Source organism: Malaclemys terrapin, chromosome 15 (genome assembly GCF_027887155.1).
Source record: "Malaclemys terrapin pileata isolate rMalTer1 chromosome 15, rMalTer1.hap1, whole genome shotgun sequence".
In the NCBI taxonomy this organism is placed as follows: domain Eukaryota; kingdom Metazoa; phylum Chordata; order Testudines; family Emydidae; genus Malaclemys; species Malaclemys terrapin.
In genome coordinates this window covers 28,902,956-29,024,444 of record NC_071519.1, presented here as the reverse complement: position 1 = coordinate 29,024,444, position 121,489 = coordinate 28,902,956, and the positions used below count along the sequence as shown (strand labels likewise).

The following is a 121,489-nucleotide window of genomic DNA, read 5'->3' as shown; positions in this document are numbered from 1 at the left end:
AGGAGTGTGGTTCCACGAGGGGTGAACGTGCTTTGCTTTCCGTACAATATGGCCTTGGTCAGGTCACTTCCCCTCTCTACCTTGGTCAGATCACTTCCCCCTCTACAGTTTCTCCATGTGTCAAATGAGGATCAAAGTCATTCACCACCCAGGGGAAGTGTTCATGTCCATGGCGCACTTAGAAGATACAAAGTTCGATGCAATCTCAGCCAGTTCTTGGGCTGGAGTAAGAGCTAGGCGTACTGATACTGCCTGAGGCGCTAGCTCTAAGTGTATTACCCTCAGTAGGTCAAATCCCAAGCCTTTACTCTGGTCCGAAATCACAGGAGTTTTGCCTGAGTAGGGGCTTCAGGACTGAGCCTCACATTTGTTAACTCTGGATGTATTACTTTTGGTAGTGCCCCTTGAGCCGCAGCGTCGTCACTGCCCCAGAGAATGCAGGAACACTCCAGCTCTCAGCTCATTTCCTCCAATCTGCTTGTCTTGGTTTTACACATTAAAGGCTTAGCTCTCCTCTCTCGTACAGCGGTGTTAAGCAGAGTAACTCCATGGATGTGAATGGAGTTACAGCAGGGTAAAGGGTGAGATCAGAATCCAGGCCTTGGCTCTGTCTAACCAATGGGCCAGATCCCCAGCTCCTGTAGAATGGCCCAGCTGCGCTGATGATTTTTCCCTTGTTGAGGATTTGGCCCAATATATTCCGATCTCACACTGATTTTGTATCAGTGTGACTCTATTCACGTCAGTGAAGTGATGCCTGATTTACAGCGGTCTAACTGAGAAAGGAACTAGACCCTAACTATTGAATGTAATCCAACTATTGTATCTAAATCTGTCCACCACTCCTCTGTCCTTCTGGAGTGCTCCTTCAAACAGGCTCCACCCTTCTCTCCAGCCAAACCCTATTCTCATTAAAACATACTCCTTCCCTTGACTTTTCCTCCTTGTCACCAATATCCTCTTCTCACCCTCCCGTTCCTGGACTGTTACCTTGAGTCTTGGGTTGTTTAGCTTTTGTCATAAGCTTTCTGGGGCAAGGAACATGTATTAGTCCATGTCTCCAAAGCACCATATAAATCCATGGCACTATATCAATCGTTAATAATACTTACAGTGGATGAATACATCTATTGACAGTGTATTGAATGCTATTGTAAAGTACTGCAGCAGATTAATAATTGTGCTTGCGTAGTCCTTTTCAGATGTAGATCTCCAGCACTTTACAAGCATCATTACCCCTATTTTACAAACGGGGAAACTGAGGCACAGATAAGTGAAGTGACCAAGCTAACAAAGTAGGTCAGTGACAAAGCTCTACCCTCACTTTAATTCTGGTTAAATGATAAGACCCTTATTGGAGATCTGAATGATGCCGGAGGCAGATGTGCCAGTAACACAATCACTCAATGTCTGCAGGGTTTGGCCTCTTTGGTTTAGATCTAAAACCCATTCCAGTCCACAGGAGTCTTTCCATGGATCTGAATGGGGTTTGGATCAGGTCCATAGTGGTTGTTATGTTTTGCCCAACAAAGAGAGCCTAATCCCCACAAGTTCTGTCCCTGGGGAGTGGTGGCATCATTGGGTTGCCCGTGACACCCTGTGGTGGTCACATGGGTTTGAATATTAGCCAGAATGCATTAGTATCTATGGGGAAAAGACTCAAGAACATGGCACTCAATTGATGTGGAAATATCTGAGGTCAGTAGAATCCTTAGGAAAACTCTCCCAGGTAATTAAAGCCAGGCAGGGAGTTGCCTGTTACAGAAATATTTATCAGCCCCCGAAGGGCAATGGAATAAAGTTTGTGAGTTTCATGTTAATGTGCATTGATTTATAGGAGATTAGCTGGCATATCCCCCCCACAACTGAAATGTTTGAAAGCAGTCCATTGTCCTGTTGGTACAATGCATCGGATCAGGGAATGAAATGGAATCTTTACAAGGAATGAACATCCCCAGAGCAGAAGGTCAATGTGAGGTTAGTGAGAATGAAGTGGTGCTTAGATCGTGAGCTGATCTTCTGGGCAGGGGGAATTTCACTTACCGCAATGAAACCGTTGTAGCTCCAGGTTTGGTGGAAGGAATTGCACAATACATTGCTGTTAGATAAGCAGTGCACCATCATGCAATGTGTATGCAACACCTGTGGCGATATAAGGCACTGCACCACAATGTAGATCATGCCTGTGAAACGTTACTGTGGCATAAGACAATGGCGACACAATGTGGGCACACAACACAGTGTTGTGGTATAACCAAACGGCAGGGAAGTTGTAACCTGTCCTGTAATGGGGTGGCCTGCCCCTTTAAGGGCCAGGAGGGCTGCAGCCACTCAACCCTGTTCAGGTAGCACTGTCCTGATATATGTGTGTGGGGTGTTGGTCTGAGGGGGGAGAGTTTGCCTGGCAGCTAAGGCTGACTGGGGAGGAGAGTAGATGGACTATGCCTGTGGGATTAGAAAGCCTCTAGGAGCTGTCTTTGGACTGTAGCCTGCCACAACGCTTTGTAGGAGGGGTGGGGGTAGACTAGCTCCAGAGCCCATGTACCCTTAAGAGAGGCTCTTGCAGCTGAGCCCTGCTGGTAGGGAAGAGGGCAAGGGCTGGGCTGAAGAGTCCTTTGTTTTGTGCTTTCTGTTGTCTTTTGCCTAAAGACTCTGTTACCCTGGAAGGGGTTGATCTCTCTAGAGGGGCCCTTCTGGAGCCAAGATATCTACAGTTGGAGTAGGTTGAAGAGTGTGGTGGGGAAGCTAGGGTACAGTAGCTCCAATTTCACACTATGGCATGAAGGGGTGCTCTGAGATGGTGTGTCTTGAACTTGTCCCTTGTACAAACTATGCTGCAGTACATGTCCTTTCTATCCTGCAGGAAAGTTGCCGCCACTGCTAACTTGCAAGCAATTTCCACCGTTGCCATGGAATAGTTGAATTTCCAAGCAGAGGCAGGAGAAAGGAAGGTGCTGCTCTGAGTCATTTTTCCAGAACTCTCCAAAAGTGGACTTTACAAAGACAGAAGAGATCCACATCCCCAGAAAGGACACAATTTAATGTAAGCAAGCACTAGGATGTAAATAAATTATTTATTCAAACTAAGTTGCAAAAACTGCATTGCCCAGTTTGCAGTATTTGGTGGGCTTTCCCCCTTAAACCCTCAGCTCCTGGAGTCATGTTATTTTCTGAGAATCTCAGTTGTTATTTAAAAGTAAAAACTAAACTTTTAGCCCTCATGGCTGTGGAGAAAAACTTCCTAATGTTCCTTTAATGTTTAAAGCAAAGAACCCAACTTTTAAAACAAACACATGATTTTTTTTTTTAGCCAATTTCATGATTTTTGATTGTTGCAATACTGCCAAAAAGTCACAATTCTACCAGCTTTGTTCTTCTCCCCTCCTAACTCCCTCTGTAATCTCCCTTGAGTGTTTTCAATTCTGTTTTGCACATATTCAAACCTGCTCTGACCCATTGCAGAAGGGGGTGGGGGAATGAAGAAAGAAGTTGTATTAATTCCAGAGGAGGTTTTGCTTTTGGTGCCATTGCAAAATGGAGCATCCTAAAAGAAACCAGTAACAGACTCCAGTATGTTGGTTTTAGAACACTTTATTAACTGGCCATGTTTCCTACAGCTGGCATCACTCAGGAGCCATCAGTTTCACGTCTCCATGGCTGGCTTTTTTTTTGCTGCAGGAGGCTTTATTCTTTGGACATAGGTTTAGGAAGCAATTATCTTAATTCTCATTCTCAGTGATGCTGCTGCAAATCAGGAGTGGTAACCCTATGGAAGTAAACTCCATGTGTGTTTTTTTTCCCCCCCTTCTGGTAGAAAACTGCTGTAAAATGAGACTTGGGCCTGTGTGCTGTTTCCCAGATATACCTGATGGGATGGGGGGCAGAGGCAATCACCGAGTCTGTTCTCTGTGGAATTCAGTCATGCACCCAGCACAGGATTTATTTATGTCTTGTTTAAAATTTTACACTGACTGTTTAAGTGTAAAGATACACATTTTGTGATAGCTGTGAGGACCATAGTGTGAATCCTCCAACCCCTGGTGACAAGAGTGATCTCATTAGCTTCATTGGGACCACTTGTCCTAATAAAGGCTCACACATAGGACTAAAGTAGTCACAGCTTGACCTGGAGTAGGACAGACTTCACCCATTTACACAAAGATGGGTGAATCTAGAGGGGCCTGATCCAAAGCTGTTTGACTGCATCAGACTACTGATTACGCATGACAATCCCCATCCTGCAAACCTACCTAACTTTGCTAGCATGAGCTGTCCCACTCACACTAATGGGAACTCTTCTTGGGAGCAAAGTTCAGCACGTGTCAGGAGAGGAGCCATGGTCTCTTGGGACATGTGTGTTTTACAGCTTGTCACAAGGTAAACCCAAGCGTGGTCCTGAAGGCTTCTATTTGCAGAAGATGCAGGGTCAGTGGTGTCAACACACTGAAGGCCAGTTTCTATTTTTATACAATGTGTGGGAGGGGCGCGAGAGAAACCTCATGAGAACAGGGAAGTGTATGACTTTGACAAGAATGTCTGAGTATGCTCGTACCGTGATCTTTATTCTTTACAGAGGAATGGACAGAGATAAACTACCTCCTCTTAAATTGAACCCGCACCTTGAGGCCCCCAGGCGTTGCTGGTGTGTTTATCTAGTCAACAGTTTCCCAAGGCAAAGTGAACCTGCAAGCCTTGCATTTCCCACACCCAGTGAGAGACTGCAATCTGCTTGCCCCATTTCCTGACTTTTCTTTATGTATTTACGCTGAAAATTTTCGATTTGAAGAAAAGGGAACCTGGCTTTTTGAAAAAGGGAAATGCTGCTCTCGTGCAATGGCTGTACAATAATTCTGCTCGCTGCAAAGGAAGATGGGGATAGGTTGCTAATTGGGGAGGAGCGGTGGGGTCAACAATAAAACAAGCAAATCCTTTCTGGGTTGTTGCCTTCATAACACAAGTATAAGTGGGAGGGGATATCTTGGAGCCATAAGCATCAGGGTTTAAACCCTGAGTCCCTGGAATGTGCAGGTTCAGATGTTGGAGCCACTTCGGAAGCGGATGCATTGGGAACCAGGTGGTAATAGTGCAAGCCTCCTGTCTGCTCTGCATGGATATTAATGATTCCATGCAGCACTTTTTGGTAGGATGGGCATTTGCAGTGGAGTTCTTGGCCAACATTTCTCCTCCTCCTCCTCCTGGCCTCTAGGGTTCTATGTGCTGACTGCTGCCCTCCACCCTGAGGTTACTGCATTGCAGTGGTGCTGGTTATATGGGGCTCATGAGATGCTGTGATGGAGTGAAAGGTGCATTACATGGTGGGGGTTCAGCCATTTGTCCCTTGCCAGGGTACGGGGTGTGTCCCACACACAGGCTGGGCTGGGTGTAGGGTGACCAGATGTCCTGATTTTATAGGGACAGTCCCGATTTTTGGGTCATTTTCTTATATAGGCTCCTATTACCCCCCACCCCCGTCCCGATTTTTCACATTTGCTGTCTGGTCACCCTAGCTGGGTGTATAAAAATCAGGATTATTATTTTCCAATGTAAATCAGTGTTTTTATTTACATGTTGCTAGTTCTCTACTTTCCACTCACTTTGTAGTCAAATTGTTAACATGGATGTCTTATACTTGTTCCTTTCATTTTTCTAATTGTTAATACAAATTCAGGTTTTACATAAATTTATTTTATTTTATTTATTTTCCTACTAAGAAGTTTCACAGTTAAAATACTCATCAGTGCTGAAAAAGACAAGTCTGGGCCCTCTAACATCTGTGAGACTCCCACATAAGCAAATAGCCTAGGCTATATTTGCAACCAACATCACCTTCTAATGTATTAAATTTACCCAGAAAAACTAAGCTGAACTGCATTGAGCAGGTTATGCTCCTTCATCAGGGTTTGTAGTTTAAAATTAACAGGGCTTGTGCTCCCAAGTCACTCAAGCACTCTTGAAAATACATTTCTTGTGTACTTAAATAGGGCTTAGCCATCAGCAAGAGACTCCTGGTGCTTAGGCTGGGTTAGCCCTAATGTAGAGCTTGCTTATTATAGAAGCTTCTATTACTTTTTGAAACTTAACATTGTAACTCATTTGTGTGTGTATGTTTAATCTGCTTCAACCTTGTAAATACCTCTCGTTTTCTTTTTCCTACTTCATAAATCTTTATGATGGGACTGGCTACAGGCATAGGTGCTGGAATTAGGGGTGCTGCTGCATCTCCTGGCTTGAGGTGGTTTCCATTACAGACAGGGTTTACAGTTCCGGTCAATGGCTTTCCGCACGCCGGCCTCTACGCGCATTGTCTTGGGTGTGAGAGCTAAAGTGCAATTGACCGGGGGTAAGTGACTGGCTGTAATCTGAGCATGGCTGTGGGTCTCGGTGTGAGGGACCATCTCAGGCTCAGCCTGGCGGGTAAGAGAGTACGCGGGGCACTCTCTGGGCTGTCATAGGGCCTAAGGAGGTTACACGCCATGACTGGTCGGTGGAAGCTCGCTCGCCACCGCTTTGGGGTTTGTGCCCTGAGCCGGTACCGACTCCTGAGCTGCTGCGGGCACCACTACAGCATTATTTAAATCACCCCTGTTCTAAACTGCTCCACCATGGGGGGGGTCTGTCCCTGCTCCCCACGCCAGGCTGCCCTACCTAGCTCCCCAGCTCCAGCCTCGAGCACTGGCCTGCTAAACCCAGGGTTGTAAGTTCAATCCTTGAGGGGGCCACTTGGGGATCTGGGACAAAATCAGTACTTGGTCCTGCTAGTGAAGGCAGGGGGCTGGACTCGATGACCTTTCAAGGTCCCTTCCAGTTCTAGGAGATGGGATATCTCCATTAATTTCTTATTTCCTTCTTTCCCCTCCCCCCACTCCGGGCTCTTGCCCACACTAATCATGGCTTCCTTTTTGCCTCTGTCACCCCAGTGCGCATGCTACCCGGGTGGGAGCACGCGCAATACAAAGAACCGGGACATGGGGGCGGAGTCAGGGCTAATGAGCTGCCGGCTGGGCGGCTCGCAAGACGGATGTTCCCTCCCCCCGCGGGCGGTAGCGGAGTGAGCCCTTCCCTCAATGCGCGCTGGGCAGGCCGGGGGCAACCAATCAGCGCGGGTGCCTCCTTAGCGAGGGCGCGCGCCGGGGCTGTGTCCCAGCCTCCAATTGGCGCGCGTGCTTGCTTCACGGGGGCGCGAGTCGGGCCCCCTCCCGCGGCAGCCAATCAGCACGCGGCACTGCGAACCTCTTGGGGCCAGGTCGCGCGCGTCCTCCTTCCGCCCCCCCCCGCCTCCCCGCACCGAGGCGCGTCCCCGCTGTAGCCCCAGCTCCTGCTCCGGAGCTACCGCCTCCTCAGTCCCGTTCTCTCCGCCCGGCCGGGGAGGGAGCGGCCCGGGGGGCTCAGCCAGGCGCCCTCGGAGCCAGCGGGCGGGGGGGCACCCTGACCCCCGCCGCTCCCCGCAGCCCCCCACCCATGGCGGCCCCTCTGAAGAAGGGCCCGGGCGGGCTGATCGGGCTGATGAAGGACGCGTTCCAGCCGCATCACCACCACCTGGGCCCGCACCAGCCCGGCGCCGTGGACAAGAAGATGGTGGAGAAGTGCTGGAAACTCATGGACAAGGTTGGGGGAAGGGAGGGCAGGATTTGGGCTGGAGGGGAGGGGGGCAGGATTTGGGCTGGGGGGGAGGGGCTAGAGGTAGGGGAGGGGCAGGAGCGGGTCGGGGAGGAAGTAGGAACGGGGTGGGGGCAGGATTGGGCTGGAGATGGGGGAGGGGGCTAGGGATGGGGGCAGGATTGGGCTGGAGATGGGGGAGGGGGCTAGGGATGGGGGCAGGATTGGGCTGGAGATGGGGGAGGGGGCTAGCGATGGGGGCAGGATTGGGCTGGAGATGGGGGAGGGGGCTAGCGATGGGGGCAGGATTGGGCTGGAGATGGGGGAGGGGGCTAGGGATGGGGGCAGGATTGGGCTGGAGATGGGGGAGGGGGCTAGGGATGGGGGCAGGATTGGGCTGGAGATGGGGGAGGGGGCTCAACATGGGGAGGGGCAGGATGGGGCTGGAGAGGAAGTAGGAGGGTTGATTGGGCTGGAGATGAGGGAGGGGATGAGAGATGAGGACAGGAATGGGCAGGGGAGGGGGTGAGAGATTGGGGACAGGATTGGGTGTGGGGTGCGGATAGGGGCTAGAGATGGGGCAGGATTGGGCTGGAGATGGGGGATGGGGCTGGAGATGGGGGACAGGATTGGGTGGCGGATGGCGCTAGAGATGGGGGACAGGATTGGGCTAGGGAGAGGGGGCTAGAGATGGGGGAGAGGAATTTAGATTTTGGAGAGGTATGTGCTGTTGGGAGAGGCTGGGGCAGATGGTAGTGGTGTTCAGGAGAGGAGCAATATGTCAGAGGGAAGGCTGGACTTCAAGGGGGTGGTGGTTAGGGCGCTGGGGAAGATGGAGAGCTTGTTGAGTGGTGGGGGGGCTGGAGTGGTGGTCAGCACCATGGCAAACATATATTGCAGACATATTCTTGCTTCTGACCTATTTGTGGTAAACAGTACCCATGTAACTAGAGGAAGGATTTTGCTGAGGTTGGCCCACTTGCTTGTGAGTTCCAGCCCACTGTTGAGCATGATCTGCTCTCTTGATGGCAAGACAGAGGTCTGGGATACCTTGGCAGTTTGGAGAGCTCTATTGAATGAGTAGTGACAATGCACTAGGACTCAGCATAGAGGCTTTTTATTAAAACAGTGAGTTTCGAGTACTAGTCATGACCCCCTGTATAATTCCCTCTGTAATAAACATGCGGAGTTATGCTAAAATAAGGGAAATGAAATCTCATGCTTCATGGCATAAAATGATTGCTGCAGGAATCAAAGGAATCACTCCCACAACTTCCAGCACTACATATCCAAGTTCATTAATTTCTTTTGCCCCCAAGCATCAGGGAGGTGGCATGCTGGACTAGTTGGCTTGATGGTCTGACAGAATGTGGTAAATTATGTCCTAGTACTGATGGGTATATTAGTAGAGGAGCCACTGCTCTAAATATCCCTAGTCAGTGCTTAATTTTAATTCTAGAGAAATGTGCTATCCTAGTTTATCCCTAGATGAGTGATACTGGCACTATTCTTCATGCCACAAATGGGCACAGTAATCCAGGAGGTAGGCTTAATGGGAATATATTTTCTTTATTATATTTTTCTGTAACCTTAGTTGTGACATTTTACTTTTCTGTTGTTAATTTCCATGGATCAGTGATGAGCCTAAATTTGTATAGGATTGAGATATATTCGTGTCTAAAATGAGTGACATACTTCATAATGCTAGGTTCAGTTGAAAGAATAGATTAGTGCACAATGAATGCAGTTAGAAAGCAGGTGGCAGTACTTTGGGGAGTGCTACACAATCTACCTTCCCCTCCGGGACTGGATGGGTAGGGCTGATGGGCAACCCTGCCGACCCATGCATTTCATCTTTCTTCCTCTTTTAACAGACAGCATTTATTTATTTTGCCTGAACTTATGTTGGCTACCAATTCTACAACCTCATTTTGAAATGCCTTTGTTAGTAAATAGTGTCTGAAAGCTCTAGTTAGGTGCTTAATAATAGTTAAAATATTAAAATCAGACTAAGACCCTGATCTTGCAGACTGATCTACATGCCCATTAACTTCAGCAGTTCTGTATAGACCTAACAGTCTGTTTACACACATTCTGTTACAGGATTGGGCCTGAAATAGAATATCTACTTCTTAACACAACAAATTGCCAACCGTTAACTAGGAATTGGTTGGGGAAAGTGCGAGGAGGTGGGGAGAACTCGTGAAAAATTTTGTGAAACTTTTCTGTTGTCAATTATCTGGCCATTTCAAATACGCACAAACTCAAATAGGCGTATAAGAAAATAGTTGATGGGTGCACATATGATACGGGATTTTACAGATCTGACAGATATGCTATATTTGTATCTGTACAGTGACCTAAATTCATTAACCCATAAAATTAGTTGGTATCCTGCAAAAGCATTCAGGCATTGCTGTTCTTCAGGTGTGGCTTATGAATTTCCTACACAAGCGAACAGTTGTCCAAGAGCTGTATTCCATTCTCTCTGCACATTTTGACATGTGCCCAACTTCCATCTGAAGAAGTTTTATTTTTGTTTCATATTAATTTTGTCCCATGTTCTTCCCACAGTTGCCTTCGGTGATACATAATGAGGCCAAAGCTCCAGTGTTGGGCAGCGCTCCTTCGTATATCCAGTGGGATGGTCATCTTCAGTTACCTCTTTTTACTCATTATTTATGCCTTGGCTGTTGATGTGGGGTTCCGTAGTGAGGCTTGCGTTGGGTTTCTTGACTTGTGACAAGGGCTTCATCAACTATGATCCTCAAATTTTAACGAATAGCATTCTTATCTGTTCGAATTTGAAATAAATACTGTAGTTGAGCTAATTATTTGACTGGTTACTGCACAGGCACCAGCATATAATCCAAGTATTTAGAAAGTTCTGTTTTCAGTAAATCTCAAAATTTGACCGTTTCAAGAATAAATAAGCATGTCACTTTAAACAAAAATTGGACACTGGATAATCTCTTTCCAGTTGTTGAGATGGATCTCATTCATAGTATTCTGAGTGCATCTAGTATGTCAATGTTAGGCCTTGTCTACACTGGCACTTTACAACACTGAAACTTTCATGCTCAGGGGATGTCAAAAAACACCCCCCTGAGCAATGCAAGTTTCAGCGCTGTGAAGTGCCAGTGTAGACATTGCCGCGCTCCCAGCACTGGGAGTTACTCCCCTCATGGGGGTGGGTTTTTTTTACAGCTGCGGCAGCGCTTTAATGTTGTTAGTGAAGACATACCCTTAGTTGTCAGTGAAATCTTATGTTGGTTTGCCATCTGCACCCTCATAGCTTGTTTGGACTTCACTTCTGCGGCCCACTGCCTTATGTGAAAGCAGCCATTTAAATAACAAGTAAAATCACTAGCCAGATAAATGGTTGGTTTGGGTGTGGTGTTCAAAGTTTAGTTCACACTTTCGGGGAAAGTATACTCATACATTCCTTTTCAGCTGTTGGCAGGTCCTTTTGACACTTGAGTGCAAGCTGTGGCTTGTCTGAGTTGTGTGGCCTGGTGCACCTTGTTTAGGAGCTAAAATAATATTTGGGCTGTGCTAGGCCAAAAAAACAAACCAAAAATGACTTTGTCCTGACATAGAGTATCACTGATTGGAACAGTTTTGTTCCCCATTGAAGGCCACTTCTGTTCTATTTCATGAGGATAAAACAGTCCTTTCGAAAGCTGATGTATCTTCAAATATTTGGCCACTTGTAGATAAATATTTATATATTAATTGCAGCTGGAGTCCCTGATCAGGCCCCTGTCATGCTAGGTGCTGTACAGATACAGAAGTAGGTAAAGTCCATGTCCCAGAGAGTTTACAGTATGTAGGTCAGACTCTTTAGGGCCACACCACCTACAGTTTTGTTAGAGTATCTGCCCCACTCTGGTAAACATTAAAATAACAAAACCTTGTACCTTTAATATGTTTCAGTGCCTTTTGATGTGATTAAATAGGATCCTGGAATATGAGGTTGTAGTACAGTTTTTGAAACTTTGCTAAAGTAGGACAGGAAACCTTTTAAGTTCTGTAGGCAAGTATTTTGTCTTTGTTCTGTAAGACAAGAACTAGCGTATGATTGATTAACATGGTTATAAACACAGTTTGCCTATTCAAGTATGCAAGATGACACATGCTGCTATATTATATGCAGTTCTGGCATATAGCATCTGTTATATTGCACATATGTATATTACCGGCCACCTTGAAATTTCACTCCTTTGTGTATTCTAGATGTTTGATGGCAACTTATGAACTTCATCTAAATCCAGCAGTTTGCTTTCTTATCTAGAGGTTGAATCATGCCTTTGAGGCTCTGCTGTTATGAACCTTCAAAGTGCAGCGACAAATAGCACACTAAGCATCTCAGTCACTTCTTTGCACTGGCTGTAGCCATCCTATACATTTTCACTAGGCTAAAGTGGGAGGAACTGATTTCAGTCTCATTTATCCTATTTCCTCATCTTTTCACTCTGTTAAGCCATTAAAGCAGGGCTTAAGATCAGAAAATTTATTAATGTAGTAAAGTAACTTGTTAGTGCTGCGTCTTGGCAGGAGGGAGTTGCTTTATATATTTTTGTCGATAATGCAATTGATAATTTATCTTCAGAACCTAATCTAGGCAGCAGAATAATACAAATAACACCCAGGGTATGTCCACACAGCGTAGCTCGGAGTGAGCCTCCCACCCCAGGCAGACAGACTTGTGCTAGCAGGGCTCATGCCGGCACACTTAAAATAGCTGTGTGGAGGTTGCAGCATTGGCAGAGGATTGGGCTAGGGCTGGCTTGAGCTAAGGTGGCTAATCCAAGACGCTGCCGATACCATGATGTCCACACAGCTATTTTTAGTGTGCTATCGCAAGTCTTTCTACCCAAGCTGGGAGGCTTGCTCCCTGCTGCAATGAAGACATTACCTAACACTGTTCTTGGGCATTTGAGGAACTGGTTGTGGAAATTCTAAAATACTTAGAGGGGTTTTGAAACTGGATGGGACGGAAGAATAGTAGATTTCACATTACAGGATGGAGAAGAAACTGGTGGCGGCTGAGCTAAAATGGCAAACACCTCTCTAACCTAAATATGGATGTAATTCAGCACATTTTTATAATTAACATCTGGAAATTTTGTTGCAAGTCACCCCTAATAATAGTGATGTGGTCAGGTGTGGCTTTGGCGGAGGCTGAGAAGTTGATAGGTACTGAGTTGCTGATGTTTCAAGGAAAAAGTAGATGCTTGACTTTGGGGGAAAGGAAGAAAACTTCAAACTCCTCCTAGGTCTGTTTAGGAAAACAGTGTGGGAAGGGAAATAGGAGTTGGGAAGTCAATAGAGAGAGATCTATCACTCCTAGGTTGTTTGGTTTTTTTTGTTTTTGTTTCAAGGTTACTGTCAAATCATAACTTGCAAACAAATTTTTGCACCTATGTTGTTAACCTCCTGAACTCTTTTTACTTACCCTTGTTACAAGTTCTAAAGAATAGAGAAGAAATTATTTTTTAGTTTTTTTTTTTTTTTTACTTAGTGCTTTTGACAGCACTTTGTGAAGTCGGTTTCACTGTTTCCTCATTCTAGTCATAGTTCCCCTATTTTTGTAAGTCTTTAACATAGCAGCAAGGAAGAGAAAAACATTTAAAAAATAGGAAATGTGATGGTAAAACTACAGTGTCCCTTTTACAAGGCTAGAAGAAAATTTAAAAATCCAGTATACTTATAGTAATTTATGTTAGTTGTTAATGTTTTTCATTTCTTTCAGCTTGGAAACGGAAAATCAATTTCAGTACTGTTTGTAGTCAGTTTAATTTTCAGGTGCTCCTTGCTGAGAGTTGAAAACATTGGAAGGGAATGTTTGTTCACAAACAACTGTTTTAATTTAAATGATTAAAAATATAGAAACATTTCTGTTGGTAAAAGCTTTAGTTTTAAAATAGTTTTACAGTGAGACCAAATTTCAGTTGACAGTGTCCATTTAAGACCACAGCTATTTTTAAGTCACTTAAAAAAACAGAAGAACAGGAGTACTTGTGGCACCTTAGAGACTAACAAATTTATTAGAGCATAAGCTTTCGTGGACTACAGCCCACTTATTCGGATGCATATAGAATCCGAAGAAGTGGGCTGTAGTCCACGAAAGCTTATGCTCTAATAAATTTGTTAGTCTCTAAGGTGCCACAAGTACTCCTGTTCTACTTTTTGCGGATACAGACTAACACGGCTGCTACTCTGAAACCTGTCATTATGCAAGGCACTTAAAAAAACAGAAATGACTTCTCTTTACTCTGAGCACACCTAATGTAAGGTATTTGTTGTCTTTCTGGATTCACTGTGGTAGCTGCCAATCATGGGGAGAGAATGAATGGAGTGCATGGTAACTTGCTAATACTCTGCTGGTTTCCCAGAGCTGTGAACATTCCTTTTAACGTTATCATGATGCTGCAAGTGCACGGGTAGAGAAGTAAACAAAGTGCAACTTTTTTTTTCCTGATGTATTAAGAAAAGTCAGTTTGCTAAATGACAGCTTGTAGGCAAGTAACTTTATTATTTGAGTGCTGATATTGGTTGCTTTTAAAACCACGTATGGGGAGTTGTGAACTTCAGCTCTTGAAATAGGTGTCCGTCTGGTGAATAATTAAACTTATTTAAAATTCATCAGGTAATAAAACCAAGCTTTTCTTGTCTGTAAACCATTTACTTTGGATATTCATACGGGGTATTTTAATGAAAAAGTTTTATAGAGGTTGGAGAATATGACCTGTCTGCAGAATTTTTTGCTTTTCTGAGAAAACATGTTGGATATTAATATCAATATCAAATAAGTCTGTATAGTTACTGACGTGCAGTAGGTCTGCTTCCTACATAGCTGGATAGTTTCAAGAGATAACAGCCTGTGCCATTTCCTATTATAGCTGACCCAGAGAAATGACTGTTCTGTGTTTTTGACTTGTCTGCTTCCTTCATGTGGTTTCCCTACAACACACCAAGAATAGGTTTTAAACCCAATTGTTTAAATAACAAACTAGACCTATAGGAGCAATAATGGTGCTATCTGTAGCTTGCTTTGGGGATATGTTTAGGATCCTTCCATGCTGCCAAGTGAAACTATGGTCTCAGAAGACAATTGTGTCGTTCCCTGATAAGGTTCATTTTACAGTGTATGAAAGAAGCACCCTAAAGAAGCATCAATTGCAGCAGCAGTCTTGTGATAACTCCTCTTTGTTTAGATCTCCTAGTATTTGTCAGTTCAGAATGGAGGGGAAGTTTGTTTGGCTAGATTATTTCCCACCTGTACGTTTGGTGCTCCTCCAGAGTATAATTGCTTCTCATTATGAAAATCATATTCACCTGTCTGAGACTTGATGCAGTCAGTCAGTCATTCCTTTGATGGAAATGGAAGCCTCTCAGTGGAGCCATGCATTATTGAAAGACGTGTAACTTCTCCACACTGTGTTTCTTGCACGTATCCTAGAAGGCTGAGTGAAATGCTAGAGCCCCATTTCAGACTAAATTAGTTATTTGGTTTAAATATTTACTTTTCAGTCACAGCTTGTGAGGCAGAAGTAATGGAATAAGTGTTCAAGTGTGTAATAATATAGAGATCCAGTTAACTTTTTCAGAATGTTACCTGATAGCATCTAGTAGTTTTTTACCAGGTTTTGTGAAGGTGATGTTCTGCATAGTGGCACCGGGTTGTTCTTGGGGCTTTCTTATCTACCTTCCTAAAGCCTTCTGAAGAAAGTGATCTTCTGCAGCATTGTGATGAGATCTGCTTTGTAATATCCTTTTGCACATCACTGGTGTCAATTTAGACCTCAGTCATGCCTTTTGAGATTAGGAAGTCAAAACAGTGTTTTTACACTTCAGTAGAAAGCTTTAGGAAATTATTGCACCAGCCTTATTTTACGTTTGAGGTAAACGCTCCAAAGACTAGAGCTGTTAGTTGAGTCTTATTCCCAATTGCTTGTTTTTGTCTTTTCGAAAAGATGGCTTTAGAACAAAAGCATTGAATATTGCTTTGTCATGCTAAGCCAGTATTTCAGCACTTTGTTGGAGCTCAGAGAGCCCTAATAACTTAGAAAGTTGCATTATGTCTTCTGTAGCTAGCTTTCTCTCTCCCTTGACTGGGTAATAGAGACTCTTGGCTGTGATGGATACAGACAAGGCCTTTCTCTGTGAGGTGTATGATGATCCTTTTTTAATACTGTGTTTCCTATTGATTAAACTTGTTTTCATGAGCTTTGTCATGTAGTCGCTCTGTTGTAGAGCACTAACGTTCAGAGAGCTGTCTGGTCATATACGGTTACAGCATCAGCATTCTCTTTGCAGGTTGAATGAAATTTTTCTATTCAGTTATGGTGCCTAACCTGTTAAGTAGAAGCAAAAATAGATGCATATAAAATGGCAAAAAGTTTCCTTACTGATAAGCCTATTAATTTGTTTTGCACAGTGTACTTTTGGAATAATTGACTCAAATTCTTACTAGCTAGGAATGTGTAGATAATCTTACTGCTGTAATACAAATTAGAAAACCTTTCCATTAGAAAGAGTAGGTATTAAGGTAGTAAGAAAAAATTAATCTCCAAGACATGCAGGGTAATTTGCTAGAAAGTAGGTTACCATCGTCTAATTAACTTTCATTTCATCACTGACACGTAAAACTAGAGCAGCAAGTGCTTTTGTGAACAAATTCACACAAGGGAGAGAAATAACTGCAGAGGGTCAAATTCTGCTCTCACGTTTGCATGCAACTTATGAAGTCAATGGAGATGCATATCTGGGGACCCAGAACTATATTCCTGTCAGTAAGCTGTTTACCGCTAAAGTTAATAGAGTATTTCAAATGAGATTTGGGGGTCTCTGCTTTCTGTATAGAAAACCTTTTTTTGTGTTCACTGTTGATAGCTGTATAGTTGCTTTTATGCTTGTCATTCATTGTAAATGTATACATTCAGGGTCAAGTTTTTCATTCAAGTGGACCCCAGTAGTAATGTATTCTCCATTATAGGGCTTGTGTACACAGGGAAATTTACTGGAATGATTACGTTTGTCACATATAAACTAAACTGGAAAAAGACACTGTTATTCTGGAGCAAGAGTGCCCATGTGGGGAGTTGCAGCTGTATCATTATACCAGTACATTTCCCCATGTAGACAAGCCCCAAGTCTGGATCATATCTTTTTGGCAGAAGTATCTGGCAAGACCGCAGCTTCATTACCAAAGACTACCTAAATCAGTGGCTCTCAAATGTTTGCACTGGTGACCCCTTTCACACAGCAAGTCTCTGAGTGCGACCCCCCCTTATAAATTAAAAACACTTATTTATATATTTAACACCATTATAAATGCTGGAGGCAAAGCAGGGTTTGGGGTGGAGGCTGACAGCTCGTGACCCCCATGTAATAACCTCGTGACCCCCTGAGGGGTCCCGACCCCCAGTTTGAGAACCCCTGACCTAAATGATCTAATGAAATATTATTGCATCAAATATTTTAAGATTAATTTTGTGAGAGATGTAACCTTCTGGAACCTAGACGTCAGTGCTCATGAAAACATGTTAGTCTGAAGATTGCGATTTTTATAATGGGTGGAAATCTGTTCAGGGACTAGTGCGTTTGGGCAGATGCAGTATAATGTGAAATTATTTATATTTCAGCGTATCTTCTTTTGCATTTCAAGCCATGTCACTGATCATCTATTTAAACAATATTTACTTGTAATTTTTAAATAGTCTTAAAATCTCAAAATGGTGACTTTTCCCATTATTCATTTATTGCAGGTGGTGCGTTTATGTCAGAACCCAAAACTGGCACTGAAGAACAGCCCACCCTATATTCTAGATCTGCTACCTGATACGTATCAGCATCTACGAACCATCCTGTCACGCTATGAGGGGAAGATGGAGACCCTAGGAGAAAATGAGTACTTCAGGGTCTTCATGGAGAACCTGATGAAGAAGACCAAACAGACCATCAGCCTCTTTAAGGAAGGGAAGGAGAGGATGTATGAGGAGAACTCTCAGCCTAGGTAATGGGGAGAAGTTACTACAAATACTTGCAGCACAAGTCTAGCTGAGTGGGTGAGATCTTGAATTGAACAGCTTGATAGTTGGTATGTGGGAAGGAAGAAATCAGTGGTGAAGAGATTTAAGGTTAGCTGGAGAGGGTAACGTTTGAAGTAAAATATTATTCTGTGCTGGAATGAAGGCAAGGAGAGGACATGAATATGAAGAGAGATTCATATTCCAGATCTGACCATTCCTGCCTGTGACTTAGCTTTCATTTGAGTCACGCTGGTATAAAGAATAAGATTTATGTTCTGAATCGGTTTTCAAATTTATGTCTGAGATGTACCTGAGTACAGCTCCATGCCAAAGTAAAGAGCACCAATAAGGTTCTTTTGTATGTAAATCTGTAAAGACTTCAGAATAGCTTGTTCTGTGGTTTAAAACAAAGTACTTAATATTGAAAGACTTAATTTTACAAACTTTAATTGTTGGAGTTGTGACCTCTCTCTGTTAATTTGATTGTAGTTCTGGAGGTTTGATGAAGGGAAAAAAACCACCCTGAAGTGTAGGAGGCAAAGGGAAGGAAATCAAGAGATTGTCCTACAGTTCTCTCCCCTCTTTCATACCATACTAGAATTTGAAGTTAGGGTGAAGCTCTGATTTGCACATAATTGATCTATTTTGAAATTAAAGGAACCTGAGCATATTCAGAGGTCTCCGAGGGAGAGGCGTGTTCTTTTGGCAAGTCACTTTATTAGTAATGTCCTATTACTAAAAGTAGTATGCATATATGGCCGCTACTTCAGCTGTTTGATACAACTGAGAGCAAGGTTTTGTTGACTAACATCAACAAAGTAGAGATAGACAGGACTGCTCTTGGGTGCCTCCATTTGTTTTTCGTTGAAGATTCTCAAAGGGAATTTTTCTCTTCTCCGAGAGTGGGGTTCTATAGGTTTCCATCTGGTCAACGTTCTCATTTAATCTGCATACTGGGGTGTTGCAATGTTTATTGGGGAAACATGGTGTTTTTGGCATGCTGATACTTTACATCTCATCTGACCCAGCTATAGTAGTTCAGTTAGCTGCCTTACCTACTAGTGACTTCTTGAGATTGGAGAAAAAGATGGAGGGCCAGACTCTGTCTGATAAAACATGGCGGTGGCTGGGTGGTTTGGAAAACAACCAGAAAATGTGATGAGAATATTTGCTCCTTTGTCAGTGAGGATACGTCTGTTTGCAGTCTAGGTGGCTGGTTAGACTTCTAGCTGCTTTTACATGGTCAAGTGTTGGTAACAGCGACAGTGACTTTTTTTCATCTACAGATGACCATGAGTTTGACTGTTTTGGATTCAAATGTTACACTTGTCATTCATGCCTTTATTACCTCAATTTAAACTACTTCATTACTGAAGCTGGTGCAGAATTTGGCAGACCACTAATTAAGTGAGGTATCTCACCGTAAGCACGTTACACCAGTGCTCTGTGATCTGCATTGGCTGCCTGTTGGTTTCTGGGTGGATTTTATGTGGTTGGTTTTGAATTATAAACTCTAAATGGACTGAGGCCTGCCTACGTGTGAGGTACCTCCTCCCTCCTTGTGCCCAGCTGTCACAGCTGAGATCAGCAGACACTTGAGCTGGGGTCCCCGAAGTATAAGAAATGGGAGCCGGGGATGGGGGTGGAAAGGTTACCAGCAGGAGGTCCTCTTTGTGGGCACTTTGGCATTGGAACTTGCTCCCCACTTGGACCAAAATAGCCTGAATGTGAAGGGCATTGCAGCATGCTCAGGAGGTTATCTGTTCATTGGCTTTTAGGGAGGGAGGAGAGGTATGGTCACTTTAAGTGGCAAGAGGTTGATGGAGGGAGGGAGGGGGAAGGGTTAATGCTAATTTATATTTATTTAGCCACTGGTGGTACAAGATAATGGAGGGAGTCGTAGAAAGGGTATATTTGTATTGAACTACTTTCAAAGGGCGCCTAGGGCAATGAATAGGTGCAGTTTATTCTTTATGTACAAAGTGAAGTAAATAGAAAAATGTGGAACTAGCTGGATCAGTTGACTTTAGTTGCAACTGAATGACTTAAGTGGCTGAAGCCTTTGCAGCTATTTGCTTCTAATATTTTTGAAACCAAAATGGGAAGTGATGGAGCCACTTTGCATAAATGTTTCTTGATGATTTTTTATTTTAATGTATTCATGTAATATGGCTTCATTATTACTGTTTTGATTTCCCCCTTTCCATGACCACTCAGGGGTTTAAGTAGTATTCTGTTAAGTTATTTTACTTTTAGATGGTGCCTCACTAAAAATCTCCTCATAGCGATTTGAAGTTTTCCGGTAATTTCTTGAATGTGGGAGGGGAAAATGGAACTAAAAGCTGCTGTTTAGCGTTGCTTTTTGACAATTTTGTGATTTTGATTAGCAAGGATTATGCTACACTTCAGAGTTTGCTTCAAAGCTGTAAAGCTATCTGCCTTTAAAATTTAATTCCAATTTTCTGTAGAAGCATTTCAAGGTTTGGGGCCAGTATAATGAGTGAAGCCAAATTAAACTACTGGATTGTCCCTTAAGGGAAAATTGCTGCTTCTATAGACTCTGATTGACTCTTCATAGATATCAGAATTGAAACGAGGGGTAGGGCAGGGAAGACTTCTCAACTGGAAACACTTGAATATGTATGAAAAGTTTAAAAAAAAAAAAAAAGTGGATGTAATGGGGAGGGGGCTTGAGCACGCATGCCTAGGGGATAACTCACTTTTAGCTTGACATATTATGGGCGTGAGAGTGTTCAATGGAAACCTGCAGTCATTTCGGCTTAGCTCAAATCAAAACGTGCATGATGCAAGAAGCATTTGTCACCATGGATTAACTGTGTAAACTGTATTTTAATTAAAACTGGCCTTTGGGTCTTTTGCTGGAGTTTTCTATCTTGCTGGAAAACCTTTTGGGACACTGGCAACCTGGGAACCCAAGGTGAGACTGAAAACTGCTCTGCTGTGTAGTGAACTGCACAAACACTTCAGTGTAAGGTTAATTTTAAACCTTTTGTTAAGAGCTTTTTGATTGGAAACTAGCTTGCTTTGGGCTCCCGTGCCATCACAAATGACCTTGTCCAGATCAATCCACCTCTAGTACTAGGCTCAGAAGTGGTACAGTACTGAACATACACTAGAGTACACTAACCTGTTGATTGTTTCAATACTCTGATCCATCATCTGAGCAGATGCCAACTGACAGGCAACATCAATTGTTTAAGTCCAAAATTTTAGCCACAAGAATTGATCTTCTGACTTCTGTTCCCCAGGTAGTTCCATAGCACTGACATGAGAGAAGCAAAGAAGAAAAAAAATAACTGTATAGATTTAAAACAAAAAGGCATATTTGAGCTAATATTCAAAGCATGTTAATTGACAAGAGGGGTATTCCAAATTGGTACGTATGAGCTGCAAAACGAGTGCTTTTACAGGCAATTTTACTGTCTGCCAGATGGGATCCGACTAGCAGTCCCTCTCTAGAGTCGTGTTTCTGATGGATTGACAATCAGACCCTACATCTGCAGAAGTGAAAATTTTTGGCCTGTCAGAATTGGTAAGCATGCTGGTATAATTAAATCACAGCCCTGCTTCTTTCACCTTCTCCTTCCTTACTCTCCATCCATTTCTCAACCCAGAAAAAAGTAGTTACTGTTGTGTGGATTAAGCAGTTTTCCTCGGACTACACTTTAGGTATGCTTTAGCCCAGGGGCTGGCAACCTTTCAGAAGTGACAGGTTTCAGAGTAGCAGCCGTGTTAGTCTGTATCCGCAAAAAGAAGAACAGGAGTACTTGTGGCACCTTAGAGACTAACAAATTTATTAGTCTCTAAGGTGCCACAAGTACTCCTGTTCTTCTTTCAGAAGTGGTGTGCCGCGTCTTCATTTATTCACTCTAATTTAAGGTTTTGCGTGCCAGTCACACATTCTAACGTTTTTGGAAGGTCTCTTTCTAGAAGTCTATAATATATAACTAAACTATTGTTGTATGTAAAGTAAATAAGGTTTTAAAAATGTTTAAGAAGCTTCATTTAAAATTCAATTAAAATGCAGATCTTATCAGTTTAGTGTGATCCTTGCCCTTGCTTTTCCTTGCTGAGTTTTCCCATGTCTGGCACCTATTTGGATACTTTAAGCTGCACACAGGCTTCTGAGTGATCAGTTGTTAACTGGCTCCAAGAGGGACAGAGGACATTTCATGTGTGAAAATACCTGTTCACACAGGTATGTGGATCCAAATGCTGAAAGCATTGCAAACATAATTTTCTTCAAACAGTTAAATTTCACTGGCAGGGACGTCCAGCAGGTCAGAATAGAGGCCCCATGATCTCTCTCGGTAGGTTCAAGTGCCCTCTGCAGATCTCCAAATTTTGATGCCCACAATTCTGAATTTTTTAACTGAATGAGCTGCATTTTGAAATCTTCAACACCTATCCACTGAAATACAGACCAATCCAAGTCACTTTTTTTGAACCAGGTTTAATTAGAAAAGAAAGCATTGGGCCAAATAGGTGGAAATCTTGAAATCTGTCAGAAAATTATGATTCCAGTTCTTGCACGTACATTCTAATCTCAACGTCAAACGCAGTGCGCTGTTCCACGTGGTGTGATAGCGATGTAAGCAGCAAATCAGGACTTAAAAATATCCCAGCACAGTGGCGCTGCAACAATTTTTAAGGTGGGGGTGCTGAGCTGCGCCCCCTCTTGCCCCTGTCTGTACCTTTCACTGCCCCAGGTTGGGGCCAGCTGCAGAGCCCCGGGCCGGCGGCAGAGCCCCCTGGACTGGTGGCCGGGGCCGGCAGACGGAACCTCGGCTGGCAGGGCGCCGGTACCCCAGGCCAGCAGCGGAGCCCCCCGGACCGGTGGCCAGGGCCCACACAGTGCGAGTGCCACTGAAAATCACCTGCGGCAAGTGAGCTTGCTTACCCCTGCTTTGGCCAGTGGGCAGTCATGAGCATGGTAGCTCTCTCACTCTTCCCATATTTCTTCAATGGGTAAAAAGGCATGGTCGGTTAGAATAGTCTAGAACATATGAATGATTCAGGCACTAACTCAAGATATCACATGTGTACAGAATATGGATTCTCTGGTTCAGATGGGAACGCTTTCAGATGTGCTTGTTGAACCTTCCGTTTTCAGCAGTGTGCTCCAATCAGGCCTATTATTGCGTTCTAGCTTGCTGTCAGGTGTCATTTAGGAACTGATTACTGTAAATTTTGGAAATCAACCACAAAATCGTAGGAGATTTAAGGTAAACTGATTGTGCTTTAAAAATAAGCTGAGCTCCCCAAATTGTTCTAGAAGTTTGTCATCAGCTGTTTTAGAACAAGCCAAGAACCCTGAATAAGAGTCTGGCATTCTTGTTCGTACTTCTTGATACGCGGTAGCATTATATACATCCTCTTGGCAAGGAAAGATGTTTCTTATTTTGTTCTTTCTTTGTTTGTTTGCCCTGGCCAGTTATAATGTGTTTGAAAACATTCTGTTTTTTCCTATTAAATGTTATTGCTTTCCATATTCTCCTTTACCCTGGTTTGCATGTTTCCTGTAGTCCTCAATTTAAACATTTATCTTCCTTCCCATCTTCTGAATTTAGCAATCACTTTGTTTCTTTCCCCAAAATTTCTCATGGTTTAGAACAAATGAATTATTTGGACATTTGCATAACTAGTGTGCAAACTGTGCAGATGTCCCTTACCAATAAATTCAACACTAAGTGGCAAATGACAAAATAAGTCACTCTTTATGATAAGAGAACTAGTTTTTTTTTTTTTTTTAATCTTTCTGAATTCAAACTATTTTTGATCTCCAAACCAAGGAACAGGGTTCCCCCCCCAAGCAACTTAAAATGATCCCCAATGCATTCTTCCAAGAGCTGGACTGAGGCAGAAATGAAGAGAGCCTGTCTGGTCATGTGCCATTCAATAGTTACAGTGGCTGCAGATGTGTGCTGCATTATGACTTTATGCACATTGTGGAGTGTAATGCTTGGCTTTCTTGGCCAGATGGGCATTTTCCCTTTCGTTTCTTAGGTCTTTTGCTGACACTCTACAGAGCAGCTTCATTATGTGTCATCTAGTGCGGAGTCACTTTGTATTTCATGGTACACTGTACAATATATGATGCTTACAACAGAGTTGTGAAGAAGCAGAATATGGCTGCCAATTGTTAAGTGTTTACTGTAAAATGAAAACTTGGCTCAGTTTAAAATGTAGTAGCAGGAAGTGAGGTTAAATGTACATCTTAAGGGTTTAGAAAATTAAGTTTCAAAGATCAGAGCATGAACCCTTGATGTATTTATTATATCTAACCTTTTTCTTTGATGCACCTGTTCCTCTGTTGTGTTCAGGAAATCATAATAGACTTGTAGAAACACTCTGTTTAGGGATGGTGGCTGAATGTCTGGGCTCCATTAGATGTGATCAGAAAATCAATCAAATGGAATTTAACCTTTCTACACTGTATACTAACAATTGTTATGCAGAACGTATCCTCCTATGGTGGCTAAAACCAAGGTGAGGTTTAGCTGACTTCCAATGCTCAGTGTTCATAGCACTTTCTTTTCTTAGGACTACAACGGCTGTTTTGTAGCTTGCAGCAATGTGGTTTGGTATAAAGTGCTTCAGTGGAAATTGCTGTTGGGGCTTCCATAAACTGTTGTACAGTATTAATATATTTGGTGTCGTTTTTTTAACTCAGCTATTTCATGCTGACATCTTTAAAGATGTCGTCTAAATTCTGCTTCAATTTACATGTCTGTTTAAAGATTACAGCAAAATCATGGCTGCTTTTTAAACTATGCAAGCACTACTTAACTGTGGTTGATACAAAGCCATGAATATTTTTGAATTGGCACTGATCATGGAAGCAATGAACAATAGTTTGTGCTTCAATTTAGAAATGAGAAATCCCTAAGTATACTTTTAATCTTATGGGGATGTTGCATCTCTCATGCACATAGTCAATAAGTTGTGGGAAGTGCGGCCTATGTGGGTTAAGTTTGTACTTGCTAGTCAGGAACCAGGTTTCTAAATTCAGATTATGTATTTGGGAGTTCAGTAAAACACGCTTGCAGTATCTGCTGGCCCCTGATTTTGGAAACCAGTAGTTTTTGAAGGTTTACTTATTCTGGATTTTTTGGTCATATTAAACCCATGGGAAAATAAGGGTGGATTGCTAGATTTTTGTGGTTAATATTTGTTCTTTGTGTTCTGACCAACAAAAAGTTCCCCGGGATGGGAGTTGATCATTTTTTAGAAAAAAGTCAGTTCCTATTCTGTCTGAATATACAATATCTCCTGGTCATAGATGGGGGAAGTTGGAGTCTTGTGGGGCCATAGATGGTGGGCTGGGGGGAGGGCATTTCAGTTTATAGTGCATTGTTTAGCAGAATGGCATACTTTTCTGATTATATTTGTTTTCAGTAGCACTCACAAACAAAAAGACGGAGCTTAATCTAAAAATTGGAAATAGAGTAGTGGGTGGAGTGTATCGTACTAGTAAAGTGTTCACCAGGTGACTGGCCACATTTTAATACATTTCTAAAAATGTAGCCTGTCCTAGGTACCCCACAATCTTAGTCTCATATTTCACAGTAGAAGTGGGTCTCCATAAGGGATATGAGTGCAACAGGCTTTGTGGCTGAGTTCAGAACGGTTGTTCCATGCATAGAGGGGATGTGGAAGAAAACTCAGATGCTTGTAGGAGAAGCAACTCAATGAGGTATCAAGGTTGGTATAATTGGAGCAGAACAGATAAGGGCAATGTGAAGAGAGCTATCTATAGATAAGTAGGAATGGGGCAGGTCTTAAACTTATCATGGTAGAGGGTAAGAAGCCAGTATTGAGATTTAGAGAGTGGAGTGTAGATCAGAATCAAGCAAGGAAGATAATTTTAGAAATTGTATTTTGTGGGGACTGGAGGGGGTCAATTAGGAGTGACAAGGAGGCCAAAACAGAAGTTTATAGTAGTCAAGGTGGAAGAATGAGAATTTTACTTGTAGTGATAGAAGGAAAAAGGGCATATCAGTTGTACCATCCTGCAGTGTGTGTTCCCATATGTCTCCCTTCTTTTGTGTGTGTGTGTGTGTGTGGAATCCTCTTGAAGTGACTGTGTTTGAAATAGACTGAATTGTGTAATGAACACCTAGTGGGCTGCAAGTTATATATCTGGACATATGGGACCCAGGAGAGTAAAGAAAGCTGGGGTATCGTACATTTGTGTTATTAACAGCTTTAACCCTGAATGCCTAATTTGTATACACAATAGCAAATGTACTGCTTCTCTGGGGGCTAGACAAGCATGGAAGCGCACACCAAAACATTCATGTTCCTTTTATTTGGAAGGTGGTAACAAAACAAAGTGCATTTCCTGCAGCAATGCAAGGTTTAGTGGTTCCAGTTAATCTAATACAATAGTACCTCTTCATGGCAATGCTGAACTTGCTTAACTGTTCATGGTATAGTTTTAACTCACGTTAACTGCAGTTCATGTTGGAATGCTTTTATTTTTATCACAGAAAGTTACAGCTACCTGTTGTAGAAATGAAAGCTATAGTTTACACAAGAGTTGCTATTCATAAACTCCCCTTGCTGTGTAAACTAGAAATGTCCATTAATGAACTATCTTTTTGCAGTTATCTAATATCTTGCTTGGTTGAGAATATAGGAAAGGCAAATAATTTACTCGTCCATAAATATAGATATGAAGTGTCTCAATTTGCTGGGTATTAATATCTTCTCTAAGTGGTGGAAATGGGCTGCTTCTATCCTCTGAATCAGTTGATAGGACAGTCTACTGCAGATATAATTTCCATTTTATCTTTTTAAACAAAATTCAGCCTTCAAACCATGTCTAATACAAGTGACACACTGTAGTGTAGACAAAAGGGGGTTTTCCGTCACTGTAGTAAAGAGGCGATAGCTAGATTGACAAAAAAATCTTCCTCTGACCTAGCAGTGCCTGCACCAGGGATTAAGTCAGTTTAACATCATCTCTCAGGGGTACTTGTGGCACCTTAGAGACTAACAAATTTATTAGAGCATAAGCTGTCGTGGACTACAGCCCACTTCTTCGGATGCATATAGAATGGAACATACAGACTAACACGGCTGCTACTCTGAAATCTCTCAGGGGTTGACCTAAACTTTAGATGTGGACCAGACCATAGTCTCTCCGTGGCTGAGGATGGAGATATATATAGACTCTGCGGTGGAAAGGAAGCATTAGAAGTTGAGAAGGCGACTGTAGATGAAGTGTTAAATAACTTAAATATTATTTGCTTTCTTTTTGCTATTTGCATAGGTAGGCTATATGGTTAAGGTACGTTAACTAAAAAAACCCCCTGCTCTTCTGTGTAAAAATATATATTGATAGATCATGTGCTGATGATGCTAAAATTCTCTGAATTTAACATCACGTTGCTGACTTGAGAAGTTGGAACATGTTTAATTGTCATGCCGTCTGACAGCAAGACTTAGGTGATGCTGCCTCAGTAGGATTTCATACTCTACGCTTGCTCCAGGGTATAGAATTACTAATCCATGCAGGAAGAAAGCTGTAGATATTTACTGTCTTTTGTAAAGGAGAGTACTTACATGTGTCTAAAAGGGGAAGGAAACAGACCCCACAGAAAGATATAAAAAAGCTTAGTTTGTTTGCTTTAAACCATTGATTCTTAGATTCTGACCCACAAAAAGTCCAACAAGAAAACTTCTGACTGGACCAATGGACTTGTCTCCTAACACTCATGGGGAATGGGAAAGAATGCTGAGGGGGGGACACAGCTAATGAATGAGGTGCGAAAGAGCCCTCCTTCTGTCACTTCCTTCTGATGCAGCTAACACTTCAAAAAGAAAGAAAAAGGAAAAAGAAAAAAAGAAAACCCATAACACTACAATACTTGTGGAGCCTACATCTGCATTTAAATGAGAACATCTTAAAGACAAGAGCAGACTCAAAGGCCGTCCACAAGAAAGGCTTCCTTGCCAAGCTGCAGCATATAAGCCCTAATTGCCTGCTTGCAAGGAGAAACCATTACCATTTACATTTCTGGGGGAAATATTAATCTGTTCCTTACATTTGGGCTTTAATAGAGAGATTAGGTGTTGAATTTCATATTCAAAACTGTAACCAATTACAGCTCGTGCCAATGGAATAGCATAAACTTTCATTATTTTCACTTTCCTCCCATTATAAATAATATTTTCATGCAGATGCAATGTTATAAGTGAAATTGAGCTTTTGGACTATAACACAGTAATAAATAGATGGGATTTTGATCTCTCTGGATGTGTTTCTTCTGTGTATCTGAGTCTAAACTAAGTTTTCTAGGAAATTAGTTTACCTCATGGACTCTAGTTTTATGGCTGCCACTGCAGAAGCAATCATCCAGTTTATCACAAACATTGGTTAAAATGTTGATCAATTTCTTGGGGTTTGAACCTGTGCAGTTAGCTGTCTAACATCTGTATTTTGTACATCTTAACTACTTTTGTGGGGCATTGTATCATGTTTTGGACTGTGCTGCAAGGTACGTCTCAGTTTGACAACAGATTGTGCCTTTGCTAGGTGAAGTTTACTTCAGCCTGATAGGATGCTGCTGAAGAATTGGCTGAGCTTCCGGAAAGGTGGTACGCTCAACCAGAACGGCTCCTTTCTAACATTTTGAAACACTACCTTGTGAGCTATCGAACAAATTCATGAGCCTGCAGACATTTTGCTTTCTTCATGAAATGGCGATAAGGTTGCATTTTCAGTTAGCGTACCACTGATTTGGCTGTGTGATTCATTGACCACTGGTTGTCTCTAAAAAGCGTGGCTAGAAGTATAGTGATGGTGGTGGCAGAGTTGTGTGTTTTTTGAAAAGTATGATGAAGAAAAATGGATTGTTGATTCCAAACCTAGTGCAGGGGGAGGACTGTAGGCCGACACAGGCGCTAGGTTTCTGTGCCATCTTGATTCTTTGGCCTTGGCTACACTCGGGACTTCACAGCGCTGCAGCGCTGTGAAGCGCAAGTGTAGTCGCGCTGTGAGAGAGCTCTCGCAGCGCTGTATGTACTCCACCTCTCCGAGGGGAATAGCTTGCAGCGCTGTGAGCGAGCGTGCAGCGCTGCAGGCTCTGATTACACTGGTGCTTTACAGCGCCGTACTCGCTGCGCTCGGGGTGGGGCGTTTTCACACCCCTGAGCGCAGCAAGTTGCAGCGCTGTACAGCACCAGTGTAGCCAAGGCCTTTGCATTCAAAGACCTAAAGTAGATTTAAAGTCTTTGGGAATTTTTATCCTTGTAGCAAAATGTTTTGTCTTCAGTTGTTTGGAGGTTTTAAGAGTGGAGTTGGACAAAGAAACTTTTCAATGAAAGCATGACGCTTGCCTCCCTCAGGCACTCTGTTAATGGTATCGTGCAAGAACAAGGAGATTCTACCCATCCCCAAGTTCAAGGGAGGGCAGAAAAGATTGAGAATCTGGAGAAGCTTTGGGCAGGAATAGGAGAACCCTATTTGAATTGAAAGTGGAGGGGTTTGGGTGGGGAGGGAGAAGATGATCCAGAATTGATTTTAGCTATAATGACTTATTGCATTGTAACACATAGGGTACGTCTATACTTACTTCCTGGTCCGGATGTAAGCAATCGATCTTCTGGGATCGATTTATCGCGTCTTGTCTAGACGCGATAAATCGATCCCGGATCGATCCTGGAAGTGCTTGCCGTTGACGCCGGTACTCCAGCTCAGCGAGAGGAGTACGCGGCATCGACGGGGGAGCCTGCCTGCCGTGTCTGGACCCACGTTAAGTTCGGACTAAGGTACTTCGAATTCAGCCACGTTATTAACGTAGCTGAATTTGCGTACCTTAGTCCGAAGTGGGGGGTTAGTGTGGACCAGGCCATAGTCACCAAGACTCCATTGTGGTATAGTTCCAACTGTAATTCAGAGGGTAAGTGGCCGAAGATAGGTATATTGAGGAGTGTTGATAATACAAGCGTCAGAGGTCAAGTCTTGCTATTATAATTCAGAGATCACCATAAAGGAATACATTTGTTAACTAGATATGCTATTGTCCTTTATCCTTGCAAATCCTCTGAGGAAGTGTTGAACTCCCTAGTCTAGTCTCTGATTTAGTCTTTTTAAACACTGACTCTTCAGCACTTGTATAATTAAGCATTTTAAATATCCAAATCCAGCAGAAATGAACTGGTGATACGTTTTTTTTCTCTTCACCATAGAAAGCACAAAGTGGCCTGTTCAAAGTGATCTAAACATCCGGATTAGAAGGTCAGGAGCTGAGCTTGTTCTTCCAGGCAAAGCCAATCCAATGTTATGGTTAGAATACTGGGTTGTTCAGGAGTCATTAGAAGCTGATGTCCTGTGTAGGCTCCAGATACCTCATGTCCTTATGCATAAACATAACGTGTGAGCCAAAATTTTCTCACCTCCATCGTTTCACGGTATTTTGTGTAATATGTTAAGGGAGTTGTTGCCCTGTACCCCAATAGAGAGTTGCATTTCAGTGTTGCTGTTTATACAGTTTCTTGGATTGCTTTAGGAGACTGTGAATTGAAAGGGTGCATGCATGTATAGGGATAAATGTATTTAATATGCGTTTCTCTAGAAAGTTTATTTTATTTGCACATATGTAAAATTAAAGGCATTAGCCTAAATTTTTGTAGTCTTTTGAAACAGAACTTAGGAAGCTATAATTAAACGCTCAGTGGGGCTATCTGTAGCTTTTATTTTTGAGTGCTTTTTTCCAACCGCACTAAAACACATGCATTATAGGTGTTAAGGTTTTGAACGCTGTGCATAAAGACAAAGCTTTGAACTAGTAAACAGTCACTTTTTTTAGCCAGAGACCTGCTATTAAACTAAGATTCCTTACAACTATGGAAATTGGTGACCGCAATGAAAAGGGGGTTGTATGAAAAGGGAATCGAAATAAAAAGTGTTACGCTTGTTAAATGTCCCCCCTTCAAGTCTTGTCCGGCACAAAAAACGAGCATGTGATCAGAAGGAACAAATGCAGAACAAATTGTTACTAACTGCTTTCTATAACTGTACACAGAATGGAACAATGAATATTCAACTTTAAATGTATCTTTTGTGAAAACTTTACAAGAAAGTGGAGAGAGTATTTTGAGCTATACCTTTTCTTGATAGCAGGTTTATTGCATCTAATTAACGTGCCAGATCCCCTTTTCTCATTGGTGCCTTAAAGAATCAATCCACAAAATCAATGCGATGTTAGTTGACTCCTTCAAAATGGTATAACATGGGCATATAATCTGCTGGTTCTAAGGCTATGGCTTCACTACAAGGCTTTTAGCAACACGGCTGTACCACTAAACCTGCGCCGCTAAAAGGCGCGCAGGGTAGCTGCTGTTGTCGGCAGGAGAGAGCTCTCCTGCCGATAAAGAACTTCCACCCCCCACGACCGGCAGCAGCTTTGTTGGCAGGAGAGTGCTTCTGCTGACAAAGCATTGTTCCCACTGGCATAAAACTTTTGTCCTTCGGGGGGGTGTGTGTGTTTTAACACCCCTGAATGACAAAAGTTTTGCCGACAAAGTGCCAGTGTAGACAAACCCTTAAACGTCTATCTTGGTGGATAGTACTAGTAATACAGCAGCCTGTGGAAGTACTTCTAATTTTAAAGATCAGTGGCTCAACATTACTCTGGAGGTGACTTGTGCTGTTGAGTCAGTAGTAGTTAAATGGAATGTCATTCACTTCCTGCGCTGGAAGCTTTGTTGAAAGTAGTTCCGTTGTATCTATTTTTAAAACTGATTACTGTGTGCAGAGGACTCTGAAGCTGCCACTGAGTTATAAATGTCATCTCAGGCTCTCTTTAAGCATTCCTACTCAGCATTTGTGTGAAGGGTCAGTTAGAAGAGCACAGTTGTTGGCTGACCCAGTGGTAGGGGATGGCATACTCCTATTCTTCCCGGAATTCTGTGCAGCCATTTATCTGAGTCTGACTGACTGTTAATGTCTGGGATATAAGCAGTAAAATATGACAGGGTATGGGCTATGTGATAGCCTCCCATTTTGGTGGCATCTGTAAAGTGCATTTCACACACTTGCATGTTAGAGGTTTAAAAAAAGCCATTTCAAATGTTTGACTTCTTAAATTGTCAAAATATCAAATTGCAACATAGCTTAATTCCTAAAAAAAAATTCTAGACTAACTTCTCTATACTTGTCCAAACATATTAAGTAGTCCAACTGACTACTTAAAATTGCTGTGCATGATATTAAGCACAGCAGAGTTTGAGTTAACAGCACACGTAGCCAATGTTTACAGCACCCAAAAAGACACAGTACTTTTTGGATGCAGCAGTTCTAAACTTGAGTGTGTGCTGCTGCATACCCATATTACTTGTTGAGACTTCTTTTTATAAATGCCATCTAGTGTTCATTGTGTGGTGCTGATCTAAATCCCTTGAGAACTGCAGAGTTTCTTGCAGTACTTGCCAGAAGTACCTCATATTCTGGAGGAATGAACATGCAGTTAGGAACTGGAAAGAGTTGTGATTGTACTTGACCACTAACTTGCTGTGTGGCCTTTGCCAGGTCACATCATCTCTGCCTCAGCTTTCCCATCTGTAAAATGGGGAAAACGCCACCTTGTCTCACAGGAATATTGAGGATAAGTCAACTATTAGTTATTTGGACATGTAAAGTGATGACTAAATTCTTACCAAAGAGCTGTTTAAGCAAAACTGTGAAAGAGCAGGCAAGAACTTCCCAACCAGTGAAATAATTATCAATGAACTTGAACATCGCATATTCTTCTATGGAAGCAGAGAAAATGGCACACGTTCAAGACGGCATTCGATACTTGCATAGCAGTATTTCAAAACTGAGCAGGAGCAGCTGCGCTGCAAGAAGCTGTTTAATATGCAAATCTTTAGTAATATTGGGGAATAGCACAATGACTGACTGGAAAGTGCTGTTACCTTTTTGTTTGGTTAAATGTTCTTCTGGTTTTCTAGCCATCCTTTTTGATGATGGACCCTTGTATTGTGTAAACAAAATGCTTGCAGGAAGGAAATCAACTAGATGGGCTGTCCCCAGTATATGTAGCTGTGTCTTCCTCACAATATAAATAAGGAGCTAATAAATCTTTGTTTTAGAATTGCATCAGGTTTTTTTCTTTTTCTTTTCAAGAGCCTTCATTGCCTTTAAAAATCCATTAAAGAACTTAGTATTTGGAGATCAGACTCTTCCAGCATTTTGTCAGGCTTCTTTTCTGGAGCTTTTTCAAAAGCACCTCTTTATTCATTGCTTCTAATTGGTTGTCATTAGCCACCTTTCCAGGTCATGCCCCTTTTTAATGTTCCACTTAAAATATGGAGCCTCCCCTTTCCCTTTCAGTTTTGCGTAGACAGGAGTTGTACAATAACTTGGTTTTGCTCCTCACAATTGTTTCCTCCCAGAGAACCATACTCTCAGGTCAGAATTATTGACTTATGATCTCTGCCAGCCTCAAAGTTTGTTGCCAATTTCATGAAATGACTTTAAAGAGAATTTTATTCTAAAATACGTTGTAATTATGATGTAAATCAAGTTATTTTTAGTTTAGATTTTATGTGACAGCCAACGTTGGTATTGTAAGTACATATTACATTTTTATGTGAACTTGAACATTGCTACATGTAAAAATGCCCTCTGTTTATTGAAGCTGCTGAACTTGGTAAGTACTTTAATGTCCCTTGGTGGGTAATCGGAGTGCAATTTTCAGCGCTGCTGAGCACTCACAACCCCAGTGTACCTCTGTGGAAGCTGCAGATGCTTAAGCTCCTCTGAAAATTAGGCTGTAAGCAACTGTTAAGTCTAAAAGAAAATTTCAAAAAGGAGAAATGAAGAGCTCTGGAATTGGCTAATCTTATGCTAAAAGAACAGGAGTACTTGTGGCACCTTAGAGACTAACAAATTTATTTGGGCATAAGCTTTCGTGGGCTAAAACCCACTTCATCGGATGCGTGCAGTGGAAAATACAGTAGGAAGATATACATATACACAGAGAACATGAAAAAATGGGTGTTGCCATACCAACTCTAACGAGACTAATCAATTAAGGTGCTTAACCTTATGCTGCATCCTTTAACTCCTTTCATGCTGCAGGAACGTTGGTGCACTTTCAATGGAGTAAGCTTCCTGGGATGATAGTATTGTATGCACACTTCAAACTATTTTAGCATTATAGCTGTGCGTAGCAGTGCAAACTGTATAAATCATCCTCTGGAACAGTCTTCCTGGTGCAGACTGCTGCACGCGAAACATGATGTTACACCAGTGCCAGGCTCTTGTTAGCACTGAGGGAGTATTGGAAGAAAGTAGCAAGAGGATAGCGATACCTTAGTTTTAGGAAGGCTTGTATAAAAGGCAGTTTATGAACTGCAGCCCTCATTGGCTATTTGTGCAAAGAGGTGGGTTTTTTGTAACTCTGTGGAATTTAAATAAGCGTAAAATGTAACTTAAAAAAACCACTGAGATTAAAGTCTGCCTCTACTATTGACTGTTCTGCAAGACTGAGCTCTTACAGTGGAAAAGTGCTTTCATCCAACAAACAGGAAACCGGAAAGGACCAGCCTGCTACAGGTCAGAGGGGACCAGCATCAGAAAACCAAACTGGGAGAAGCTGAGGCCCATAGAGAGGCCACAGTGAAGGATTTCAGTAGGACTGGAAGTACTTGATTGACCTGTTGACTTCCTGTGAGACATGTGGAGCAGAAACAATCATTAAGTGGGAAGGAAGTAGCATAACCATAGGGGGGCGGGGGGGAGAGAAGGAGAATCAAGCAGAGTATCTGTTCAGTCTTCAAAACCTTGCATGGGCTTAAAACTGGCTCAGCACATATTAATTGTGTGACTTACTCAGTTATCTGATCAAACTGTATTTCACTATGCTATTTCTTTTTAGTCTCTCTACAAAAGTTACTTGAGGCTTGCCCCTTGAGAGACTGGACGCTATTAAAGGGAACAAAACTAAAAGCACAGTTCACACTGCAACTACCCAGTCTGCATTTAGTAATACTTAAGTGTAATTGTATGTATTATTAAACTATCTTTAAACATTCTGTTCATGCCTAAAGAATGGAGGCTCCAGGCTACAGCTGCAGAAGTTTATTAGCTAATAAAATACTTGAAGCTTTTTTAGTAAGTGCAGAAGTTGTTAGTTCTTTGAACCTTCCTTCTTTCAGTCTCTAGATTGCTTAATTTTCCAGCAATCAACTGTTCTCTGTCTCTGTCTGTCTGTATAAAATCTCACTAACAGAAGTATGGAGTCCTATCTAACTTGCAGACACTTCAGTTTGAACCTGATGGTAACCACTGAACAGAAGCATCATGCAAATTTACTTCTGAAGCTTGGTTTTACTGTTGCAGTTGAATCTACTGAGAGTAGTGGAGAGATCTGACTTCTGCAATGTTTGCGGGTGCGGTTTTCTAAAATGCCTAACTGAGTGAGATACCTAAATCCCATTGACTTTCAATGGGACTTACACACTTTAGTCGCTTAGGTGCTTTTGAAAATTTTTCTCTTTATCAGCAGAACCCAAGTTGCCACTGTCATTTCCAGTTGTTTTGGATGAATATTTTCTATTTGATTTTGTGTTTGAAGCAGCAGTGAGGGTGGGAGTTGCCAGTGTTACCAATACTAAAAATAAGTTACAACCAAATCTTTGATATGCCATAAACTGCGAACATATATTTGGGTCATTATTTCTTTACAAAGGTGATGTAACTTTTAATTTCTTTCTGTAACTTTTTGGGGAATTGCAGAACACTGGTGGTTGATATATTTCAGCAGTTGGTCACCACATGTCAAAGAATGGCAAGTTTCAGTACGCTCTTCAGAGAAGCTGTTAAAAGGGCTCCTCCTCCCTTCTCTCATTTTGATGATTTAAATGATGCTTGTCTGAAAGTGACAATAACTTCGACTGCAGCTGAAATTATAAATCCCTAGGCCTTGGTAGAATTGTTTTGGAAACAATTTGTAGATCAGAATTTGAGAGTAGAATTGAAAAGTGTTGAAACTTAACTTTATTCAGCTCCAAGGCCTTTGTTATTCACCCCTAAGCCTGTCAAGATCCTATTCAAACATTCATAACCCTGCCTGCCAGCCACAGGGAGGTCAATAGTCTTTGGGGATATTAATTTCCCCCCAACCCTTCATAAACTGCAGTGTGTATGTCCTGAGCCATACTTATAAACTGTGCTGCTTTAGTAGCAGAAATCTAGCGTTACCAAGCTAGCTCATCTAATCATCTTGCTCAACTTTATGGTGTTACTTTCCTGGAAACTCTTTCCATCAGTGACGTGCAGTGAGGTGAGATACCGCTTTTCCTGTTACAATTTACACTTAACTTTACAAGAAGGTTCCCTGTATTTGCTGATGGTTTGAGTTAGTTTGGTCAATTCTTCCATGTCAGACTGTGGCGAAACTGACCATGTTGTTGGTTCAGTCCTTCACTTTCCATTTGCTTTTATTTATTCAATTGGTTACATGCTCTTCTCTAGCAACTGGGCATATCCTCGATAAAATGCAGATTCACACTGAACAGTACAAGCACCCCTTTCCTCCACTCGCTGCTCCAATGTATGATGTAAACAGATACATGTCTTTAATCATGCATTTGGTCAAAAAGATGCTGTGTACCATCTGATGAAGATCAGTAAACTCAGTGGGCAGTCGGAGGGAACAGGTTGCATGGCTGGGGCCCCTTAACTCATTATGTCCCATGTCTGATTACAGTTTTTAGGGTCTGTCAGCAAAAGAACCCATCATGATCGTTAATAGAGATCCAAACCAAACCGTTCTTTATGGACTCAAACCAAGTCCCATTGCCCCTGGTAGCATGTAGGAAGGCATCTGGTTTACAGAGTCTAGCTATACTTGGTTCTTCTGGCCTGCTGTAGAAAGCATGAAAACTTTTGTAGGAGTATATATTTTTACCCAATGGAAATGAGGAAATTTTTCAGAAGCACCTGAGTGGTTTAGAAGCTTAAGTCCCAGGCACCTGAGTTACTTTGGTGCTTTTGAAAATTTTATGCTTTGTGGGGGCTATGAAGTACTTTTCACTATCTTTTGAGTACTTGTGACCTAACATTTTTACAGTTTTATGTATGTTGTTGAATGCAGTATGTGAAACTCTCAAACAGCTGAAAGGAGATACATTGCATTAAAAATAAACCTTCAGAACTTTTCTTTGTGTATCACTTAATACTTGTAACTTGATTTCAATTATATGAAACTTCCACTATTTACTTGGTTACAAACATGATTCAACTAGTGAGCAGTACCTCATCAGCCAATATCTTTATGTACTGCCACATTTGGCATATATTTCAGACTTTCACTGATAATCTTCCTTTCTTAGAAATGCTGCCAGTAAAATTCTCACTTTTGCAGAGGCAGCCCAGCTGTCTAAAAATGCAAGGTTGAGTTACTGACGCTGCTGAATGTTAATGTAAGTTCCCTGCACTTGCCCCGCCTTCTGAAATCGTACTGCACCACTAAAGCAAGGTGCACTTTAATAAGTGAATCTATATTCCCCTCTAATTGTATGCTTGTTCAGGTGTCTTTTACCCAACCTCTGTACAATAAAGAAAACTGTACAGAGACTTGCGGCATCTAGAACCATATGGTCAGTGTGTTTGTTCTACTTTAACATAAATCTTGGATGTTGTAATATGTCTAAATAAGACTCTCTAAACTTGTGAGACTACTATTAAAGAGAGAGCTGCTTCCTGCAGAGCATCTGAGTGTACCTTCTAGCTGGTACTTGTGTTCAGCCTGAGCATCTGCTGGGATCACACCTGAAAAAAAGTGGAAGAGAGCAGATTCCTGTAATCCCAAACTAGCATGTTCCGTACATGTGCCAAACAACTCCATTAGCAAAGGCAGAAAATGAAACGCTTAGGAATGAGAACAAGACAAAGTGGCAAAAAATGACACTTTCAGATAGAGGCTCAAAATGTTTACTTTTTATGGCTATGTGGAATTTGAAATACTCTTTCCAGACTTTACAAAACTCCAAAATATTGGGGATTAAAAAAAAAGAACAGGTGAGTGAATATGGGGGTAATACAGAGAGCACAGTTTGGCTCCAGTTTGTGTTTGAATTCTGGGAATATTAGAGGACAAGAAAACTCTATAACTCGTGTTGAAATTGTCTCCCTCTGCATTTTGGTGCACAGGTTGATGGAGAAGTGTTTGCAAATGGTAATAGAAGGGAAAGTGAAGAAGTGACTAGCTCTCTTTATGGGCTGAAGCTAGAGTCCAGTTCTGAAGTGAGCCAGGATGGCAGAACTTGCACTTGAATGAGTTTATTTCATCTAGGAGGGCAACGTGAGCAGAGTGGGGACATCTGGCTGAAAACTATAGTTCCAGCTTAGTGACCGCAGATGGCATCATTCACAGAACTAATCAAAACAAAGAGTATTAGAAATTAGTGAAGAAGTAGCAGGTGCATCCAGACTAATACTGCGTTCAAGGATGTATTACCCTTCAATAGTGTCCTTAAAGATAACATGTTTAAAAACTTGTTCTGTGTGAGCGAATCCCACTCCCACGGTGGGTCAGTAGTCAAGGCATTTTTAGTGCTGAGGTGGGGGAGGTGCAGGCTGGGCAGCTCTTCTGCTGTTGAGTCCCACTGATCGTTAGCGATCTGCCTCCATTGTCTTTAGAAAAAGCATTAAACAAAGCAGCACTCTACCTGTTCCACCTGACACCAGCATTCGTGCCAGTAGTTCTTTACTGTCTCCCATGTGGAGCGGGACAGAAACTACTGGACTTCCCCCGTTCCTAGTCTGCAGCTCTGTCCTTCACACCACCCAGTGGTGGTGGGGAGGAGGAAGAGAAAAGGAGCCTTCCTGCATAAAGGGTGGGTGAGGGAAGAAAGCAAAAATAAACACCCCTTTCATCCAGGAGCAGAGGGCCATCTCCCATGTTTCTATGGTGCCATCACGATCAGTTTCATCTAAGCTCTTGCTCTCAGCCAGGAAGAGTGTTATTTTGACTCCTTTGGGGGTTGGAGGAGAGAGAGGTTGTTGTGGAAGCAGAGAAAGAACTGACAGGAAGGGGATGCAATGCATGACAGTTCATTAGCAAGAGTTATGCTAATAATAAATAAATAAAGCATCTGACTTGCTGTACCCAAACAAAAAGTGAGAACTCTGTTGTTCTCCGACAGTGTGCTCTCCTATAAGACTTATGACTTTGGGGGTAAGGCTGTGCCTCAGTTTAGTTTTGCCTAACTAAAAAGTAGCATCCCTTACAGGCAACATGGTGTAAGGACTTGAGCATGAGACATGAAATCAAGGCCTCCTGAATTCTAATCCTGCTATGCCACCTGACTTGCTGTGTAGCCTTGGGCAAGTCTCTTAACCTCTTTCTCCTAACTACAGAATGAAGCTTAAAATACTCCCCTACCTCAGAAAAGTAGTGAGGGTTAGTTTATTAGTCAATGTTTATCCAGCACTTCCAGAATGTAAATCTCTTTAAGTGCTATGTGTTGGACAAAATGTGCTGAGAACTATAAATGCATGTTTAAAAAGTCCCCCATTTGGGAGCATTTTTCAATCGGGGGGGATAGTTTCTGGATTTCCTTCAAGCTACTTCTGCATCTGTCTGACTTACCCACAAACAGTGTAAAGTCACATTTTTCTTTTTAAAAAGAAACTTCTGCTTTTGTAATCTTTTGCAGGCGTAACCTGACAAAATTGTCCCTGATATTCAGCCATATGCTGGCGGAACTGAAAGGCATTTTCCCAAGTGGCCTCTTCCAAGGAGATACGTTCCGGATCACCAAGGCAGATGCTGCAGAGTTCTGGAGAAAAGCTTTTGGGGAAAAGTAAGTTTCTAAATGTGCTTAATATGAGAGATGCAAGAACAAAATTCATAGGTGCATTGGTTTTAAATATTACTTCTGCTTTATGGAGTGTGATGATGTTTTGTCAAATTAATCATAAAATTAGTGATGGGAAAGACCTATTAGATCATCTAGTCTATTCTCCAAGGTCCAGTACGGGATTGTTCCCCACATTATATTTTCCAGTTCTTTGTCCAGTCTTTATTTAAATATGTCAAGTGATGGGGCTTTCCCCACTTTCTCTGGGGGATTATTTTATGTTACGAAGTTTCCCTGGACATTCAGCTTCAACTTTCCTTTTCTTAATTAATCCCATTACTTCCAGCCATCCTAAATAATTTCTCTTTCTTTCCTGCCTGCAAATGGTTATCGTGTTTCCCACATTAGTTGTCTGCTAGCCAGGCTGTTCAAATTAAGTTCTTTTAACTTTTCCTTCAATTAGTCTTTCCAGTCTCCTAATCCCTTTTTTCTTTCTAATAATATTTTAGCATTTATGTATTGCTTGTCTTGCTCAGTTTGCAAAATGGCCAAGTTAAGATGGAATAAAGAAGAAACTTAAGTGCAATGTATATTTAGGTACAGGCCAATGAAATGTCAGATTTATTTTTTAAATCTAATAAAACACTGACTGTATTAATTTTAGAAATAACTATATTAGAGGAGAAGGGTTAATGGAATGGGACAGTGACTTCAGACTAAAGACACACCATGTAAACAGTGTAATTAGTACATCACAGATACTAAATTAATAGATTAACAGTTGGGAGTCAAAAAATGAAACCAGTTGGACTTGACCAAGAGATAGGAGTCTGAAGATTGGTAAGCTCTTTTCAGGGATCTTTTTATAGGCTTCCACTATATATTTCAAAAGGGAAAAACGCTCAGTTATACAGAAGGTTCAAGTTTTGGTCTCTAGCTACATACAGGCAAATCATCTCTCTAGATAGCTGTGTGCTGTCGTTTGACTGTCTAGGTCTCTGCTCCAGGGAGACTTAAATTAACTCTTCCTGTGCCTGCTGCTGAAAGATGAAATGGCTTAAATGATGACATCATATAGCAAGTGCTGTATGTGCTGTTTTTCAGTGTGAACTGTTGGTTGCACAGGTGTTAATGGGATGGGGGGGAAGGGAGACCAGAGCTGGGCTTGCAATTCCAAGATTTTACTTTGTGCAGAGCAGTGAACTGAAATATGGCTGTTTTGCTGCTGCTTGCTGGTGAAGCAGGGAAGTTTCTCCCTCACGCTTGACAAGAGTAATTTTCTCTCTGAGTTCAGTTGGATTTGTCTTACTTTCCTTTTCTAACTGAAGGTGCCTGTGTGTGGATATATAATATATAGAGTGTAACACTGTGGCATTGCGTGATGCTGTTTCTGAGCTCCTTTCACACTTGTGGATTTTTCCTCTCCTCCCCCACCAGGACTATTGTCCCATGGAAGACCTTCCGCCAGGCCTTGCATGAGGTGCATCCTATCAGTTCAGGACTAGAGGCCATGGCCCTGAAGTCGACTATTGACTTGACATGCAATGACTACATTTCAGTGTTTGAATTTGATATCTTTACCCGACTCTTTCAGGTAAGGGCAGAGGAACGTGAGTCACTTGAAACCCATTTGAAATGTATGTAGCCTACTGCTTAGACCTTCATACTAGAGGAAGCCAGGCCTTAAATAACACTGTTAATACTATACTGACTTTTCTTTTCCCCTTATATGTTTTTTTTAAGATTTAGAGCTCTGCTGTTCGGTAGCATTGTGTGGTATTTCTTGCCAAAAGGGGGGAAAAAAGCTTTCCAAAAATAAATTGTAATTGTAGCACACTTTCAGTATCCCTCCCCGAATCAATTTTTCCCACTTTAAAAGTCAGTTTTAAACTGAAGTTGTGACAAACTTCCATGAGCCGGGAAATGTGAAGCTCACTCTATCAGTCCATCCCTAACCCTCCCTTGTGCCCTTTTATTGTTGCATTTTTTTCTGTGGGGGCGTATTTAGGTCGGAATGACTCTATGGAACTTCAGATTTCCTGGCTTTTGAGTTGCCACAACCAAAATGTGTTATAAACGTATCGTGTTTTCTTTATGAAATAAACATCAATATTGTTGAATGGAATCAATATTAATTTTGGGTGAAAACCTAAAAAAAAATCTGAGTCGGCAGTAGTACTTGGATAAAGAGTGTAGCTTCTGATGGTGCAATTGGATATTTACAAGAACAAGCACTTACTTCTTTGGCTCTGACCTGCCTTTTTCCCATGTGATAGGGTGGGTTGTAATTAAGATGTGTTTAACTGAAAAATTCCCATATGCAGTGTTGTAGTGCAGCTGGTCACATTGTGTACTTCTTTCTGCTTGAGTATGTGAAAAGTGGTTTAGGAGTTGTTATAGTTAGCAGTTTTCAATACACTAATAAGCTTATTCTCTTGACTTTGTGTACATTAATAATAACACTTAGCATTTGTATATTGCTTTATCCATTCATAGCATTGTACAGACCATATTCTCACCACACCCTGGTGAGATTAGGTCATTAGGTATCACTCTCCATATTTTACAGACAGAGAAACTGAGACAGAGAAGTTAAGTCACTTTCTTGAGGCCATGCAGCATGTCAGTGACAGAGACGAGTCATAGTTTCTAGTTTGTAATTCTTTGCTTAATCTTCTGGATTCCTCGTCTCTATCCCTGTCTCACCTCTCAGTTAGTTTCCCCAGAATGGTTGTGGGAGTGGTAACCATTCCTGGGCTGTCTTCCTTGTGAGCAGAATGGCTAATCCCTTGGTATTTGTTAAAGGTATATTGACTGGGATTTCTTTCCCAATGGTGTTTTGACTACAACATTGATAAATGTCTCACTTAGTGGTTTCGTCCCCTTTTTTCCCCTACCTGTTAAACCTTCTGAATTATCCATTCTTCCTCACCTTTAAGGTTGCCTATCCTTCCATCTAGCTAAAGGGGAGACGGAAAGTGTTCTTTGATTTTGTGTTTTGGTCCAGTTGCTAGTTGAACTGAGTACACAGAGTTGCATAGTTTCCTTTCTGCGAGCACTAGTAGATAACAGCAATATTTATACCTCATTCTTCTCCCCCCCAGGGATGGCCACCAATCGTAGCCTTGCATGGGCAGACTATAACACTGTTATCCCCAAGCTTTGCAATACTTTTTGTTGCTCCATCGCCTTACAGGCAACTCCACTGTAGCCTCTCTGACTGAATTATCATGGAGTTGTAGGGGAAAGGGGTTCTTGGGATGCCAAGACTTGGCTAAGGACATGTTTCCTGTGTGGTTAAGGGGAAAGGGCCAACATCTCTACGACTGAACCACCTTGCTATCTACGTTTCTGGCTTTCACTGCTTCCTTTTTGTTGCTGCTACACTTGGCATGTTGGCAGGGTTTGTCACCCTCCTGCTACTATTTTGTGTTGTCTCCATGGGGTGATACTCAAATCCGAATGCTGCTTGATTGTAAATTTAAATTTTAGCCCCTGCAGTGGAATAAGAACGCCAGTTTATTGAAGAACTGACCTCTTTAGATGCAGGACAATCATGTGCATGGTTAATATTTCCTTTGTTCTTTCTTTAGCCGTGGTCCTCTTTGCTCAGGAACTGGAATAGCCTAGCAGTGACTCATCCTGGTTACATGGCGTTCCTAACTTACGATGAGGTGAAAGCACGGCTTCAGAAATTCATCCACAAACCTGGCAGGTTAGTGCTTGGTAGCAGTTGCCTTTTTGAGGACTCTTGCTAACTCCTCTAGTTAGTTACTTTTGCAGCACCTACTGTGTCAGTGAAGGTTCGGTCTGACAGCGGGGCCTTACTTGCTGGTCGCTATTACAGTGCGTTGTGGCAGGGGAGGGGATTATTGCCTCTCGTCTCTGGAGACCACTGGTTGCAAGCTACTTTTAAAAATGGAAACCTTGTATAATCTTTTAAAAAACTTAATTTGAAACAGCAAGTGAGTGTGAGGACACTCATCCTTATCGCTGTGGATTCTGTGTTTAATAGCACACACACACGAGTTTTTAGATGCTTCACTCACTTGTATCAGACTGCAGGGTTCTCCCTTTGAGCTACAAGTGAGTAAAATGGTAAAAGCTGGTAGAAATCCTCCAGCTACTTCAGCTTGTCTTTATCTTCCATCTTGAGATAGCTGGATGGAGGCTACCTACTTGGCACTTAACTTTCTTTTGGCCGATCGAGCCCAAACTTGGAGTTTCTGTTCTGTGGTCTCTTTTCAGTTACATATTCCGATTGAGCTGTACGCGACTTGGTCAGTGGGCCATCGGTTACGTCACTGCAGATGGGAACATTCTCCAGACTATCCCCCACAACAAACCTCTTTTTCAAGCGCTGATAGATGGCTTCAGGGAAGGCTTGTAAGTAACTTTGCATTAGCCTGTAGCATGTTGTGCTTGTTCAGTCTGTGGTGAGTGTACAACGTACCCTGTTGCTGTGCATCCTATGATTTACCTGCCTTAATCCTGTCACTGGTTAATGTATCTTTTGAAATGAGTGGGATGATAGAACATACCTAGTGGATTCTGTCACGTGTCATTGTGTCTGGTGACAAGTGCAGCGTTTTGCAGTGGTCATGCAGCTGACAGTGACATTGTGTGGGTGGACATTGCGCAGTTCTTCCTCTTTATTTAAGCCCTGAATCAGCAAAGCACTTTTAAACATATTAGTTGTCCTGTTGAGGTCGATGAAACTGCTCACAAGCTTAATTGCTTTACTGAACTGCGTTCTAAAAGAGGGAATTTGACTCTTGAGAATATTCATAGAGAGCGCCATTTTTTTCATTGCTTGTCTCTCCTTCTCAGTGCCATTGTTGAAGGTACATGTCTGGCTTGTAGTTTCCTGTCAGCCTAGCCTCTTCCTCAATTTGACCCTATACTGATGTCACAAAAATTAGGATTATTAGTTATGACATGAGTTTTCTTTCTTCAGGTGTTAGTTTCATCATTAAGACATAACTGCAGGGTGGGTCATATAAGAGGAGAAGATTGGGGGCTGAGGGTGCCTTTTATTTAAAAAAAACAGAATCATTTGATCATTGGCAAAAGGGAAACCATGACAGACTTCTTGTTTGCATATTGATAAGTGTGGTATAATAGGGGGCTTTCCCTGGTTTGAAAGTTCTGAGCTGCTCAGTCTTTGCATGGTAAAGTGCCCCTATGAGGGGATACCAAGCTGAACCTATAGGCAGACTTTTCTTTTGTTGAGTGATCAGTGTTCAAGCATAGTTGACTTCTGCATTTTTTTTAAAGAGATAAAAAAGGGTTTTAGAAAGAAAGAAAAGTGCCTTTCTTTAAATCTTATGTTTTGTTTACTTGTTGTAGTTATTTATTTCCTGATGGTCGGAATCAGAATCCTGACCTGACCGGTTTATGTGAGCCTACACCTCAGGACCACATTAAAGTTACACAGGTGAGCAAGAGGATTCTGTCCTGTCAAACTAGCACCACTTCTCTCCATTTTCAGGCCTCCTCATCTGTTTAATACACTGGTTCCTTGTGTCCGAAGCAGCTATATTAGGTCTTGTAAGACACAAAAAAATCTTTGAGTGGTTGGGCTGGGGAAGATCAAACAAAGCTTCATCTCTGTCTAGGGCTGATAAGTTTTGGGTTCCTTGTTTAGAGTAATATGATAGTGCTGGCAGAAGGACACACCAACTCGTATGTCTTTTTATCCCTGACCTATGTGACCTTAAGTTGAACTTGAAGATCTATACTGAAAGGCTGCCAGGCTCTTTTAAGATAGCTTCAAGTCCATTTTTTTCCAGAGCTTGACAGAAGCATTGCTTACAGAAGTCTCTAGCACATAATTGCAATGTAACCTTTGTAAATGTCTGTTTCTGTTGAGCTGTGGTTTAGTGCTGTAATTTTTATGATTTTTTTTTCTCTGTGTGAATGTTGGGGTGGATTTCTTGTAGTTATGACTAAGGAGGCACATTATATTCCAGAGTGAATGATCTTTGTTTGCCTTCCCTCAAGGAACAATATGAATTGTACTGCGAGATGGGCTCCACGTTCCAGCTGTGTAAAATTTGTGCTGAAAATGACAAGGACGTGAAGATTGAGCCATGTGGACACCTGATGTGCACTTCCTGTCTCACTGCATGGCAGGTAAGGAATTGCCCCATTTGTGCACTCTTTTTGAGTGAAGTTGGTCTGTCTTTGGGCCGGGTGATTTATCTTTTCCTTCCTTCCTTCTCAGAACTGTTTAGACCCTTATGGGTACTGATGATTTGGTAGTGGAGCCTAGCTTGAAATTCATATCAATATATCTATTGTAAAGGATGCTAGAGTCTTGTCCCCGTAGGGTGCAGACTTTGGACTCTGTGTTCAAAACTGGTTCTACTCACTAGACTCTCCTACCTTTTCCTCCTTGTTTGTGACATAGCGACTACTTTCTTGCCTTAAGTATGGTGTGGGTGGGAGGGCCTTTTAAAAACCCATTTTTTTTTTTTTTTTTTACTCCAAATGATAAGGATCATGCTATATTTATAGTGCAGTCTTAATTCCTGTTTTCCTCCTTCCCTCCACCAAAATACACCTGCTGAAAAGATGATACTAAACTTCTTTTGTCTGATGAGTTACTGTCCATTTTACTTGTTTTCATAACAGTGGTTGTTTTAATAGGTTTCTTCCTCTCCCCCACCAGGAATCGGAAGGTCAGGGCTGTCCTTTCTGCCGTTGTGAAATCAAAGGCACGGAGCCCATTGTAGTCGACCCATTTGATCCCAGAGGAGGAGGAGGATTGTTGCGGCAGTGTGCAGAGGGAGCTCCCTCTCCAAACTATGATGATGATGAAGATGACCGAGCGGATGATTCCCTCTTCATGATGAAAGAATTGGCTGGTGCTAAGGTAAAGGCCCCATTAGGCACATACAGCTGGATGTGGCAGTAGACACAGAGTAAGCTGGTTTTTGTCTCGTTGACTGTGCACATTGGAGTTGTTGAGCCCCAGAATGGAAACTGCCCTCTGTATTTCCTGGTTGTGGTTGGTACAGAGATGGTAAGTGCCATACTATTGAAACGTAAGTTCAGCCAGATCTTACCTGTTCAGTCAGGTGATATTGTTCTACATACCAGTAGCTCTGATATTGTATATGTTGTCCTGGAAGCTGGGGCTTTGTCCAAGCCATTAGCAGAGTGACATAACTCAATTCATCTACTGAAATGCAAGACCTATATTTATAATCCTTCTCGGCATGCTGAGCAATGCTGCTTTTGATTTATGATCTGTAATCCGCCTTATCAGCAGAAATTGAGTCATTTTCCTCAGGGCTTGAGTATAAGCAACCAGCTAGAGAAGGAGTTTTTCCAAGGTGCTGATGACTGAACTAAGTAGAGGGCAGTCTGTTTTGCTGAGCAAGTCAATTGGACTGTCGTCTCTGAATATGTTGTCTGATTAATCTGTGTAATAAAGGTCTGATGATTGCCTTCCATCAATGCTGCTTCCTGCCAGGGAAATGTATGCAAGTGAGGCATTCTTTATGAATCACTGCACAGTAGTTTGTTGTTTTTTCTGTTGGCTCATTGCTGCCCCTTGCCCATCAGCAGTTAGTTGTTCTGGTGCCTAGGGAAAAAGATTTTGAATTTGATCTTTTTTTTTTTAAATAATTAGTTTCACTTTATATAAAACAGGGCCTTCTCCTAAAGAATCCTCTGTTCAGATTTAATGATAATCCACCTTGATTCATCCCGGTTGTAAATTCTTTTGTAGTCAGCATTTGAAGTTCCAAGGCACCGTTTTGGAGATGAGTGCGGTACAGCTTGTCATTTCTTAGGGTCAGGACAACAGTTCCCTTGACATGACATGACTCCCATTGTGGTTTGCAGTAGGCGAGTGCTCCAGATGTGCCAGCACCAGATGCTTACAAATTCTGTCAAGCTGTTCAAAGTTACCATGCTCTTGCCTGTATCATAAAGCAACTCTTCTAAAGATGAGGAAAAAAGGAGTGACTGTTCTGATTTGTCAGGTGGTGAAACAGTTCTCCAAGGACAAGAAGGAAGGTTTTGACACTGCTCCTGGTGCACGCTAATGATTGCTGTAAGTGCCGTCATGGCAAAGGGACAACTTGCACACCTCTATAATATAACTCTGCTCACTCCCCATGCTCTGCCGTTAATATAATGGAGCATGCCCTCTGGTGGTGAAACGAAAACATGCCTACTGCAAATCCAGTACCAGTATTACAGATAGTTGGTCCAACCAAACAATTTATAAGCCTTTTAGAGTGAGGTTTTTAGGTATGTGCTCATGTGGCTGAGTGCCAGAGTTGGGCCTGTTGGTGATTCACGAGGTTTGTTCCAGACAAATGCTGCAGTGCTATGAAACAAACATGACCTCTTATTGCATGCTTGGTGTTAATGTAGTAATTTCATTTCAAGCTGCAGCAAGGTAACGTGAGGAGCAGAGCTTGAAGGCAGGAGGGATGTGGTGCTTTAGATAGGATGGCTTCTCTACGGGTTGACTCTTGTTCATTGGCTTAATTTTCTCTTTCCAGGTTGAGCGCCCTCCTTCTCCATTCTCTGTGGCTCCACAAGCCTCACTTCCCCCAGTACCCCCACGACTAGATCTTCTGCAGCAACGTGTGTCCATCCCTTCTGGAGCTTCCAGCCCTGGGACCACTTCCAAGGTGAAGTCGTCTTCTTTTTCACCCTCCTCCAAGGTCCTTTATTGAGTGTGGGGGAGCTATGGAAAAGTGGTAGACTGTCCTGACTCTCTCTTCAGACTCTACCTTTTCTTCCTTCCTCTCCGCAAGTCATCTCAGACTAACTCTTTTCTTCCATCCGAGGAGGGCCCACGGTTCCCCCAGTTCCCCCAGGCCCCTCTCAGTCTTCAGCCAGTACACCTCTGACTACTCCACATGGAGCTGCATTTATGGAACTGTTTATTCCAGCTAGTAGCCTCGCTGTGTGAAGTTGGTTCTTGTATTCCCTTTACAGTTTCCCCTCCTTTCCCAGTTTTTCCACCAAACATTTTTTTTCCAGAGAGAAAACTAAGGAAGGGGAAGGGAGTTAAAAGGAGGAGATGGTCATATTTCCTTAATGACCAGTAGAAGGAGGAAGCACAGTATTGGTAGCATTTCTAGGTGGGGTGTAATGGTGGTTGTTGGTTTTTTTTGGAGTGGGTGGGAGAGGCTGAGGGTTGGTGCTGAAAGGTCAGGTGGGAAAATAACCCATCTTATTAATCAGTGCTTGATAAAAATTGACTTGTGAAATCAATCTGTACAAGAAGTTTGATGAAATAGTATGAATTCTGGTAGGGATCCTGTATGGTGCCATGGTGGACAGCAAGAAAGCAAACCTGGGACTTAGTATATATTCCTAGCCGTAAATGGTTAAATGTTGTATCTAAAGGTCTATGGAGGATATAGCTGGGAGTTATTTCATGTCTTCAGCTGCCCTAGAGTTAATTTCGTGTAAGAAGCCTCGTAACTGGGGTATGTGCAGTGAGCTGGACTTCCTGCTTGTTAAGCTGTGGTTTTAAATGTCTGATGTTGTCTTACAGGCTGCTCCTGGTCCCCTCCATAAAGATAAACCTTTGCCGGTACCTCCAACGCTCAGAGATCTCCCACCACCGCCCCCACCAGACAGGCCATATTCCATTGGGGCAGAGAGCCGACCTCAGAGACGTCCTTTACCCTGTACACCAGGAGACTGTCCTTCCAGAGACAAATTACCCCCCGTACCCTCCGGCCGTCAGGGGGAGCCCTGGCCATTGCGGCCAATTCCAAAAGCGCCGTCTGCCGCTCTCAGTCCTAGTGACCCTTGGGCAGGAAGAGAGTTGACGAACCGGCACTCACTCCCATTCTCACTCCCATCTCAGGCGGATTCCAGATCTGAAGCTCCTAGGCATGGGAGTACGCTCAGCTTAGACACCACAGCGGTAAGTCACCGGGTGTGGTGGCATCCTGCTTTCTAGTGGTGCAGGACTGCTTCCTGTGAGTGGGAGAGACGGGATGCTGCTTGTGTAAGACTTCTCTGAAGTCATGATAAAGCTGAGCTGTCATTTTTGTTCACATTTTTCATACAAATTCTAAGTGCTGGATCAAGAGCTGTGAGCAATAAATCCTCCTATGGGATGTCATTGCCCTGGGATTATGCATCGCACCCAGCCCAGAGTGGTCGGTAGGAGAGGAGACTTCAGTCCCTATGGCCCATTCTGTCCTTTGGCCTCTCTTTTGAGACAGCCAGGAAGGTGGTCAGGTAGTGCTGGTTGTGGTGGGCTTTTTTGGGGTGTGGTTTCTTTGTCCGTTGACAGCTGGACTAAGAGCCCAGCTCGTTTTAAATGGTTGGCAACAATTTATAGTCACTATTGACTTTAGATTTTAAATCAGTGATGATATTTTTATATTTGGAGCTGGTTTGGGGGAAATGCATGTTGTTGTTTTTATACACATACATATAAAAAAAATTGACGCGTACCAAAGTCTGTGTTGAGTTTGGGGACTGATACCCCAACTACCACCTATAACACATTGTGATGCAGTATGTTTCAGTCAAGAAGAAATGCTTCCCAGAACATTTTACTTTCTTTCATTCTTTAACCCTTATCTGTTGCTTCCTCCAACTCCAAGCTTCTTCAGCGTTTGAAAGCCAGTGTACTTTTTAGATATCAACAGATTCTTTTGCAGGTGCAAGGTTTCTTTAAATGGATGATTCAGAAGGTCAAAGAAGCTCTCCTTTCTCAGACAAGAACTGGTGCTTCGGGTGATGGGACATTGATGTCTGTTTGAATCTGCTGACAGTCGTGCTATTTCTAACCTATCGTTTTTTCTTTGCAGAACTTGAACAGTGGTCCCCCAACAGGCTCAGACTATGAGCACCCCAAAATAAAACCCTCTTCGTCTGCCAATGCTATCTACTCTCTAGCGGTCAGGTGTGTTACTTTCGAATGAAGGCTGTTTTCTTGTAGTAGAGATAATCAGTTTCAGGATTGCTGTAGAGAGGGCAGAAATGTACTTCTGGGTCTGTAGTCACATCTCGGTACTCTTTGGGACCAGGGTTAGAATTTGACATTATATAGATGGCCTGAGTTTAGTTTTCAAGCTCTGGATTTTTAAAAACATATGAACAAGGAAAAGTAAATCTCTCAGCAAGTATCCTTAGTATTAGATCTACAATTGGTCATTTCGAGTGGTGATGGAATGGTAATTACCCAGGACTGTTGCCGTCTCAGACAACTGGTGTGCAGTGTCCTGTGCCTTAGATACAGCAGTACATATGGCATGAGGTTGAAATGTAAGGTCCTCCAGTGGCTAGGATATCTATATGTCACTGTTACCACTCACCTTGGACAAGACTTTTGCTAATTATTTCACCGGCAAGTCGGGTCTCACAATTACACAGCTCAGAATTCCAGTAAGCCAGGTTGTTGCTTCAGTCAGAATCAGTTTGAAAAGCCTTGCTTGAAGCTTTGGCTTTCAGCGCTTGAGAGCTGATGGGTGCGATTTTGTTGTTGTTTGGGTTAACAGTTGTTTGTTTTTATTTGCATTAACTGTTTTTCAAATGCTCTTCATCCTCCTCCTTCTGCCCCCAGACCACTGCCTGTGCCAAAACTGCAACCTGGGGAACAGTCTGAAAGCGATGAGGATACTGAATACATGTCCCCATCCTCTCTGCCTCTGGTGCCACCTGGTCCTGCCCTACAAAAACCAGAGATCAAACTGCCTTTGGAAATGACTCATGGTTTACGGTGAGATTACAGTTGTTTCTGCTCAGTTTACAACCCTAACCGTCTAAGGAGGCTTGTTCATTTATTCTGGCTGAGGTTTTATTCCCGTGGTTTACCTGCTGTCTGTTTCCCACTGGTATTGACCAGAACTAGATTAGAGTAGTGGGGTAAATGAAATGTGAACATTGCTCTGGTCTCAGAGTCCTTTATAGTGGAATCAGTTCACCCCTGCCCCCAGGCCATTTTCCTTAACACCAGCAGACAGAGAAATGTGACATTCCATGTACAGCTTTGTTCCCTCATTTTCTAGTTATACCAGTTAAATTTTGAACTGTTCTGTTGCAATGGAGACAATGTCAGAATGTGTATGAGAGCAAATGTTCTCTGAAAGAAAGTAGGTAGCAGAGCTGTGCTTCATATCACAGCATGCATCTGAGAGGAATCTAAATAACAGATTTTAGGCGAGGAGGAAGGTACTGTTGCATGTCTGAAGAGAACATTTTTTTCCCCACCTTTCATTCAGAGAGTTGGAGTGTGACCAGTCAAATAATGTCTGTATGTATGAAGCTATGTACAACATTCAGTCCCAGGCAACATCCTCTGACTTGGAGACCACCAACACTTCTGGTGAGTGGGCATGAATGCATGTTATAAAGCACCCAGGAGAGAAATTGGGTAGGAGTGAATTGATAAGATTCCCAGTTTAAATAGCATTTAAGCTATCATTTAACAGAGGTGTCACTTGCGGTTCAAGGTAAATAGTTTGTCATATGCGTAAGTGATCAATTGGCATTGCCTACAGACTGCGAACTGGGATGTCAGTAAAGAGAACCTGATCTAACATGGGTTTAAGATGCTCATCAGTTGCTTAAAAGCAATCATTGTTATGAAGATTTTGTATGAAGTGGTAGTTGCTGTAGGTAGCTGGGGTGGAAATTGTCAGCCCAGACTTGTCATCTTTCTGTTTCCAGCTGTTCCCATTAATTCTCATCATAATTATTGGTCGTTTTTACTGAATTTATGAAATTCCTCCCTGTGCGTGTATCTGACACACTCCTTTTCAAGTCGCTGATTCTCAATGGAGTAGGCAAAGGCCTATGTGGCAGTTCTGATTAGTGGGGATATCACACAGCATGTCTCTAGGGCAAATTTTTTTGACGTGCTAGCATTCTCACTGATGTCCCGAGACACTGGAATTTTCTGCCATTGGGGATCAAGGTGAACCCAAGTCTTGACCCTTTTGGGGATTGGCGCAAGACGTGTCTCTTTTCACAGCCCCTGCCCCACATTAACACAGCTTCAGAATGACTTTGCCATTGCTTCTTGGAAGGGAATAGCCAAGAATGAGCATGCTCAAGATAGTGTGTATATATTGAGGGAGGGATCTTAAAGGCATCTGCCTTGCTCCGCAAGCATAGTGTAAAGTTAAGCAGGAAAGCTGAAGTGTGTGTGTGTGTGTGTGAGACACACACACACACACACACAGGTTTTTAAAAAATAATGTACCACTTGAGGCAGGGGTAGGCATTTACAACTCTTCCACTGTGATACTTTTTACTCACTGCCTCCTGGAAAGAACTTCCTCTGGACTAGGGGTTTCAACAAGAGATCCATAGCTATCTGCTCTGCGAAGGCATGTGGACTGATGTGAATGGAATGTACAGCCTGTCTCAAGAAAGAGAAGGCTCCTTTTAGCACTTGGAGCTAATTGTGTGTGTATTTGTCTAGATGAGGGGGATATGGCTGCAGCCAATGCCAGCAATGGCCCAGAAGAGTCTGAGAATGAAGAAGATGGATATGATATCCCCAAACCGCCTTTACCAATTGCCATAGCTCGTCGCACACTGTCTGATATCTCCAATGCCACGTCTGCCTTCAGCCGAATGTCTCTGGATTATGATCCCATCACAGGTGAACACCCTTACCTCCTGATTTTACAGTGGTATCTGATACTTTGGTACACATCTTTGAAGCTTCTCCATCAATAACTCGATATTGCCTTTATGCTACAGAAGAATCCGTTCTGTATTACAGAGGTGCTCCAGTCCTGAGGGGTTAGATCTTAATTTGTTGATTTAGATCTTAATATGTGCTGCACTAGTCATTTATACCATTTGGTGTTTGGATTAGCAGTTGGCAAAACCCACCATATTGACCTGGTCATCAAGAATACTCCTCTATGGAAATTAGGTTTACCTGTAGCACTCACTGGCAGGGGAGGTAAGACACAGACTATAGCTGGACTTAAAACTGAGCTTTCTGATGTTATTGCCCCTAAAGACATTGGTAACTCTGCAGCCAAAGGCAGTAAGAAAGACCAATCTTCGATCTTCTGTGCTAGGTCAGACTCTTGGGTATAGTTCCTTGCCAGCAGATGGAGCTAGTGTTCTGAAACTGTTTGGTGATATCCACCCTGTAGAGAGAAGGGACTTGCTGGTTGTTTCTGTCTCCAGCCAGTAGGAATAGTGCTGTCCTGGCTAACACAGACTTGCGAAGAGAAAATCAAGGCTCACTCTGTCAAAAAATCCTGTTTGAGCCTGGGACTTCTCGTTCTGCAACTATCTAGTCACTTCTGATGGAGGCACTGACCACCTTGGGGTTATGTCTTGCATCTTCTGGGGCTACTCTAGTGAGGAGTTCAGCATGCCTGATTCACCCCAGGAATCAAAGGCTACTCCCAGAGGAAGAGGATGTGGCAAGGGGCTCAGAGGGAGAAGTAGGAAACGGTGCTTCCTGCTCCCAAGCCCTCTAACCTAGCAGAGACTCTAAGCAAAGAGCAGCTCAAAGTAATACCTTTCCTCTCAGATTCTCCAGGCAGCGCCTTCCAGAGGGTGTCTTCCTTGCCTTGATTAGTGCCTTCCAGGTCTTTGCCTGGAAGTCTCAGATTCCAGCTTTCCTTCCTGCAGAGCCTCCAAGAACTTTTCCCTGAGCTGCTCTGCAGACTTCCAGCTCCCACTCCCTCAGGATGCTCTCCCCCAGCCCTGGGAAAAGCAGCAGGACTTGAATAGGTTTGCCACACATGCCCTTCCCTGCACCTCCTCTCATTACTCCACAGTGTTCATAGAACACCATGGGTGGGATAAAAGAGGAGCAGAATCTGCCATCTTTGTTTCCAGCTGTGCCACTGACTCACTGTGTAGCCATGGGGTTAAGGGACTTCCTGTCTCTGTGCCTCAGTTTCCCCATCTGTAAAGTGAAGATAATGGTACTGTCCTTCCTTTGTAAAGTGCCTTGAGATCTACAGATGAAAAGTGCTTTAGGAGGGCTAAGTATTATGATTTTGGGAGTTTTTGTTGCTGTCTGAATCATGGGGTATTGGCTCTTGTCAGAGGCTGGCTACTAGGTGGGATGGACCATTATGGCAATGCCTGTGCTCGATGTCCTGTACCATAGAACATAGCTTCCTTTACACTTGTAAGAAGACTACATACCCATGGCTACTGTTTCAGCGTGACCTGCTGTCTCTGACACATGATCCAGCTTATGGTGAACTACCTATTTCTAAGGCAAATTGTGGAGGGAGTTCCTGTTCAGAATTGTACGAAAGGCTTTTTGGTTATTTTTAAACTTCTTGTTTTTCCTGGAAGATGAGCGAGTTGAACTGCATGTTGGTGGATGCGGCAGCTTCAGTGAATTTGTTGCCTGTTGTGCTTTTGATATGTTTTCCAGAGAGCCTGCATCATGGTGACTGCTTCCTTCCTGACACCAGTGCTGCAGGGCTGGCTTCTTAGAACTAGATTGTTTGGGAGTTCTTACTCTAAGGACTTGTACACGTTGCAGACGTTCATCCTCTTGGAAAATGCCATCTTCAGGCACCTAAGGGGTTACCCTGAAAGGCAAATCAAACTTTCTTAAGATGTTCAACATTCATGTTGAAAAGTTTCCAGTGATTTGAAAAGTAGGACAGAATGTTTTCTACAGCTGTCAGAGGTTAAAATGAGAAGACAACTGTAAGGAACCTGGGATAGTAAACCATGATATCTGAAGAGGTACTGTTACTAGACACTGGGCAGATTTCCACAGGTAAATCAGTGACTGGTGTTTTTGTTACCTTTTCACAAGAGGATACAACATGTGGTCCTTGGGAAGGTAGACGCTGGAATAATTCATTGTGAGGAAAGGCCGAAGAGGCTGAGTTTGTTGATCTGCTATAGCAGGGTTACTGTTACTAGGTAGGGTACCCTTCCACCGGACCTATTGCAGAGGGAGCGGGGGATGTGGTGGTGAAGTGCAAAAGCAAGAGCAGACCTGGCCCTGAGACCAGAATGGCCGGGTCTCAGTAGAAAAGAGCGGTGCCTGATAAATTAGGTAATATGTGAGTGGTTAAACAGGAGTTTTTCCCAAGCCTTAGAAACACATTGGGATGTTTAGTGAAACCTTTTGCATATGCATTGTTTTTCCAGACCTCTCTTTTACTCTCATTTTGATATCTGAGGTTTGCTCACACAGACTTACCCAAACAGCTCCCATTTGCTTGATCTTGTTTCTATAAGCAAAACCAGTAGGGTTTACTAATTATTTATTAAACCTCTGTAACCATTTTTGTGCATCAGGGAAGAGGAGATGAGATAAACTGAAGTTGAAAGGACAGGCTGGCTGAGAAAAGTGGCTTGTGGTCCAGTGCTACTACAGTGTTCTAAAGCTGCCTGTTAATGCAACAAGCACTTGTTATCTTCCAAAATAACACAGTTGTTTCTCCCTCTAGGTTCTTCCGATGGCTCTCAAGTTCCAGAAAGGCCGCCGAAGCCCTTACCGCGGAGGATAAACTCTGAACGGAAAGCCGGGAGTTGTCAGCAGGGTGGCGCTGGCGGTGGCACCAGCACATCGCCCCAGCTTTCCAGTGAGATTGAGAACCTTATGAGCCAGGGATACTCATATCAGGATATTCAGAAAGCACTGGTCATTGCACATAACAATATTGAAATGGCCAAGAATATTCTCCGGGAATTTGTCTCCATTTCCTCCCCTGCACACGTGGCCACATAGCACATCACCTCCCTGCCTACAACTTCAGTGGACCAACTGCCTGGGCAGCCCACAGCCCAGCTGCAACCGCAAGGAGGAAGGGGTTCCTTGAGAGACTTTGTGCTGAATTCAGCCCTGCCTCTTAAGAGAATCAGTTATCAGGTTTCTGTGGTTCCAGATTTCAAAGCAATGGAATGAAACCAAGCGGATAGATGTGTATACAGCGTGTGTCTTGGCATCGTTTTGGAGTCCTTCACCCCCGCCTCTTGTTTGGGAGTACAGATTTGTTTCAAAGGGCATTGGTAGAAATTGATATCATGACAAGTGATTCCAGAGCTGATGCTCTGGGGGTGGGGGAGTGTTTTGTGCTGTGAATTCTAACTGAATGCTCTGAAAATGTCTCCAGGTTGATGTGGTGTGTCCTGTGGTTCATGGTACTAGATTGGGACTTGTTCACTGCTGTGTGTTTTGGCTCAGGCTTTTTAGAGCAGTCTGTAGGTGGCCCTCTGCTGGGAATACATAGGAGATAGGAAGAAATGATTAGATTGCTTCCGTTTACTGTGGCATTTCTCCTGTACCCATAATGACTGCTCACAATTTAAGTCCTCCCCTTTAGCCGGGATGCAAGTGTGACTGGCAGCAGTCAGGTATTTTTAACTCCTTAGTGCTGGGAGATGGATTTCTCTCACCATGGATCGCATTGCCGGCACTGGATTCCAGGGAGTTAGGTTGAACTTTGGAGGAAGGGGGGGGGGGGGGGGAGGAGAGGGGAGGCGTGTCTTTTGGAGAGGGTAGGCATGGAGAACTGGCTGCTGTTTATCCTTTTAGCCCAGAGCATTCTGTGCTTCAGTGCTTCAACTTGCTTACAGCTGTGCTGGACTTGAGCAGCTACCACTGGATATTCCCATGCACTCTTTCTATAGGAATGTTGCATCTGGTAAATATGATGATTTATTTATCTAAATTGCATGGCGGCTATAGCACACTAGTGGCCTTCACACATTCCATCCTCTCCTTTAGAGAGCGCTTGTGGGAGCCACTCACCTGTGTGCCAGGTTTTTGTGGACTAGGTAGGTGCAACCGATGTATCTCATCAGTATCGTGTCTGCTTTGTAGTAAAAATGCAACAAAATTCTCTATGAAGCTGTCTGCCACAATAATATGGGGCTTGCTTTCCCTTTCTTACACCAGGGAAGTGTCAGAGCTTGTGTCAGACAGGAGAGCAGAGGAAATTGTGTAGTTGTGAAACAGTCAAACTGGACTTTAAAAGTTGGTGTTCAACTATTATTTTGGAAAAACCTGACTTGCTAGTATCCTGCTTAGTCAATCCCTTTCAATTTGTGTCGCTTTGGTGTTTACGAAGTGACTGATTCCGTCAGAGAGGAATTAAATCAAATAGAGATACAGAGACCATAGTCTGACAAATGGACAAAATGTGCATGTATTCAGTGCACATTAATTTTTCAGATTGTGCCTGCAATTATTTGGCTCGCTGTTGAATGTCAGTAGTATGAATGAACAGCATTCGTGACTAAATGAATATTTATGGCTTGAAATATCTGTACGGGGGTGCGAGACTGTTTGTTGTAGTTCATCCCTTGACAGAATCTGGTAATCAGATCAGCACCCCGAAATTGACAGAGAGACTTTACCAAGAGTAATAGCAAATGTTACAGAAGGGAACAAAGTACTAGATTCTCATTTTAAGTGGAACATAATGATTCTCTCTGAATCTACAGCCTTATCGTTGTAAGTGCAGTGGGATCCAGGTGACATAAACGCAGGGACTGTCCTCTTTCCTCCCTTCTTTGGTAAAGAAAATATTGTCTGGAATGCTAGGGAGAGCAACTCTTTGGGCAGTACAGTCACTGCCCATCAGTATTGCTTCTGTTTCATTGCCAGAGGTATAATTTGCAAACACAGCCTGATGCTGTGGTTTGCGTTGGTGCGAGCTGTGGGAGATGCTGACTGTTCACTGTAACAGTGCAAAGTCAAGTCGTGTGACTTCAGCGTGAGTTTCATGTGCATCACTGAGGGCAGAGTCCAGCCCTAGTGAAGTTTTGAGCTGTAGAGAGAAGGGTGATGGTCTGCCCTCCATGGAATATACCTTTTCTCCTGTTCCTCTGCCTACGCACATGACAGACAGCAACTAACATGTCATGTCTTGTTGTTTGTGTGAAATGCTGTGACACCAATACATAGCAGGCCCTGGTCAGCATGTCTTTCCGACCTTGTTGAAAAGCAGGTCTCGTGCAGGAACAGCTGAGGTTGGTACAGGGGCAGCTCTATTCTCTTATTACATCTGCATGACACAGTGGTAGTTTTGAATCCTGACCAAGCAATTTCTGGAGTATCCAAATCATTTCCTGGTCTGTGTTTGTTCAAAATGTGCTTCAGAAGCAAATAGCGACCCTTCTGATGTGAAGACTACTCTTTTCTACCCCTTCTTGGTATCTGTCTCCAAAGCTGCCACTAACACGTTGGTTTTGCAGCCATTTCGCTTATAACTTTCTCTGCCAGGTCAGCCTGGATGTTTCAGTGTGCCCGGTGGCTGTATTTTCAACAGGGTGGTAGTGTTTCTGCCGTTGCTGCAGAGCAGTTAAATTTAACCAGCTAAAAAGCCTTAACCTCTTGTCCTGCCATGCAGAGCGCATGTTGTTCAAAGTAGCAGTGTGCTATTCCTTGTGGACAGTCCATTTTCACAGGCTCGTCCTGTTGCTAATTAGATCATGCCTAGCAAAGCTTTGACAGACCTCTTTTCAGGGGAGGTTCATTGCCTGTGGACACCATTCCAGGATTAGAGATTTGAAGGCAATCCTTGTGGTGTGGATCTCTGACGTTGTTTTTATGCATGTGTCCTTTCTGCCCACTGTTTGTGTCTTAAACTTATCTGAGAAACTTAAGTGGCTTTTTCTCCTTGAACACGTGAATGTTTGTTACAGTCTGTGAGTGTTGCCGAAGCATAGCCAAGCCAACGGCGCTTCCTGAGGTTGTTCTCTGTGGAGTAAAGTCAAGCACCTTGTGGTGTATTTTCCATGCTGCTTTTCTTTTGCAGAGGTAACCTTATGATTGCCCCATCCCACCCCTGTGTCTTTATTCCAAAAGCTCAACTTCTTATTTTACTTTAAAAGAAAGAAATGGGGGGGGGGAAAAAAAAAAAAAGCCAAATGTCTAGTGCCTTTCTTAAGGGAATGCTGCATCTCCAGGCTGGATCCGAGTACCCTCTTGTGAAAACGTAGAGCCTCAACTAGACTAGCTTTACAGATGCCTGTGAGTGCAACTGCTTTGAAGGGGACGGAAGGGGGGGTGGGCGGGAGGAGAGAGAGAGAGAGAGAGAGATGGGCAAGAGTTGCTTCAAAGATGACCCTGTGTTTTGTAGCATTTCAACTGTGGAGGTTTCTTACCTTATCCCTGTTACTAACAGTGACTTGTCTGGATTGGTGCTGTAATAAGCTTGGTGTGAAGACAGTAGAATTGTAATACAGGATTCTTTTTGCTTTTAACAAAACCAATCAGAGTTCTGGTCATAAAAATGCTGTTTGTCCCCCACCTCTCACCCCAGGAAACAAAGCAAGCAAAATACAGTGCAGTGAGAGAGGAGTTTCACCAAGTGACCATCGGCAGGTAGCTGTGGCTGCAGATGTGTGTCCCCCATTCCGAGTTTCCAGCCACTCCCTCCCAATTGTATGGGAATCTACAAGACAACCAATTCCCCAGGAGGGCGGTAACAGCCATGCTGTGACTCCTCTAGCTGGAGAAATCTGCCTGCTGACCTGCACTTGTCTTGTTCCTCTCCGCAGGTGCTGCAGATTTAAGCATTAAGCACTTAGTGCCTCTCTGCTGGTTTGCAGTGGCTTTTGCTTTCTTTGTCAACACAGCTTTCCCCATGTGTCCCTAACTGCTACCCAAATCCCAGGGCAGCTGGCTAGGTTTGGGGAACCGCACATTGCTTTATGCACTAAGACTCTGTACATCTTTCCAGCTAATCTCGGGGCAGAGTAATTGCTGTACATGTGCATTTGAGCTGACTAAAGACAAAAATGCAATTCTTGTGGCTTTTTTTGATGTGCCCCAGTTTAAAATCAGAGCAGGAAACAAGAACATTATTATTTTTTAAATTCCTAATATAAATCCTTTTTTTTTTTTTTTTTTAAATTCATGGTGGGGGAGGAAGAGTAGCTTTATTTCTCTTGAATAATGAATACCAATTTATATAATATCAGTGTTAAAATGTTGAGATTTTCACAAAATATTTTAAGAAGTATAATAGTGTCATTAATATAAAACAAATTTATATTCGCAGTATTTAATCCTTTCAGACCTGTAAAGAATAAGAAAAACAGAAGGTAAATATTCTTACAGAAAGTAGCTGAGCTTTAAGGTTCATTTGATTTAAAGTCCTCATTTTGTTTTGCAAATACATGGTTAATGTTTAGAAGTTATACTAATGTTATTTATTAATTTTTTTCAGTCTTGTATGCAGCCCACTAAACAGCTTTTTTGTTTTGAATTTCATGCACCTGTGTCAGTTTTAAAAAAGAAAAAAATACAAAACAAAACAAAGTTTTATTTTTAAATAAATTTCCTTTGTTGTAGCATATCAGTGAGGTGGTCTTAATGTGATTCATGGAAAGCACTGCTCTTGAAACTCTCACAAGCATGTTCTATGTAACAGGGATGCACATTAAAAGCTGAAAACTACTGACTGGGTGTTCTTACCAACCAAAGGAACTGATAAAAAGGTACCTGAGACCTTTTAAAGGTTATTTGGTACATCCTAATACAAACTGGTTGTATTAGGGTGGACAGCTAAGGCCTGGTCTACACTAGAAAAGATATACCCGTATAACTGTGTCTGTTACAGATGGATTTTCCCCCCACTGGCATAGTTATACCAGTACACACCCTAGTGTGGATGAAGTTATACTGGTACAGATGCTCCCCGGGTTACGCAAATCCAGAACGGAACGCTTTCTGTAAGTCGGGGAGTGTCTGTATATGGTGTATTTTGCTTCCTGAACTGGAGTATGGTATAAACACTTATACCAGTATAGCTGCATCCACACTAGGGGTTTTTTCAGCGTCAGTCATACCAGTGTAGTTAAACCGGCAAAACGCTAGTGTAGACAAGCCTTGAGATGCCGTAAGTTTGTCTTAAACTGCACAGCCCTACTGAGTGAGGATTGCTCCTCATTCACAGATCTTTGGTCTCCTGCTAACACATGGGTTGTTAACACTGCCTCTTCTGAGCAAAGGTGGGAAATATAGGAAAAAGGACCTGTCGCCAGCTGCTGGGATTCTAGGAAAGCATGTGCTTCAAGAGACAAATGAGAAATTCCTCGCTTGAGTTGAGGGGGGAGGGGGACATGACGAACTCTTGACCTCTTATGAGAGATGACGGTCAATAGATCTTTCCTGAAACACTTCTGTCTGCTTCCTCTATAGCAGCAGCACAACTAGGGAGGTAAGTCGGGGTGGGCAAACTAGGGCCCATTGGCCACATCTGGCCTGTCAGACCTTTTAGTCCGGCCTTCGAACTCCTGTCGGGGAGCAAGGTCGGGGGCTTGTCCCGCTCCGCATGGCTCCTGGAAGCAGTGGCATGGCGGGCATGTCCCCCCTCCAGATTCCTATGCGTAGGGGCAGCCAGGGGGCTCGGCACGCTGCCCCTGCCCCAAGCGCCGGCTCTGCAGCTCCCGTTGGCCTGGAGCCAGAGGGGGGATATGCCACTGCTTCCGGGAGCTGCTTGAGGTAAGTGCCAGCTGGAGCCTTCTCCTCTGGCCACCTTCTGCACCCCAATCCTTTGCCCCCCAATCCCTCTCCCCCCCGAACCCCTTGGTCTCAGTCCAGAGCACTCTCCTGCACCCCAAGCCCCTCAGCCCCACCCCAGAGTCTGCACCCCCAGCCAGAGCCCTCACTCTCCCCCTGCCCCAGCCCGGAGCCCCCTCCCACACCCTGAACTCCTCATTTCTAGCCCCATCCCCAGCCAGAGCCCGCACCCCAACCCCCAATTTCATGAGCATTGATGGCCTTGCATACAATTTCCATATCCAGATGTGGCCCTCGGGCCAAAGTTTGCCCACCCGTGTGAGGTGGATATAAACCAAATTCAGTCCAACAAACGAGAGCCCCAGTTCTTGTGTCGGAGGGCTGGTCTACATTGGGGGGGGATCGATCTAAGATACGCAACTTCAGCTACGCGAATAGCGTAGCTGAAGTCGAGGTATCTTAGATCGAATTACCTGGGGTCCACACGGCGCGGGATCGATGGCCGCGGCTCCCCCGTCGACTGTGCTACCGCTGCTCGCTCTGGTGGAGTTCCGGAGTTGACGGTGAGCGCGTTCGGGGATCGATATATCGCGTCTTAACGAGACGCGATATATCGATCCCGGATAAATCGATTGCTACCTGCCGATACGGCGGGTAGTGAAGACGTACCCTAAGTGGGAATGCAGTAATAGCGCCTGACCCAGTTGCAGGCATATATTATAAATGCAGTAGATGAATGAGGGGTGAAGAGAGGAGGAGGTGAAAGCACATGCGCTGAAGTCATGCATTGGACAGTCCAAGGGTACAGTCCACCCCTAGGGAATGTCACCACCCCTAATTTAGTTTCTCACTGCACCATTGTGAATTGAGACAAAGTACAGCCAGTCCTGGAAGTATTTTGGCTTTTTATTTTCACATATATAAAAAAAACCCTGCAGATATCAGACAAACTCTTAAATTTACACACAAACCAACAAAAATATATATATATAACAAAAGCTTTTGCTTCTGATATTTCTAGCTCACAAGTACAGCTCACCCTTTTTGTTAATGAGTTGGTTGCATCTGCTGCTGCAGAGAGTCTCATTAACCACTGGGGAAGTTGGGTGCATAGGGAAGGAGCCGCTATTGTTTTGCCCAGTGTTAATGTAAGGCTGTTTGTTGCTTAAGTGTTGGAGGAATGGAAAATAAATGGCTGGTTAAGTAGCAGCTATGGAGGGTGTATGCCTAGATGAAACAAGTTCTACAACTTGGTTTACTTCTCTAATAGGAATCGAGAAGGAAAAGCAAGGGGCTCATCTCCTCAGTGTTCGCCTGGGGGCGGGGGAGAGGTCCTAGGGCTGATGGAAGCAACAGCAGTCTATGCTTGCAGGCTGGGTGTTATCAGTGAGGTGGTGTTCTATTTGGTATCTCTGAGATAGCACCAGTTCAATATTCTGTGGGAGCTCAGTTCGGTCAGTTTCCCTTCTTGTTCACAGTTGTTACCTGTCGCCCCGGCCTAGGCCAGAGACTGGGATTTTAGTCAAGGATATGTAATGTTTTATCTAGTGAGAATACGTAAAAAAAAAAAAAGGCCCTAGAGAGGTGCCAATTTCTAAGCATGGCATAAAGCTTCTCTTCATCAGCCTTGACTTTAGACATGGTCGTCTGGAGGGCCTGCTCCTTTCAGCAGCGGTACAGCTTAATTAGAAATCTGCTCAGGGTAGCCACGTTCCTCAGGGAGGTGGCAGGTGAGAAACTCAGCTAAGCAATGCCACATCATGCAGCTTTAAAACTTTCATATGAGCGTACTGTTGGGTACAGTCCCTGCCGAAACCTCAGAACGACTGGGAGGCCCTGCTTTTTACTGCACATAGAACAGAGATCCTTTCCTTTCAGCTACTTGCTCTCAATAGAGTCACTGGGGAAAAACAAAATCAACTCTTCCAAGAATGGAGCGCTCTACCTGCATTTCACTGGTGCAAGTTGAGAGGCTGTGAATCTAAACCAGCAAAACAAAAACAGTTCAGGGAAAAGCTAAGAGAACTAACCATTTGGCATCCTACAATCCACCAGGTAAATTCCACCCCCTATCTGTAATTCATACTGTGCACCCATTGTTCAGAGACTTATCTGGATGCTGCTAATCTAATACGGGTTGTGGGGTTGGGGTTTTTTCAGTTGGAAGGAGCTCCAATTAAAAGCACAACTCTAGCCCCGACAAACCCAGACTGCCTAGCGCTCTAGCCTACTTTCAGGGGGGCAGGGGGGACTTATTTGCTGTGAATTTTAGGTAAAAGGCTTCTAGACTCCCTCCACCCCCCACACACAACTGGAACAATAAAAAGCTAACGGTAACATTCCTGATAAGGCCTTAAATTCTTCCACCTATCAGGGCAATGTGGATGTTTTTCAAGAATTGTTTTTTGGCCTCTGAAGCAGTAAGTTAGTCCAGATTTGCCGCTGCTAGCGTGGTATCTTTCAGATCCTTGGCTAGTGTAATGGCTAGGGCGGGGGGGGGGGGGGGGCGGTGAGGTATTCCTCCCTGCAGAGCAGTCTCAGCGCTGTGATGCATTTCAAGGTCTCTGGCCATGCTCCCGGGGAGCTGGAGCAGGGTTGGGAGGTGGCGATCCAGGAACAGGAAAGGTTTGAAGGAAAAAACACACGGCGGGTCCCTCACTCTAGTTCCTCAGATCGATGTATTTCTCTGCCTTTGGACAAGAAATAAGTCATTAGAGGTAATCAGAGTGCAGGTTCTCCCTCCCCCCACATGTGAAAACACCAGCTGCTCAGAGCCAACCCAGTGCAATGTTCCTGGGTAAGTGTGACTCCTTACACCGTTCTGTGGTTGAGTGATGTTCTGAAGGCTACCGGGGCGTGTGCTCTCATACGCCGATTTGCATTAAACAAAGGAACATGGGAGCTGAACTGGAACTGTCCAACTGGAAACCTCTGCATATTAAAACTCGACAAAGTGCTTTAGGATAAATGGCAGGAACAATCCTATATTGGTGGGGGGTGAGGGGGAAACTGCCTCTTTAATTACTTTTACCCTGTGGAGCAGCTTCCCCAGGAGAGAGGGAGAAAGCTCTCCTGCAGCAGAGCCCAGGAGTTAGGGCTGCTACCTTCTTTTCCTCCTCCTTGCAGACCCATGGCTTAGGACACCCCCTGCCCTGGTGTTCGTGGATCCCGTTATTAGGCACCTACCTAGCATCTAGGGAGTCTAGGTCCCTACCCGGGCTTTGCGGAGGCCAGAGATTCTCTAGCCTGGAACGCCTACACCCTTTAGCTCCGGGCCAGGCTGACCGCGAACGAAGAGGGGACAGGGAAGCCTAAGGGCCGGGATCTGTGCTTTCTCCTGGGAGCCAGGGGAAGTGGCCAAGTTCACGGGGAGAGCGCTGAGGAGCGGGAAGGGAAAGTTTAGAGCAGAAGGGAAAGCAGTTTCAACACCGCTACTTCCCACCAGCATGCAGCAACATATCCCCATCTCAGCCCCGGCGCTGACTGAGGTGAAATGAAAGCCTGGCACCACGAGGTCCCTCCACTTCCCTTATTTACTGCTGATGATGATGGATGATGAAGGCCCATGCAAGATCAGGGGTGCTGGGGACAGCAGTTGACAGCTGCTTCCCCAGCTCCAGAGGAGGCGTGCCCTCTGTGTGAACGGCAGGGCAGACACACCCCTGTGCCCGTCAAGCATCACTGCTGTTCCTGGCCAGAGGCTGCAAAGGGCCAGCCCAGCCCCCGGAAGGTAATTGCATGGAGAGCTGTCCTACCTGGTCACCTGCAGGTCTCTTCTCGCCGTTGGCACCCTGCAGAAGCCCCGCCTCTTCGGGAAGTTTATCTGACTTAACTTCAACTACAATCTCGTCTTTACGGGCATCTGGCCTGGTGCTAGTGGGAGGGAGGTGACAGTTTTCAGACACGTTTGAGGTACCTGAGTGCCTACGGGCTGAAGCGTGGGAGTCCAGGCCCTTGGGCTGATTCCTACAGGCTCCCAGAGGGCAGAAGGAAAAGGAGTCGGAGTAAAATCAAACTACAGGCTGAGGGAAGCTTTCAACGACTCCAGCCTCTGCCAGTAGGAGGTGCTGTAGGGAAAGGGGCAGGAGCCCTGGGATAGCAGCCACGCTCAGTGCTGCTGGAGTGTGGGGATCGGAGCTACTCTGGTCACACACGGCATGGCTGGCTGATGGGAAATTCAGCTGTGGCTCCCTACAGCGCCTGCTTCGGGAGGCTGGGCCGGGAGCCTTTGCTGCGGGGAAGCTCTTGGCTACTCTACATCCAGGCCCCACCCCCAGCATGAGAACGGCCGTGAGGCATCCTAGCCCTTCCGGGGGTGGTGGGGGGAGAGCAAGGCGCCTGAATGGGATGAGATGGGAAGCGTGAATGATTCGGTGCGTCTTTGAGCCAAGCCCTCGCTAGCTGGGAGGCGCGAGCGCTGCGGGCGCGAGCTATGCTTACATGTCCTGCTTCCCGGTGCGATTGCAGGGGATCTTGCCTTTCTTGTGCAGGAAGTAGAGCACGGCGCCGAGCACGGCGATCACTAGGATGCACACGATGACCGCCACGATGATCACGCCCTTGCTCTCCTGGGTCTTTTGCTCTGCTCGCAACAGACAGGTGCCGTTACTGCCTGACCCCACGGCTTCCCCGAGAGAGGCCCGTCGCCTTCCACTCGCGGCAGTAGTAGGCAGCACGCTTACCTCTCCCCAGGCTGCATCGGAAGTGCACTGAAGGATAGGGGTAGGATGGGTAGCGGGGGAGGCACCAGGAAGAGACGGGGATGCATGCAGCACAGTTAGCACAATGCACCGTGGGGACCTCGGGTTCTGTTCCTAGCCCCGCTGCTGGCGGGAATAATATGGATGTTTGTAACTGTGCTGTGTATTAGGTGGTAACTCCAGTGATGGGAGATCCCCTCCCGTTGACGGAGGTCGTGTCTTCACTGGCGCACAGCCGTTGTGCCGCAGGGTAGTGTGTCAACAAGCCGTCAGTGACTTCGGGTCCTAAGGCTCCAGGCGACTTGGCCTCCTACGTGCTTAAGCCACTTCTGGAAATGAGCCTTAGGCACATTTCACCCATGGTCTAAAACCTCGGTCGGCTTCGAAACGCTCCACTGACATGGAAGCACTTCTTATCCAAATACCGGCTTTCCGGCTCTAATTTAGACCTCCCTCTGCAGCATCTGCCCCCCAGTGCCAAGGACTGAGGGCATGAGAGCCCAGCTGAGTGAAGGCCAAAGAGTGGGGTGGAAACTAGGGGAAGAGTGGCCGGAAAGAGTCACATTCTAGTGCCCGTTTCTGGGGTGTAACGGGAGGGCCGCACTCTGCAAACAGTGCGGGGGACACAGCCATCAACACAGCTGTAGGCAGAGGGGAAGGCTTGGGAGTAGGTGCCTGGAGGGCGCAAGAAGCGGTGCGAAGCGCTCACACAATGAAAGCAGGCCGGGGGGCTCAGGAAGGGACCAGCTGGGAGGCAGGGGCTGCTGTGGGTTACTGACCTTTCTTGATGGGTTCCGCTAGAATGGCAATAAAGAATGGAGAGAGAGCGCTGAATGAAGCCCATCCCTCCCCGGGGTGGGAAGGCGCTGGACAGACCTTCACCCCATTGGCTCTGGGACTTAACCGCCCACCCCCATGCCCCAGGGCAGCTCAGAGGGTCTGAAGTTTAGATCTAGGTGCCCATGGCATCTCTCCATACCAGGGCACCAAGGGGTGACTCGAAGGGATGTGGCTGCTATTCCCCATCCACCCCCATCTTCAAGGGGCCTGGGCAGCACTGCTTGGCCATTCTGGGCGCTCAGTCTCATCCCTGCCCCTCCACAGGGGTGCTTAATGTGTGGGTGAGATCGCCTCCCTTCGACCACGGCCAGGACCATTGTTCAGCACTGTCCCTGGGGGCACTTACCGGTAGTGTTGCCAATAGGAGGAGACATCGTCGTTGTTCCTGTAATGAAGACAGACACAGGCTGGTTGATTTGCTTCCTCCCCTCTCTCTCTGCGGAGCTGGGAGTGAAGGGTGCCCCCAGCAGCATCCCAACCCAGCGCGCTCCTCTGCACTAGCTAGAGGGAGACTCCAGCCTTGGACCATCTGTCGGTGCAGAGTGTCATTGAAACGCCAGGGGCTGGAGCGGGCTAGCATTCCCTACCCCTATGCACGCCCCCGGGCAGCTTTGCAGACATGCTCACTGGCTTCCCCCAGCCAGTTACAGATTCACCCGTGTGCACAATCCTCTCCTGCCACAGGGAGCCAGGTCTAACCTGGCCAAAGGGGTTGAGGGGAGGAACGAACGAGATGATGAATCATCTTTTCGACCTCCGCTTTCTAGGACCTAAATGTCCAATACAGATGCCTCTAACGAATCGTGCTGAGAACGGATCACGCAGCGCGCGCTGCAGCCGGGCTTACTCTCCAGCCCAGAGAGACGTGGGGAAGAAACGTGCAGGAGACTTTGCATTTGGAAATTATCAGCCGGCACATGGGGAAGGTCAATGAGTGTTAAGTGAACTCAAGCTGCCCTCCCTGAAGCCAGGCCAACGGCCATCGGAATTCCCCTCCGCCCTTTGGCAGCTCAGATCGGAGAGCTGCGTGCATTCAGCATCCTACCTGCTGATTTGAAGGACACAAATAAGCATTGACTGCTCGGTCTTCCCCATAGCCCTGCTTTTGCATTATCAACAGTGCCGTTAACTAAGTTCCGACTGCCGAGTCTCTGCTGTTAGTCGTGCCTGGGCTCCAATCAAAGCCAGCAGCTCTTTGATTCCAAGGTGAACTTGCAAATTAGGAAAATCACCATTTTACCTTTTCGAGTAGAACTGAGCTTTATATCTTACAGTGCAGTCTGTCACCTCTCCTGCTTAGCTCAGCCTTTGGAGTGAGGCAATCAAGGAAATATTGTAACCCCTTCGGGGCGGGGAATGTCACTTTGTGCAGCACCTAGCACGCTGGGGCCCCGATTCTGGTTTGTGGCGCACAGCAGCTCCAGTAATAACCTATGGAGGCTTTGTAAACACTAGCCCTAGAATTCACATTTTGCCCTTATGGAAGAATTTGTGGGTGGGCACGTCATACCCTGCAAAGTGGACTTGGCGTTTAGATTTGTAATTCACAGGGAGTTGAACCCCGAGCAAATGGTTAAGAACCAACACGTTCTTCCATCCGTGCAGCAAGAGACCAGGGAAATAGATGAATCCTACCACTGAAGAAAGAGATTCTCTCCGCACATCTCTTCACAAAGGTGAGTTCTCTTCAAGTGAACACAGCTATGAGTTAGAACTCCTTGTTGCTCAAAAGTAAGTAGGTACCCCGTGGGTTTGTGCCACAATCACAGTACTTTTCCTACTAGTTGTAAATAGAGAGTAAGTGGCCCTCCCTGTTCTGGTATTAATGATCTCTTTTCTATGTACGTTTAGGCTCACTGCAGAGAGAAAAACTGACTTTTACAAAGAGAGTTCCTCCATTGGCAATTCGGGTCTTGTCAATCCTGTTTTCCCTGGACCGGTCTCTCCTAACTGGCTATGTTCGGCGACCAGTGACACTGGAATAAGGCTCCCAATCGGACGTTGGAGCACGTGAGTAGTCAAAGGGAATACTCGTGTACTAAGAACCAGATCTTGGGAGGTGCGGCGTATCCTCAACTCCCATTGACATCAACCTGAGTAGAGGATGCTCAGCACCTGACAGGATTAGGCCTTGACAGAAAGAGGAAGAGATTATTATTAAGACTTGAAAAATGACAGAGACGCTCAGAACGTCCTCAGCAAAATCAGACCAAGCCAGACCGGCTACTCCCGAAATGTCTCAAGTGGAACCACTAGCTTGGACAGGGGCACATGGGTGCTGTCTGTCTTTCTCCATCACGGCTTTTCTCTCCAAAAATATTTGGGGTGGAATTTTCTGATTTTTGAAAATTCGAGGGACCCAGCAGGTAGAAACGCTTTCATTTTATGTGCCCTGTCACTTCTTTCTCCAAAAATCAAAACTTTGTTTAAAAAGATTTTTTTGAGATGGCTGATATTTTGACAAAACATATATTACTTTTTTTTTTTTTTTTTTTTTTTTTTTTTGGTACCAGCTCTGATCCTAAAGAAGGGCCCAATTCTCATTTAGGCAGAGTTCCATTTATACCCTACCAGTGCTGCATGAATGACTATCAGGCCTGGAGAATGCAAAGCCCCTTTGCAGATCCCCTATTCTATCCATCTCGTCACAGGCAGGCTGAGATCTATTGGGGTTGTGTGGGCCCATGCATTGAAGGCTACATGACTGGGGTCTGATGCTCTTGGTATAGTATGTATTTTGTTTCTAATCAGAAATTAAAAAAAAAATGATTAAGAAAACATGGTCTCCTTGTTTTGTGAATTAGAGCAGGAGGGGAGGACTCCAGTCTGGTCTGGAGTGAGAGAAGGGGATTTCCTTCATGGGGCACTTCCCCCGTCAATGTGGCCAGGAGACTTACTCCGCTTCAGCGTAATGTGATGACTGCTATTGCCAAGCTCATTAGTGGCTGTGCAGGTGACTCCTGACTGCAGCAGGTCTGGGGTGACCTGGACGGTCAAGTTGCTGATGACGCGGTGACGGTCTGTGTGGTTTTGGACCTGGGGGGAGATGGAAGAGAGTGAGGGATGCTGCTCAGGAGGGGAAGAAGTGATCACTAGCCCATGGGTTCCCAACCAGGGCCTACGACTGCCCTCCCTAGTTGTGGGTTTCCCCAAAAATATGTAACAGGAGACGCCTGAATGGAAGAGGTCAAGAACCGCGCCTAGCCCCCGGGTCCGTTCCCTGCGCCGCATCCAGCAGGTGGGTCTCACCTTTCCATTGATGCTCCACGTGATCTTGGGCTCAGGGAAGGCAGCAGCTTTGCACATCAGAGTCACCAGCTCGTTCGGTTGCACGGGCACCAGGGAATCCTTGGAACTGATCTGCGGCTTTGCTGCAGGGGAGGAAGAAACACAGAGCAGAGGGGTCAGTGTGGCCTGGGACAGATGGGACAATTTCCTGCCGTGTCCTTGGGAGACTGTATTGAAATAGGTTTATGTATCTTTGGGGGCCCATTGTAATTGATGAACGGTTTATGTCTTATTGTGGGCTGGGATTGTGTGGGGAGATGTGACAGCCGGGGGGTGGGGGGGGAGAGGAGGTGTTTCAGAGGACTAGACTGAACAATGGACCAGGCAAAAATGGAGTCTGGGTACAAAATGTGTTTAGTGCTTTTCCTGGGGGGGGAACCAAATTCCCCACCTCTGGTTGTTCAAAACTGCAGCCTTCTGAAGCTATGCCCTTCTGCTGATCACCTGGTTCACAAAGCCAAGATCAAAGGCCCAAGCCCTACAAAGGAATGACTGAGCTATTTATGGCTGTTTCGAATCTGAGACGCTAACCCTGGGTACGGATAGCTCGGTGGTTTGAGCATTGGTCTGCTAAACCCAGGGTTGTGAGTTCAATCCTTGAGGGGGCCATCTAGGGATCTGGGGCAAAAATCCATCTGGGGATTGGTCCTGTTGTGAGCAGGGGCTTGGACAAGATGACCTCCCGAGGTTCCTTCCAGCCCTGATATTCTATGATTCTATGAAAACCCAGTTGAGGGATTTGCAGAACCTCAGGCTGCAGGCGGGGGTGACCGCTGCAGGGAGGCTCTTTGCTTGTTTGTAATTGGTTTTCTCGGCTTTCACCTTAAGAATCAATGGGCTTGCTTAGAAAGAGCTGTGCGCAGACTTGTGACTACTGGCAATGACAGCTGTTCATAGCCTCCATCGAGGAAGTGAAGCACGGATGCTGCCCTGTTCCGGCAGCCTGGCTTGCTGGGAATAAACTGCAGCCTGGAAAAACTCCAGTCAGGAGGGAGAGAAATGTGAGTCTCTGCCCAAGAGAGGTGACAGCTGAGGAGCCAGGAGCCTAGAGTGGGTGCCCTCAAGGGCCCATGGAGGGGGAAATACAGGTGCAATTATCCAGGATTGGGACATGGCCTCCCTGCAGCCATCTGCCCAGGTGGGGGGAGATGCACCGCGCCCCCCAGGCACAGGGCACACTTGCATTTAACAGAGGAGTAAAGAAGTAGGGAGGCTGCATGTCTCTCTGCCAGCTCATTCCTCCCAGGCCCAGGGACTGGCAGGGCTCGGGTGGAAGCAGTCAGGTGGGGACTGCGTGAACCACCAGGGCAATTCCACGGGCTCCTTGCTGGATTCTCCCCCTCCCCCAGCCTGCGCAGGAAGGGGGTAGGGATACGGCGGTGGCTGGCTCTTACCGTGAACAGCGACGTACACTTGCTTGGCGCGGGAGAGGCCTGGCACCCCCGTCACAGCCACCTCGCAGCTGTAGTTGCCCGAAGATTCGAGGGTGACGTTGCTCAGTTTCAGTTGCTTTCCTGGCCCCAGCAGTTTCCCCTTCTGGAAAAAGAGACGAGCAGGCTAGTGTCCGACGGCCGCGGCCCCGCCTCTTGCCCGGGAGCAGCACGTGGCCGAGGGAGCAGCTGGGTCTTCCCAAGCTTTCCAGCTCCACTGTTGGGGGGCAGGGAGAGAATCTCAGCCCCTCGGGGTTAGCGGGCAGGGAATGTCCTGCCCCGGGGGAGTATTAATGAGGTTTCATCTAACTCTACAGGTCACTGGAGCACGGCCAAGGCCTTTCCTGCACGGTGCCCTGGTCCCGGCGTCACTGGAGCACTGTGCCATTGCCTGGGAGCAGCCATCCACATGGTCCATTACCTTTTCCTTCTTCCACCGGAACTCCAAGGGCCTGGAGCCTCTGGCGTCACAGGTCAGGGCTAAGACGTCTCCCTGCTGCAGCTGGATGGGCCCCTCGGGGGTGATCTTGAGCCCTTCGAGGTCTAGGGAGAGAGCAAGCGTGGGGATGAGACACGGCGCCCTTCGTGTGGCCAAAGGCTCGCTGACGCTGGTACAGAACAGAAGCTGGTTCCCAGGAGCCAGCCCGGAGCATTGACACAGGCCGGCTCTGGGTGGGGGCTGCCGGAAGCGGCCGTTCTCGAATGCCCCCTCCCCCTAGCTGGGGAACCACTCCTCCGGTCAGCTGGCATCATGGGGCCCTGAGTCGCCAGCCCATCAAGCTGGATGGGGGTGGGCAGCTGTGGAGCTCAATGGGAGAAGGGCTGGGATGGCCCAGGGCCCAGGGGAACCTCCCTGCCTCCCCCTCCGGCCCTCCCTTACAATTCACAGACAGGTTCACCCAGGTTTCCAGGTTCATCATGGAGTCGAGGTCGAAAGTCCGGCACAGGTACCGGCCGCTGTCCTCCTTCTTGACCTTCCGCAGGGTCAGCACCCCATTGCTGGCGGTTAGTTCTTTCTCCTCAGGCTGGGCACCCTCCTGAGGGGCACAAGGCAGACGGAGTGGGGGTATGTGGGCGCACACCTGGCTTGTGTTGCAGGGCCGGCTCTAGGATTTTTGCCGCCCAAAGCAAAAACAATTTTGTCCCCCCCGCCCCCCGTTCTTTAATTACCCCACCCCCGGCCCCGCCTCAACTCCGCCCCTTCCCCAAATCCCCAGCCCTGCCTCCTCCCCCCCAGGCTCTCAAGCCTAGGAGGGAGGGAGGGGGAGAAGCAGCGCCCACGCTGTGGCCACTTGGAGTCTCCCCCTCCCTCCCAGGTTTGAGAGCCTGGGAGGGAGGGGGAGACGCCGAGTGGCCGCGGCGCGGGCGCCGCTTCTCCCCCTCCCTCCCAGGCTCCCAAGTGTGTGGAACCTTCAGCCTCCCCCCCCCCCCCCCCCCCAGCGCAGGAAGGGTGAGGATCCCCGTGCACAGGGGAGAACAGAGACAGCCTGTGGGGAGCTCAGACAGGGACTGTCAGGCAGCCCCACATTCAAGGCACACTCTGTCAGCCCCTGGGCATCCAGAGCCTGCCTGCCCTGGCCTGCCGCCCCGTCCCTTTGCTCACCTGCACTTTCAGCAAGTTGTACTCGGGCGGGGGGTTCCCATCCCCCTCGCAGTGCAGCGTCACCTCGTCCCCTTCCCGCACCTGCGGCTGGGGAGAGTGTATCACCAGAGTCAGGTTCTCCGTGGAATCTGGGGTGCAGAGAGAGAGAGAGACATGAAGATCTTCGGCTCAGCTGGGACCGTGGGGCAGGCAGACCAGGGGGCCCATGAGAAACTAGCAAGTGGCAAACAGGAGAGCGGGAATCTGATAGACGCTCTGGCTGGAGAGCGCAGGGAAAACAGAGTTACTCCACCTATGTCTACGCTCAAGCTTCAGCATGAGGGGCTAGGACTTGAGCAGATGCCACATGTTGCAATGTACCTCCAGCAACACCTGGAGCTGGGGGGGCGGGCATGGATCACTGCAGGCCCCCGCTACCATCCCCATGCAGAGCAACAGCCGTACGGCGTTCAGGCAGTGCCATGGAAGTTACAGCCTGGTCTATTGCAGCATCAACCCTGCAGCGCAGGGAGGGTTCTCGCCAGGATGGAGAGTCATTCCCCTTCCCCTGGGCGTGGCTGATCAGACCCAGACTCACAGAACACGGTGAGGTTGACCTTCTCGGACGTGGCAGTCTGGTCGGCCCCCAGCAGGCGGTAGCTGACCTCGCAGTGGAAGCGGGACTGGCGGTCCTCGCGGCTCACGTGGGCGAAGAGGATGCTTCTCACCGTGTACAGCCCGCTGGACTCCTTGGTGAGGGTGGAGAGGATGCTGACTTCTGCTGGGTGAAAGCAGATGATGGGGGCAGTGCCAAGAGGGATTGAGCACCTGCAGCCCCTGTTGGCTCCAAGGGACCCTCCCCCTGCCGACCCCAGGATTGCTGGAAGGAAGGAATGGGGATACACAAGCTTCTCACCCCTGGGCTGAGCAGGATTGCTGTGAGCTTCCTCACAACAGTGCCCATGGGCACTCCGTCCCCGTGAGCTTCCTTGCAGCAGGATACAGGATTATCCTGAGCATTGTGATCCTGGAATTGCCTGGGCGGGCCCCTTACCCCAGCTCCGGCCCCCACAGGCTACAACGTACCTAAGCAGCCCAAGGGGAAGGAGCCGGCCCCAAAACTTACGTGTGTCGTCCTGCCATAGGGGGCTCCCGTTCTTGTACCATGTGATGTTGGGGGCCGGAAAGCCATTCTTGCTGATGCACTCTGCGATCTGAGACAGCAAAGGGAGCGCTTGGTGCTGAAAACCTCTGGGTCCCCGTGAAGCACCCCCAGTTCCCCCCCACCACACACACACATGGCACATGGTGCAGCTTGCACCGGACAGGGCAGTTAAGGTTCTCCCCACCCCTGCTGGCACTGTGAGCTTCTTGCCAGTAGTGTCCCACCTTCTGCTGGGTGCCTTCCCCCCAGCAGTGCTCTGACCCCCTCGGTGCTAGCCAGGCTGGGTGGGGCGCAGCTGGCTCCCCTCACCTTTGGGATCTCCTTACTCGTCACTGGGATGCCTGCGTCGTTCACCTGAATCTCAGGAGGCTCCGGGGTTTCTGGAAAAGAGCAGCAGGCCAGGCAGGCGTTTGGGGCCAGGTGGACTGAGAGGGAGGGGAAAGGCAAAGTCCCCGACCCCTCCCCAGGCTGAGCCAGCGCCACGCAAGGGGGAACCAGATCCAGCCCTTGTTCTCGGTTCTGTTCTTCGCCGTGAGCCTGTTCCTACCTTCCCGCTGCAACCCTGGGAATGGCAGCAGGGGCGGGAGCCTGTGAGGGTCTCTCCGCCTGCCGTAGATCACAAGGCGTGGGGATTAGTCTCTCACTAATGCCCACGCCTTGTGATCTATGGCAGGCAGGGAGACACTCGCATGCTGCCCTGCCCTAGGCTGCCGGCCTAAATCAGCCTCCAGGCCCCTAGGCCAAGCCCTGGCAGGGGCAGGCAGAAAAGAACATGTCAGCAGCATCGAGAGCAGGGGCTCGTGCAGAGATGCCAATCATAGGCTGTTGCCCTGCCCCCCCCACCCCCCTGGTTCTGGGCCCACCGGCACTCACTGTAAATGTGGAGCTTGGTCCGGTTCTCGCCCACCCCTAAGCTGCCCGCCCCGACCTGGCACACGAAGGTCCTGGCGTCCTGCAGGGTCACCCTGCTGATGGTGAAGGTAAAGTCGTTCTCCATGGCCACCCGGCCCTTGTACTCGCGGTCCGGCTCAAAGGCCTGGTCGCGGACCATGTAGTAGATCTTCGTCCGATTGTTTTTGTGGATCTAAAGGGGAAAGAGAGGGTCTCGCCACTCCAGCCCAGGACTCACCAGGTGTTAGGCCCTCTTTGTGCCACCAGGTGGCGGTGGAGGCTTTTGTTAGCACGGCACCAAGGTGGCTGATGGCGGGGAGATGGGACAAGACTGTGTTGCTCAGACTGGGACCCCCACCGCCAGCCTTTGCCAGGCCAGCAACCGAGCTGCTCTAGGGACCTTATTCCCCCTCAAACGCTCCCATGCGAGCCCCTCCTTTCTGCCCCCCACCTACATCTTCCAGTGCCCCCTGCTTTTCCCCCATCGCTGTCCCCAATGACCCTTCCCGCTGGGGGTCCCCGATCCTGCCCCATCAGTCCCCCAACCCGGGCCCCCTCACGGGCGCTGGTACTCACATAGAACCAGTTGATGTAGGCGTAGTTGCTCTCCGCCGGGATGGAGAAGTTGCATGGAATCCTGGCCGTCTGGCCCAACTCCACCTCCACTGTCTCCAGCATGGAGACCTCCACCTTGCTGGCCCCAACTGCTGAGACAGGGCACAAGGTGATGGGGGGGATGCCACACAAACACTGTGCTTGAGGCAAGGGGGGTGGGCAGGAGAACGGATCCCCCCTTTCCCCTCCCCACCGACACAGACAAGACTCTACATGTGCTGCTGTTGGGCCCGAACAGAGCAAAATTGGCCCCTCAGATGAGATGTGGGGAGCTGAAGACTCCAGCAAAGAGCAACAAGGGACAGACCTTCCCCCAGGAGGTGCCCCGTCTGCTCCCCCCCATGCTCTGGAGCCCTTGTGGGCACCATGCCCATGCCCCCACTGGAGTGGCTCCTGTTTGCGAGATCCCTGTGCAAACACTGGCCTGCCTGCCAGTGCCTCTGAGAGGGCTCAGCGCCCCCAGCACACCATGGTGAGGGCAGCTGCTGGGGGCGTCCAGGAGGAAACCACTAGTCGAGTGCCAGAGTGGGGGAGAATTTCCAAGCGCTGTACAGACCTTACCAGCCTTGTTTCCCCCCAAACCAGCACAGCCCCCACCCATGCCTGCAAGGCAGCACAGCCCCACATCTCCCACACACCCTACTCAGCCCCATCCTCCCCACTCCCAGCTGTTCCACCCGCTCTGCTCCTGGTTCCTCTCCACACACTGCCCCAGATGGTTCCCATTAGGCAGCAGTCACTGCTACTGTCCAACTACCCTGCCATGTGCAGCCAAGTCCCCAGCCCCCTCCCATTCCCACTTTTCACCCCAGCCCAGCCCAAGCGGGTATGTGCGGGGTGGCGATGGGATCACTGCTTGCCCAGCGTGAGCTTGTTCACCCCTGCTGGGCCGGCTCAGCCTTTCCTCTCCACGTGCAGCTGAACACCTTTGTGGCCAAGACAATAGCAGCCGAGGCCAGTAAACTCATCCCACAGCTTGGGGAACACGCTGCTTCCTTCCCCTCTAAGGGGCGCTGGCTCCGATCCAGCCCAGGCTGCGGGGCCTGGCTGCTGGGGGAGTGGGATGGGGCACAGGCCTTTCCCCACTAGGGGCCCAACTGAGGCTGGGGGGAGCACAGCTGTCTGGGGGCAGGTGGGACAAATCTGGAAGGTCGCTTTCCCCATGGCACAGGCAGCCACGGCACTGGTTGCTCCATTGTCTCCCCAGTCAGCGGGGCCTAGAGTCTGAGCTCCGGCCCTCCATGATACTCCCTCTGCCAGGGCCGAGGAAGCTGCCTGCTCTGTCCCCTGCAGCTGCCTCCACCCCCCCACCCCGGCACCCTTCCCCAGCTCTGATTGAGTCAGGAAAATCATCCCACAGGCGGGAGACGCTCTCCCGCTTTGCTCTCCCCCAACCCCCCAGCGTGGGGAAGGCAGCTGAGCCCAGGAAGTCACTTTCCAGATGCCGATTAGAGCGGAACGGGTGGGGATTAGGCAATTAGCAGCACAAAGGGGACAGTTATTGGGGAGGGGGCTGCCTGGCTCCCCCCCCCTCCGGTCTCCCCCCTCTCCCCCAATGTTCTGGGCTGACTTCACTTCTGGTGCAGGATGTTGTGCTCGGCTGAGCACGACGTCGGAGGCTGCAGCCCCTTTGTTAGGACATCTGCTGGGTCTGAGGGGGCCTGGCCGGCAGTGCTGGCAGAGATGGAGACGGGGGGGCATGCAGGGCATCCGGGATCATGACACACACACCCTGGGGGGGAAATCCCTGCCTCCTGGTCACATCCGCAGCTTCATCCGGCCCCGGCAGGTGGAGGATCGCTCAGGAGCCACCACTGCCTCATGCCTGGGGAGCGAGGGGGCCCGGGCTCCGACCGCAGAGGAGGGGGCTCCCGGCTGAGACGGCACCCATCAGCTCAGGGGGCTGAGATGGCACAAGACAGCGCCTGCCACAACAGAGGGGGGTCGTGACCAGCCCAGCTCGGCCCATGGTGGAGGGAGGCTGCTGCATCCCACACATGGTGGAGGGGGTAGCGCGGTTGCGTCTGAGCCGCCGTGGCCCTAGCTGCTCGTGGAGCAATCGGCAGAGGAATCACCAATCCGCCCCTCATGCAAGCAGGGCTGGAACCCCCTGTTCTCCCCTCGGCCCTGGGAGCATGGACCATTAACCATGTGGGTGATCACTGGCAGGGCCGAGAGTAAAACCCATGAGTCCTGATTCCCCATCTCCTGTACTAGCCCCTGGATCTCAGCCTTCTGGAATGGGGAAGAGAACCCAGGTGTCTTGGCTCTTCCACCTCCAATTGTGAGCCTATGCCCCTGCCCTGCCTCACATCCAGCACCCAGGGGTCCTGGTTCCCAGCTGCACTACCAAGGAAATTCTATCTGCTTCCCTTGGGTGCAGAGCAGTGGGCTAGGTGGGGCAGAGGTAGAGGATGGCAGGGAGGGGGTGTCATGCTGGGGCTTGGGGTGAGGACCAGAGACAGCCCAAGGGACCGGTGGATGCTCACAGCCAATCCTGCCTCAGCCTTCCCCAGCGCTGATTCTGATCTGCCGGGGAAGGAGCTGTGATCTGTGCCATCTGCTGCCTGCAGGACCCAGCTGGTCTAATTAATCTGCCCAGCAAATAGAGCCTCCTCTCCTTGCCTGCCTTTGTAGGGCAGGGAGAACGTGCACAGCGCCAAGCCCTGCAATTAACAAGAGATGAGGGCTCCCCTGGGGGTTGAGGGGGTCAGACAGCAAATCCCACTAATGCTGGCAGGGAAGATGCTTGGGGAGGGCGGGCACAGCACCACGAATCAGCCCAGCCTGCCCCCCACAGCCAGGGGGCCCAGAGGGGGGGTCACTCCAGAGTGAAAAGGGTCATGAAGGACACCTGATATGAGTGATATGAGTGAGGACAGTGACCGTGGGGAGCAGAGATAGAGCCCCCTGTACCTCCAAACGACCGGGTCCTCAGAATGTCTATGGGGGGCTCCGGACAGGTTTCTGAAGCTTCAGCTGCCCATGATGCAGCCACCAGCTCACCCAGGCTGGGGGGAAGCCCTGTGGCACCCGTGGGTCCAGTCTAAGCCCAGCTGCCCCTCCCAGGCAGCAACTGGGGCTGCAAGTGGGAGTCTCCCCAGCAGGGCCGAGCTGGTGCTCACAGCCAGTGATGGATTATGACAGCCTACGCAACTGGGATGAGCCAGCGACGCTGCTGCAGAGCCTGGCACACGACTCACGCCAACAGCAGCTCCCGACACGGGGGGGAGCGTGGCTCCGAGCCTCCCCCACAGCATGGTGCCCAGGTCACCAGCTTGCTTAGCTTCCCAGGACTGACCGAGGCACGTCTCTCAAAACTGGGTGTGTGGCAGGGAGGTGGCCACGAGGATTCAGCCCCCCACAGGCGAGAGACAGGCAGGTGTGGCCCCAGAGAGGTTGTCCACAGGTCACGCCCTGCCTCCAAACCCCCCCAGTTCAGAGCCCCTGCCCGGGAGCAGAGACGAGAGGGCTGCAGGCAGGAGCTACTCAGCGATTCACCGCTATGGGCCAGTCTGCTTTCCCCCGGCGTGGGGGAGGGGGAGTGTCATCCTGAGCCTTGCTGCAGGGGGTGACCCATGGTCTTTGTCGAGGGGACCCCAAATGCCAGCAATACCCTCCATGAGATTGCACACCCCCTGCATCAGCAACGGGCTGGATCCCAGCTGGGAGGGGCCGGCACCACGTGGGATCCCAGCTGGGAGCGGGCTGTGGGGCTGAGCAGGGGAGTGGTCATGGGGCAGTTAAAGCAAGAGGTGAGAGCACCCTCTGCAACACACACACACACACCCCCGCGCCAGGGCAGGAGGGGCTCTGCAGCTCCGGCTCTGGCCACGCACCTCACACAGGAAGTGGTTTCAAAATCTAGCCATGCAGCTCGAGATAGGAAGTGCCTTGTCCTGCACTGGCCCCAACACAAGGGACCTTTGTCCCATCCCAGCCACTCACGTTTCCAGAGGGGGAGCTAGGCAGGGCGGCTGCGCTGAACGCTGGGGTTCCAGGGTGCACTGGTCACAGTCCCGGGAGTTCTTATGGGGGGGTTGGGACAGAGCAAGGGGGAGGTGGGGGTCGCAGGCCTGGGGGAGAGCCGAGGGAACGCAGCCAGGGTGTGTGCGTGGGGGGTTGCCGCTTATGAAGAGTCCCAGAGGCGCATCTTAGGGCCAGAGGTCCCCAAGTGCCACAGTATAAGGGACACACCCAGGGGGCTACAGCCTGGGTGCTGGGATCACAGAGCAAGGGACGCCGCCAGGGGCCAGGCCAGGATATAGCAGGGGCTGGGGGGTCGCAGTGGAGGGGACGTAGAGGGGGCCAACCCCCATGGCTCCTAATTGGAGAGCGAGCACAAGGTCTTTGAAATCGCACCTGCTTGGAGCGAAACTTGCAAAGAGCAAACCCGAGTCTCCTGCCCAGGGCCGTGTCCCCTGCCTTTGATACCTCCCGTGCCAGGCCCTTGTGTCCCGCTCCACATCGCCAGCGTCAAACCACAGGAGCCTAATGCTCTGGTCCGGGGCAGGGGTGTCATCGCCCCGTGCTTCCCTAGAGCACTGGGATGGGAGAGCGTGGGGGTGGGGGAGCCACAGATAATCCCTCTGCAGGTCTCTCCCTGCCCCCATCTCCCACTGGGCTTAATCCTGATCGGTGGAACAGGATGGGAAACTCTATAGAGCTCCCAGACCAGCCTCCTCTCTGCCCCCCAGAGCCATCTAAGCCTGTCTCACTCTCTTCCCAGCTGGGGAGGGGGTCAGTAAGAAGGGCCCCAGGGAAAACTTGCACCTGGGGCTCCTGGAAATGGGGCCAGGCCCCTCCTGAGTACTGAAGGAAACCCCAGATAACAGGGCAAAGGACCGCCCCCCTGCACCTGGCAGCCACTTCGCCCACAGGGCTGTCAGTGGAGGATCTGGCCCAGATATGGGGCCGTGGCTTAGCCAAGCGGCATTGGAGGTTGTGTCTAAGGGCAGACGACCCAGGATCGTTACAGACTGGTGGTGCCAGCGCCCGCCCTGGACTGGAACAGCAGGAGATGCCTAGCAGGAGGCACCCTGAGCGTCCCAGCACCGCTTGTTTCTTATCAGGATTGATCCCCGATAACACTGGCAGCCAGATCCCACCTGTCCAGGGCTGTGTGTGCTCTGCCAGCCGCCTCCAGAGAGGAGAGCAAACAAACAGGGCTGGACAAAAGGCCACCTGGCTCCCTGGAAACGCCTCTTCTCCCCGAGCTGGAGTCAGAGCGCTGGGCCAAGCCAGGGGCCTGGGACATGAGGGCGAGTTTCAGGCAGATCAGCTGAGATCACACACCCTGGGTGGGTAGGAGACGGTGGGAAGAGACAATGGAGCTGCAGTATGCATCCTCCCAGCCTGGACCTAGAGTCGCCGTCCCTGTGGAAGGGGGCTGACAAAGGCAGGCGCTGGAGAATTAGCAGACACCGTGAGAGGCCCAGGTGTACCTGCACACCTATTGGACACACGGCTGGCTGAACAGCAGCTGTATTGATTTAAGCTCACGTAGAAAGAGATTAGCAGAGGGCACAGAGGGGGAGATTGAAAAGGGTACAGGGGCCGGGAAGCCAGAGAAGTGCTATGTTTGCAGGTGAAGGACATGCTTAAAAAGAGAGTGGCCCTGGCTGTATAGGGGAGAGAAGCCTTACTCGGAAGGCAGGAGACAAGAAACCCCAAAGAGTCCAACGTGTGGGGAGAACAGGGAAGGGAAGGGATGGGCATGTGTTGCTTGTGGTCAGCGGGGGCCCCTAAGAAGGAGATGCCCATTTATGAACTGGGACGGGAATAGACAAGGCTGAAGCATGGCCTATTGACAAGGCAAGGACAAGCGGCTGGTTTGGGCACCGTGAGGTTGGCCCTATAAAAAGGCTCTGCCCTCTTAGGGGGTACCAAAGGGGAAGGCATGGTGGGGGGGGGAGGGTGCCCGGGGACTGGAGCATGCCGGAGACTGTCAGGGTAGACGGGGCGGGGATGACCGTGGACCTGGCAGGTGGTCAACCCTGCACCCAGCATGGGGTGGTGGAGTTGGAAGATAAAACGCTTGCGATGGAGAGGGCCCAGAGGGACGTAGGAACTGCCACTGAAGTGAAGCAAGCTGTGGTGGGAACTCAGGCCCTGAGGGAAAGCAGGCTGCGGGATCCTGTGGGGCAAGGGAAGGTGCTACCGGAGAAATGAGTAGCCGCAGTACCAAAGGGAAAAGTTATGGGGTGCTGTGGAGGACCCGGATAATGTGGGTCTCCTCGCGGGTGAAGCAGAACAAGAGAGGGACGCCCTGCCGGCCCCGGTGAAGCAAATGCCGGGCAGGAGGCAGCCGCACCCCCAAGGCTTATAGGCTTGAGGGTGTGGGGATGATTTGAGGTGTCTGCTCCACACAAGGCCTGAAGAGGTTAAGGTTGCTAGCTAGGCCAATTAACGGCCCAGGCTGCATCTGGAGGAGCAGCGATTAATTAGGGAGGAGGTTCAGCTGGACAGGAACAGAGACAGGCGGGGCCTGTATAAAGCCCAGGAGCTGAGCGCAGCTGGGGTCTATAGGGCAGTAGCTTGCAGTCACTTGCTGAGGGAAGGAAGCGATGTTTGGAGCTACAGAGGAAACTAGCCTGCAGTGACTCCTTGCCAGGAGGGAGTTTGGGCTGGAAAATCCAGAATTGGGGGGGAGCCAAAGAGGTAGCAAAGGCTCAGGGGCAAAAAGCAGCCAGGGATAGAATAGTTCAGACCTTGGTTGTTGATTGGAGGGTCCTGGAGCTGGCCCTTGGGGTAGAAGGCAAGCCTGGGTTCCCATGCCAGCCCCTGGGAAAGTCTCACCGAGCAGGCAGTGGAGACTGGCCTGCTTGGGACAGTTTCCCCTGAAAGACTTTGCTACCCTGGACCACTGTGACTTGGCTGGGGGCCCAAGTCACAAAGAGGAAGCAGCTGCTCTTGGCAGATAGGTGCATTAAGGGCTAGTAGCAGAGCAGGGATACAATGCCCATGCTTGACTACTGCATGCATTTCTGGTCACCCCATCTCCAAACCGATACATTAGAACTGGCAAAGGCACAGAAAAGGGCAACAAAATGATTAGGGGTATGGAACAGCTTCCAGATAAGGAGAGAAGAAAAAGACTAGGATGGTTGAGCTTGGAAAAAATGACTAAGGGAGGGCTATGATAGAGGTCTTTAAAATCATGACTGGAGTGGAGAAAGTGAATAGAGAAGGGTTATTTACTCCTTCACATAATACAAGAACCAGGGGTCACCAATGAAATTAACAGGCAGCAGGTTTAAAACACCCATAAGCAAATATTTCTCAACTTCAGCACCTGGAAATGGAGCAAATCAACCAATTTGCAAACATCTAAAAGATAATGAGGTGATAAGTAACAGTCATAATGGATTTGTCAAGAACAAATCATGTCAGACCAACTGGATAGCTTTCTTTGACAGGGTAACAAGCCTTGTGGATGGGGGGAAGCAGTAGACATGGTATGTCTTGACTTTAGTAAAGCTTTTGATACTGTCTCGCATGACCTTCTCATAAACAAACTAGGGAAATGCAACCTAGATGAAGCTACTATAAGGTGGGTGCATAACTGGCTGGAAAACTGTTCCCAGAGAGTAGTTATCAGTGGTTCACAGTCATGCTGAAAAGGCATAACAAGTGGGGTCCTGCAGGGATCAGTTCTGGGGACTGGTTCTGTTCAATATCTTCATCAATGATTTAGATAATGGCATAGAGAGAACACTTACACACAGGGCCGGCTCCAGGCACCAGCCTGGCAAGCAGGTGCTTGGGGCGGCCGTTCCGGAGAGGGGCAGCACGTCCAGGTATTCGGCGGCAATTTGGCGGACGGTCCCTCACTCCCGCTGGGAGCAAAGGACCTCCCGCCGAATTGCTGCCGCAGATCATGGCTTTTTTTTTTTGGCTGCTTGGGGCGGCCAAAACCCTGGAGCCGGCCCTGCTTACAAAGTTTGCAGATGATACCAAGCTGGGATGGGTGCAAGTGCTGTGGAAGATAGGATTAAAATTCAAAATGATCTGGACAAACTGGAGAAATGGTCTGAAGTAAATAGGATGTAATTCAATAAGGACAAATGCAAAGTACTCCACTTAGGAAGGAACAATCAGTTGCACACATACAAAATGGGAAATGACTGCCTAGGAAGGAGGACTGCGGAAAGGGATCTGGGAGTCACAGTGGATCACAAGCTAAATATGAGTCACCAGTGTAACACTTGGGGGGAAAAAGTGAACATTATTCTGGGATGTATTAGCAGGAGTATTGTAAGCAAGACATGAGAAGTAACTTTTCCACTCTACTCTGTGCTGATTAGGCCTCAACTGTGGTATTGTGTCCAGTTCTGGGCACCACATTTCAGGAATAATGTGGGCAAATTGGAGACAGTCCAGAGAAGAGCAACAAAAATGATTAAAGGTCTAGAAAACATGGCCTATGAGGGAAGATTGAAAAAATTGGGTTTGTTTAGTCTGGAGAAGAGAACACAGAGGGGGGAATGATAACAATTTTCAAGTACATAAAAGGTTTTATAAGGAGGAGGGAGAAAAATTGTTCTCCTTAACCTCTGAGGATGGAACAAGAAGCTTTGGGCTTAAACTGCAGCAAGGGCAGTTTAGGTTGGACATTAGGAAAAACTTCCTGTCAGGGTGATTAAGCACTGGAATAAATTGCCCAGGGAGGTTGTGTAATCTCAGTCATTGGAGATTTTTAAGAGCATGTTAGACAAACACCTGTCAGGGATGGTCTAGATAATACTTAGTCCTGCAGGGGGCCCTGGACTAGATGACCTCTCAAGGTCCCTTCTAGTGCTATGATTCTTCATGCAATGCACAGTCAACCTGTGGAACTCCTTGCCAGGGGATGTGAGAAGGCCAAAATTATAATGGGGTTCAAAAAAAAAAAAAAAAGAATTAGATAAGCTCCTGGAGGGTAAATCCATCAATGACTATTAGCCAAGATGGTCATGGACATAACCCCATGCTTGGGTATCCCAAAGCCTCTGACTGCTAGAAGGTGGGACTGGACGACTGGGGATGGATCACTCAATAACTGTCCTGTTCTGTTCATTCCCTCTGAAGCACCTGGCATTGGCCACTGTCACCAGATAGAATCCTGGCTAGATGGACCATTGGTCTGACCCAGCGTGGCTGTCCTTATATTATGTTCTAAGAGCAGCTGTTCCACTTCACTGTATTTCCCCCCGTCATTTCAGGAGCCACCTACAAAACCGACCTTTCAGAGGCAGTGCTAGTCCTCCGGGGGCCCTAAGCAGGAATATTTGGGGCCCCTCACAACACATACTAAAAAAAGCAAATAAGCAGCTGCTTGTCCTGCTCAGGGCCCGAAGAAATTGTCGTGGGTTTATGCCCAGCACCGGCTCTGCTTCTGGTATTTAAACTCCTCGCTCTGCTCTGCTCCCTTCCCAGCTGCCTCCCCATGCAATCTTGGGACTGCGGACACAAGAGATGCCTTCTCCTCCCCAGCAGCCTCTGCGCTGCTGGCCGATTTCAAGTCTCAGCTGAGGCCTTGCTCTCCCCTTCACTGGCACCTCTCCGCAGGGCAAGGGGCACCAGCGCAGCTCCATGCAGTGTCGTAGGGTTACAGCTCACGCCAGGGTGCCCTATACAACACAGCCGGATTGTGGGAGGGAGGAAAGCCCAACAGAGACCCTGGTATGGCCCTTTGGGGGGGCAATGCCCCAGCGTGACAGCCGTTCCAGGCCCCCTGACCTCCTCCCCGCTGGTGAAAAGCAGCGAGAAGGAAGCAGCATTGGGGAGCTCCTGGTGACTCAAGCAAGCGGCACAATGACTGGGTTTCTGCGGCCGGAGTGGGGGGTGATCAAATCCTGATGTCACCAGCCCCTTGCCGCCCACAGGATCCGGGGAGCTCAGGGAAAAGCCAAGCATGAATGGGGCATTATGTCAGCAGCAGAGGGCACAGGCCAGGGAGACAGCACAAGTGTGGGGGCTGTCCTAGTCAGATACAAGGCTGGCGCTAGGGCCCTGGGTTTCTGGGGGCAGTACAACCGCTTCACCCTCTGTCTCCAGCACCTAGCCTGGCATTAGGGGGGAATGCAGCCCCTTCATACCCATCGGTGCTCCCCCTCTGAGCCTGGTGCTAGGCACTAAACTAGGCACTAAACTAAAGTAGTAAGTCCCCAGGACCAGATGGTATTCACCCAAGAGTTCTGAAGGAATTCAAAGATGAGAATGCAGAACTACTAACTGTGGTATGTAACCTATCGCTGAAATCAGCCTCTGTACCATATGACTGGTAATGGCTAATGTGACACCTATTTTTAAAAAGGGCTCCAGAGATGATCCTAGTAATTACAGGCTGATAAGCCCAACTTCAGTACCCGGCAAATTGGTTGAAACTATAGTAAAGAACAGAATTACCAGACACATAGATGAACATGATTTGTTGGGGAAGAGTCAACACGGCTTTTGGAAAGGGAAATCATGCCTCACCAATCTATTAGAATTCTTTGCGGGAGTCAGCAAGCATCTGGACAAGAGTGATCCAATAGATATAGTGTACTTGGATTTTCAGAAAGCTTTTGACAAGGTCCCTCACCAAAGGCTCTTAAGCAAAGTAAGCTGTCATGGGATAAGAGGGAAGGTCCTCTCATGGATCGGTGACTAGTTAAAAGACAGAAAACAAAAGGTAGGAATAAATGGTCAGTTTTCAGGATGGAGAGAGGTAAATAGTGATGTCCCCCAGGGATCTGTATCGGAACCAGTGCTGTTCAACGTATTCATAAATGAGCTGGAAAAGGGGGTAAACAGTGAGGTGGCAAAACTTGGAAACAACACAAAATTACTCAAGATAAAGTCCAAAGTGGACTGCAAAGAGTTACAAGGGAATCTCACAAAACCATGTGACTGGGCAAGAAAATGGCAGATGAAATTCAATGGTGATAAATTCAGAGTAATGCACATTGGAAAACATAATCCCAACTACACATACAAAATGGTGGGGTCTAAGTTAGCTGTTACCACACAAGAAAGAGATCTTGGAGTCATTGTGGAGAGTTCTCTGAAAACATCTGCTCAATGTGCAGCAGCAGTCAAAAAAGAGAACAGAATGTTAGGAACCATTAGGAAAGGGATAGACAATAAAACAGAAAATATCATATAAACCCGTGGTACGCCCACACCTTGAATACTGCATGCAGTTCTGGTCACCCCATCTCAAAAAAGATATATTAGAATTGGAAAAGGTACAGAGAAGGGCAACAAAAATGATTAAGGATATGGATCAGCTTCCGTGTGTGGAGAGATTAAAAAGACTGGGATTGTTCAGCTTGGAAAAGAGACAACTAAGAAGGGATATGACAGAGGTCTATAAAATCACAACTGGTGTGGAGAACGTGAATAAGGAAGCATTCTTTCCTCCTCCACACCACAAGAAGCAGGGATCAGCCAATGAAATTAATAGGTAGCAGGTTTAAAACAAACGAAAGGACGTTCTTCTTCACACAACACACACTTAGCCTGTGGAACTTATTGCCAAGGGATGTTGTGAAGGCAAAAGTATAACAGGGTTCAAAAAAGAACAAGATAAGTTCATGGCAGATAGGTCCATCAGTGGCTATTAGCCAAGATGGTCAGGGATACAACCCCGTGCTCTGGGTCTCCCTAAGCCTCTGACTGCCAGAAGCTGGAGTGGACGACAGAGGATGGATCACTCGATAATCGCCCAGTTCTGTTCATTCCCTCTGAAGCACCTGGCTTTGGCCACTGTTGGCAGACAGGATCCTGGGCTAGACGGACCACGGGGATGACCCAGTCTGGCCGTTCTTATGTTCTAATGTACTAAAAACCTGCGAGGCAACTGGGCCTGTTGCCCAGTATGTGGCTTTGTGCCCAGGTTGTGCAGTTGGCTGCAAGGCCTTGCCCTGCTCTCCCGCCCTAGCCCCCCAGACTGACCAGTCCCTCCCGCACCCCATCCAGTCAGGCTGGAGTTTCAAAGCCCCCGAGTGGGTCTTTCTCTTCCTGGAAATCAGGCTTGGTGAAAACGAAACCGGAAATTAACAGCCGGAAATTGGTGTGTCCTAGATCAGGCGTAAGTGATGGCCAGGTAATGAGGGGATGGGCTATTCCACCTATCACTGCCTTTGCGGGGCCTTAAAGGAAGAGACTTGTGGGGAAAAAGACAAAGAACAGATGGGGGTTACTGGTACAAGCTTCCCCATCAAGCTCCACCTGAGACTAAACAGGGTCAGACTTTAACAGCAGCAGCAAGGACGACAGCTCCAGCCCAGCTTCTCTTTTCCCCCAAAGGCCAGTTATCGCCGCCTTTGGCACCAGCCAAGGGACTGTGTGGTTCCTTCGAAACACTCTCCAACTCGAGGGGAAGGAAGCCAGGGCCATTGTTACAATGAAACCTCACTCACGACCCTATATTTCAAAGGCTGCCACCGGTTTTCCTGTTTTTCTTTATCTTTAATCAGAGGTTGGACGGGTTTTTAATGGGGGCTTTGCCATGGCACTGAGATCTCTGGATACTAAACCCCGAACCTCGTCTACCACTGGACAGTGACTGCGTTACATTAACAGCTTTAGCACATTTAATCCATCTAAATTAATACAACTGAGCAGCCGATGGGGATGGGGGGAGCCACCCCAGTACCTCCTGCCCTGGGCCCTGCCTTTGCCAGGACCAGCCCTGGGTGACCTTGGCAAGTCCGAATCGCCGTGTTCCTCAGATCGTCATCTGCAAAACGGGGCCAATCCTGATGGCTCAGGACACTTGGCACTGCTGTGAAAGCAGCCTGACCAAGGCCCAGCACCTTGATGGATGACACCAGAGAATGGGGGATGCTGGCAAGGTGGTGGGGCGGGGGCTGGGTTCCTCGGCACATGTGTTCCCAGCCTCATAGCAGTAATGGAGCGGCTGGCCGGGCTCCAGAGCTCTGGAGAAAATGTAATGGTTTATCGACCCGGCACTGGCAGGAGCTGGGGAGCAGAGATGCTTCCCGAACTGACGGGCCCGGGGATGGTAAACAAACCCCGCATGTAAACAAGGGGGCTCGGCCCAGCGTGAGGGGCCCTGACGCTGACCCCCAGCTCAGCCATTCCAGGGCGCAGACAGAACTCAATGGGCCTGCCAGCAGGGCTGGATTCGGCCCAGGAAGGCAGGGGAGGCAGCCAGCCACCGGGCGAGCATGCCACACGGGAGAGGGACTGCAGGAAGGAACAGGAGCTCTGGAAGTAATCCCAAGAGCAAGATCTCTCCTGCTCCCAAGGGAAGCGGGGGGAGGCTCTGTCACTTGAGACAGCCCAGCGGTGGCGAACGGGGAGCGATCCTGCCCGGATTCTGGGACAGCCTGGTTCTTAGGGACCCCCCATCCCCCATGGAGCCGGGATGAGCCATTGCAGGCTCCGCCCGTTGCTGGGTTGGGAGCACCCATGCTGCTAAACCAGAGCACCCCCCTTCTCCCCCCCCCCCCCCCGGCAAGCAAACAGAGAAGTTTGCTCAGCAAATACTCCACGGCTGCTCTGCGTTCTCAGCCCCAAGCACCAGCTGCCCCCGTCGCCAGTTAACACTGGGAGGCTTTTCCTGACCCACTCCCCAGCCGAGCATTAACTCAGCTGACCCAGACAATGCCCAGGGAGAGCACGAGTCCATCTCGCTGGCCCATTCCAGCCTTGGCCTCTTGTGCCCAGAGGCCAGTCGCGCTGTTGGCTTGTGCCATGTCTATATCTGCCCACTAGGACCTGAGTCGAGTCCCACCAAACTCGTTACATACGTAGCCGCCAAACAGCCGTCAGGGGGAAGCCAGCCACTCACTTGCCACTGACCAGGGCAGGATTGAATGAGCAGCCCAGAGGAGAAACTATATCCTCTCCCGTATAGCCTGAGGCAACCCAAATCCAGGGGTGGGCAGGTGAAACTCCCTGCAGATCCCCTGTCCCCACAGTTTGGAGAAGGGGCCCAGGTAGCCCCCAGAGCACAGAGACCTTGGGAGACCTGTGGTGCTAAGGATAGGGATTGAATGGGACCCCAGGGCAGTGGGCAAAGCTAGCAAAGTGGGCTTCAGAGCAGCCCAGGAGACTGTGGTGGGGGGACAGGGAGACAGACCAGGACAAGGGAAATCCAGGGCAGATGACAATGTTTCAGGGGCTCCCCATCTTCCCTTCCCTGATCTAGGGGGATGGGGAAGCACCCCAGGCATGGAAATACACCAATCTGGAATAGGAAGGGGCCATGCATGCTGAGTGCACATTAAGCAGTGAGGGCAGGTTATGAGCTGAGGTTAGCGAACGAAGGGAATCATTAACGAGCTGCAGAGGAAGCCTAAGAGACTGACCATGCCACAGAGCTGGGATGTGTGTGTGGGGGGGGCTAATGGACCGGATGGAGCTGCTCTCTGCAAAGGGACAGCCCGTTTACCTGCTGCCCATGGTCACGCCGCTCCCTGAGCCCGGCAGGGACCACGGGTGATGAGCGCATCAAGGCACAGATCCTGCACCTTTGAGAGAGCAGCCGGCTGGGGCAGCAGCCTGAGGAGACTCCATCCATGTCAGGGCAGCCTGCTGCAAAACCCCAATGGGGAGAGGTGGGCCCAAGCCTGGATCCAGATCTCCTGGGCAGAGATGGGCTATAAGCTCTGCCACCGTGCCAGACACCACCACCTAACACACAAAGAAGGGACGCTGAGGGAAGCGGGAAGGAGCAGACCCAGCTGGTGCTGCTGGCCAGAGGCTGAGAGAGAGAGAGCCAGCTGCCCCCTGCCCCCCCCACCCCGCCCCCGGCCCCCTCAAGCTCCGGCACGGATGACAAGTCCAGCCAGTGTCATGAGTTCAGAGCCCAAGAATGCCTGGAATCTGCCACCCGCCACGAGGCAAAGAACGTTCCTTTTGTTAGAGCCTTGGCACACGTGCCGTGCCCCACTGCCGGCACGTCGGAGTGCCCACTGCCCTGCATCCTCCCCAGAGAGAGGCTGAACACCACAGCGAGGGGCTGAGCCAAGAGTCTTTATGGCGGGGCGGGCAGGCTCAGGGGATACCTCCGGATGTACCCTGCCATCTCCCCACCTCTTCTCTCAGCAGCTCCCTGGCTCAGGGTGACAACCCCACCCCCTACCTACTGTTCAGGGTCCCGTCTGACTCACAGCTTTGATCCCTTCTGTTGTGGAGGGGGAGTGGCCCAGGGCTTTGTGTGGGGCAGACTCTAGGCCTGGGCTGTGGGGAGGAGGAGGGGCCAGGCCCTGAACACTGGAGGGGGAGCCTCGGGATACAATGATTGCATTGAGGGAACAGTGCCGAGGAGCCCAGAGAACTTTCTGTGCCGGGGCAGAGGGCATGGCCGGGGCGGCCCAGGAAACAGAGAGACCTTTCTCACAGCAGAAAGGGGAGCTCCCCGCTCCAAACCCCCAGCAGCCAGAGAGGATCCATCGTCGGTCTAACGCCCCCTTCCCCCCAGCCTCAGCCTGGCGAGGCGCTGGGCATGACTCCACTGTCACTCAGGGCCACTCTGCTGGACCAGCCTGGTGTCTCCTGGCTTTTGGAGTCCACGCTCAGTGGGGAGAGGGATTTGGAGTAGTTCTGGTGGAGAACGGGCTAATGGGCATCTGCCTGGAAGGGGCCGGCAGGGGAGAGGACAAGCAGGCACAGCTGGCTTTGTTTGCATTGAACCAAGCTCTCCCTGCTTTGAAGAGTCAGGCACACAATGGAAGGCGGCTGGGGACTGGAGATCCAGACTCCCCTGCCTTGGACATGTCTGCCAGTGGCAGGGGGAGGGAGGGGGACTTGCTCTGCCACACCCTGAGCTGGGGGACAACAGGAGCTCATGGCCCCCCACCGCTCTTCCCCATGGCGAAGGCAGCCAGGAGCCCGCACAGAGCCATCCTTGGGGTCCCTCTTAGGAGGAAGGTCCCCAGCCCTGGGGAAGAGGCCGGTAAGGGTGGGCACTGCATAGCCAGAGCAGGGCCCCTCAGGCTCAGTGGAGGGGCAAAGGCAGGACTTGGAGCCCTGTGGGCAGGGCCAGATGCACATCTGTTTGCCATCAGTGGAGGGAGAGCCCAGGACAGGAGCCCCAGAGAAAGGCTTTGTGGGCAGTGAGGGGCAGGAGCCATCACGGCTCGGCCAGCGGGGCCACGAACCAGGCTGGGGACTGACTCAACTGGAACAGGGCTCCTGGTGCCAGGCAGCCCCAGAGTGCGGACCCAGGCCCGTCAGGTTCTACCGGCCCATGGCAGACAACAAGGGGGCGGGGATGGCTCCTGCACCAAGGGGCCTGGGATTCAAGCCACACCTCCCCTGCCCCGCCCCCCACGGAACAGTAACTTCCCAGAACCCACCCCCACGCCCATCCCCTCCCACGGCAGAGAGAGGGCAAGAGAAGCCAGCAGGCCTCTGGCCAAGGAGGCCACCAGCAGACCCTAAGGGAGATTCTCAATCAGCCAAGGGCACGGTCCAGGGGAGGTGGCTCCTCCCCCTCCGAGCTGCACAGATAAGGTCAGCCACCACTGAATGTCCTGGACCCTCTGCGCAGCGAGGTACCAATCTCGCTCGCCCTGCACCATGCACAGGACCGCCCCCCCCAGCTGTCCCAGCCTCTCTTAAGCACCTCCCGCCCCCTTGTTCCTACCTCAGTCCTGCTATCGGATGCCCCCCTTCCCCAAGGGAGAACGTCTCCCAGGGCTGTGGCCACCAGCTCAGAGAAGCCCAGGATGCAGTGCCCAGGGTTAATCTGCTCAGTGCCTGCATAAGAGGGGACTGGTCACCAGGAGGCGCTGCAGGGCAGCTGGTGCCTAGTGACTCGGGTATCAGCCTCCTGCAGGGAGCCCCCAGCTGCCCCAATCCCAGCTTCTCCCAGCACTGGGTGCTGTAGGGTGCAGGGCAGGAGCAGGGGGAGCTCCCAGCTCCTCCCGGACGGATCCTGCACAAAACACATGGGCCCAGCATGGCCCAGAGGCAGATAACCCCCAGGAAATGGCCTGTCAGCTGCCCACTAGCAGCAGCGCTATCAAGCCGCAGATCCAGTTAGCACTCTGCACCCTTTGCTCCCAGCTGCCTGGCAGGGTTTCAGAGAGAGCCCTGCAGGTTTACAGCCTTCTATTGCAAGAGCGCGGTTAGCTCCTGCGCCTTCCAAGCTGGTTCGGGAACTTCGGGCCTGGAGCCAGCACTGCACACGAACAAAGATGGGCCTTTTACACTTCAGGAGGAAAAAGTACCCCCCCCCCTCCTCCTGCAGAGCCCAACCCCCACCGGCGGGGCTGCGGTGGGCTGGCAGGGGGGGCCAGCTCCATGCTTGGAGCCAGCCTTGCACTTACAGGAGTCGTAAAACACTTCACAGTGGCCAGGCTCGCCCACAAAAAAAATATTAATTAACCAGAGCCCTGATGGATGGGCGCCGGCCCTGCCCCCGCACCCTACCTGGGCCTCCTCACCTGGGTCATTTAAAAAACCCAACCCCCCAACAGTTCCAGGCCCAGGAGAGCAGGGCGCGCTGGGGGCCTCTGGCCAGATGTGGGAGCGGAGGTTTCCAAAGCGCTCCTGTTGCTGCTATGAAGCAGCTGCTGGTCCTTTCATGCTACTTGTCAGATCTCTGTCCTTACTGCTCTGCATGGCTCAGCCCAGGATCTCACAAGGGGGGGGGGGGGGGGGATCACTGTGCCCCGTTGCTCAGAGGGAGGCGCAGAGAGGAGAGGCAATTTGCCCCACAAGCCGAGTCAGGAGAAGATAGGCCTCCTGACTCCCACTCCCTTGAATCAACTAGTTCCACCCCTACTTCAAGGGGTGGAATTCACCCCCCCACCCCCATTCCAGCGTCAGCCCTTTAAATCTGCCCGGGCCCTGCTAACTCTCTGAATGTACATGCAATGGCAACAAGCCACATAAGGGTAGGGGTCCTTCCAGCTGCAGGCCTGGAGAGCCTGTATTGGGGTTTCCGGAGAGGCATCCAGGGCACTGAAGCAGCATTCAGTGCTGGGGGAAGGTGGGATATCGCAGAGGGCACAGCCGGGCAACCTTCCCCATAGCACCCCTTGAGGAACATGCCCCTGCCCTGCCCTGAAAGGGTGCCCCCTACTGCGGGAGGAAGAGTTCTGTCTCTGCTGCTTGTTCAGTCTTCAGCCTCCCGGCAACAAAGTGCAGCAGAATACTGTCCAGCAAGGACCGGACTAGGACCCATCCGATCACTCTGCCCATGCTACTGAATGGCCGTGAGACAGTGACGGCTCTGAACTGGTGAAAGACTCCCTATCCTGTTCCCAGTCCACCGGAGCCAGCCCATCTGTCCCAGCCCTTGTACTGCTTTGGGTGACTGACTAGCCACGATGGACAGAGATGCATCTCCGATGGCTCGGGGGCTGGCGGTGGGGTTTTACATGGGGTCGTGGGAGCAGTATGCAGCCTGGGAAACCCTGAATCACAAGGTTGTGCCTTGATTATTCACATTTAGCTCGCCTGGGAGCAACATGGGACGTAAACTTGGCCAGGCTGAGTGGGACAGTACTTCACAGACACGGCTAACTGTCTCTATGGAGCCCAGGGAGTGGGCTGGATAACAGACTACCCCGACACAACCTGGGGAGGAGATCGGCTCTCGGCTGAGTACTGACCCGGGGACGGGGCAAGCCGGCCCAGTGGGAACTGCTGAGGTCTGGCTGATGGGAGAAGAGGCAGCTGTGAATGGAAAGGGAAAAAATACACAAACATACACAGGCTAACAAAAAAACAACCAGCATGGAGAGAGGATAAAAAAAGAACAAGTGAGAAAGGCCAAGAGAAACACACGGCTCCGGGAAAACTCCATAGAAGGGAAAGCGATGGCCGGCTCCCAATAGACCTGACCAGCCCTGGATGGGAATCAATACAGATTCGCCATGCTCCGGCCCACCATAGCCTCTGCTGCCCACAGTGCCACGCCTCACCCCCATGCCCCTCGTGTTGGCTCTCGCAGCTCCCCTTTCCATGAGTCTGAGGCTGGAAGCTCTTCGGCCGGAGTTTCTTGCTTTTGCAAGCTGGGTAAACAAACAAGCACACGAGCCCAGCAGGATCATGGCCAGCCCGCTACACCCCCATAGCACTGGGCTGGCATGAGCCACCCTCCTGGGAGGGGCAGAAACCCCCTTTTACCTGTGGGGGCAGCAGGCGTACGGAGAGGAGAAGCAACGTGCCCCAGGTGGCTGCGTTAGTGCTCGGCAGCTCCTGGCTCCCAGACCTGGGCTGTGACCTCACTCCCAAAGCTTTGCGGGGTGCCTCCAGCCCCAGAATGGGTCAAAGACACTTCGGGACCATCCAGAAAAGGGGGTGAATGATGGAAAGCGGCTGCCCTTCTTCCATTCCACCCCCTCGCCCCGTCTCCAGACTGAACTGCCTACCATTCCCAGCCTATCTGAAATAGCAAGCCCTCATGTGCCCATTATCTCTGTGCTCTGCCTCTCCCTTCCAGGAACCCTGTCTGGGCAGCCCATGCTGTGTATGGCTATGTCTCTGCCCCAAGCCTGGTATTTCGCAGCCCGGCGCTTGGCTTTCTAGAACTATGGGAGACTCTTGTGTGCGCTGGGGCGGGGGGGCCAGGCCAGGCCAAGCAACACTTGCCTTCAGCACAGCACCAAAATTTCAGCCCCGGGCATGCCACCAGCTCAGCACACGCAGCTCAACACCCTGGTGGCGGCAGTCACGCCCGGGCCCACCCTGGTGCCAAAGTTCAAGGCACCAGGTTTACAAAGAGGAGGCCAGCAGCAAGAGAAAGATAAAAGAGGAAACTGCTTCCCTTTCCTCCCAGATTCGTTGTCTGGGTGGCCGCGGCAAAAGCACCCAGGAGAAGAAAAGCCAAGCCCTGGCATGTTTCCTTTGTAACATCGCTCTCTACTGACTCCCGCAGCAGCAGTGGCGGATTAATAATTTTGCCGACCCTAGGCTGGGAAATAATTGCCACCCTGGCTCCGCCCCTTTCCCACCTCCATTCCAGCCTCCTCCCCAAAGTCCCCGCCCCAACTCCGCCCCCTCCCTTCCCCTATTGGATCCCTTCCCCAAATCCCCGCCCCCGGCCCTGCCTCTTCCCCAGCGCGTGGCGATCTCCCTCCTCCCCCCTCCCTCCCTGCCCCGCGAAACAGCTGTTTCACGGCGCAAGCGCTGGGATGGGAGAGAAACAGGATGCGGCAGCGCGGTTGCAGAGGAGGCAGAGGTGAGCTGGAGCAGGGGGGCAGAAGGGAGCTTCCATCCCTGCAAATTTGTCGGCCTAGGCAATAATACGGCACTGCCCAGCAGTATGATAGGAAGGAGGACCAGCCCTTCCCCATTATACGAGGGGGTTTTGGGGCGGGCAGGGAAATTCAAGTTGCTTCTGCTGCAGACAGGAATGCACAGCCTCAGGGATGAGGGTCCCATTTGCCATATGGGAAGAGCCTTCAAATTCTTCTCTCCATCTAATGAAAGGGATTTCCCCACTTCCCTAAACCAGCAGGTCTCTCTGTTTGGGGAAACGGCATCACGCCCATCCCCCTGCCAGCTCCGACATGTCAGTGACCCTAACAGGAAAGCTCAGGAGGTCACATTGGCTGGGTAAGAGATCAGTCTATATGGTTGGAGGTGATGGCTTAGTGCGAAGCTCCTGGGTTCTTTGGCACCAGCAGTTTGAATCCCAGCAGGACTGGACCGAGCCCTCCCTCTGAAGTGGTTTAGGAGACCCCAGCATGTGGGGTCTCCTAAACCACTCTTCAGAAATAATCACAAGGTTTGTCGAGTCTGCATGGCCATTAAGACCCCCCCCCCCATCATTTCATAAGAGCAGGGGTTAGCTCTCATCCCCTTGGCCAAAATTTCCTCTCTTATTGTGCTGTATAGCTGCCACACCCCACCCCAGAGGTGGCTGCATGCCAGCAGTGCTGTGTGGATGCCGTTTGAAATGCGCACTTTAAAAAGGACACCGTTAACTGGAATTTTTTTTAACTGGTTCATTGTTAAGAAATGCATGCATCTGAGAAGAGGCTCCTTTAAACGGTATGTCCTGAGTGGCGGTTTATAACCATTCACAGAGGAGCGGCGGCTAAGGGAGAAACTGACCATACATGTGAAGCAGTGAAAATAACTCTATATAAGGTGGACAAGTAACTGCAAGAATATTGTTCTAGGTTGGGCATTAAGCTCCTTTATGTGACCAGGTCACTGAAACAATCGCAGCCTCCACCCAAAATACAGTCCTGTCACCACCCAAATCAAAGGCACCCAAGGCACATTTGGGCAGAGGGATTTGGCTAGCTATTGTTTTGTGAAAGTTAGTGTCTGGGGAAGAAACAGCAGAAAAGACCAGAGAAGCAGAGATAGAAGGCAACTAGGAAGCACCAGGCACAAGTCTGAGCAAGCACTGTGAAAAGCCAAGAGACTGAGCTTTTGGGCAGAGTAGAGGATGGACGAGGGGCTTGGAACTGTGAGCAAAGAAACTGTCTCCTGTTTGATTGTTGCTGTGTTCAGGGAAACGGGACTTGGTCCATTCTTTGCAAATAAACAGAGTTGAATCAAAGATCCCTGACTCAATCATCAATTTCTCCTCCTAACTGGAACAACCAACCCAAGGCTTTTGGCTACCCACTCAGGCCAAAGGGGCAACACGATTGTTTTTCCTCTCTCTGTGTTAAGCACTGAAGACTTGTCTACACATAGAAAGTGTACTGGCTTAATCTACATCAGTTTGAAAACTGCTCATATTGGTTTCAAACCAGTTCTCTTGGTTTAGTCTGAACCTGTACCTCTACAGCTAAAAAAAAAAAAAAATGAAGAGTTCAGTGGTCCACCGGGCTCCTCATTGTTTTTGTGGATACAGACTAACAAGGCTATCCCTCTGATACTTGGTTTCCAGCTAAACTGCTCTAAATCAGGTTCAAACCGATATGAGCATCCAGAGTCGCACCAGATTAATTCAATCACTATCAAATCACACCTTTCATTACTCCACTACAGCTCCCTGTTTAAACCAGTTTTCAGATAGAAATATGATTTACAACCCCCTATGTCTCCTTTGGCCCTAGCTTAGGGGGAGACACATATCATCCCTGTACTTCCACTGAAACTGGCTCCCGCTAGGCACAGGCAGAAACCCTCCATTTATCAGTCCGGTCCAGTGCCCAAAAGCCACGCCCCAAGAGGCAAGGGCTTCCATTCTCTAGCCCCAGGGTCACTCTGCTCCTAGCCCCTTTCCCCACCCTCTGGGCCAGCCAGTCGCTCTGGCTGCACAAACCCCTTCCTGAGCACAAAGCTGTGAGGAGTTGGCACTCCCGCCCCCTAAGCCCGGCTTTGCCCAGATCATGCCCCTCAAACCAGCACAGCTCCAGAGCCAGGGGAGAGCCCTCGCCCCCACCGTGGAAACTGAACACCATGGAGCAAAACCTGGCTGCAAGGGGCACTTACTGCTCCACCCAAGCTGGTGCAGGAGAGGGGTCAATTTCCATTCGAGCCCCCCACTCCCTCCACTCCACTCCCCCAAACCACCCAGACTCAGAGTCCCGCCCTGCGCTGATCCCTCCGGATCCAGGAGAGGCGCCAGGAGGACCTGCATGCCCCAGCCTCGTGCTGCAATCCGGGATGGGGCTGCAGAGCTGGGGGAATTGGCACCCCGGGGGCAGGGGGGCTGGCTGGGTTCGGATCGGCTACTCGACACGAACCCAGAGCACGTGGAAACTCCCAAGCCGAACTGGTCCCAGCACCCCCCCCCCAAAAAAAGCAGCCCCCCCCCCTCCGATCGGGTCCAAGGCACAAAGAGTCGGATCTAAACCATTGGGGCGCAGCCCCTCCGCACCCATGGGGGGCCCCGCACGGCTGCCTCCCCCCACAAGCACACCCAGCCTTGGATACACGAGCAGCGTCCCGCCCCCTCGCCGCAAACCTGTCCCCGAAGTCCGGGGGGGCTGGGGCCACGAGCGCCCCCTCTCCCGCCCGCCCCGCTGCAAACAGCCCCGGGCGGTCGGGCGCGCCCCGCTCCGGCTCACCTGTGGCGCCCCAGAACAAGAGCCCCCAACCGAGCAGGCTCCCCGCCGCCCCGCTCAGAGCCATGGTCGGCAGCCGCAGAGTGAGGCCGGGGAGGCTCGGCGGGTTTGGAGAAGCCCAGGGGCTGACGTCAGGTGGGAGGGAGGAGGGGGCTGGACTGGGAGCTGGTCCAAGCAGGGGCCACCGACTGCGCCGAGCCAGCCCATCTCTCCAGCCCCTGGCACACAGGTCAGCGCTTCTCCTCCACTTCAGCGGGGACAGGCCGGGGCTGGGGGCACCACGGGGCTGGGGGGAGTGGGCGAGAGAGGGGCTGTCCCAGGGCAGCGGCACAGACTCTGCTCCCCGGAGGGCAGCGCTGGGAGATGGGGGGATTTATTTCTATACCCCTTGAATGATACAAAGGTGCCTGCGCTTTATCAGAGCCGCCGGCTGCTGCTTTCCCTGCAGGCATGGTCCTTCCCCTGTAGTCTCAGCGGCTGGCTTGCTCCGTCTCCGGGACCCCTTCCCCCCAGGTGAACAGTTGAGTTGTGACTGCAGATTTGGTTGGGAAGATGCAGGTTTTTCTGTCCAGCTCCCCCACGCTGGCTTTTGTTCCAAGCCTAGATGACAGCTTTCCCCTTGCCATTTGCAGACACCTATTTTATGGTTGCACGGACACTTTTGCCTTCCAGAGGCTCTGCACCTTCGCCTGCTGCACATACAGAAACACAGAAGGGCCCATACAGGATGGTTTCCTGCTGTACTTCTGCTGGTCTAGAGGCTTCGGGTTTTGAGATTTTGTGTCGTTTCCCCCTCTCCCAGCCTATGTCTGTCTTGTCTACTTAAGCTGTCTGGGGTAAGGAATCTTTCTCGTATGTCTGGGCAGCACCTGCCACAATGGGGCCTCGATCTGGATGGGAGCTGCTTTAATCTAGCCATGATTTGAAACAGTCAATAATCCAAGCAATGCGGCTTCCCCTGAGAGGGTCCTACAGCTGAGCAGATCTTGCTGCTTTTCCTGTTATCCAGCCAGTTTTTCTTAACTTCATCCCATGACTCCTTATTATCCACCCTGCTCCGTGTACCACCTTAAAACATTCCTCCCCTTTGGACGCAGCAGTTAGCTGCAGACGATGATCATGTCTCTGCTATAAGTAAATAACATCAAGCCCATGTCTCTAGGTTGTTCTTGAGCCTCGTAAATAGCCCTGTAACTGGAAACGTAGAGGAAATGCTTTACTGGGTCTGGGCACAGTCTGTTTTTCAAGTGCTTATAACTCTGTTATTGGGGGTTTAATTCCAATTTAGCCTGAAGAATTGCAGCTTGTCTGGTTCAGCCGGTTTGGGGTTACAAATGGACAGGGAAAGTTTGTAGCAGCCGGCTCCTAGGCATCAGAGATGGAAGAAAAAAAAACATTGGGGTGCCCTGGCTAGCCAGCTGAGCCCAATGTAGACTTGTTTCCTTAAGATATGTACATCTGATTTTCCACCCTGGGACTCGTCCCATCAAGCTGGGACCCTGCTACCATTTAGCAGTATGGGAAGGATGGATGCAGTCATGATCCCCGACAACTGGTTTGCGACTCCCAGGTTGAGAACCCCATTGCCAATGGTTTGCCCAGTCTGGTTTTAAATATCCTGAATGTTGGGGCATCTGTAATGACCATCTCCCACCATGGTCATCAGCAGGATCCCCAACACTGCCTCTACCACCAAAGGTAAAGGACTAGCTGTGGTAGCAGTAGTAGGCTGCTATCTTCTATTGAGAGAGGGGATATGGCACACAAAGCCAGTGTGTTACATTCTGACCCTTTCCCTTGGGGGACTGTCCCACTGCCTATTAGACCTCTTTGCTGGGCCCTTTCTCCTGATATTCAACCTCCTTTCCCTTTCTTAATCCTTGTTACACCTAACTCATTCCTCTCCATCACTATCTATCTGTATTACAGGGACGCCTTGGGGTCCCAGATGAAATCCTGACCCCATTGTGTTAAGTGGAAACTGAATGCTCTTCCCTGTGTTACTGAGACCAATGTATGGGACTTGAGTGACCCGAAGAAGTGAGGTTTTTACTCACGAAAGCTTATGCCCAAATAAATCTGTTAGTCTTTAAGGTGCCACCAGACTCCTTGTTGTTTTTGTAGATACAGACTAACACGGCTACCCCCTGATACTTGATTTAACAATGTTATGTTGGCGGTCAGTGGGAAGTTCTTCAAAACCACAGAGCCTTGTCTCTTACCTCTATGAATAGGAGTAAACTTAAGTGTCCTCGAAAGCTCTTGGCTAATTTCTCAGGCCACACTGACATCAGCAGAGTTGCACCTGTTTAGATCAGCAGAAGTCCATTGATCCAGATCTTCAGAGATATTTAGGCCTTAACTCCCACTGCCTGACACTATCCCAGCCATTGGATTGCAGACAGGTTCTTGCCCACTTCAGCAAGGTACCTGGGCATCTGCCTACCGGTTTGACAGGTAGGATCGTGTTGAGAGGCCAGGGTTGAAATCTGCCTCTTGCTGTCTCTCTGGGCCAGGGCAGAAGCTACGCAGTAACTGTGCATTGGATAAATGCAAGGTTCTGGGTTAGCCCTTGGCCCTTTTTAAAATCAGAAGGAACAGAGTCCAGAATTTATCTGGGGGAGGGAGGGGGTCAAAGCAGAATCAAATAAGTTTGCTCTTCCGAGGACCTGTCTGTACACCTGGAGTGATGCAAGATGACATCACAAAGCTCCTGTGTTACATCATAGCATTGTGGTGAAGCTGCCCATTTCTGTCTCCCCGTTGAAGGTGCCTGTCCCTGGGTCGAGGCAGCCTGGAAGGCAACGGCAGGTTGGCTGAATTTCTCTTTTTCACGCTCCTTCGGCAACACACAGATTCCAGATTGGAAACGGCCAAGCACAATGGCTCCGTAGAAAGCCCCTTTGGCTCTCGCCCCCTCCCCCACCCGCCCTGCCACCCCCTTCAGACGAAGCACAAAGCGGCCCATGCAGCTGTTGAATCCTGTGCCGTGCAGCGGCTGTGGGAAAGCGGTTCTCAGGCCTGTACGGGTAGGGAGAATGCGTCAGAGCCCACGCGGCTGGAGGAGCCTTTGATCACTGCCAGAGCTGTGCAAGGCGGTGATTACCCAGCAAAAACTGCTTGTGCCTTCTATACCTACCTGTCCTGGGAGCCCCCACAGGGCACGGCTCCCCCCGCCACGTGGCTCCCTCGCTCCTGGGCACCACCTTGTCACTTTCTGTGACCGGTGTGTTTGATTCGGCTCTCGTAGCTGCGATGTGGCTCCTGCGACAAAGGCCAGGGATCAGTCTGTGGGGAGCTGAGAGATCAAAATGGACTGAAAGGCTGTCCTGCCTTGAACAGCTCCCCCACAGTATGCTCTAGTCTAGTGGCTAGTGAGCCAGGACTCCTGGGTTCCATCCCTGGCTTTGCCATTGCCTCGCTAGGTGACCTTTGGCAAGTCACTTCCCTGCGCTGTGCCTCAGTTTCCTCATCTGGGAAATGGGGGTCGTAAGGCCTAATCGATGAGATGCTCTGTAAAGCACTGCCAGACCCTTGCCTGGATGGCGGTAGAGCAGGGGACAGCACCACGACTACCCTGCCCTTAGAAGCTCTCCCCAGCTTCCCCCAGCTCTGAGGGGCTCACCCTGGCCCCGAGAACAGCACCTGGCTTTACTCAGCAGCTCCTGGATGTAGTAGAAAGTCCCCCCTCTGCCAGCCCTCAATGCTTGGTGTCTCAGAGTGTTTGCTTCATCGGCCTTTAGTCTCTTCCCTGCTCCATTTGCTTTTCCTAACACTGCAACCAGGATTCGTACCCCACCTGCAAGGCTTCCCTTGGCCTTCCTCTCTGTAGCTGCAAGGATACATATCGGCGTCCCTCTAAAAGAGGGAGGAGGGGCAGGGGAGCGAGAAGGAGAAAGGTCCCAATGGATCAGGGGACTGTGGAGTGGAGGTAAAGGATCCACACCTGCAGCTGAAAAGGAGATGGTAAAAGGCCAAAAACACCAAACAGTTGTCCAGCAGTGAGAGCTGGGGTTCAGGTCTTCTGGGTCCTCTTTGCAGGTCTCAAAGACGACCTGTTTGATGATGACAGCTAGGTCCAGGACTCCTGGGTCTGCTCTTGGCTTTGAGACTAATTCATTGCGGGGCATTAGGCAAATCACTTCCCCTCTGTCTCTTTCTCTTCAGCTCTCCTCTTATTTGTTCCCTCTCCTTTCTCTCTCTCTCTCTGTGGGTCACACCCAGGGCCGGCTCCAGGCACCAGCTGAGCAAGCTGGTGCTTGGGGTGGCAGATTGTTCGGGGCAGCATTCTGCCCAATCCTAGGGTGGCACGGCCGCTTTTTTTGTTTTGGTTTGGTTTTTTGTTGTTCTTGTTCTGCTCCGGCCGCCCTGAAGGGGGTGGCGGCATGGAGAACCAGAGCGCCCTGCAGGGCAGTCCTCTTCCTTCCCTCCCCGCCGACCGGAGTGGAGCCCTCGCGGCAGGCAGCGGCGCAGCGGGAGGGGCCGTGTGGCAGCACCCCTGCTGTAGCCCTGGCCGCCCCCTTCTCTCTCACCCGCCCGCTCCCTCCCCCTTCCCGCAGGCGGTCCCCCTGCACCCACGCTCCAGCTGCACCGCAAGTTTTTTTTGCTTTGCCGTTCTGGCCACCCCGTTTTTTTTGTTTGTTTGGGGCAGCCAAAAAGCCAGAGCCGGCCCTGGTCACACAGCAGTCCTTCCCCTGCCCTTCTTCTCTGCTTCTAGATGCATTTCTGATCCACTGTCTCTCTGGCCTCCCCCCTCCTTTCCAGGCTGAATGGGTTTGGATGAATCATCAGAAATGAACCATCTATTCCAAATGAGATTAGTTGCTTAAAATGGCATCATTGGTTGGTTTTCGATATGATTCCAGGTGCTGGCTGGTGCTAGCAGCTGGAGCCTCAAAGGCAGACCAGGAGCAAGTTAGATTGCACAGAAACAAGTGGAAGAGAATTTATCTGACACCTGGGGGGAGGCAGCTGCAAACATTACATACAAGTACTGTTCAGGTCATGCACTTCAGACACCCTCCTAAGGATATGCTCAATCAAAAAACAAGGTGCAGCCAGGTATTGTGTCCACCCATCTGCTTGCATTACAGGTACGCAAACAAGCACGCACACAAATGTGCCCAGACACACAAACGTACCCACCCAGGAATGCCCCCCCCACACACACACACACGTATGCCTGCACAAATAAACACTCACAGATATATGTACAAGCACACGGACACAATTGCAAACACACAAATGTGTGTGTGTGTATATATATATATATATACACACACACACACACACACTCATAGAAACATGCACCCACAAATTCCTCCCCACACACATGCCATGCAAATATTGCACAACTAGGTGCTCACACACACACCCCTCCACACACAAAGGAGGTGTCTGAAACAGCCAGTGGCTGAAGGCAGTGGTTTGGTCACATCCACCTCCCCCTTCCCAGACAGACAGATGGTGCTCTCTGCTGTGCAGACAGACTGGGCTTCCAGAAGGCTGATTACCAGCTCAGTTATATTGACCAAGGGCCAGTTGCAGGAGAGATGAAATCATTGGTGCTGGTGGCAGGGTTCTGCTTTGTCTGTGGCTGAAGCCAGCGGGTGTACCTTGGAATCCCAGAGGAATACACTGCTCCGGGGCAGGATTCCCCCCATCCCCATTGTTTGCATGCTTGGCTGAGCCTCAAGAGAGAGACAATAGGGCACTGCAACAATCCAAGGCAGGGGCAGGTGGGGTAGCAGTGAAGGTCTTGGCTGAGCACAGGCACTCTGGCTAGCTAGTGGTGTCAGCTGTGGCACAACCCAGACAAGGCATCTCCAGCTTCTAGGATGAAACCTTGGAAAACTGCTGCCTGTCCAGAGACAGCATAACACCAACTGGCTGAACCCCTCTTAAACCACCAGGAGCCCTTCCTTCTACAGCCCCTGGCCTGGAGATATGTAACTGGCACACCCCACAGCCCTGGGGCAGGATGATATCATGCTGGGTTCCTGGGAAAGACCGGGGGCGCATGCAGGGTCCCAACACAGGCTGAGGAGGATGCTTCTCACTGGGGACCAGAACGCTCTGAGTCTCTTGGTCTTTGCTCCCTCTCCCCTTATCTCGCTCCTTCTGTTTTATTTGCTTGTTTAATGGATTTGCCTGGAGCCCCAAACAGACAAAGCTGCGGAGAAGGGGCGGGCCTCTTGGACCTGCGTAGACAGCTGGGGATGGCACATTCAAGCCAGACTCCTAGGTCCAATCCTGCTCTCGCTGAGGTCAGTGGCCACTGGAGCTGTGCTGGGATATGCTCAGGAGACACTGTGAAAAGAGAGAGGAAAATAATTTGCAGGAAAACCTCCACAGTCCAGATCTCATCCCCTGACATCCACGTGTGCCAGTTCAGCCTATGGGGGCCTGTCCTGCCCCACAGCATAGGCTGCCCTACAGCTAAACACACACATCATGGTGTCACCCGAGGCAATGAACACAGGGCCTGATTCTCCACCAGTGGCACTCCATTATCCACTGTAATGGAGCAGGCTTTAAAGGGAAGGATAACTAGGATCATGAACTCAAGCTAGTCTTTGATCCCTTCAAAAAAATTAGCCTGAAAGAACCCAGGAGTCTGAAGTCCTGCTGGGCCCCAGCTCGAACCAGTGAATATGCTGGGCCTGATCCACTGTTGTCCTGCACCTCGGACAAAGGATTACATCAGCACGAAGTGGGTACATAATGCAACCATTTAAATAGAACTCAGCACTGGTATAAGTGGCTGCACAAGGTGCAGAGCAATAGAGAATCAGGGTCACAATGTCCCAGGCAAGATACTGGAGCAGCTGATATGGGACTCGGTTAATAAAGAACTAAAGGAGGGTAATATAATTAATGCCAATCAACATGGGCTTATGGAAGAGTTCCTGTCAGACTAACTTGATGTCTTTTTTTAAGAGGAGATTACAAGTTTGGTTGATAAAAGGTATTAGTGTTGACATAATGTAAGGTGTTTGACTTGGTATCGTGTGATATTTTGATGAAAAAGCAAGAACGATATAAAATCAACATGGCATATATTAAGTGGATTAAAAACTGGCTAACTGATGGATCTCAAAATGTAACTGAAAATGGGAAATCAAAGCGGTGTGTTTCCACTGAAGTCCCTCGGGGATCAGTTCTTGGCTCTGTGGTATTTAATTATTTTTTTTAATCAATGATCAGGAAGAAAGCATAAAATCATCACTGATAAAGTTTGCAGAGGACATACAAATTGGGGGAGTGGTAAATCATGTGGAGGACAGGTCACTGATTCAGAGAGACTTGGATTGTTTGGTTAACTAGGTGCAAGCAAACTGTGTGTTTGAATACAGCTAAATGTAAACGTATACATCTAAGAACAAATAATGCAGGCCGTACTTACAGGATGGCAGACTCCATGAAAGCATGGATGCAGAGGAAGAGTTGGGGTCGTGGTGGATAGTGACCTAAACATGCGCTTCTAGTGTGAATCTGTGGCCAAAAGAGCTAATGTGATCATGGGATGTATAGAGGGGAATCACAAGTAGGAGTTGGGGTTATTTTACCTCTTTTTTTGGCACTGGTGCCACCGCTGCTAGAATCCTGTGTCCAGTTCTGGTGCCTGCAATTCAAGAAGCATGTTGATTAATTGGCGAATGTTCAGAGAAGAGCCAAGAAAATGAAGGATTAGAAAACCTGCCTTATAATGATAGAGTCAAGCAGCTTAATTTATTAGTCTTACCAAAGAGAAGGTTCAGGGGTGACTTGATCCCAGTCTATAAGTACTTACATGGGGAACAGATATTTAAAAATGGGCTCTTCATTTTAGCAGAGAAAGCTAGAACATGGTCTAATGGTTAAAAGCTGAAGACAAAGTAGACAAATTCAGACTGGAAATAAGGTGTACATTTTTAAAAGGGAGAGTCACTAGCCCTGGGAACAATTTACTCAGGGTCATGGTAGATTCTCCATCACTGGTGATTTTTTAAACCCAGATGGGATGTTTTTCTAAAAGCTCTGCTCTAGGAGTTACTTTGGGGCGGGTCTTTGGCCTGAGTTACAAAGGAGGTCAGACTAGATGATCACAGGTCCCTTCTGGCCTTGGAATCCATGACTCAGAGCTGGGCACAGAACCCCTGTTCTAACCGCCACACAGCCCTCCCTCCCCCCACCCCCATAAAGCCTAAAGCTCTGAAAAGCTCACCCCAGCTTCCATAATAGGCATCGTTCTAGCCTGGCTCAAAAGGCTGTAAATAACAGAGGCAAACCCTGCGTCAAATTGCCCTGAATTTCGATCAGATCAGAATTTAGGACTCTGCCCCATCTCTAATAAACAGAGATGGAAGCAGATGTTGCAAAACCCCACAGGCAACTTGGGAAGAAGAGGGTGAGCCATGAGCTTCATCCAGTCACCTTTTCAGGGTGCAAGACCCCCCCCCCCCGCCCGTCCTTTGGCTGCACTCCTGAACTGTATTTGGACCAGCACAATTGCAGCATGCAAAGAAGCTACAGCCAAGCGATGGAGTGCGGATGTCACAATCCAATCACCCAGTGTCGTGCCATGCCTGCCAGAATTGTTTGGAAAGGGAGCTCTAAGTGTCAAACATTTAGACAATTTTCCAGGCTGTTACTCTGGCTAATGTGGGTTTGACAACATTGCTGTTTATGATTTTCATTAGAAAAATCCCATGGTTTCCCCTCCTCCTTGTTTGGCTTACCCCATCCGTCAAGCAAACACCAGGTGGGAAAGCAGCGACTCAAGCAGCAGACTGGACTCAAGGTTCAGCTAACATTGTCCACAGCTGGAGATTCATGGGCCTGGATACCTTGGTGTTATCTGACCTTCCTGATTAGCAGGCGTAGCCTCAGAGCTGGTAATTACACTTCTCTCTGTGAAGATCTGCACAGTGAAACTGATGCTTGTTGCGCAGAGTTGTGTACTGCAGCTGGGGGAAGATCAAGGCTAGCCTGTGTGGGGTTACAGTACACACAGGCAGAAGAAACAAATGGTTTTGTTTGGAGGCCAAACTCCACCTGTGTTCAGTAAATGTGCTTAAACATGGTCAGCTTCACAGCTGCCATAAGTCAATGGGAACATTCCAGTGGGGACCAGGGTTGAGCCCCAAGAAGAGGGCTGGTTTGGGGCCCAGGAGTGACCAAAAATATAGGTTCTTTGTATGGCTTTTCGACCTGCATGTGTTTTGCACTTCTTTAGTCCTATGGGTTTCTACACTCACCTGAATGGCCCAGGGCTCAAACCTGAGCCTGTCCTACACCAAGGCCACCCTGCTCCATTCATCTCAGGGATCTTGAAGATAGAGAAGCAAGATCACCCAGCAGAGGCCTGGATGGAATGTGGATCTCCTGCTTACCGGGAAGTGTGTTTCTGTCTGACCAGAGTCCTAGTGGATTTACAGCTATCTTCCTCATACCAACATTTGGAGAAACCCTCCATAGGCAAATCCTTGCCCCTAGTAGAGACAGGTTCAGGACTATTTCTTACCTGCAACTGGTTTATGTCATCAACTTGACTGAACAAAGTTTTAGTATCATCCCCTATCAAAAGGGGCTTAGCAATAACTTCCTTTCACCAGCTATAACTTCATGTTTAACACTATTCCATTCAAGAGGGATTGTGACTAAAGCCATACTGACAGTAAACTCAGAGGATTACAAGATTCACACTCTGATTTGGTAAATCAATCTTCCTCTTTGATTGAATCTGTTTTAACAAGAGTGATGTTAGAAGCTCATTTGCCCTAAACAGTTTTTCCCCCATTGATTTACACATGCTCTGCACAAATTACAGGGTTACTTTCACCTGAGCGCACAGTAACAGCATTTACATAAAAGGTGGCAGTGTTGGGATAAATTTGGTTACACACAGACAACTGCTTAGAGTCAAGTAACATACCAACATTGTTACCAACTGGATAGATTCTATCCCCATCTTTGTTGAGGGGAACTTTTTTCAGTATGATACAGTTCCTGTTCCTTTATTTTTTTGAGTTGGAGCTTAAGTCTGTCCACTTTTGCCTTCGCTTCTCATTTCTGCAATTGAATATATGCCATTCTTTGTTCATGTTCAAACCACAGACCTTCTCTTTCAGTAGCTTCTTCCAGACCAACTATTTTTTGCTTTTGTTCAAGTTCTAGTTGCTGGTTTCTCTCTGTAAGCATTTTCACTGGGTCTGCTTCCTTATCACTGGCTATTAACAGATTTTTCAGTTCCTGGTCTGGGGTCTATATGATTAACTTGCTTGCTTAGATATTTTTTCTTATAGTTTAAGTATTTTGATTTATATTAAATTAAATTTGGCTGTAATGCAAAGGGACCTACAGGCCATATCCTGTAGGTTAAGCTAAGGTAAAGTGAACATATGTAGGTAAAAGATCTTAATATAGATAAGTACCCACAAATATGTCTACGACTTTAGACAGATCACTGATGGAAAAATGGTCTAGGGGGTTTCCAAGTTTGTACCCACAGACTTCACAGGTACACCACGAAGAAAACCGAAATGACAAAGCCACCATGTGTATGCACACATCAATAGGCACAAACATACTAGCCAATGGAGTGAGCATGCCCTAACATTTTGTGGGTGAGGAATGAAATTTGGGCATAGGAAGAAGGATTTCTGGCACTCGTGCCTTATAAAAGAGGTGAACCACCTTGCTAGAGTATTCTATTTCTACTCCCTATTCTATTCCTCTTCTATGCTATCTAGGACACTACTAACCATTGCTGGCCGTACTCATTTTCTTTCAAACTTTAAGTTCCAAGGGAACTAGGCTAAGCTTGGTTTCCCCAAGCTTTTGTTCTTAGTTTGATTTTAAGTTTAATTTAATCAAGTAAACCTTAAGTTGTTGTGATCGCTCTTAACATTAGCTTCTTCTAAGCACTGCATCTCTCACTCAAGAATTAAGAAACCTGAACCGCCAGGCTGCTCCTGTGTCTTACCACTAGGTTATCGAGGAAGGGTGAGAGTATATTAACCAAAGCTTTGTAGCCTATAATACTATATTACATACGTATCTTTTGAATAGCAGTAAAAGAAGTGCAACTTTGTAATTCTGAGTTTACCATTTACTTACTAGTTCATTGATCGTAATAAAAGGCCTTTATGGCTATTTCTGTCTGTGTGAGCTTCCTGTCATACCCTTGAGGGTCCTTTGTAAATTCTGTGGAGCTTGATCCAGGACAAGAACTTTAGGCTTGCCAATCTGTTTGATCAAAGATAAAACCCCACACTATCCAAATTATTAACACCCTAAATCAGGCAATAGGCCTTTTGCTTAAAATACATCCCTTTCTGTAAGCACAATTTTCCAGGCTTTTTCTGTCAGGATCTTGATCATGGGTCACACAGTAACTGATTTTTAACCCTTAAACTCTCCAATATCAGTTAAATTTTGACAAGTGTGGGGTTCTGATCCAAAAACCCAGTTAACCTGTGGTCATGGGTATCCAAGCATCACTATGCCACTGTGACCAGGGTCCCAGTGGGGGCTAGTTGTGGTCACTCAATTAGGGTGAACTGCAAAGAATGGGGCAGCCAACCCCTCCAAAGCTGGTGGATATTCAATACTTAGATTCACCAAGCCAGCATAAAACAGCTTCTTATTTACCTTACCGGTTCCTCAGAAGTCCAAACACAGTTCCCTTAAAGTGATCCAGCCTCAGGCCTCCATCCAGGTACCCATGTCAAATACGATAAAAGTTTCTTTAAATCTTATATAAAAGAAAAGGTTCTACCAGTCCCAAAGGATCGGACACATTACCTCCCAGGTTAATGAAAGTTTCAGATCTTACCCAAATACATGCTACAGCCAATTCTTAACTAAACTAAAATTTATTAAAAACAAAGAATATGGTTAAAAGCTCAATATACATACAGACATGAGTTCAATTCATTGAGGTGCAGATTCACAGCAGAAATGGTGAGCTTTGTAGTTGCAAAGTGTTTTCAGAAATAGTCCACAGGTCATAGTCCACTGTCCAAATCTCATTCAGGGCGTACCAGCACAACTGGACCTCAGTCTTGAAACTGAAACTCCCCTGACGAAGGTTAGGCAGATCTGAGATCACAGAATCAGGTTCCAAGGATCTTTTATACAATTTCATGTCTTTTGACAAGCTGGAGTTTCTCAGGGAACAGAAAGTAATTCGGATGACTTTGAAGGAGGTCCATCAGGATACTTAACTATAGAATCAACACAAGGCCATTTGCTTGTTCCTCTGCCATTCACAGAACATTTCAAAGAGATGTTTACAATTGATTTAAATGCTTTTGACCTCTGAATTATCAGAATACAGCATAGACAAGGACTGTTGATTACATTATTGATCCTCCTCATACATATGTAAAGACAAAATCACAAACATTATCTCCCTACACATCTTGAGGGTTATTTATTTTGCAGGATGTTTAACCCTTTCTAGCCATGCGTCACACTGTCCCCTGCTAAAACCAGGCAGATCAGCTGGGGAGGGTCAGACCCACCAGCTTTCTTCCATCCGAGGTTCATGCTGCTCTTTAGGAGTTATGAGGTCAGCGTGATGAATTATTCAGCAAGACTCGCTTCCTGCCCAGATCTCTCAGCTGACGAGAGGCAGATGTTAAAGGAGGAATCTGGACACTGTTCAGTCTTGAACCTCTTCACACGCTTCTGCCATGGGAGGGGGAAGAGTTGCCGTCTCCTGAGACACAAGAGGAATTTGGTCCCTCTGAAGTAAGGCCGGGGGCCTAGTCCTGTTCCTCCCCAGATGGTGTGCTAGCCTGTTTCCAGCTTCCACCCGGCACTGTGGCATGAGAGCACCAGGTCCGATTCTTATTTACTCCACTGCTGCCAGCGATTGCAGGGAGCGAAGGAGACTTTAACCCATCTTTGTACTCTGTATTCTGGGGCAGGGCTGGGCCCATGTGTAACTTGGAGCAACCTCAGGGCTCCTCTAGCACACTCTGCTTCCCAGGCACCATAGGAAACAGCAAATAGAAGCAGTGCAGTGCACTTGGGCCATGCTCCCTGCACCAGGGATCCTTAGGCAGTGGCTGGGGAGGTCTCCTGTGGAGAGGTACACAAAAAGGCTGTGGTGTAACTAAGATCAGGCCTGCTGCGTCATCCTGGGATGAGGGCCCTAAAGTCACCAAAATATGGGGTCCTCTTGTGCAGCTTTTGGGCCTATTGAAGCAACTGGGTGTCCTGCAAGTTGTGCCATTACCGAGTCAGAAACCTACACCACAGAGTGGGGAGAGACACCCTCACACCCTTCACCAGTGGAGAAAGGGGAATTCATTCTCTGGGCCAAACTCTCAGCTGGTGTAAATGTGTGTCACTCCTCTGACTATAGGGACTTACACCAGCTGAGGATCTAGACCTCTACCTTCATTCATTTGATCCTGGGGTAACTCAGACACCTGCCCCAGTCCTGGAACATCCAAGTCCTGCTGAGTCTCCGAACCAGTTCATGTCGCTCCCCTTTCTGGGCTCGGATCCCAGCCAATAGTTTGTGCGTTCCTCACTCCTTCCTCTCTCCCTTGCTTGTGCTTTATTTGGGGATTATTAACCATGGCTACAATAGCTTTTGTTTATACAGCAGGGATGGCGTCTTGGAAAAAATCAAGATGGGGGAGCGAGCAGGAGGAAGGAAAGACGTGAGCTGTGAGGGGAAAAAAGGGATGAGTTTAAAATTAAGCACCATCTGGATTTTCAAGTTGGAGGAGCCCAAGATCTTGGGTGCTGCCTCGGGCCCACCTGCTTCTGTGCCACCCAGGGTGCCCACAGGAAACCAGAGTTCCCACACCAGGGACAAAAATGCTTCTGGGCCCTCCTACAAGTGGGAGCTGTGGAACAGGACTCAGCTTCAGAATCTGCTCCAACCAGCCTGTTTGGTGCTGCAGGGCAGGTGGGGTGCAGGGGGGGAGCCAGGAGCCCACTTTGGGAAGCAGGACTGGGCAGAACAGGTGTCTGGAATGCTGACTTGAGGGGTGACTGGGGCAGAGCCGGTAAAACCATTAGCCCAGTGAGCAAACAGGTTCCTGGCTAATCTCAGCTGAGCAGGCTGAAAGCAAAGGGGAGGCTGCTCACTTAACCCTGGATTCCATCTGAAATGCTGGGTGTGGCACCACAAGGCAGGGGTGCCCTGGAAAGGGGCTAGCTGCACAGAGGAAAAGAAGACTTGCCTTTGAGTGCCTTCTCAATAGAAAAAAGGAGGTTTTGATGTGACCTAACCTCCCCGCAGCAGCAGGTCTATGGAGTAGAGCCGACTCCTGCCCCACTCTGGAGGACAGTAGGATCTAGTGGTTAGAGCAGGGGACTGGGAGGCAGAATTTCTAAGTCCTGTTCCTGACACTGCCATGGAATTGTTGAGACACCATGGGCATATTACTCCCTCTCTGTGCCTCATTTTCTCTGTCTGAGAAAACAGCAACACTGACCCAGCTATGTAAAATGCTTGGAGGAAGAGGACAGGGATTAGCCACCCCAATGAAGGAATGAGGAGACTATGAAAAGGAGAAAACTTGGGGGGGAATTATACCATATTTTCCCTGTTGGTGGCACATCTCTCTGAAGGCACTCACAATCCCACAACAGTGGCTACTGCCCATGATCATCATCTAGCCCCCATTCTCTAGGGCAAACTGAAGTCTGTGATAGCCACTCATCATTAGCAAAGGGGGTTGGACCTGCTGCCTTTCTTGACCCAGCTGTCTCCCTATAGCTCCAGTACTTTCTTTGGCCTTCAGCAATGCCTCAGCCTGGGGACTCACCAGACCAGAACATCCCAGCTTGTCTCTACACTACATACCTAGTGCACCTTCACACAGCTAGGTCCTTCCCAATCAAAGGCTGGAGTAAGACTGACCTAGTGCCTCCCTTAGCCCTTATATCAGGGCCAGCTGTGGCCTGATTGGGTGTAGCCACAGCTGTGGCCGCCTCCCCAATCAGCCTACCCTTTTCCCCTAGGAGCGGGGTAACCGCCCCACAACAATAACAAATGGAAGAAGCGGGAAGTTGATAGTAATGAATAAAAGAAATTAGGAATTATAGAAAAAAATGGATAAGGGAAGCAAAAGGATCCAAGGAGAAACCTGTGGCCAGCAGAGTTAGGACAATAAGAAGGAGTTTGTAAAATATATTAGGAACAAAAACGATCCTGAGAATGGTATTGGTCTGTTACTAGTTGGAAATGGGAGAATTCTCAATAATAATTCAGAAAAACCAGAAGTGTTCAATAAATATATTTATTCAGTATTTGGGAAAAACACTGATGATATACTCTCATCATATGGTGCTGATAACACTCTTTCCAGTCCCCTAGTATCTGTGGAGGATGTTAAACAGAAGTTACTAAAGGTAGACATTTTTAAGTCAGCAAGTCCAGATAACTTGCATACAAGAGTTTTAAAAGAGCTGGCTGAGTAGCTCACTGGGCCATTAATGTTGATCTTCAATAAGTCTTGGAGAAGTCTTGAGGAAGTTCCAGAAGACTGGAAGAATACTAATATTGTGTCAACTTTTTAAAAGGGCAAATGGGATAACTAGGGTAATTATAGGCCTGTTAGCCTGACATCAATTCTGGGCAAGATAATGGAGCTGCTGATACAGGACTTGGTTACATGACCCTCCTTTAGTTCTTTATTAATTAATGCAAATCAACATGGGTTTATGGAAAATAGATCCTATCAAACTAACTTATCCTTTTTCTGATGAGATTACAAGTTTGGTTTATAAAGGTCCTAGTGTTGATATAATATACCTAGATTTCTGTAAGGTGTTTGACTTGGTACCGCATGACATTTTGATTAAAAAGCTAGAATGATATAAAATGAACATGGCACACATTAAATGGATTAAAACCTGGCTAAATGATAGGTCTCAAAATGTAACTGTAAACGGGGAATTGTCATTGAGTGGGTGTGTTTCCAGGGGGGTCCTCCAGGGTTCAGTTCTTGGCCCTACACTATTGAACATTTTTATCAATGATCTCGAAGAAAACCTACAATCACCAATGATGCTTACAGAGGCCATAAACATTGGGGGAGTGACAAAGAATGAAGAGGACAGATCACTGATTCAGAGCTACCCCTCTAAGGTGCCACAAGTACTCCTGTTCTTTTTCCAGATCTGTTGGTAAACTGGGGGCAAGCAAACAATATGTGTTTTAATACAGCTTAATGTGAATGTATACATCTGTAAACAATGTGGGCCATGCTCCACAGGATGGGGGACTCTATCCTGGGAAGTAGTCACTCTGAAAAAGATTTGGGGGTTGTGGTGGAAAATCAGCTGAACATAAGCTCCCAGTATGATCCTGCATGTATAAAGAGGGGAATCTCAAGTAGGAATGGAGAGGTTATTTTACCTCTATATTTGTGTGGTGGGGTGCTCACCCCACACTTGTCCTGAAGGGGTTAATGTAGGCTAAGAGGGTGGGCCAATTAACCAGACAGGCCACAGCTGAGGGGAATCAGGTGGCTAAAGTAATCAGACTGAATAATGAGAGAGCCCAGTTGAGGAGGAAGGAGCAGGGCTGAGTTTATAAAGACAGGAAGGTGGCTGCCCCTAGGGGGTTGCAGGGAAGTGCCCTGCCTGGAAGAAAGGAGGTGTTTTGGGGGCTGGCAGTCCTAGAGAAGGGGAAGAGCTCAAAGGTTATGAAAAGGTAGTAAGGTCCAGGATGGTGCAGACCTTGGCTGCTGTGGGTCTCTGAACTGGATTTTGGAGCAGAGAGCAGGCTCTGGATTCACCTACCAGCCCCTGGGGAAGTGGCAGAGAGCAGGCAGTGCAGAGCAGACTGCCTGGGACAGTTTGTCCTAAAAGACTTTGATACCCAGGGCAGGGTGGACCACAGTGACCTGGCTAGAGGGCCAAGTCATAATGAGGAAGCTGCAGCTTCTTGAGTGAGAGAGGTTGCAGGGTGAGAGGACAATGGGTGGAGAGCCCACCAGAGGAGGGTGCAGATCCTGGAAGGAGCTAATCCCCACAGTGGCCAGGAGGAGCTGCCCCAGTGGTCAGTTGAGCTGTGACAATTTGGTATCAGTGTGACTGACTGCTGCTGGAATGCTGTGCCCAGTTCTGGTGCCCACAGCTCAGGATGGGTGTTGATAAATTGGAGAAGATTCAGAGAAGAGCCACGAGAATGGTTAAAAGGTTAGAAAACCTGCCTTAGCATGATAGACGCAAGCAGCTCAATCTAACGTTAAGCCATGATATGATCACAGTACATGGGGAACAGATATTTAATAACAGGCTCTCCAATCTAGCAGAAAAAGGTAGAACACGATCCAATGGCTGGAAGTTAAAGCGAGACAAATTCAGATTGAAAATAAGGTGTAAGTGTTTCACAGTGAGGGTCATGAACCACTGAAACAATTTGCCAAGGGTCATGGTGGATTCTCCATCACTGGCCATTTTGAAATCCTGATGGGATGTAATTTCTAAAACCTCTGCTCTGGGAATTATTGGGGGCAGTTCTCTGGCCCGTGCTATGCAGGAGTCAGGCTAGACGATCCCAATGGTGCCTTCTGACCTTGAATCTGTGAAAGCGTTTCCCTAACACTAACTGAGCATCCAGCCACTGTCCTCCTCCCCACTTCACAGCTGGGGAAAGGAAGGCACAAAGGGGGAAGTGATTTGCCAGGGCTTCAGCGAGAGAATCAGGAGAAGAACCCCAGAGTCAGCTTGTCCAGTGTCCTTAAGAGGCACCTGCTGTCCTGGGATGGATCAGTCCAGCTCCCCGAGTCGCTGCAGAGAAGGATTTAGAAGCAGTGAATGGGCCAGAAGGTCCCACAGGAAATGAGCTGGTGTTGCGGGAGAATGGTGGGGAAGAGACCCTCCCCCTGGATATTTTTAACCTTCCTTTTCCTTTGCAAAACTTCTGAGTTCATCTCTCCCTTTAGCACATGCCCAAGAAAAGGCTCCCATTGTTCGGAGCCGGACAGGGTCGCTGAGACAGTCCCTCGCTTTCACAATGGCTGGGATTATATTGCCAGCTGGGGCGGGTGGCAGAGGAGGGGAGGCCCCCGGCTGGAGCAGCTGCCTCCCAGATTTTCCCTCTTCATGTGCTAACTAACTAATTAATCCAAATAAATAAGACTGGTTGGCGGGGAGGAGAGGAAGTGAGGGCCAGCGGCAGGGCTCTGGGGCTAGCGGTGATCGCAGCAGCCAGGGAAAGTGAGGCGGGGGCCCAGGTGGCAGACTGGATGCTGTGGACATTGATCTGTTACAGGAAATCCCCAGGCTCCGGATGAGACGGGACAGGGTGTCACTGCCAATTAGAGTCTGGCGTGGTGCTGAGTGTACACTGGGGAGGATCAAGGTCTGATCAAACAGGCCGGTGTCTCCCGGGCCCACGGAACGCCGGGGGCCCTCCGAATATATTATTTTCAGTAATCACCAGCGCCATGGATTGCTTCCCTAGCACCTTCTCCCTCCTAGCTTCTACATAGGCAGCACTGCCTGGGAGCTAGAGCATGGAACGAGGAGCCAGAGAATGGCCTTTAGTGGCAAGAGGCTAGGACTCCTGGGTTCTTTTCCCAGCTCTGCCATTAGCTCAGTGGTCAGGTGACACACATGTCCTCTCTCTGGGCTCCAGAAGGGCAAAGCATTATTGATCCTGTTGGTTCCCAGATGCTGGCCTGACCCATCCCTGAGTGTCCGTCTGTCCTGCACTCCACACACTGTCATCAGAGCTGCTTCTTAGGGTACGTCTACACTGCCAAAGACATCTGTGTAGCAGCGAGTCTCGGAGCTCGTGTCAACTGCCTTGGGCTTGTGCTGTGGGGCTAACAATGGCAGCATAGACATTTGGGCTTGGGCTGGAGACCCTCACTCCTCACCATCCCCTATAAATAGCGGCAAGAGGCTGGAACATCACGCAACACTGCAGGTACCAACATGGGGTGTTTGCCCAGAGGGGACATTGGGTATGTTCTGGGCTCCTCCTGTCCGCTGCCCATCAGAGCTCATTAAGACAGCTGATGGTCCAGGGAGTTCTGTGTCTCCGGCTTCACACCAACACCTATTCATTAGCAGCCCCCGGCCATGACCACAGGGAAAGTGACATCTGGAGGGAGCCTGGGCTGTGGCTGAGTGACTCCGATGCCTTTGGGACGGGCTTAAATCAAACTGCCTGGTGCCATTCGGATGCCCGTGCTGCGTGTCCAGACTTCCCCCGGTACCTCTGTTTACTTCCAATCACTCTTCTGCTGGGTGTATTCCATGCCCTGGGTCTCAGTTATATGGCACATCTCCCATCCCAGCGGCCTCACGGCTAGCGGGTCTGTTGGCCCAGTGGCCAGGGCTCGTCACTGGGCTGCTTGTGCTGGACTGGGGACAAAAGGAATAAAGCTTAATTTGGCAGGAAAGAAAAATGGCGCCTGGTGGCAGCAGCAGCGACAGTGGGGGGATGGTGGGGTGGGGTTGGGGTGGTGGAAGGGGCTCTGCTCCCCAGGACTAGCTCTAGTCTCAAGCTTTGCCGATTGCCCCATGCAGCAGGAACACAGCCCCTTAAGCCCACCGAGGTAGAACCTCCGACACCCTCTGTCCCCTTTTCCTGCTGCCGCTGATCCAGAGTGGACTGTGTGCCCTGCCTGGCTCCATCCTCTCCAGGTGCCAGAGCCCCTTATTAAGGTCCATTGCGTTAGCAGGCTTGGGTTTGGAGCGTACTCACAACAGCCCCTGCGCTTTGCTGTCCCTAGGTCTGAGTTTCCTTGCAGGGCTTTATTCTGTCTGGTATCCTGGGAAGGCGCCTCTTGTATCGTGCTCTGGGCTGGGGCAGGTTGGAGGCAGCCTGGCTAAATTCACCAGCTTAGGGCAAGTCGGGGGTTTTTTACAGGCTGGTGAAATAGTTGAGATGCGGTGTAAAGGCCGGGCGATTTTCCAGTGGCTTTGCCCGGCCGATTCCCACACTCCTCCCCAGCCAAGACTCAGCCAAGGACATGCTGACTAGTGATAAGGAGAGGGCTACTGCACGGAGCTCTCCCCTGAACTTGCATTTACAGTGACTGCCTAACTCCTGTCCAGCCCGTTTCCTCTGCAGATCCCCCCGTGCTTTATAAAGGCAGGTCACCGCCATTGCAGAGGGGGAAACTGAGGCACAGAAAGGGCTAGTCCGTTGCCAAGGGCCACCCAGTCAGTCAGTGTCAGAGCGGGAAGCCAGATCGCAGTCTGATGCTTGAGCCCCTGGGCCGTGCTGTGGCCCTTTTATCTCTTCTCAATGATCCTGTTTATGGCTGAGGTTCTGCAGCTGCTCCCTGCCTTGCTCTGGTCACTGCAGCCAGACCGAGTTCTGACCCCTGTGGCCTAGAGAGAGAGAGTCTCAGCTCAACAGCTAATATCTCAGGCCGGTGAACATTAGAAAACCATCAGGCGGGCTATAAAAAGGGACAGAGGGGAATGGAAGCCCACTGGCTCGGAACAGTGGGATTTAGCCAGGCAGGTTTTTCCCATGGATTTTGCATGCGTTTCCCAGCGCTCTTTGGAGAATTTCCAGAAAGGATATTAGTGCCCCAGCTTCCCCGGGACAGCCATCCCCCTGCTTCAGAAACCTTGCTCCGGAAACCCCCATATTCGGAGCTGCGGCTGGCAGAGATCCGCAAGGCTGCCAGTCTGAACAAATGGGCAGGAGGAAGGAAAGCCCATTCTTTTTGTGGAAAAGACAGATCCTATCCGCTTTATTCTGGGGACCCTCTCTAAGGGCCTGACCCTGCATGGAACTGTTGAGCACCCTCCACTCCCACAGACCCCAAAGACTTGAGGGAGCTCAGCACCTGGCAGGACTGGGCCCTAAATCAACTGCATACAATTTTCTTCTTTGCATCCTATCCTAACCTGTTGTGCCTCATGGCTGTGGGGCTGTTAAAACAGCTGCCGTGTCCCACTCCAGAGGTGGCTGCATCTTAGTGGTGGGTGAAAGGATTCCTCTACCTTAGGGCTCACCTCTTGGATGACAGGTGCTAGTGAAAGTAAGGCCCTGAGAAATGAAAGGCTTCTCCATGGGCTGGATTCCCTCTCACCTGCACTGGCGTAAACTGGAAGCAAATCTGACAGGGACCAGGCTGCCCACACACCTCTCTCCCCCCCCCGCCCTGGCTCTCCATTCAGCAGGCTTGTTTCAACATCGACACCATCCTGTGTTGCCGCTGTGTCACTCCTGGGCCTGCCCCAAAGCGCAGTGTGGTCATCTTTAGTATCTCTGCTCACTCCATAGGCCATGCTAGAGGAAACAGGAAAACAAGGGCTTCCCCAGTCCCAGAGCAGATACAGCACAATCACCCATTGTTTTAAATGAGTCAGAAAAAAATTAACCCTGCTGTGTTCCGCTTCAGAGACAGGGATCTGGGAGAAGCTCCCACCCCCTAGGACACGTTCACAAGTAATAGGGGAGGGAGGATTCCAGAGGAGAACTGAACTCAAAGTAGCCAACCCCAGACTGATCAGCAGGGTGAGATCGGCCAGCGCTTTGCTGGCTCTCTGCTCCTCCAAAGCATTGCAGGGAAGCTGTGATGGGGAGGGAAGGGGAGATGTGTGTGTGTTTATAATCCCCTCTCCAGCAGGCAGTGTGTGCGTCTGTTATGAGGAGTGCCGCTTGCCCAGAGCAGAGATCCAGCGAGTTGGGAGCCGCATGTGGACCCGGGAGCTGGGATAGAATTGCTAACGGGATGGAGCAGAGAGACTCATGCCCAGGCAGGAGCTGAGCGGCTGGATTTTCACCCCAGAATAATTCATAATAAATGGAGTTTACGGCCACAATCCTGCAGCAGATCCCTGACGCCCCTGGAGTTACACAGCAATATAAACCGGCGAGAATGACCGCTTGGGGTTCATTCCGTTTAACCCTTTCTAGCCTAGGATGGTGAAAACTTTGGCGTCCTAGGGGAAATCAGGGAAAGACGAGATTCCGTAGGTGGGCCCCGGGAGCTAGAGTCACCTCTCCAGGCAGAGCGTGTGCTACAGGCATCCTGCCCAGAGAGCACAGGGCCCCCCACCAGGAAGCTCGGGCTTTGATGCTTTGGACAATGCTTTGGCTTCCTCTGAGGATCTCATTCATCATCCATCAGGATTTGTTGGAAGTTCCAATCTCCGGCCCTTTGTCCAGGCTCATTCTTCCCATTCCGCGGACATCCCCCAGCTCATTCCTA

General features: G+C 48.3%; 2 protein-coding genes and 2 long non-coding RNA genes across 9 annotated transcripts; 2 read left to right on the top strand and 2 right to left on the bottom strand.

Moving 5' to 3' along the window:
* The first annotated feature begins 7,296 nt into the window (after window positions 1-7,296).
* Window positions 7,297-70,329, top strand: CBL (Cbl proto-oncogene). 2 transcript variants are annotated; one of them, XR_008447175.1, is made up of 17 exons: window positions 7,297-7,605; window positions 17,370-17,617; window positions 39,333-39,479; window positions 40,914-41,070; window positions 43,070-43,191; window positions 43,725-43,862; window positions 44,826-44,913; window positions 45,480-45,611; window positions 46,150-46,353; window positions 47,999-48,130; window positions 49,006-49,383; window positions 50,282-50,376; window positions 51,037-51,192; window positions 51,695-51,798; window positions 52,900-53,082; window positions 55,877-57,073; window positions 69,294-70,329. XR_008447175.1 is itself a non-coding variant. In XM_054049503.1 (16 exons), the coding sequence occupies exons 1-16, from the start codon at window positions 7,459-7,461 to the stop codon at window positions 56,155-56,157; spliced, it is 2,712 nt and encodes a 903-aa protein (XP_053905478.1). In that variant the 5' UTR covers window positions 7,297-7,458; the 3' UTR covers window positions 56,158-60,837. The 2 variants fall into 2 exon arrangements, 1 of the variants encoding a protein (XP_053905478.1); XM_054049503.1 differs by lacking the exon at window positions 69,294-70,329 and having other exon boundaries at window positions 55,877-60,837.
* MCAM (melanoma cell adhesion molecule) lies at window positions 62,788-99,436 on the bottom strand. 3 transcript variants are annotated; one of them, XM_054049504.1, is made up of 17 exons: window positions 99,345-99,436; window positions 76,375-76,502; window positions 75,781-75,991; window positions 75,217-75,287; window positions 74,869-74,956; window positions 74,341-74,520; window positions 73,764-73,891; window positions 73,041-73,197; window positions 72,582-72,703; window positions 72,125-72,266; window positions 70,692-70,813; window positions 70,340-70,478; window positions 67,789-67,827; window positions 67,382-67,399; window positions 66,343-66,484; window positions 65,658-65,775; window positions 62,788-64,592 (listed from the first exon to the last, which is right to left on the bottom strand). In XM_054049504.1, exons 1-17 carry the CDS (start codon window positions 99,406-99,408, stop codon window positions 64,563-64,565), a joined length of 1,899 nt encoding a protein of 632 aa, XP_053905479.1. In that variant the 5' UTR covers window positions 99,409-99,436; the 3' UTR covers window positions 62,788-64,562. The 3 variants fall into 3 exon arrangements, with proteins under 3 accessions (XP_053905479.1, XP_053905481.1, XP_053905480.1); XM_054049506.1 differs by lacking the exon at window positions 65,658-65,775; XM_054049505.1 differs by lacking the exon at window positions 67,382-67,399.
* Window positions 99,437-99,506: 70 nt separating this feature from the next.
* LOC128823486 (uncharacterized) lies at window positions 99,507-101,439 on the top strand. Of its 2 annotated transcripts, none has more exons than XR_008441765.1 (3): window positions 99,507-99,570; window positions 99,974-100,177; window positions 101,271-101,439. It is a non-coding gene; the product is annotated as an uncharacterized LOC128823486 (long non-coding RNA). The 2 variants fall into 2 exon arrangements; XR_008441766.1 differs by having other exon boundaries at window positions 99,510-99,570; window positions 100,014-100,177.
* Window positions 101,440-104,272: 2,833 nt separating this feature from the next.
* Window positions 104,273-113,001, bottom strand: LOC128849143 (uncharacterized). Of its 2 annotated transcripts, XR_008447178.1 has the most exons (4): window positions 111,243-113,001; window positions 108,062-108,311; window positions 106,910-106,965; window positions 104,273-105,650 (listed from the first exon to the last, which is right to left on the bottom strand). It is a non-coding gene; the product is annotated as an uncharacterized LOC128849143 (long non-coding RNA). The 2 variants fall into 2 exon arrangements; XR_008447177.1 differs by having other exon boundaries at window positions 108,062-113,001.
* Between the last annotated feature and the right edge of the window lie 8,488 nt (window positions 113,002-121,489).

Excerpts from the sequence above, each read along its gene's own strand:
- CBL (XM_054049503.1), top strand. The coding sequence starts at position 7,459 with ATGGCGGCCCCTCTGAAGAAGGGCCCGGGCGGGCTGATCGGGCTGATG. Across the intron at positions 49,384-50,281 it reads TCAGCTTAGACACCACAGCG|AACTTGAACAGTGGTCCCCC; the intron begins GTAAGTCACCGG and ends TTTTCTTTGCAG. Across the intron at positions 51,799-52,899 it reads GGAGACCACCAACACTTCTG|ATGAGGGGGATATGGCTGCA; the intron begins GTGAGTGGGCAT and ends GTATTTGTCTAG.
- MCAM (XM_054049504.1), bottom strand. The coding sequence starts at position 99,408 with ATGGCTCTGAGCGGGGCGGCGGGGAGCCTGCTCGGTTGGGGGCTCTTG. Across the intron at positions 70,479-70,691 it reads CGTGGAGCATCAATGGAAAG|GTCCAAAACCACACAGACCG; the intron begins GTGAGACCCACC and ends ATCTCCCCCCAG. Across the intron at positions 67,828-70,339 it reads TCACATTACGCTGAAGCGGA|GAACAACGACGATGTCTCCT; the intron begins GTAAGTCTCCTG and ends TCTTCATTACAG.